This window comes from Phaseolus vulgaris, chromosome 2, assembly GCF_051622355.1.
Source record: "Phaseolus vulgaris cultivar YP4 chromosome 2, ASM5162235v1, whole genome shotgun sequence".
NCBI lineage: Eukaryota > Viridiplantae > Streptophyta > Magnoliopsida > Fabales > Fabaceae > Phaseolus > Phaseolus vulgaris.
The window spans coordinates 29,398,690-29,542,868 of NC_143499.1; the positions used below are offsets into that span (position 1 = coordinate 29,398,690).

The following is a 144,179-nucleotide window of genomic DNA, read 5'->3' on the forward strand; positions in this document are numbered from 1 at the left end:
TTGATTAGTTTACTTAAACTACATAAACCCATCCTGGTTTTTCTTGCTGAACCCATGATGTCATACAGTAATGCTTTCGACGTCCTTTACAAATCTGTTAATATGCATTTGGTGGCTACGTCTCTTATTGTTAATAAAGTTGTTAAGATTTGGTGTTTGTCGGTTCCTAATCTTGTCCAAAATTTCTTGGTTAATGATCAATTTATCTCTGTAACTTGTCTTCTGCATGATAAAAGTTTTGGCTTTGCAGGTGTTTATGGTGCTAACACATACTTGACTAGACGATTTTTGTGGAGGGATCTTAGTTTCTTCACAGGGCCTTGGTATATTCTGGGAGATTTTAATGTTGTGCTCTCGGCGGATGACTGTAAAGGGGGGTGGCTCCTAATCAGGTTTCTTGTAATGAATTCCTTGACTGGATTAATACTAATGATCTTTCTTGTATGTCTTTTACTGGATCTTGTTATACTTGGTGTAATGGAAGGAGAGGGTTGTATAGAATACATAGAAGACTGGATAGGGCTTTATGTAATGGAGTGTGTCTAGATGAATGGGATTCTTGTACTTATCAGGTTCTTGCTAAAAATTGTTCTGATCATTCCCCTATTCTTGCTAGTCTTGCTAGTAATTCTTTGCGAAAGGTTAACAATTTTCGTTTCTTTTCTATGTGGGTTCAGGACACTTTGTGTCTAAAGCTTATTCACGATTCTTGGGCTAATAAGGTTGTTGCTTGTCCTATGTTTATCTTGCAACATAAGTTAAAAAGGTTTAAACTTAAGCTCTGAGACTGAAATAAAAATTCTTTTGGTAATGTTCACAATGCAGTTCTTCTTAAGCAGGGTATCCTCCTTGGTATTCAAAAGAGCTTAAAGATTGCTAGTTTGTCTGATAGTGATGGACTTCTCTATCAAGAAAAGATTGCTAAGGAGGAACTTGATCATGCTCTTCACTGTCAATATTTGTTTTGGAAAAAAAAGACTAAGATGTTATGGTTCAAGGATGGAGATCGAAATACTGCTTTTTTCCATGCTATGGTCAGAAGGAGAAATAATTCTAGTGGGATTCATCGCCTACGGATTGATAATGAGGTTACGGAGGATCCTAAACTCATTGAGGATCATATTTTGGACTTTTATAAAAATCTTTATGCTGAGTCTATTTCTAATGTTCTGGATACTGGTAATATGGAAGATTTTATTGATACTTATATTCTTACGATGGTTTCCTCTTAGGAGAATATGATGTTGATTAAATGTCCTGATTTTTCTGAAATAAAAAATGTTGTTTTTAATCTTAATGGTAATAGTGCTCCTGGTCCTGATGGTTTTGGTGGTGTTTTCTATCATTCTTGCTGGGAAATTATTGGGACAGATGTTTGCAATGCTGTTCAACAGTTTTTTAAACAAAACTGAGTTCTCCCTGGAATGAACAGTAATGTGGTATCTCTTATTCCTAAGGTTCAGGGTGCTGATTCCATTAAAGATTACAGGCTAATTGTTGTTACTAATTTCAAATTTAAGATTATTTCCTAGATACTGGCGGATAGGCTTGCACTTGTGGCTGCTAGAATCATTTCTCCTAATCAATATGGGTTTGTGTAGGGTAGACAGATTCAGGATTGCATTGGTATTGCTTCTGAAGCTATTAACATGCTTTCTAAAAAGGTTAGAGGAGGTAATGTGGCTTACAAAGTTGATATTCATAAAGCTTTTGACACTCTGAGTTGGAAGTTCTTATTATTAGTTTTAAAACGCTTTGGTTTTCACCCCTCGTTTGTCGGTTGAATTAGTACAATTCTCCGTTCAGCTATGCTTTCTATCAGAATAAGTGGTAGTTTGGTGGGTTTTTTTCCCTGCAGTCGAGGTGTAAGACAAGGTGATCCATTGTCTCCTTTACTTTTCTGTCTTGCAGAGGAAGTTCTTAGTAGAGGTATCTCTAAGCTTGTGAATGATAACCAAAACCTGATAAGAAATTAAATTGGATTCCCCGGCAACGGCGCCAAATTTGATAGTGTCGTTTTGCTGTCAAATTAATATGATTCTAGCGTAGACTTGTCTAACACTAGAGAGATGATAGTATAATTGTGGACAAATGTCCCCAAGTCGTCTCCCAACGAATCCAATAGTAAAATCAGTTGATCAAGGTTTAAAATCTATCTGCAAGCAATAAAAGTTAGCAATAACAATAAAGATAAAAAAGGGATTGAGATAGTTGTGCAGAAAATATAAAAGAGATTAAAATAGCAAATAAAAAGCGGTTGATCCCAAGTTCTTCCACCATTGAATTCTTCACAGGTTCTCTAAAGAATAATCTTTTCTCAATCCTCCAACAGAGCTAAACCAGATTGAACATGCGCCGATTTGATTCAACTGAAACTCACCAGTAAAGCATGTGTCTACTGGTTTAATCCATACCCACTTTGTTCCATGCGTATACACCATGGGAATGCTTACCTCCTCTCCCTTGAATCATGCGCCCAAGAAATTAATTAGAACAATGTGAACTAACTAAGAAACCGAAGTTTAAGATAAGGAAGACTCTCAATCATGCGTTCAAGTACAACCTCTCACAAAAACTAGTTTTCCAGGAGATTAGACAATAAAAACAACTGCTATAGAGAATTAAAAATAGAAACTTTTATTGAACGAAACCTCAGAGCTCAATGGGAAATTACAGAGGAATCAACCAAAAAGGTTTAGTCTTCCATGCAGAGGCAAAACAAAAGAATTACAAAGAAGAAAATAAACTAAGAAAACCCTATGAAGCTCCCCATTTTCTCCTTGATGCTTGTGTCCTTTTATAGACTTTTCAGCTCCAAGGATCTTAGGAAAATATTGTAGTTTATATTTTGTTAACCGTTTCCAAGTTTCCATCTTTCCAGAATTCTTGTATTTTGCAGAAGATTTGCTACCAATTCTGTTTCTGAGATATTGTAGATTTTATTTTCTCTTTCTTCTCCTCAAAATTTGTTTCTTGTTTTGATTCAATAAGCAACTTGGACTTTTGCATATTTGGCCCATTCACAAAGGTAGATGCTTCAGATAATTTACCCTAAAAACACAAAATTACCAAAGATAAATAGTTAAGGCCCAAATAAACCCAATTATATGAATATTAATTAAAACAATGGATTTATTTATTATTATAGTCCAATAATCTATGATTAAGGTTATTGTGTGTGAATAAATATATGCTCATCAAGGGGGGATATTAAGTCTCTTAGAAATTTGAGTACTTTTCTTAAAACATATGGTGATTTTTCTGGTCAATATATTAATAACTCTAAAAGTAGTTTCTTCACCATGGATAATTCTCCAAGATTTGTCACCAAAATTCAAAATATTCTTTCTTGTAGTCATGGTTGTTTTCCTTTCAATTATTTAGGAGTGCCTATCTTTGTTGGTGCTCCAAAGTGTCGATTTCTTCAACCTTTGGCTGATAAAGTTAAATTGAAGCTAGCATCTTGGAAAGGTAAATCTCTTAGCATGATGGGTCGAATTCAGCTGGTCAATACAGTGATTACTGGATTTCTAACTTATAGTTTTAATATGTATAAATGGCTTGTTTCACTTATTAAGCAAGTTGAGCAGTGGTGTCGAAATTTTATTTGGACTGGTGATATTCTGAAAAAAGGTATTGCTATCGTTAATTGGGCGAAAATTTGTTCACCTCTTGAAGATGGAGGCTTGAATATTATTAATCTTCATCATGAAAATAATGCATATCTTCTTAAGCTTGCTTGGAACTTTGCTTATAGCAACAGACATTGGTCTTTACTCTTGAAAGCCAGGGTTCTTAAATCAAAATACGAGTTTAGAACGGTTTATAGATCTTCCTCTCTCTGGATTGGAATTAAGCAATTTTATTCTACCATACTTGACTATACTTCTTGGACTGTTGATACAAGTTCTTTTATTAATTTCTGGAATGATAAATGGTGTTCTACTACTTCTTTAGCAAATATTGCAGGGTTATCTGATAGTGTTAGCATTCCAGATACAGTCTCTCAATTTTGGACAGGTTATGATTGGAATATTCCCTTATCTTTACAGCAGATGCCTCATTTTTTTAATCATATCATGGTTAGAGAAGAACATGATATTCCTAATTGGATTCTAGATGAGTCTGGTCGTTTCACTCTTAAATTGGTTAGGACTTTTTTCTTGGAACTAGGAGTTCCATGTGGTTGGGGTAAATTCATTTGGTTTTCATCTATTTCGCCTTCCAAAACTCTAGTACTCTGGAAAAAATTTCATGGACAACTTCCTACAGATCAACATATTCGGTATAAGGGTTGACATATATGTTTTATGTGTACGTTTTGTGAAAAGCATGAGGAATCTATTCAACATCTATTTTTTGAATGTTCTAACGCATTGCATATTTGGAGTTGGGTTCGACAAATTTTTCTTACTTCTCATTTCTCTAATAAGGATGATCTTCTTTCTTTTATTAAGAGTGATGGTAGTCCTTTGGTTAAATTGATTAAGCTTGTTGTGATAACCTTTTTTATATGGATAATATGGCGTATGAGGAATTATGTTAGATTTCACGATAAGATTGAGGTTTCTAAGGCTATTTCGGTAATTAAAGATTTAACTTGTCTAGTGGGAAATTCGTCTAAAGCTTCAATGAAGAATGATATGTTGGATTTCAACATGATTAAGTTTTTTGGTATTAAGACTCATAGTGGTAAAGTTCTTTGTCATTTTCCTGTTAGATGGGAATTTCCTTCACCAGGCTGGGTTAAAATTAATACTGATGGGCTGCTAGGGGGTATCCTGGTCTTGCTACTTGTGGAGGTATTTTTCGTGGGAGTATGGGAGAATTTATTGGTGCTTTTTCAGCGTTTCTTGAAGTTCAAAATGCTTTGGTTGCTGAGTTTTATGGAGTTATACATGATAAGGAGGAAGCTCAAAAAATGGGACTTACTAATGTCTAGTTTGAATGTGATTATGTCTTGGTTTGTGTTGCGTTTACTGCTAGGACTAATGTTCCATGGATGTTTCGTAATTGATGAAATACTTGTCTTAATTTTTGTGGAACAATTAGGTTTAGGGTTACTCATATTTTTCGTGTGAAATGAATGCGTGTGCTGATAAGTTGGCTAATTTATTATTTATTTATAGAGAATCATTTCATTGGTATAATAGACTTCCATCTAGTATGTTCTTAGAATTCTTTATGAATATGTATAGTCTACCTATGTATCGTTTTTGTTAACATATGAGTTTTGGTCTAGTCTCCCCATATTTTTGTATTTTCTTTCTTTTTTCTTTTTTTTAATAATATTTTTTTTCTTGTGATGACAGATGATTGTTGTTACTTGAGGTGTCAGTCTAAGTGAGATTTCAAACTGCATAGTAATGACTAACATGAAACTTTTTATAAAAACAAATAAAATCTAATTATTATATTGATATGTTATATGATAATATTTGAATGAATTATTATAAGTGATTAACGTATTGATCCTTTTTACATGTATTATGATTTTTTTTTATTAAATTATTCTTATTTTTTTAGTTGTATTGTTCATTGCGATGATGATGGTAATAAATAACTTTATTTTATAAATATTTATATTTATATATCATAAATATATACTAAGAATATTTTAAGAAACTCTGAATTTTCTATATAACTTAATAGTTAGTTATATTCTTATACGTTTAAGACTTCAACTTTTACGACTTCAACTGTAACAAAATAATTAAAGGTGGTTTTTAAAAGTTTAAAAATTTAATTTTTTATTAAAGTTATAAACTTTAAAAAATTTTATGTATTAGAAATATTTTAAAAAGTTATAAACTTTCTGTAGAAAGTATATTGTAATAGTTAATTATATTTTTAGACGGTTACAACTTCATCTGAAACAAAATAATTAAAGGTGGTTTTTAAAAGTCACATTCGCTTAAATTTTTTTTTTAAAGTTATGTTTTTAAAACACAGTTTTAATATTATTTTAAATGAAAAGAGACTTATATTTTATAGTATAATTTTAAAAATATATTTTAAAGTACGATTTATTTATAAATCCATTTTTTCAATTATTTTAAAAAATTATAAATATTTTTTTTCATCTTGCATTTTCTGATTAACAACTTAGTGCATGTGAGTCATTCGCCTGATTCTTGCCTCTTTATTTTAACCTGAATTATAATGACTTGAAATTTCATAATTATTAATTGAAATATGAATCACCTCTTTTATCAGCATAGTTGTCCAACATGTGAAAAACCAAAATTAACCTCAATACTACGAATCACCACGTTTTCGGGCTGCCATCTATATTACTTATCCGATATTTGTTGTTAAAAAAACACTTTTTGATACCATTTTTTTTTTAACTTTTTGTGTTAAAATTATTCGTGAGTTTTTTATACTAATAAATGTTTATGAATATACATGAATTTTTTTAATTTAAATTATTTAAAATATAAATTCAAATAAAAATTAATCTTAAAAATATAATTTAAATAATAAAATATTAGTATAAATAATTTTATTTAAAAAATAAAATTTAAATAAGTTGATATAGTATGATTTTTTAAAAAGCAACATCTTTATAAATTAATTTAATTTAGTTAGTTTAAATAAAAAGTAATCTCTACAATTAAATTTTAAATATTCTTTTATTAATGTTTATCTATATCTATATATAATGAAATTCTCCTTCTCTAAATTTTTTTCCTATTTTATCTTTACTTAATATTTTATTTTATTAATTTATTTTGGTTATTTGAATATTTTATAATTTTAGAAGTTAATAAAACAGTTTTTTAATTTTAAAATTTTATTTTATTTGTTATCATCTAACGAGAGTGAAGAGATAGATTAGGTTTTCTGTTTTAAAGATCTTTAGATTTTTTCTCTATTAAATAGTTGTTAGATGTGGACCGCTTTAGCAGGAGAGTGGAGATATGAGTAGTTACTTTTCGGTTTTAAACTCGATTTTCTTCTCTATTAAATGAAACATTAAAGATATTTGTTGTGTCCATTTGAGAAGAATGAGTCAAATAAAACTTTGAATTGAAATGTGGGTTGATGGACATTACTTTAACTCCCTCCCGCCAAAAAATATATCGTATTGTTACCCTTACTCTTTTGTTTGAATTTTAAAAGAATTATTTTTGTTATTTTCTAATTACTCTCCACTATTGTAGCAATTTTAAAATTGATTTATAACTCACTACCTTACTTTCCACTTTCTCTCTTTCTTTTTCACGTACATACTCCACACATCACAACAATCGGCAATTCTCTTTTTTGTGCATTTCAATTTGTGAAACACTAATTTTCTTTTGAAATTGTGATTAAAACATGTGACTAGAGAGATAAGAAGTACTCAACAAGAGGAGGCAGATGGTACATGATGAAAGTCCTCATAAGACGTTTTTTTGGTAACAATTTTATGGATTTAAATAAAATCATAGCATTAACTAAACTATATTCTCATTTCCTCATATTTCTGTCATCACCATTTCTGTATCTGTGTTCTTCCTCTATATTTTCATTTTTAGGTTTTGATTTTCAAATTCATCTTAACTTTTCATAAATTTATGACTTTAGAGACCACCTTCAAAATATGTATGGTCACTAGAGAGCATTATGTAGAGAAGGTATGTCATTATGTTCTTAACTCTATTTTTTACCTCCTATACTGATATTTTGTTTGTTCTTTATTTGTTAGTTAATGGTATAGAGTTAATATTCATAGCAAAATAGAGGAATAAGAGAAGGAAAAACTTCAAAACAAACCATTTGAATGGGTCTCTATACGGTCCAAGATGGAGAAAAGAGAAGCAGATTTTATTGCACTTTTGTATATAATATTTTTATGATTAAAGTTGATCGAACAATTGAGGATAATTTTTTGGTTTGATGTGTTGCAATGATTGTCATATATTATTGGTTGTGCATAGACCTAATGAAAAATATTGGTTTAATTCCTATAATTGATAAAATATTAAAAAATACTCATATTCTATTTAATTATTTTTTCGATTAAGTTTATAGTTTTAAATAAATTTTAACTATTATAAAATAAAATATATATATATATATATATATATTTACCCACAGTAAATTCAATATATAATAAATATGTTTTGATAAAATTTATGTGTTTTTTTATTAAAATAAACTATAAATTTACTAATAATATAAATACATAAAATAATAATATCGTTTATTTAATTTTAATATTAAACATAATAAAAAATAAAAAATTTCTTCCGTGTTAATAATATTTATCACTTGATTTAAAAATAAATATTTAAATAAAACCATCAACGAGTATCGGATACATATTAATTGTATAATGATATACGTAATCATCGTCTTAACAAGTGGATAACTAAAATTAAAGATACTCATTTAATATTATTATTTTAACTTTTTGGCATCCCTAACTAAGAAACAAATCTGAAAGAAGAAAATATCCAGTTTAAAATGCATCTCAAATGTTAATTCTATAAAAAGCTCGATTTAGTTTAAATAAATGACTTTTTTCTAGCATTACTGAAATATAAATCATAGTACTGCTTGAAAACGTGTAATAAAGTGAATTAAACAGTAATGTAAGTTCTAAAAAGAGTAAATTAGAAGAGGCATAGGAAGAAGGTTCGAAACCTCAAATCGCAGATTTCATCTCCTGCTTCATCTTCATCTCTTACTCTCATCACATCACTCTAATCTAACCGCACCATTCTTCAAACTCATACTTTCATAGATCAAAATCAAAGGTAACAAAACTTCGCAGCAGGGTTGAATCACTGATGACGACGGGGAAGCAACAATCCTGGTTCTTCTCTCTGCGAGGCTCGCTCCTCTTCCTCGCAATCCTCACCCTTCTCTCCTTCACCTACCTCTCTCTCAGATACTCCACACCGCCACCCCAGGTACCCCTTTCTCCTTTTTCTCCCACCCCATCTTCCAATTTCTCATTTTTCAACGCTTTCTCCGTTACCCTTTTGCTCTAGGTTTCCAAGCTCTCCCTCACGAAGCTCGGCGACGTGCCGGAAACCGGGAGAGAAGAGGAGCAAGGAGGAGGAGAAGGAGAAGAAGAGTATTCGGACACGTACCACTCTCCGCGGGTGTTCAAGTTGAACTACGAGGAGATGGAGAAGAAGTTCAAGGTGTACATATACCCTGATGGGGATCCCAACACGTTCTACCAGACGCCGAGGAAGCTCACCGGGAAGTACTCCAGTGAGGGCTATTTCTTCCAGAACATCAGAGAGAGTCGCTTCCGCACCGAAAACCCCGATCAGGCGCACCTCTTCTTCATCCCCATCTCATGTCACAAGATGCGTGGCAAGGTATTTTCTTTCTCTTTCTGCATTTGCTCTTGTTGAGATCTGGGGAGAATGGGTGGAGAATGTTAGATGCTTCCATGCATTGCTGATGAGTAGTAACTGTGGATTGATAGTTGAAGGGGAAATTGTTGGAGATCTTGTATTGGTTAATAATATGGCCAACATGGTGAATAAAAGTGGGGGCAATTCTTATTTCATGAGCTAGCTAGCTCTTGGGGTTAAGTCCAAACTCAAAATTCAAAGATGGTATCGAACGTATCTTATAGTTGTTTGTTAGGCCAATTGTTATTAAAGTCTATTTAATGGTTGATGTTGGACCTCTCTCAAGTCACTTGTTTTCGACAATATCTAGTCATTGGTGTGAGGAGATGTGATAAAGATCCCCCATTGTAGGTTCAAACTCAAAATTATAAGAAAAATTAAGAATGCAAAGGAAAGATTGACAAAATTATAAAAATATCTCATATTGGATGTTAAGTGACTGCTTCTAGGGGGAATGTGGTCTTATGTTTGTGTGGTATGCAGGGTACGTCTTATGAGAACATGACGATCATAGTACAAAATTATGTGGAGAGCTTGATATCCAAATATCCTTATTGGAACAGAACCTTGGGTGCTGATCACTTCTTTGTCACTTGTCATGATGTTGGTGTAAGGGCAACAGAAGGTCTTGAGTTTCTCGTGAAAAATTCCATTCGAGCAGTATGCTCCCCCAGCTATGATGTTGGATTTATTCCGCACAAAGATGTTGCTCTCCCTCAAGTGCTACAGCCTTTTGCTCTTCCTGCTGGGGGGAATGATGTAGAAAACAGGTGAAGTTTTTTAAGTCATGTGTTGCTTCAATTTAGTTCCATTGCGTGCCTGAATTTGGAAGATTAGGTTTTGGGGATTCGATTTTCAGTTTGAATGACTTGTCGTCCTGCTTTTGAAGTGTTTGTTAATCTTTTATGGTCAGACTGATGGAAGTTAGTTGATATTTCTCAGAATGTTCAAAGACCCTTAATCAGACACTGGCTCATGACCCTGAAGTCTTAAATTATATGCTGCAATTGCTCTTTAGTTTCTGGTATCCTGGGTTAATCTATGCCGTGGATCTTAAAAACCTTCCATGGAGTACACACTGCTTGGAAAGAGCTTAAGACAAGAAAAATGCCAGTGACTTTTGTGACTCATAACCTCCATGTTGCAACGAAATGTTTTTATGAGTTTCAATATTTTTTATCCCGTACAAGAGCCCGATTTTTATTTGTTTCATGTAAAATAGTATGAAAAATTAATATAGAATCTATATTTCCAGCCACAGAATTAGTAAGTAAGGATACTGAACTAATTTATTTCATAAGCTTAATTAATATGGCTGGTGTATTCATACATAGTTTTTTTCTGTAGGGTCAATAGACAATGGTTCTACATGCATATCTATAGATTCTGAAAATTTATCGAAATCTGTGCTTTGCAGGACTACACTTGGATTTTGGGCTGGTCATCGTAACTCTAAAATTAGGGTTATTCTTGCACGTGTGTGGGAAAATGACACAGAACTTGATATTTCAAATAACAGAATTAGTAGGGCTACTGGGCATCTAGTGTATCAGAAGAGATTTTATAGGAGTAAGTTTTGTATATGTCCTGGTGGATCCCAGGTCAATAGTGCTCGAATAGCAGATTCTATCCATTATGGGTGCATCCCTGGTAAGATAATCCTTTCTAATGATTTTTACCCTTTTGATTTTATAGTTGTGTATTCAGCTTCTTAAAACTGCATACCTGAAAGACTGACGGTACAAGTGTATAATTACCAAATACTTATTGTCTAGTGGTTTTCGTCACTTTTCATGGATGGTGTGACTGTGGTTGCATATTTCTTGTGTCTATTCTGAAACATTTGCAAATCATATCCTTGTCTAGACTGATTAGTCAACCTTTGGTTGCTTCTATCACTCCTAAGATTGCATATTGAAACTTTATTATCGAATGATACTTGAGTGTCTTAATTGTGGTGGTTTGATAATCAATTAATTAGCCGTCTTTAACTATACACAAAAATAGTTCAATTTGGAAAGGCATATTTGATAATTGGAATGAACAATAACTGAACCCTTTTATTGTTGGACTGTTGGAGGGAGTGGAGGTTGTAATACAACCATTGAATTGTAGAATACAAGAGGTAGTGAAGTTTGTCTTGTGGAATTGGTGCCCAGGGATTTTAGGATATGCTCCCTTGCTCCACCCCTCTAATATTCTTATTAAGGTCAAATTCAGTAGAAGGCGTGTGTCGGTTACACATACACTTCACTTTAGCTTGTTAAAAAGAACTAAATAAAAATATTGTGAATGACATTTGAACCATAATTTGGTTTTGAATAAATTTATGTTCTGTTTGATATTCTTGCATTTGGGACAGAATTATTTAGGCTACCTTGTACCTGACCTATAGCTGCTTATGTTGTTTTGCAGTGATATTGTCAAATTACTATGACCTTCCTTTTAATGATATTATTGACTGGAATAAATTTTCTGTTGTACTCAAAGAGAAAGATGTATATCAGCTTAAACAAATCCTCAAAAGCATATCAGATGCGGAGTTTGTTGCACTTCATTATAATTTGGTAAAGGTATAAATCCTCTCATTACTTTATATGAAATCTGTATATTGGTGAAAGATTTTAGGTTTCTGCCCTTTTGTGTTCCACGTGAACTTTTGCTTATAGTTCAGAAAAATCTTTGTTTGGTTGGTAGAAATTTTCATTGTCAATTGAATTATTATTTTTCATATGTTGGAGCTCACATAAAGTTGCTTCATGCTCTATCAGGTTCAGAAACATTTCCAATGGAATTCACCCCCAATCAGATTTGATGCTTTCCATATGGTTATGTATGACCTCTGGTTACGCCATCACACGATCAAATACTGATATTTAGACTCACTCTAAAACACTCTTGTTTTGTATACAACTTAAATTTTAGCAACCGAGAGAGCACTGTAAATAGGCAATTACAGTTTTGTATACAGCAGCTGGCTTTTTCTATATTCTTGCACCCACAACATTTCAGTTAATTTGTTATTTGTTTGCGGTAAGGCTTTGTTGGGTTGAAGCTAATACATATCCAAGCTATAAAGGCTGGTGCAATTGTTCAAGTTGTTCAAAATCCTAGCTAGAACATGGGTCGGTTTGGCTTTCAATTGTAACACCTGACTGGCTCCTGGTATTTAACTGAGCCAGACATGATCTATGATTTCATAATTTGGCATGATATTACCCTGGAATAAAGGCCATCATGTATTAGTAGTAGTCATGCACTGTCATTTGGGTCATCTAACTACAGATTCATTACTATCTAAGGAGAATTTGTTAGCATCGCAGTGATTTAGAGTTTTTTGGTGAACAAAATAAGAGTACGTTTCTTGAACCGATGCTCTTTTGATTTGTTTTTTTTTTAAATAAAGGAAATATTAATTAATTATTCAAGAGTCTTAATTAATATAAGATATCAAAAAAGAATTAAGGACTCAGAAAGATAATGAAAAAGCTTAAATTCTAGTGAGATACATATTCTTGATGAAATAGTACTGTAATTTTCTTACACTTGATATCTTATAAAAAGTGAAGTCTCTAAAAGTAAGACAAATATCGTTATATTGAATGACAATCATTATCCACTCATAGATTAAAAGCAATAACCCTAACCCACCCTAGGTCACTGCCCTAGTTTGTATCATTGCATCTAAGAACGTTGCGGATACAAACTTGTCTCTTTTTAAGAGGCCAAAAGAAGTTCTATTGTTCAAGTAAACATATATACATGATCTAGATGACATCAAGTATTTTTCTTCTACAAGAGAGGTGAATCAAGTCATAATCGAATTGTATCGTTTAAGATACTACGTTGTTAAATAAAAAGAGTTACATCTTAATTATCAATTAAGTTTTTGGGCCTGTTGGCAAGTGTTAAAACTACAATTGGTAATCAAGGTTATGAGTTTGATTTCTAGAGAGAAATTGTTGTGAATTGTACTATTATCTTGTGGCATAGGTCACATGAGCCAATTCACAATTAAAAAATTCAATTCTTAATGAGACAATAACTGAGAGAAAGATTGTTGCAGGTACATTAATTGTCCTGTAACATAGATCAGATAGACTAAGTTACAATCAAATCATGATGCTTGAAGTGCTATACTCTTTAGTAGAAAGTGTTGTGACTATCAATTATAACTTTTTGACTTAATAATAAATGCTCCATCCAACAATATATAATAAAAATATTTACGAGAGACCTAATAAGAATATCACCAAAGACCTGAAAGCATCATATCCTTAGAAGAGTTCATATAGATTTTGTAGTGAAGTAAAAGTTGCTAATAGATTTACTTGTTAAATTAATCATGCAAAACAAAAATAAATACTCAAATTTGCTGGTCAATATTTCAACAGTTGAACCCAATCACAGAGCCTGTCTTGATATCAACCTATAGTCATGATGTTTTGATTTATTATCAATATGGATTCAGTACATTCTGGATATAATGATTAATTTTCCTCGCCAATGGTATCATCTTAACGACAAGGAACTGCTAATTAGTGACAGAATCTCAAACTTTTATAACTCGTGGTTCTATTGCATGCTGTTAATGACAAATATCAGGTAATCTACAGATCATTCACTGATTTACTGTTTGTTACCTGAGTACCAAAAACATGACATGTCTGGAAGTGTCTTGTAAACAAATACAGGTAACAGCCTAGAAAGTAACAATTTACATATAGGCATAGAATAATGATATTACTAAGAAAACAAATAAAAGGAATGAAAAACAGATATTGATCATAAGGATCCCATTTATTTTCTTGAAAACAGATGAAGGAACAGAACAAGAGCAAAATTAAGTTATATACCACATTTGAGCCTTTATCTAACATGTATTATTGAATTAGAAATATTAAACCCAGATCTTCCTTGATCTAAAATTTTGATATTTACATCTTCATGGAGGTGTGGAAGTATTGAGCACAGATCTGTGCGAATAATTAGTGTTAAAATTTATTATGAGAAAATGGGCCAGATGAATAATCACTCATGGTTATACCTTCACATGTGAGGTATGACCGGTTAAGAAAATTATTATATAGAGAAGCTAGGGAAAGGATATAACAAATGCGTTTCACCAGTAATCTTTACAGGAACATAAACCTCCTTTAAAATGATGGAATCTCTTTGCATCTCTAGCAATAATATATCTCCCAGTAAGTAAAGAAACAAATTTTATCCAACTGTGGCAATCACCACAAACTCTAAGATTCTTAAAAATCCTGATAGTAGTGCTCCTACCAATAGTCTTCCATAAAGCAAAAGCTATTGCCAGTTTTTCACTATGATAATATAAAGAACTCATTTTCTTCTCTTCATCCAAATCCTGCAACACAAATCTGGTATCAGGATTATAACCCAGAGTTTTAACCTTCTCCATTAATCCATGCAACATTTCAAAAATCTCATGAGCTCTTGGGTGAGACAAATCTCCAGCCATAAAAGTATGCACCTCTCTATCAACATCAACCCAACTCATTGCAGGACTTTTCTTCAATTTTAGATCTCTTATTGTGCTTTTCATCTCAATCACCTGGTTCCATTTCCCAGCAGAAGCATAAAGATTTGTCAAAAGGATATGTGTTCCTCCATCCTCAGGAGCAAGTTCATGGATTTTTCTCATAACTTTCTCTGCCATTTCTACCTCTCCATGAATCTTACATGTGTTCAGCAGTGTCCTCCATAGTACCACGTCTGGATTTCTCACTTCCTCTATCAACAATGCAGCCTCCTCAAGTCTCCTTGATCGCCCTAGCAAATCAATCATACAAGTAAAATGGTCTCTTGTCAATTCAATTTTGTGATTATTCCTAATGGAGGCAAATACTTGGCATCCTTCTTCAACTAAACCTGCATTGTTGCATGCCAAGAGAATACTGATTAATGTCACACCATTTGGCACAAATTCCAATTTTTTCATTCTTTCAAACAGCTCAAGTGCCTCATGCCCGAAACCATTTTGAGCATAAGCATAGATCATTGAATTGATGGCAACTACATCTAACTCAGTTAAAACATCAAAAACATACCTTGCGTTCTCTATATTTCCACATTTTCCATATAAATTAATCAGCGCTGCACCAGTATACTTATTTCCATCTAATCCTAGTTTCATGATTATGGCATGGATCTGTTCCCCTACTTCAAGCATTGCAAGGCTTGAACATGCTTGAAGAATACTCGACAATGTAAAAGGATTTGGACTTATCAAACAACGAATCATTTCCCTGAATATTGACACAGCAGTCTCCTCTCTCCCATTTTGCACAAGACCCACTACAAAAGATGTCCAGGTCACCTGATTTGCATTATCAAGCAGATTAAACACCTTTATAGAATCCTCAACCATGTTGCACCTTGAATACATGGTAAGGAGAGAAGTCTGTGAAGCAACAACAGATTCCAGGCCTGACTTAATTACAAGACCATGGATCAACTGACCATTAACTAAATCCCCTAGATTACCACAACTTATCAGGATGCAAGCAAGAGTATACTCGTTAGGCTTAACACCTCTTTTGACCATGTCCTCATAAACCTCCAAAGCTTCCCCATCAAGACCATGTTGAGCATAACCCACAATCAATGCAGTGAACAAGACAACATCTTTCTCTAAAACACGGTGAAAAACCAAATGGGAATCCCTCATTTTATCAAACTTAGCATACATATCAACAAGGGCACTAGCAACAAACCCATCCAGAACCTCCAAACCCAAAACCACAGCCAACCCATGAGCCCTCTGACCATGGCGTAGGAGACCCAACTGTGAAAAAGCCTTAGAGATGGCAGAGAAGGTGTAGGCATCGGGTAAAACACCCTCCACAAGCATGTTGCCATAGAACTCAACGGCTTCTTTGCTCTTCCCATGACTGATATGAGAAGAGATCATCGAATTCCAAGTAACTATGTGTCTGTTGGGCAATTCATCGAACAACTTGCGTGCCTCAGCGAGGCAGCCGCATTTGATGTAGCCATCAATGAGCTTGTGGCCCAAAAACGAGTACGAGAAACCGGATTTGATGACGTTGTTGTGAACTGCTCTAAGGGCACTTAACGATTTTGTGTGAGCGCATTGGGCAATCAGAGAAGAATATAAATTCATATTTTCATGCTGAACATTTTTTATTATGTTCTTCAATGTATTATTTAAAAATGAAATGAAGAAAAGAGAAACTAGTTAGATTCAGGTTTACCGTTCACAACACTATCTTCGACACTTTTCAGTGTAATCAAACTAGAACAATCCCTTTATTTTTTAAGAGTTGGTTTAACATTATTTTGTGGAAAATAAAAAATATTTTTAATAAAGTGTTTATACAATTTTCTATTTTATTTCTACATTATAATAAATATACATAAATAAATGAATTAAAAATTAAATACAAAATATACATGACAAAAGAGTAATGTTCTTTTAAACTTTGAAAATGACAATCAACTAAAAAAAAATCTTAAAAAATATGATCTTACTTCTATATCTTTAAAACACAAAATGCATTTAATTCTTTTCTCATTTAATAAGCAAGAAGATCAGTAAAAAAACATAGGATTAGTAAACATGGATTACATAACTATGCAAGAAGGTTCAATATTTTATTTGTGACTTGTGTATTTTAATATTAACTATTCGTAATAAAATCGAACTCTTAATAGTATATTTAATGGAAGTTTTTTGTTATTATAAGAAACAAAAATATTTAATTCTAATTACTAGATTAAAATTAATGATTCAAATTAATATTTAATTAGAAATCAAATGTTATCTTTAATTAGGAAAGAAAAACCTCATGGGCTCTATAACTAAAGCATGATTAAATATATCAATTTTAAAATAATAGTTAGATTAAAGGCGTAACTAAATCTATTAATTTGAATATAATAGTTAAGATTAAAACTTCAGCCCATATATGTTAACATAAGATTTTCATGTAAGAGGATTGAAACTAGCTTCATATCTAACCCTCAAGCATGTTAGCACTTTGACTTAGTAAAAACGGAATAGTTTATTTGTAAAAAAAATAATCAAAGGTTCACTCAGAAAAGAGCTTGAAATACAGATTATTTACACTATCAAACATTTCCAGAACACACTTTAGACGCACATTAGTTTCTTTATCAATCATTGTAAATGATATAATCTCAACATGTTGATACAATAATGATGAAATTGCGTAAAGCAACCCCATAAACATCAAAAGAATTGGTAAACCAAAATTTTGCATAAAATTGAAGAACAAATGACACTAATGTGTAACTGTAAAAAAACTAAATTATCCTTTTTAACCAGCTCCACTGTATTAATTTAACTGGTTCTTACTGTTTCTTTAAAACATCCTAGTCAGACCAGTTTCATTCCATTGTCAAAACTGTCTTGCAAACGTGACCACCATTATACAATAGGAATTATAATGGATAATCATTGAATACTACCTTCTACTTTATGTTTTTTTTTTCAGAATATGTTAACCAATTCATTTTGTAAAACAAAAATAAATGTCATCCTTTTCATCTATTTTTTTCTTTTTTCTTCAAACTCCATGGGTCATATAAGAATTTATAAAATAAGTAGAGAGGAAAAGGGATGAGGATGAATAGAATATAAATGGGGCCTTGGAGAAATTTTTTACTGTGATGAAGCTTGAATTAAAAGTGAGAGTGAGTGCGAAAGTGAGAAAAATCTGTGTTATAGTCAATAAATAGGAGGTGAGCATGATCTTTAAGGAAAACAGTGAATCCATATTAACAAGGTGAAGAAGGTTGTTGTCTGTCGTATGACATGTCTATCTATGTACACCATTCATGGCACCAACTGATGATGAAATGCTGGTTTTGGTCAGCTTACTTGTGCCGTTTGAATAAAGGCTTGAAGCAAGCTCTGAGCTGCAAAGGTTTGATCAGGTGTTCCAGATATCACAACTTTCCCTCCACTTGTACCACCGGATGGATCAAAAACCGTTACAGTTGCACCTGAAATCTGCTTCCAGAACTAAACACATCAATGCCAACATCATTGTAAAACCATTTCAGCAATCTTGAAACTCGGAACCTTGTAATAACAGACAACACTAATATTGTTTTTTAAGCACTACAATACAACAGGTCAAACAAACATGTCAATTAATAAACATATGAGATTTCAAAGTTAAACTTTGATAATGGCCAGTAAATGGAGTGAAAGTTACTTAGCCAGATATTATGGATAAAAAGTATTGTATTTTTCCAAGGAAAATTATTGATCAGAAGACATCTTTAATCAAATTATTCAAAAATCACATTATTTAATAAGAAAACGTGACAATTCAACCACAATTCACCTCAAATTATAATCTTTATTAAGGAAATAATTAAGCACCTGTCTGATTCGATCCAAATTGCCACCGTCTTCACCATAAACAGAACCAAAGACATGTTCAGAAACTACTATCTCCACAGTAGTATTTGTCACCGTAGCAAACATGTTTCCTCTGCCAAAGGATTTTATCAAGCACAGAATGTGAGAAAGATTACATGCCGAAAAATATTTTAATAAATTTAAATATTTTGGAAACATAGAGTAGTTAGTATATTATATGGCATTGGGTTCAAAGTCAAATAATTATGAGTAAAGGATTTTACGTTAAATTATTCTTTTCCATTCCTTTTATTTACATTATTCAATTTAATCTATCTATATAGAATATTTAATTTCATCATCAACTTTCCTAAAATACTCAATTTTATCTTTTTCCCCGACACTGAAAGAGTTTGGAATCAGGTGTAAGAACAACCTTAAACACTTTACAAATATTTAAAATATTAAATTCAACACTTTCAAAATAATGGATCAAAATGAACAATAATAATAATAATAATAAACCAAATGAGTTATATTTATGTAATATTTAAATAAATGTTTTTATTTATCTTAGAGTTGTTTTAGAAAAATTAAAACAATAAAAAGAAAATAACTTTTTTTTAATTATTAACCTAGTTTTAATCAGTTTTGGATTGATTTATGTGATTCTTACTAGTTTTGGATCGATGGATGGAGTGATGGCAATTGTGACCGCCACCCAACGAACGGTGAACTTTTTAAAATTCCATCATGCCCTTGTCTTCTTTATTTTGAAAAAATGGAATAGGGTGTGGAAGAAACTTGGTTTTCCTTTTTGGTGGTGGTTTGAGCCACAAAGGAAGTGGTTTTAGTGTGGTGGTGGACGGGTCATTTGCACTGTAAGGTCCTTCGGTTGACATTGTTGTGAGGTAAGAAGATATTTAAGCTATTTTTTCGCATTTTGTTTGAGCTGGGATGGTCACGGATATTGATATCCAGAAGCCTGATTTTAATCTTACGGATGTAAGCGTCCGGAAGCCACTATTAAATGCGTAATAGAAAAATGCATTAGGGATATGGTTATCCAAAAGTGGATTTTGTATTCCAGATGTACATATCCAGAATTGGCTTTTGAATTCTGGAGATATATATCTGGAATAGTTAAGTATGTTCCGGATTTGAGCATTCAGAAGTATATTTTTTTGACTTATGGATTTCTAAATCCAGAAACTAAGTGTTTTTTTCAATTTCATTAAGGCCAGAAACTAAGTGTTTTTTTTAATTTCATTAAGGGTATTTTGTTATTTTCGCAAAACATGATTGGGTGTAAGTTCAAATGTGTTGTGTGGGAGAATCAGCCTGGAATGATTCTTGGTCCGATGGGTTGAATTGATTGGTCCAATCCAATTTAAAACATAGTGATTGAAATTGAAAAAGAATAACGGAAACAAACTTAAATATAGGAATTTTCTTATACAAGAAAATATTAAGTAGGTAAGAAAAATCAAATTTACCTAGATAGTAAAAATAATAAATTGGTTAAATAAAAATATAACAAACAAGACGTTAAACTCTTTTGATCCTTTTTTATTTATATTATTACTATTATTATTCAAATTAATCTCTCAACTTTAAAAAATGTTCGATGTTGTCCTTTCATCTGAATTGACCTTAACATGTAAATGAAGTCAAATACAAGGACAATATGAATTTTTTTAATTAGAGAAGCAAATTGAACACTTTAAAAATAGAAAGATCAAATTAAATAACGTAAACAAAAAGAGGGGCATAAAAGAAATTTAACCCAAAGTATATTAATCAGTTTTTATATGATAACATAACCTATTTAAATATTAGTTTATTCAATGAAAATTGAAAAAGAAAATCATTAATTGTACGACCCCCTTACTCTACTTGTATGTGTACTATTGATATGCCTATCTATCTGCTTCATCTCTATGCCCAGTCACACATAAAATTAATCTCCAAAACACTACTATGATACTATCACTGTCACAAATAACACAAGCTCTCTAAAGAAAATTTATTGGGCAAGAAACATACTTCTACTATGTATCAAATGCCTCCAACTTTTAGACAAGAAGAAGAAAAAGGTGAAGAATGACACCAAATATACTTGGGCAGTATACTAACCTTCCATGTTCCAAATTCTCACTTAAATCTGTATGCAACTCTCCATTTTGTGGCCTTGTTTTTGCATGCAACCCTGCATTCTGCAAATATTGAAACTCTTAATCAACCTCATTTATGAGTTTGGAAGAATTAAAAGCTATAATTAACAGAAATTGGAAACCGATGAAACACAAATGAGGTGAAGAATACCCGTCCCTGAAACCTCCCAGAAGGATAAGCAGATTTTCCCCGGGCAAAAGGTTTACCCTTTACAGGATCCTTGTTCACTTTCCAATTGGATTTCGGTCTTGCTTCAGCAACCACTTCACTGGCCGAAAGATTATCCCTGATTCTACAAGTGGTTTTGTACAAGGCATTTTGTACACATCTGTACTCTCCAGTGATCTGCATGAAATCTCTAAGTATAAAAAACTTGACTAGGAGTAACAAAAGACTGTTGAAGCCATAACAAGAAACACAGTCTATTCTGAGTGCTCAAACGCCTCAACCCAGTGCAACAAGATAAGATATTTGTTATCAGTTAAGTCCCAAGTCCCAACCTATGTTGGTACACAAAAAGCATCAAACTATACCTATCACTAAGCATATAGAACAAGGATTGGAAAGATATTGCTAATTAACTATAAACACAAGACAATGATACAAAGGAATGCGCTTTTTGTTGAAAGTAATAGATATTTTCCACATATTTTTACTGAAATGCATTTACATAAGTGGATCACAGCTTCTAGCCAAGTATGCTTTTGTTAACTGTCTTCTATATTGGAGAATTTTAAATTGAAATTTTTGCATCAGACAAAAGTTTTTACTTTTAAATGAAAGGACATCAGCGTATGGAAACAAAATCAGGATCTAAAAATTATCAGAAGCTAATGGCATCAGGTAAATAAATTTAAACCCTTAAGGGATCCTTTAAGAAAAGTCAATGTGAAAACTGTATAAAATTAACAGCTGTACCTGTACCACCACATCATCATCTGAAGCACCAATAGGAACTGGCTCTCCATGCAAAATTTGTAAATCAGCACCAGTTACTTCTCTCAATTCTGAAATCACCTGACCTTCATTGCCGCTCAAGCAGTTTACTGTGCTTGCTGCAACTAGCAGCCTTGCAGTTACAGGTGATTCCATACTAGATACTGAGAGAAAACCCTTTCCAATGTGATCTTCAATAATTCTAGCAAAGACAAGAATAACAGCTTCTTGTGCACGAGAATTACAAGATTCAAGGTTCTGGATGAACAAAAGCCAGTGCTAAATCAATACAAATTATGAAAATCCAAAAATGTGTTTTCAAACATAGATATGCACATGAAAGAGGGCACACAAAACTGAAAATATATATATACATACTATATATTATAAACATGAATCAGTAGTGGCATGGTGCAACATTCTCATGTGACTGACCTCTACAGCAGAAATGGTGACAATGCGCTCGGCAGACTCGCTTAAAGGAGCTGTAAAGATAATAGAAGCACCTGTTTTGCTTTCCAGAGCTCTGACTATAGCCCCCCTTTTGCCAATCACGCTCCCAGCTACATTATTAGAGCAAAGGAGTCTGAACACAACTTCGTGCTCTGCTCCTTTTGAGTCACTGCCAGAGGTTTCATTAGAGTTTGTGGTCCGTTCGTATACAGATAAACCTTCCATGGAGGTTAACAATGAATTAAGGTGAGGAAAAAGTTCAGCATTGGGATCAGAGGACGATCTATCAGAAGAGATAACAGTGGGTGTACTAGAAGAAACAGAAACTTTGGATAATGGGGGACAATCTTGAAGACAGTGAGATACAGCAATCAGAGCTTTCTTTACAGCCAAAAGGCCACCAGTTATCTGTGAATCAAACAGGTTCCCAGATAAAGAAAAATAATTCCAAATAGTCATTTCTCAACGAGAAGTCTACTGTCTTATTTCCGAAGTTCATTAAAAGAAATCCCAAACAACTAGGATCTACTATTGGCATGTTTATATTTGTGCCAGATGATGAAATACAAGCTAATCTAATTTTAAATAGAAGTTCATATTTGATTCCACATTCAAAAATCGATTGTAGATCCAATATTACTTCTAAATAGAAACAATTCTAATTAGCTTTTAACAAAAATCAATTCTCACTTATTTTAAAAATAAAAACATCTCTTTCACATAAATCCTATCACCTTAAAAGTAATTTTAACCACCAAAATCAGTTTAGCAAAGACACAAAACATCTCTTGGTTGACAATTTCCTGACCCAATTAAAATACAGACAAATGTTGAGCACTGGATAAGGAAAAAAACAAAAGTAGAAAGTTTTATTGAAAAATAAAAGAAGTATACTAATTATATCAGGAATATAAACATGTAGTAATTGAAAGCATTCAACATCATGTAGGACCTAAGTCATATGCAGAAATTACGGGCATACCGCATTCGTCTATACAGCAAAACACGTGTTCTCTCACGGTACAGATGAAATCCAGGTGCTTAACAAAGAAGGTTGCCCACGTTAAAGGGAAATTGAATCACAATTTACTCAATTAGGAAAATAAATTCAGTGTTGAAATTTGGCAGAGAAGCAGCGTCACAGATCAGATTCAATAAACTCTATTTTGCAGAAAGCGCGTCACTTCCCCATGATCTCAAACAGAGAACTCAATCCACTCACACACACACATTGTAACATGTTTTTCTTTCGAAAATAACAATAACGAAGGCGTTGACCATAAAAAAACACAAATTGTAACGAGAAAAAAACTTACTTGAACTAACTCCTCGTCTTTGGCGGCGCAATGCGGAGGAGGGCAAATCCTAATTTTGGCACCACTACTGTTTCTAATGGCGGTGATGCTCTTCCCTCCTTTGCCAACAACAGCACCAATCTGCGAAGTGTGTGCAAGCAACTTGGAAAAGACCTCGCCGTTAACAGCTCTGTTAGAATTAACACCTTTTTCGGACTCCAGCTCCCAAACCCTCTCGAAAACCCTAACGACGGCCTCCTGTGCGTTGGAAACGTCGACCTCGCCGTCGCCGAGCTGGAGGCCCTTGCGGGGCGAGAGGGAGCCGATGACGAGGATGACGCGGTCCTCGGCGCTGGCGAGGGAGTCCTCGCAGTGAATTTTGCAGCCGGTCTCGCGGCGGAGCTGGGAGACGATAGAGCCGGAGCTCCCGATGAGGCCGCCCACGATGGAGGCGTGGCACACGAGGCGGAACGCGATCTGCCCAGGGAGCACCTTGAAGACGGGACGCTTGGATCGGTGGGGGTTGGCGACGGCCGTGCGCTTAGACGACGGCGTGGTTTGGTGGTGGTGGCGGTGATCGGCGTCGGAAGTGGTAGGGTCTTGCATTGCGTGGCGTAGTGGTTCCAACGTGGGACCCTTTTCCATGAGTTGGCAGGTGGGAGCAGAGTGAGTCACTTGGATGGGAAGGAAGGAACAAGAAGAGTGTGGTGGTACAAGGTTTGGCTTAAGTTAAGGATTTTTGTTGCTGTCTTTTTGCCACTGATTTTATGCAATGGAAGCAACGCGGAAGAAGTTGAAAGATCATGGACCTCTTTTGACTATTTTTTTTTATCTCGTCTTTGTTTTATGTTAATGCCGTAAATAGTGTCTGCGTGACCGTTGAAGTCGCAATGCAATAAACCCAAGGAAAGTGCTTCCATTTACTGATTCGAATCTGAATCTTAATCTTGAGGAATCTGCACTTCGATACGTTGTTTCCTTTAGTCTGGGTTTCGTCCAATGCAAATAGGTATTTTCGTCATTTAGACACTAAAATAAGTGACACCATGGAAAAGGATAATCATTTTTGAACAAGTAAATTATGAAATGAGAAGAATGCAAAATGAAAAAAAAATATTAATATTAAACATGTTGGGAATGAATATTGGTAATTGATCCTGTGAATACATTTAATGACGCACATTCCAAAGTTTTGAAACTGTATCTTTTTTTAAAGATTTTGAAGTTTAACCTAGAAAGTTGAAGATAGTATTTTCAAGATATCTTATTAATTATTCATTATCTCTGTGAGGAAGTCTTCCTCCCTACTTCTATATAAAGGGAATGTGTGAGGAAGAGATGTTAAATAAAGAAAAAACATAAAGATAATAATTCACCTAGTGTGAGATTTGAAATTCTAATGAGAGGTTAGAGAAAGATTGTATTCATTCCTCTTGGATGAGAGTGTGTTTTTATTTATCAATTTGAGAAGATTTTCTCTCAATTTTTTCCCAAACACATGGATGATGTGAATTGAGAAAACAGATAAGAAAAAACATAAATATTGGTGGGATGTTCAAAAATATTTATTTACTAGAATTATTCCTTCTATTGTTTAAGATAATTGCAATTTAAGTTTTTTCATTCATATGAAACATAATAATAAATATTTTCTTTATTGAAATAGTGTAATTTTATCTATGAATATATATATATATTTATTCTATATATATATTTTTTATTTATTGTATGAATATATATTTTTTATTTATTATAAATTTTGAGACAACTAAAATAATATTCTTGAAAATTGAGAATACAATAATTATTAAAATTACAGCAATTTTGAGATAAGTGGAGTTTTGATAAAAATAAAATAAAATTGACATATCGTTTGTATATTTAATATATGTGCAAACGAATCGATTTTTCTATTAAAAAAATTACCGAGTTTAATGGTTGAAAGTCGAATAGTAATCTACCTGTTTAACTCAATAAAAATTTAGAATAATTAAATGAAAAGTGAGTGAAAAATAGTATGTAAGTCAAGCTTTTGGACCTCTATAATGGTACATTAAATAACATCTCAAGACAATTATCCTATATACTTCACCAACATGTAACTAAAAGTAAGGGATACTTAACATATGTTACAAATACTTAACACTCAAAATTCAACAACTTTTCTTTTGAAAGCATTACAAGATATAAAAAAAAAACAAAGGTTTATCTATAACATACAATGTGACAGTTCTATTTAGCGAACTTTTTCTGAGAACAAGGTTTAGATTTATGAAATTTTACGTTGGAGTATATTTTCTTTTCAAAAAAATTTTTTCCCCGAAAAATAGATAAAAATATATTTCCAGCCATATGAATTAAAACATTTTTATTACCAAACATTAATTTCATAAACAAATTTTCTATAAACATTTTTTAAACTCTGTAAATGAGTTGAATTTGAAATTTATTGTAAAAAATTATAAATTATTTTTGAGAGAATGTCAAAGAGGACCAGGGCATCAAAATTATGGTATTTGGGTATCTGCTTTCACATTTAACACTGATAAGCATCTAATAATTTCTCCTGCAATATATAATTTACTATTAAAAATGATAAAAATATTCTTTCTAAATGACGAGAATAATCTTACAAGGTGTAAATAAAAATTATTTATAGATTTGGAATTTTTTGTTATGAATGTATTTTTTATTTTTGAATTTGAAGTACTACTCGATTTTCAATCCAGAATAAGGATAATTTTATAAATTTGAAAAAACTGATAGGATGTAGGTTAAAATTGATATGGTGTAAGAAGAAATTTCCTAAGCATCTGCATGTTCAGCACACTTGGTGGAGGATGAACCACGATACCAAAACCTTCATGGCCCAAATTACTCGGGCCGGCCCAATTTTTAAACCCACAGCGTTCATTCGTTCTTCTTCTTCTTCAACGTTTTCTCTCCCTGCATCAGCCACCATAGCCACCACACGCCGTGGCTGCTGTATGGTTTTTAAATGAGAAAATCCCAAACCCTGTTCCTTCTTCTGCACCATCACAATCGCAAATTCATCTCTTCCAGTGCTCTCCCCCCTCATCAAACTTCTCTCCCCTCTCAAATCTTCCTCATTCTATCTCGCCCCCAATGGCGAAAAGACCCTTCCCTTGACGCCCTAATCCCTGCCCTAACCCCTTCCCTTCTATCCTCTCTCTTCAATCTCAACCCGGACCCTCTCACCGCCCTAAATTTCTTCCGATGGATCCGCCGCAAACACTCCTTTGTCCACACGCTCCGCACCTACGAGTCCCTCCTCCTTATCCTCGTTCGACACGGGACCCTTCGTGCCGCCGAGAATGTTCGCAACTCAATGATCAAGTGCTGCGCCTCCCCACTTGACGCCAGGTTTGTGCTCAATCTCCTTCGCCGAATGAACACCGTCCCCGAGGATCACCAACTCTCGTTTAAGCTCTCTCTCACTTCCTATAATAGACTCCTCATGTGCTTGTCTCGTTTTTCAATGATCGATGAAATGATAAGTTTGTATAAGGAGATGTTGGATGATAATGGTGATGGTACTGGTAATGGAAATGGTGATGTTTTCCCTAACTTGATCACGTTGAATACCATGTTGAATTCTTATTGCAAACTGGGGAGCATGTCTGTGGCAAGACTGTTTTTTACTAGGTTGTTAAGATGTGGGTTTTGTCCGGATTCGTTTACGTATGCTTCCTTTATATTGGGTTATTGTAGAAACAAAGCTGTAGATAGAGCTTATTGTGTGTTTCGGGCCATGCCGCAGGGGAGGAATGCAGTTCCATATACTAATCTTATACATGGGCTTTGTGAAGCTGGGCGGCTTGATGATGCTCTGAACTTGTGCTCGCAGATGAGGGAGGATGGTTGTTTTCCCACGGTTCGGACTTATACTGTTCTCATCGGTGCGTTGTGTGAGTCGGGGAAGGAGGTGGAGGCTTTGAGTCTTTTTGGGGAGATGGTGGAAAGAGGTTGTGAGCCTAATGTTTATACTTACACAGTTTTGATTGATTGCTTTTGCAAGCAGAGTAGGATGGAGAAGGCGGTGGAGATGTTGAACAAAATGATGGAGAAAGGCATGGCTCCTAGTATTGTCCCATACAATGCCTTGATTGGTGGTTATTGTAAACAGGGGATGATGGAGGATGCTATGGGGGTTTTGGGTCTGATGGAGTCGAAGAAAGTTTGTCCAAATGTAAGGACGTATAATGAGTTGATTTGTGGCTTTTGTGAGGGTAAAAGTATGGATAGGGCAATGGCTCTACTTAATAAAATGGTTGAGAATAAATTGTCACCAAATGTTATTACATATAACACATTAATCCATGGGCTGTGTAAAACAGGCGTTGTAGATAGTGCATCTCGCTTGTTTCATTTGATGATTAAAGATGGCTTCAGTCCGGATGAGCGGACTTTTAGCGCTTTCATAGGCTGCTTCTGTAGAATGGGAAGGGTTGGAGAAGCTCATCAGATATTGGAGTCCCTCAAGGAAAAAAATGTCAAAGCAAATGGACATGTATATACAGCTTTGCTCGAGGGATACTGCAAAAGTGGGAAAATTGAAGATGCCCTATTATTGTTCAAAAGGATGCTTGCAGAGGAATGTTTGCCTAACTCAGTCACGCTCAATGTATTGATAGATGGCTTACGCAAAGAGGGTAAAATGCAAGATGCAATGTTGTTGGTGGAAGACATGGGAAAGTTTGGTGTGAAACCCACTCTTCATACTTATACCATTCTTGTGGAGGAAGTATTGAAGGAGTTTGACTTTGACCGAGCTAATGAAATTCTCAACCAAATCTTTTCTTCTGGATATCAGCCCAATGTGGTCACATATACAGCATTTATCAAGGCATGTTGTAGCCAAGGAAGATTAGAGGAGGCTGAAGAGATGGTAGTCAAGATTAAAAATGAAGGCATATTGCTTGACTCCTTTATCTATAATTTATTAATTAATGCATATGGATGTATGGGACTACTTGATAGCGCATTTGGTGTTCTCAAACGCATGTTTGATACTTGCTTAGAGCCTTCTTATCAAACATACTCCATTCTAATGAAGCATCTAATGATTGAAAAACATAAGGAAGGCGGCAGACATGTGGGGCTTGATTTAAGTAATGTATCTGTTAACAATGCAGACATATGGAATAACATTGATTTTGAAATCACTACAATGCTCTTTGAGAAAATGGCAGCATGTGGCTGTGTGCCCAATCTTAACACTTACAGCAGGCTTATTAAAGGATGTTGCAAAGTAGGACGTTTGGACATAGCCTTCAGTTTGTATCATCATATGAGGGGAAGTGGAATCTCTCCTTCTGAAAGTATTCATAATTCTCTTCTTAGCAGTTGTTGCAAGTTGGGAATGTTTGTGGAAGCAGTGACACTATTAGATTCTATGATGGAATGTGGTCATTTAGCACATCTGGAATCATATAAACTTCTTATTTGTGGGCTGTTTGAACAAATGGACAAAGAGAAGGCTGAAGCAGTTTTTCATGGTTTACTACGTTGTGGGTATAATTATGATGAAGTGGCTTGGAAAATTCTAATTGATGGCTTAGCTAGGAGTGGATATGTTGATCAATGCACAGAATTGCTGAGCCTTATGAAGAAGAATGGCTGCCGCTTACATTCTGAGACATGCTCCATGTTAATGCAGGAACTGCATAGAGTTGAAGAAAATGATTGTTAATTTGCCCTGGAATGGAACTTTTGCATTTGTTTATTCATATCACCTAATGCCTCTGATATTGATACATAATTTAGTTTAACACCAAGACATTTTGGTACATTCTTTTTGTGTTGATAAACTATTCATGCGAGTGGATCTTTGCTTGTCTGCTCTGGTGCTGCAAGTGGATAAACTATTGGATGTTGGTAACCGGCTTATCCATGTGAGTTATGTTTCACTCGTTACTTTTCAAATAGAGATGTAGCCAAGTTATTCACTTATTGATGTGAGCTATGCTGTATGTTGCAGTCCTTTGGGACATACCTGACAAAGATGAGACCAGTCTACCCCATAAGCAACAGCACCTGTACCCTTTTCTAAAAGGTACTGATTGTTGCCCCTTCTATTTCTTCACAAGTTTTCTACTGTACTTCCTGAAACTTTAATTTCAGGCTCAAGATCCAGTAAAAAAATCCGTTGGTAATAATAGATGTGGAAATGTAATCAGGAAAATTTAATTTATTCCTACGAATTAGGCTGATACGTTTCTTAGAATTAGGTAGACTTGATTTTATTTTTTATTTTTTTAATTTTTATTCCCTTTTTTCTCAATTAGGTGAGATGAAGATGTTTGTAAGTAAGTACCATATGTAATCTCTCTAACACAAGTCAGAAATACAATTCAGATTTATTCCTTTCCTATCAAGTCTTTCTTTGTGCATGATATTGGAGGGTACCATCTTCTCTGACCTGTTGCATCGCCACTTAACTGTTGAGCTCCCTGCTCATGCCATTGTCATCTCTTGTATGCAGCTGTTTAGTTTTGTTAATTGATGGATATTTGCTACTGTTTGGCTCTCGCTGTTTTGTTTTAACCTTGTTTGGTCTTTGGATCTCTCGCAAAATTCCACTTGTTTGGCTACTACTCAGTTTCTGTTTGATATTACTACTTTTGGCTCCTTTATTGTACCCCATTTTTACTGGCTTCATTGCAGCATGGTGTCCCTTTTCACTGTCTTTATTGCAGCATGGTGTCTCTTTTCACTGTCTTTATTGCAGCGTTTATCACCTTCATAGGCTGTCTTCATTATAGGCAGTTAGCAGCAGTCTTCAGTGCTGTTTCACCTCTGATCAAAAGAAAACATTGCGAGAAGATTCAGGAAATTTTTTTCCAGTGAGAGCTTAATCTATAACCAAGGGACTTTTTTTTCAAAATATAATCTTGCTTGCAAGCTGTGAGAATGATGGATATCTATTCATTAGTTTGAGGGGAAGTGTTGAAGTGTAACTAGGAAAATTTAATTCATTCATATAATTGGACCGATTTCGTTGGATTTATATAACTTTCATTGTCTTCTATACTTTATTAGGTGATATGAAGAAAGGGTCATATGTAATCTCTTTGACCACAAGTCAAAAATACAATGAAGATTTATTCCTTTTTTACAAGTATTTTTTCAACAAATCCATTTCAAAAGTAAATAGTTGCTGTATTATTGGGAGTTTAGCACCCTTCATTTGTTTGCTGGAGTAATCACTTAATGCCTTTTGAATTAATGCAAGGTAGAGTCATTGTCATAACTGTTCTAACAAGCCTGTGTAATTTTTGCGCAACTTTGTCTACGTGATTGAGGAGTTTACATAAAAGTTTGCGAGGGCTGTAAAAAAGAAATTTGTATATAGAAATTCCCCAAGATTCTATTATTATTGTCCTAGAATAATTACCAATTTGCAAGTAGGAGAGAATTTAGCATGTGAATTTATATTCTCTATAGTTCTTCCTCTGTGTTTTACATTGTTGCAATCTATTTGCATAGTGTATTCTTTCATTCACTAGTAATTTCCGAATTGCAACGGAGCCCCTAATGATATTTTTGACAATATATTTAAAATTTATTTCAGTACATTGGCTATCATTTGTTACACATCAGCATTACGATATTATATTCTGTTTTATGGAACATTGTCATTTTGAATGATGAAAGGCTTTCCTCCTATGGAGAATGTAGGAAAATAGGACCATTTGAGAGGGAAAAAATAGTCTTAGGCTGTGTATCTTGAATTCACGATATTGTGATGTGAGGATAAATACTGAGAGAGCTAGGTTCTCTTCTGGTACAAGTTGTATACTTTCATGACATCAAATGTAGTATTTAGGGTTTAGGGTTCGTCTATTCTTGGAGTCTTAGGTTCTTTTTGTACTTTAGAAAAACCATTATAAATTAGTTTTTTTTTAAGTTGTGGAGGTAACTTGATGAATTGAACATTTGTTTTATGTGTAGGATGATGTAGGGTTTTACTTTATGTGTAAGAGATTTTGACTCTTTTAAAGTGAAAGAAGTAAATTTTGGATGATAAATATGTATAATAAATTATGAAGTCATTAAATATCAATTGTTATTTGTTAATAAATGGAAATAACTATATTGTACATTTCTCGATTAAAATTTAATGTACTATAGTGTTCTAGTATATGAGGAAAGTGTTTATACTACAATTTCTGTTTATAAATTTCAATTAATATGATGTTCTACAATTTAATGGATAATTCGTCAACAAAGCAAAACTTGAATTACAAACTGTTCCGTTCCATTTTATCTTAAAATCAATAATGTAATTAGCCGGAACATTGAACTACTTAAAAGAATAAATTAATGGCTCATATATTATCATAGACATTGACTTCTCACTGTATGAACATTTTAATGTAAGATTTATAATTATGGTTAATTTAGATGCATATTTTACAATTGCTATCATATATCTAATTTGAACTTATTTTTATTGAACATGATCTGTTCCTATTTAAAAAACTTGTACATATTTTGATTATGCATATCCTTTATTTTTGTATTGTTCTTATATTTCTTATATTTGGTTCAATTTAAAAATTTATACAATTATGCTCTCTAAATGTTATTTTTTTTAAATGTTTAACAAATTACCATTATTAATAAAAAAACTGTATTTTTCTCATTTATAAAGTTAGGTACATTTTTATTGCCTTAATATATATGACTAGGTTCTTTTAGCATGATAACATAATTTTGATCATTAGACTAAAATAGGGCAATTAGACTCTCTAATCAATTGAGAATATATATATTTTTAAATTTTATTATTATTTGAATTTTTTTTTTAATTTTGGTAGTTGTCGATCTTGCTCATATACTCCTACAGATACCCATATTTATTTAGATAGGCCTTAACATATTGGTTTTCTATCGATATCCATAGTTATTTAGATAGGCCTTAACATATTGGTTTTCTATCGAGAAGATTTGGCTTCCGTCCTTGATCAATTCTATAAATTCCACACTAATAACACCATTATAAGATGTGTACCATCTACAATAACTTTGTGCACGAAAATCTCGATGAGACAGATAAAATAGTCACATATGATTTGATTGGTCAATGGTTAGATTTATTCTCATATCGACGAAATTATAGGTTTATGATATATGCCTTCATGGCATTTTGAACAATACATAACACCAATACATTTATTGTCATGCATAAGGGGAGAGGCATAAATCCTTATTGAATTGTCCATGCTCACCACAAACTCATTGTTGAACCACCTCGGTATTTCACTTTTCGGGATAACATATTGCATGTTTTCTTTGCACCTCGTCTCGTAAGACTACAAAGTTAAGCGTTAGTATCTTTTTTTCGACAAAAAAAAAAGATTCGAAAAAAAAGATTAAAAGAAGGGAAGAGGAAGGAAGGAATCCACACCTAAATTTTTTGAATCATTTACAAAAAAATAAAGCTACTACAGTGTTCCCTCTCAACTAATTTTGGGTAGTTGTAAATCATTAACTCTACTAGATCTTCATCTTTGTAATATGAAAGTGGGAGCTTGAAAAATTCTGAGGAGAAGTTGGTTTGCAAAGGGAGAATAGAGAAGTGTGTGAGTTTCTTGCAATGTTGTAAGTTTAAATGATAAAGTTTGAAAATTATGGAGGTTGGGAAGTGTAGTAAAATTGTTTCCTTTCAAATTTAGCCTTTCAAGGCACCTTAAATTTCTAATGACATCAGGGAATCAAACTACGTTACAGAGGTTTAGATCAATTTCACACAAACAAGGGAAAGTAGGAATGGAAGGCAACAACAAATCTGAAGGGTGCAACAACATTTTTTTTCTTATGAAAGAGGATGTTGACTGGGAAAGAATATGAGCTTCTGCTAAACAAAGCTTCTTCAAATACTTTGTGTTCCTTCGTTCATCTAATAACTCATTATTATACAATTTTGAACAGCTAGAGATTCAGATATTTAAGAGAATTCAGGCCCAATACGGTATTGGGTAAACTTACTAGGTTTTTGCAGTTTCTCAAATTCAAAATAGCAAGCTTTCTCAAAAGATCAATTGATGGATTTATTTTTTTTAGCTTTATCCTTCAAGATCTATCTTTTCAAGATTTAGGTCCTCTCTAACATCCAACATCTCAACTAAATCTTCAGAGTAAGAGAGATTCAAAAGCCTCAAATTGTGCAATTCCTACAGTGATTAGCAAATAAAAGACAAAGTTAGTAATGAAATTTGGATATTTTATAATTATTTAAAAAAAAGGAGATTAAACTATTTGTCATTTATTTGGTTTATTTTTAAAAAAATAAAAAATTAATAGACACTACCTTTGTGCCTTTCCATAGTTGTTTAATACTGCTTCATACAAGGCGTAACTCGACTAGTTTTTCTGGCTGAAAACTTTGAGACAAACATTTAAAAGGATAGTTTCTCTAATTAAGATATGCTAATTAATTCAAAAGATGATTGAGACTTCCTGAAAAGTTCACACCCTCAAGTTTAAGCAAGTTAAGATGTCTAATTTTCGATAGACCATCTGCCCTCTCAGTTCCCGAAAACAAATCACATCCAATATATATGACTTCAAGATTTTCATATGCCTACAACATTATGGAGAAAGAATAACATTGCTATACTTTTCGAGGGTTTTCATATCATAGAAAAAAAGACAATGTAAGATTTCTACTCAATCAATTATTTTTACCTCATTGTCTAACATAGCTTTCTCGAAATCTTTGCAATCCCACAACCTACTCCACTTTAGAGGCTCCTTGGGTGATTTTTCTTTAACAATACTCTGTCCCAAATCCACCAACAACCTGTGCATATAAATATTCTCACTTATACATGTTATTAGAGATTTCTCCATCAAAGTTGGTATGCCATTTTTGTAATCAAATCCACGGAAGCTTAGAAATAGCTTCGCTTCATCCTTTGAATAACCCATAATCTTATTATCACTGAGGAAACATGCAATATCAAGAAATATTTCTTTTTTTTCTTCTTCCAACTGATCAAAACTTATACTTAAAACATCCATACTATTTCTATCTTTAATATACCTTAGCCTACCCAATGCACTTCTCCATTGTGAGACATTTCGACCAAACAAAGATGACTCAATTACTTCAATTGTCAAGGGATGGCCTTCAACATGAAAAAGTACCTCACTTCCTAACTTTTCATAATCATCCAATATATAATTAAGGAAAATGTTTTTTCAACACTCAAAGTCCCTTGCGCCAGATTACATTGGTTGACATGGGAACTTTGAATACGTGGCAATGACAATATTATAAAATGAGAAAGGCAAAGTTTGTGATTACGTTGCCGTGGCAATTAGGTAAAATGAGAAAGGCCCAGGGTAAATTAAAAAATTGCAGAACCGCCATTTGAATACAACATTCGTGGAAGAGAGGAGCAGCGGGAAAGAGTGTTTGGAGCGAGCGAACATTGTAGCGACCATTGCGAAGGGTTTCAGTGGCGTAGTGCGAAGGATGACGACGACGTAGTGCGAAGGGAGACAACGACGTAATGCGAAGTTGCAGTGTTTTAGGGTTTAGGTTGCGGTGGTGTGCGAGAGGTTGCGGCCAGAGTGCGAGGAAGAACTAGAAGGTAAGTGTGTTTATTTTCGGTTTTGTGGCATTTTAGGATTGTTTGTGGTGGTGTCTTGTATGGTATAATGTTTATTTAGGATTTTTGTACGTGAGTTTTTATGTTTGGTGTGTTGTTCTCTTATTTGATGATTGATATTATTGTTGGACTGAAACTTGATGATTGTATATTTGTTTCCACTTGAAAGTTTGTATTATTGTGAAATAGTATTAAACTTTTGTCATGAGGGATTCATGTTGTGGTTTTTAGGTTTAGAAGTTTGAATTGATTTGGATTTCATTGATTAGTGTTTTGTGGTCTGGCTTTTTGGGATTGTTTTTGAACTCTTTGTGTCTTGTGAGTTACTGGTGATACAATTTAATGTGAATGTTAATGTACTGAATTAGTGACAATGACATGCGCAATTGGTGACCCATTGGTTTTTATTTGGTGACCTATGAAGCACTTTTTGCACTGTGATGTTGTGTTAGAAGTGAATGTTTGCATGTCTTTTATTGCTTTTGTGAGGCTTCAAAAGGGAGTCCAGTGAGGTAATTGAATATATTGAATAATTCATTATTTTAAAGGTACATTGAAATGTGATATGTGTACCTAAGTGGTTACCCTTTGATTTTTATGTGGTTTAGGGTATGAAGAACTTTATGCCATGTGATGTTGTCTTTGAAATAAGTGTTTGCATGTCCTTTTTGGGTGATGTGAGTGCTGAAAAGAGAGTCCAGTGAGCTCATTTTAGGTTAGAGAAATCATAATTGTAAGGGTAGCTTCAAATGGGGTGTGTGAATGCAAGTGGTGACCCATTTGTTTTTATTTTGTGACCTGTGAAGCACTTTTTTGCACTGTGATGTTGTGTTACAAGTCAATGTTTGCATGCCTTTTTTTGCTTTTGTGAGGCTTCAAAAGGGAGTCCAGTGAGGTAATTGAATATGTTGAATAATTCATTATTTTAAAGGTACCTTGAAATGTGATATGTGTACCTAAGTGGTTTGGGATGCCCCTTCGGGTGATCTTCTATGATGTGAGTACGCTCAGTATGCAATCTAGATGACTGATGAATCTTAGTTCGGGTTGTAGTCGTCCTCTCCTGATTTTGCGTGCGCTCGCTTCTTTAAGGAGACGACTGCCTTCGTTGTCTACACCCAGTTTCGTGCGTAGGATAAGCTAGTTGTTGTCTCATGTATTCACATCTCCTCTTCGTTCTTCTAGCAGGTGGTTGCCTCCTCCTTTCTCTTTTGACGCATTTCTTCCCTCTCTTTCTGTAAATCTTGAAACATAGCAATCTGATCTTCGAGAATTTAGTTGTTTGCCATTTGTCTTATCGAAACCATCGTTGCCTACTGTGATTCTATCTCGGCCCCATGGTGGGCGCCAATTGTACTTGTATAGATAAAGTAAGTCTAGATAGTACTTGAGATTGACTATAGTTATTGTTGTAGATGTCGATAGCTCGTTCATGCTCTCTTGTGTTCCTGTAGTTCAGTGCTTTACTCCTTTAGACTTGAACACTTTTTCTCCTTAGTTCCCCAATGCTCGGTTGAGAGTAAACATGCAGAAGGTTCTCCGACGATAAGTAAATACTTTGTATTGAGAATGTATATTGTAAAACTGATAAAAACGTACCTTACTCCATTTTAGAAGGCTTATTTATAACATTTAGTAATTGACCATATGATTGATGGGTTGTATCTGGCATATATCTGCACTAAATAAGTGTAAGCTGATTTATAGGGAGGTATGTTTGGAGCATATTTTCAATAAATCAGTGTTAGCTGATTTCTCGGGGTGTCATTCAGATTTAATGGAATGTGGCTATGATTTATAAGATATTTCTTTATTTGTTATTTATCGCAACGGTGCTTTTAATGTGGTTGATCACCTGATCGATCGGTTACCGAAATCAAATAACGTGACTCATTCGACCTGACCGCTACATTAATATTAATAATATTTTTTGTTATTATAAATATATTTATATCGTTATAATAAATTATATTATAAAATTAAAATCCATAATATATAATATAGAAATTTATAATTATATAAAATAGATAATTGATTATGTATTTTAATTTTATAATATATTTAGCTTTTTTATTTTTTGATATGACATCACGCTGTCATGTGCATATTATTTTGGAGGTAAAACGGAAGATGTGTGGCTTTCAGCTGACTTTTCTCTGCATGTATATGAAGAGAATATTTGAATCCCTCATCGCCTTTAAACCTGAAGAGAGTTATATGTTCACAACCACCACACCAACACCAACATAACTCTCTTCTTTCCTATCATAATAACAACAAGAAGAAAGGTAGTAAAAAAGTTTTATCTTAAACTTATCCTTACTTTTCACTTTTCAGATTCTTTTTCTCTCCTTCAAATTCCGGGCAGAGAATTTATATCCCTCTCTGGGGTTTTATCAGGAACCCCCTCCAAACGGATCCTGTCTTTTATTTAACTCTTTTGCCACCACTCATCCAACGCCACCCCAACCTTTTTTGTTCAATAACTTTGATTTTGGAGACTATTTACATCTCAATAAAGTGACTGAGAAAACAAAATTTATAATTCAGTGTCAAAATTGATATTACTTGTACGCGTTATATCCACGCGGCAATTATTAGAAAGGGTAAGTTGAGAAGCTTCGAGGAAAAACTACTCACATTATCTCTATTTATAGAGTGTTTTCCACTTTCATATTCTGATACGAAAAAGTTTTAACAACTTTTGTTTTCTCTAATGGCTTCTGACGCCTCTTCTTCGTCTCTTGCAACTCACATCTACGACGTCTTTGTCAGCTTCCGCGGTGAGGACACGCGCAACAACTTCACTGGTTTTCTCTTTCAGGCTCTCCGTACAAAAGCCATCCATGTCTTCAAAGAAGATGAAGATCTCAAAAAAGGTGAATCCATCGCACTCGAGCTGCTGCAAGCCATTCAAGCTTCTCGACTTTTCATTGTTGTCTTCTCACAGAACTATGCTTCCTCCACCTGGTGCTTGCGTGAACTGGCGGAGATATGTAACTGCGTTGAAAGACGTGTTATTATACCTATCTTTTATGATGTTGATCCTTCGGTGGTGCGCAAGCAGAGTGGATCTTATGAGAAAGCATTTGCAAAACACGAAAAGAGATTTGGAAAAGATGAAGTGAAGATGGAGGAGGTTCAGGGATGGAGACAAGCTCTCACACAAGTGGCCAATATCGCTGGTTGGGATATCCGAAATAAGTGAGTTATCCTATCAATACCTTTCGAGCCTCCATTTACCCTCTCCTCCTAAATCACAACCACTATTTTCATGTAGAACACATGAATCAAGTTTCTCATTGTGATAAAAGAACTTTTACTATACCCCCAATAAGACTATCTAAAGTATTTTTTCCTACACTCTTATCAACAATAACAAAAGATGGAAGATACTTGTCATTGACCTCTAGTTCTTTCCCAACTTCTTCATAACTTCAAGAGCATTTGAAAACTTATAAGGGGCTTCTAATTTGAACCTCTTTCTCCATATCAATATATTTTTTTTCCAATTTTGTAAACCTTCTTTCCAGGTTACCAAATTTTGCTTCAACACTCTCTAATTGGAATACCAAGACATTCATTTCAATTAGAAGATTGTGTTTTTCACTTTTTAGTAAATTACAAAATTCTTTCAAGCTACTTGATTTTACCCTTAAACTCTCAAACTTAATTTTTTCATCACAAAGAGACTTCTCCAGAAAGCTACTCTTTAAATTATGTTTGAACATTCGATTCTTCGCAATCTCCACATTTGCGAGAACTTGTCCATTTTTGTCCTTCAAGTGCAAATTCCGATCTTTCATGAAAATCGAATAACTTTTCTCCAAATAATTGTCCCATACTAAGAATATTACTCTTTAAGTCAGGTACATAATAAACGTCCTCCATTGTTCCTTCTTTTCCGTCCTTTTGAGAAAAACATATTTTTCCCCGATCTTTGATTGAAACTTTTGTTGAATCTTCAAAAGACACATGTCCATCTTCTATCTCTTGGATATTAAGAAATAGGTGTTTGTGACCACACATATGATTACTAGCACCAGTGTTTAGATAGCATACCATGTCACTGTCCAAAATGATGCCTTCATTGACCATTATGAGAATTGTCATAATTGACTATCTTTGTTAGTCGAGGAGGAACATATTATTGGTTATACTGGTCATATGCTCTAATACTATTTTTGTGAAAAGAGAATATAACTTTTATTTCAACTACTAGAAAATCATTAATTAGAAACCAATTTTAGAGACTAAAACTAATTAGTTGTTATATTGACTAATTAGATACTATTTTAGAGACTAAAAAAACTATTGGTTTCTAAATTAGTTTATATCATTGATAAATAGTTTCACTGCTACTTTTCAAATGATAATACAACCTCTCTAAATAGTCTCAGAATAGACTTCTCAAATTCTACATTCTCTCTCATAAAAGCTATTTTATAAATTATATTCAAAACTAGAATTAAAATTAATAATTATTAACTATTCAAATTTCAAAATGAAATTAATGATGATGCTAAGAGTTTAGACATTCATCACATTGAATTTATTTAGTCCTTTCTAAACTACAATTCACATATGTTAGGAATTTTGGAAACAGTAGAAAACACATGCAAATTGAATCCAAATGTATACTTGTTTAATCAAAATAATATTTTCAAGTTAAAATTTTTACGTTTTTATTTTTTCCTGTAAATGTGTATACTCCTCTTTTTTTATTTTTTTTCCTGAAATTTTGACTTAATTTCCTTTAAATTTTCAGGTTACAATGTGGACAGATTGAAGAAATTGTTCAAACGATAATAAATATTTTATCCAAAATGCCAAGACTTCTGCAAGATGAACTGGTTGGGACAGAGTCTAGGGTTGAAGAATTAACAAATCTTTCAAGTTTAGGGTCAGATAATGATGTTCGAGTTGTTGAAATTAGTGGGGTAGGTGACATAGGAAAAACAACTCTTGCTGGAATTTTATATGAAAGAATCAATCATAAATATAATTTTCCTTATTTTATTAATGATGTAAACAAAATTTATAGAGATTCTAAATCATTAGGTGTACTAAATGAGCTAATTTCCAAGTCTTCAAATGAGAAAAATTTTAAAATTTGTAATGCTATATTTGGTGACATATTTGGTTGGGGAGAATCACAATAAGAAAATCATTAATTAAAAATTAATTTTTAGGTGAAAGGATAGATAGATATACATATATGCGCAGGTGAAGGGAGCATGATCATCATAATTTTTAGGGATGAACATATACATTGAAGACACTTGGAGTGGATGATGTTTATCAAGTCCAACCGCTGAGTTGAGAAAATATTACACAGTTGATTTGAATACGTTTTTTGTTTTTTATTTTGTACAAGGATTTGATACCATTTATTTTATTCAATATTGTTGATAAAACAAATTATTGGATGATTATGAAAAGTTAGAACATGAGGTATTTTACCTATTGAACGCCATCCCTTAACAATTAAGTTATTGATTCTTTTTGTTTGGTGCAAATCTCTCTATATATATATAATAGTATAAAATTTAAAGGTTTGATTGGAACTTGTATTTGGTCCTAATGGTATATGTTGCAGCATTGTGTGTTGAATCAAAATCTATATTTCGAGGGTTTATATATATCTAGCAAATTCTTCAGTGGCAACTGCAATGGTCCATCTTGCTCCAGCAGTCACATTTGACTTTGAAATGGAAATGTGTTAGTTTTTTCCTTTCTTTGACTTCGAAATTAACATGAAACTAGAATGGAGAAAGTGAATATTTGAAGCTGGAGATCTATAGGGAAGATATTAGAAACAGTTATGTGTGAGTGGAGCAGTGTCCATAGCTTTGTTGAAGGGTCCAAAGCTTCTAAATGCTGCTGTGTGCTTGGTCCATCTGGCTCCTTTTGATGGTACTTTTTAAATATAAGAGTTGAAGTTCATGTATTTGATAATATTATAATGCATTTTTCTATCGATAAGAATAAATTAATATGAACGAGTGTTACAAATTTAAAACATAATAATAAACCTCTCACTATCATACTCAACAAATTCTCAATCAACAAAATCAATATTTTTGTAAACAGCAAAGTATGAAACTAACTCTACTACAAGAAATTTTAGTATTACCTACAACACAAATTCGTATGTAAGAAGTAAAATCCGTATGTAAAATTTGATTACATCGATTGAAAAAAATCCTTATGTAATTGCCTGTTAGATTTATATGAAAATTTTTGTATGTAAATTTTTTTTAGTATTAAAAACTTTTTTTCCATGCCTGAACATATTTGTTTATATTTATTTATGTCTATTTCTTTTTTTATATTATATCACATTATCCTTAATTACTTAAATACTATATAAAAGTAAAATAAAATTCACTTTTTCTTTTATGAGAATTAAGAAACAATGAAGTAAAAACGGTAAAGTTACGGGTCTTAATAATTTTAAATATATTTTTATAAAAACTATAAATTTAACATTATTAACTAAATAAAATATTTTTAATACGTTTAAATTAGTTAAATGACTCTTAAATATTTATATAAGGAAGTAAAATATATTTCTTTTAAAATCATAAATTTAACGTTATTAACTAAATAAAATATTTTTAATACTGCTTAAAATTAGTTAAATAACTCTTAAATATTTATATAACGAAGTACAATATGGCACTGCAATAAATTATTGAATAAATAGACCTTAAACAGAAGTAGAGTACAAATTGAACTAATGAACACAAGTAGAGTACAAATTGAAGAACCTTTGTTCAAGATCTGTTAACACAAAATGTTTGGGGACTTGATGTCCCTATGAATTATCCTCCTCTTGCAGTCTTTGTGTAAGTAGTGAAGACCATGTGCTGTCCCAAGAGCTATCTTATCTAAAGGAGGCAAGTTCTCATCTACATGGAAAATCCACACTAATTATCCATAAATAATGCTTACAGTTTTATCCATAAATAAATAAGATCAGAATATAAATTCTTACAGCTAAGTGTTTGACTTCCAAAGATCTTGTATCCATCAACCAACTAGAAAAAAGAAGTTCCCATCCATACATCTTCAAAGTGCGAATATAAGTCAAAAGTTCTCTTGTCTTACGAATCCTATAAGAAAATCATAAATTTTAGTATTGCAAATGTGCACGAATTCATATTCATCGTTTCAGTAAAATGAGAAGGGAAGTGACCAAATGAATTAATGAAAATATGAAAGTCAAAGTATGACTTATCTTTGCAAACTTTCTACCAAATTAATCAATTTATTTATGGTTACCTTTCATCTTTCTCCTTCATCATCATCTGCTCAGTAGCACTTGCAATCAATTGCGTTATCCATTTATTCACTGAAGATTAAAATTGAGTAATAAAACAAACATTAATTTTTTAAATTGATTAATGAACTTCAACCATTAGAGACAATATACGTAGCACAACCAATTTCTTCACCTTAAGACTTGTTTCGTATAAAAGAAACAGTTTATTCAAAATAAAAACAATATTTTTATACCTTAAAACTGGATATGCCCTAAGATACATGTTAAATCAAAACAGATAGCAGACAAACATCCCTGAAAGTACAACTTAAATCAAATGTTATTGATACAGTATAAAATAAAAACTTCTCTCTAATTTCAGTTATTGATAACATTTAAGAAAAAAATCTTGTTTGAATTTAAGAAACAAATTTATTTATAGATACAAACTTCTATGCAAATCCATTCCAACTGATATTCGCCATGATGAACTCAAGCAGGTGAAAAAGGATTAAACATGGGTTGTAATATAACAAGTGCGGCTTATTGTCACACACAAAATTCTAAGTGATATTTCTATCTGGTATCAATAAAATAGTTATTGCTAATCCAGATACAAATGCAAATTTGACTTGAGTATACAAAAGAAACAGAGCCACTCCAATTTGTAGAGGCAGGCTAAAAAACAAAACTTAATGCTTAAGATCTATACAAATTACATCATTAAATATTAACAGCAACGACTTCATATCAAATGTAAGTTACAGAAGATGTTTTCGGGTTAGCATAAACTCTATCAAATATATCTTATGTAAAACCCAATATTATCCCATACAGCTAAATCTCAGCAGGTTCAGTGAAACACTAAAGTAGCTTATACACATATCAGTTTAAGGAAAGAAAATACGAACCAAGTAAGTGCATAGGAGGTAAGATCATTGGAATTTGAAAACGAACTTTTCTTCAATCTGCAGAGGGGAAAATTCCATAAAAATCTCAACGCAAAAACTAGGTCTCACAAAAATATCAAACAAATTAAAAATGCCAATAAACCAGACAGAACCCTAATAACCTAAATCACAATGCAACCCTAATTCCACACCACCGGGACCACCGTCGACCTGCAACCTGTTAACATGTTCAGTTTTTTATGTTTTTTTCTATTCTGTTTTAGTTACTGTAACTGTTTCTTAGTTATAGTTTTTATTCTAGGCTCTTCTTATTGTAACCAAGCGGCAGCCCATTCCCTTTTGGCACTGCTTTAAGTAATATATATATATATATATATATATATATATATATCCTTGTACCCTCCTTTTAATAATAAGAAACATTTTTCTTTGCTTCTTCACTTGCTGTGCGATACATCGGTACAATAGGGTTTTCATAATCTCTCTTTTTCTTGCTTACCTTTCACCACGATCACTGTTGTTCATCATCTTTCTTTAGGAAGCCTTACTATGCCTTGATCTCATTCTAATATGGTATTAGAGCTCTTCAATTGAAGAGCTTTGTTGCGTTCTATGATATTTGTTCTTTTCTTCTACAGTTTCTTCTTGTTCATCTTTTTCATTCTTCTTGTTCTTCTTTTCAGTTATGGGAGAGGAACGATCCGACCAGACCTACCTCTCTCTACATCCAAACAAAAACCCAGCGATTTCCTTGGTATCGCCAATCCTAAATTCTACCAACTATCACTCTTGGAGTCGATCGATGATGACAACACCGAGCGCGAAAAACAAAATCGATTTTATCCTTGGGACGCATCCATGCCCTGCTGCAAATCACCCAAACTGGTCGGCATGGAAACGTTGTAACAACATGGTTGTTTCTTGGTTAGTACATTTTGTCTCGGTCCCTATTAGGCAAAACATTATTTGGATGGACTTAGCCATAGATATCTGGAACGATTTAAAAACTAGGTATTCACAAGGGGATCTTTTTAGAATTTCTGATTTACAAATGGATGTTGCCACCCTGTGTCAAGGGGATCAATGTTGCCACCCTGTGTTAAGGGGATCAATCTGTAACTGAGTATTTTACCAAGCTTAGAGTTATCTGGGATGAAATCGAGAATTTTAGGCCTAATCCTGTTTGCACTTGCAAGATAACTTGTTCTTGTTCTGTTATGACTATTATCAATCAAAGAAAACTTGAAGATAGGGTTATGCAATTTTTACAAGGGCTAAATGATCAATATCATAATATAAAGTCTCATGTTCTTCTTTGGAACCCATACCGCCTATCACCAAAATTTTCTCTCTTGTGGTGCAACAAGAACGCCAATTGATCAATAATTCGTTGATCGCCAATGTCAATAGTGTTAGTTCTAATCGTAATTCTAGCATCACTTCTGTTACTTGTAATTTCTGCGGTAAAGTGGGGCACACCGAGAATGTTTGTTATAAGAAGAATGGTTTTCCCAACAAAGAAAAAAGGACTTATAAAAGCAACAATAATAGAAAGATTTGTACTCATTGTAGAATGAGTGGTTATACGATTGAAAATTGTTACAAAAAGCATGGTTATCCCCCTGGATACAAATCTTTTAATGGTAAACCCACTCAAGTCCATAGTATTGTTGCTACTAACACTGTTTTTTTTCTTCTGAGAAATGCCAACAAGAACAGGATAATGGGAACGTTCAACTCACCCCAGTGCAGTATCAGATTCTTGTTGATCTCTTCAAACAGAGTCAAAACAATGTTGAAACTAGTAATGTGGGTCAAGCACAGGTGAACCAAATAGAATCTTTCTCGGCTGATTATAGTCACAAGGTGGTTGACCCGTCTTCAACTAGTAAACTTCTTTCTTGTAATAATTTACAATACCTAAAAAGTTGTTGGATCTTAGACTCAGGAGCCACTGATCACATTTGCATCTCCCTTGCTAATTTTGTCTCTTATAAATGCATTAAACCTGTTTTGATCAATCTACCCAATGGTAACAAAGTGTTTGCAAATTACTCTGGAACTGTTGTTTTGAACTGCAAACTTCACCTCAGTAATGTCCTATATGTTCCTCAATTTTCCTTCAATCTTATTTCTGTTTCAAAAATTTCTTCTAATCTCAATTGTAGATTAATTTTTTCCTCCAATGAATGTGTTATATAGGACATTGTAACCAGCGAGAGGATTGGTATAGCTAATGTCATCGCTGGATTATATGTTTTTGACTCTGCTACTTTCTATGATACTGCTGCCAAAACTATTGTCTCTTCCATCAGCTGTCCTGATAAAAACTTTAATCTTTGGCATTATAGAATGGGGCATTTTTCTGATGAAAGATTAGGTGTTTTGAGTTCTCAATACCCTTATGTTTCATTTCATAAAACTGTTGTATGTGATACTTGCCACCGTGCAAAACAAAAGAAACTTCCTTTTGCTTTAAGTGATACTCGGGCTACTCAAAATTTTGAATTGTTACATATGGACATTTGGGGTCCCTGCTCTATTTCCTCTATGCATGGCATTATAGAATGGGGCATTTTTCTGATGAAAGATTAGGTGTTTTGAGTTCTCAATACCCTTATGTTTCATTTCATAAAACTGTTGTATGTGATACTTGCCACCGTGCAAAACAAAAGAAACTTCCTTTTGCTTTAAGTGATACTCGGGCTACTCAAAATTTTGAATTGTTACATATGGACATTTGGGGTCCCTGCTCTATTTCCTCTATGCATGGTCATAAATACTTTTTAACCGTTGTAGATGATTTTTCTCGCTTTACATGGATTATCCCCATGAATAATAAATCTGAAACCAGAACTCATATTGTCAAATTTATTGCTTATGCTGAAAATCAATTTCAAAACAATATCAAAATAATAAGAACCGATAATGATGTTGAATTTGTCATGAAAAACTATTTCTCTTCAAAAGGCATTATGCATCACACTACTTGTGTTGAAACCCTAGAGCAAAATGGTATAGCTGAAAGAAAACATCAACACATTCTTAATGTGACTCGTGCTTTACTCTTTCAAGCAAACTTACCACCTTTGTTTTGGAATTTTGCTATCCTTCATGTCGTGTTTTTGATAAATTGTACTCCTACTCCTCTTTTAAATAATAAAACACCTTATGAAAAACTACATACAAAATTGTGTGATATCTTTGTCTTACGTGTCTTTGGCTGTTTGTGCTACTCTAGCACTATAATTGCTAACCGAAAAAAATTTGATGATCGCTCTATTGCTGGCATTTTTTTAGGTTTTCAACCTAACATTAAAGGTTTCCTTTTTCTAAATTTGAAATCTCTAGACATGTAGTATTTCATGAAAATATCTTTCCCTACAAAATAAATGATGTTCATAATGGTCCAAACATTTTATCTCTCCCTATTCCTTCTAACTATGACAATGTAAATGATCTTACTATTGAAAATTATACTGTTGGAACTGTAAACATTGATACTGTTGATGAGAACCATGTGGCTGACCATACCAACAACAAAATTGATATTGCTGATGAGAACCATGGCACTGACCATACCACCAATGAAATCACCGCTGGTGTATCTGAAGAGCATCTCACTGAGAACATTGATGATATTAAAGAAATAACGGCCACACCACCTAGAAGATCTATGCGACAAAGAAAAATTCCAGCTTATCTGGAAGACTTTCACACAGCTTCTGTAGCAACAAAAAACGTAAGTACAAAATATCCCATCTCTAAGTTCATTTCTTATCAATCTCTATCTCCAAAGTTTAAATTTTTTGTTCTTTCTATTTCATCTAACATGGAGCCAAAAACCTATGAGGAAGCCTCTAAACACTTATGTTGGAAGCATGTTATGCAAGAAGAACTGAATGCCTTAGAGGAAAACCATACTTGGACCATCGCCTCTCTTCCCCCTGGAAAGAAGGCCATTGGATGTCGATGGATATACAAAATCAAACAACATTCTGATGGCACTATCGAAAGATACAAAGCCCGCTTGGTTGCAAAAGGCTACACCCAACTTGAAGGATTGGATTTCTTAAACACTTTTGCTCCAGTTGTAAAGCTAACCACTCTTCGGCTATTGCTTGCACTAGCTGCTGCCCACCAATGGAATCTCAAACAGCTTGATGTCAATAATGCATTCTTGCATGGAGACCTTGATGAAGATGTATACATGAAACCTCCACCGGGAATTTCCTTGCCCACCACAACTAGTGTATGCAAACTGAACCGATCTCTATATGGCCTCAAGCAAGCAGGGAGACAATGGTACGCTAAACTGTCCACCTTTTTAATCTCACAAAATTATGTCATCTCTTATGCCGATCATTCACTTTTCCTAAAACACAATGGCACTAACACTACTGCTCTTCTTGTGTATGTGGATGACATCGTACTTACTGGCAATGATGCTGAGGAAATCTGTCACATTACCAAACTACTGGATGAACACTTTCGAATAAAGAATCTTGGGGACCTACAATACTTTTTAGGACTTGAAGTGGCCCGCAACAGTACAGGGATCCACCTAAGCCAAAGAAAATACACATTGGATCTCTTGCATGAAACCGGAATGCTTGACTGCGCACCTATGCCCACTCCCATGATTCATACCTCTCGGCTATCCATGAATGAAGGCACACCACTATCTGAAACGGAGTCCTCTGCCTACCGGCGACTCATTGGTTGTCTTCTATACCTCACCAACACCAGACCGAACATCACCTTCAACGTTAATAATCTAAGTCAATTCATTACTGCACCTACAAAGGCTCACCAATAAGCAGCTTTTCGAATTCTGAGATACCTCAAATCTGCTCCTGGATCTAGTATTTTCTTCTACACCTCTAATACTGTCCAATTAAAGTCCTTTAGTGACTCTGACTGGGCAACCTGTCCCACCACAAGAAAATCCATAACTGGATTCTCGGTTTATCTGGGCAATTCACTTATTTCTTGGAAATCTAAGAAACAACAAACCATCTCTCGGAGTTCATCAGAAGCTGAATATAGAGCTCTTGCTACCACCACCAGTGAGATACAATGGCTAACATATCTCCTTCAGGACCTTCATGTCTCTTACGTCAAGCCTGCTACTCTATATTGTGACAACCGTTCAGCAATACAAATTGCATCTAATCTTGTTTTCCATGAGCGAACCAATCACATAGAAATTGACTGCCATATTGTTCGCGAAAAAGTCATTGCTGGTCTCCTCAAACTGCTACCCATATCATCCACCATGAAAGTAGCAGACATCTTCACCAAGCCCTTACCTCCAACCACATTCAAGTTCATTCATTCCAAGCTGAGAATGAAAAATATATACTTCCAGCTTGAGGGGGGCTGCTAACATGTTCTGTTTTCTATTCTGTTTTAGTTACTGTAACTGTTTCTTAGTTATAGTTTTTATTCTAGGCTCTTCTTACTATAACCAAGCGGCAGCCCATTCCCTTTTGACACCGCTTTAAGTAATATATATATCCTTGTACCCTCCTTTTAATAAATGAGAAATAAGAAACATTTTTCTTTGCTTCTTCACTTGCTGTGCGATACATCGCTGCAATAGGGTTTTCATAATCCCTCTTTTTCTTGTTGTACCTTTCACCACGATCAATGTTCATCATCTTTCTTCAGGAAGCATTACTATGCCTTGATCTCATTCTAATACAACCCATGATCACTGCACGAATGCACGAACCGCAACCTGCGACCACCGCACGAACCGCAACTGCCGCACAAACCACAACCTACAACCATCACGGAGACTCACGAACCACAATCCACGACCACCGCACGAACACACAACCGCAACCGACAACCACTGTGCGACCTACTCCGCTCGATCGCCACCACCACCGCTCGTCGCGGGTGCCAGGGTGTTTCACGGTGCTGTGAAATGTGCTTGTCGCTCTTGCGCCGACTAGAGGAAACCTAGGTTTGAACTTCATTTTCTTCTTTCTATGACGACACGACAATGGAGAGCGTATAAGAAAATAATGATATTGGAGAGGCGGATGAAAAATAGGTTCTGGAATTGGGGAATAGATTTTCGAAGGACTTTATATACGGATTAATCCGTATGTAACCATATTTGGTTTACATATGGAAAAATCCGTATGTAATGCTTATTCACATACAAAAATTAAATCCATATGTAACACTTATTTTACATACGGATTCAAATCCGTATGTAGTAATCTGTATGTAAATCAACAATTTATACAAACTAAACATCAATTAACTAACCTCATACAAACCAAAGGATCAAGACACAAATCAGAATAAGAGAAAAAAGATAAAGATGTCTTGTCTTAACTATGACCCACGACCTAACCTTTAACTGAGCAAGACCAATTTCTGAAACATCAACCACGCCACCTTTGAATATACTTTGTTCCTATGCTTCCGAATTTCACTTACTATAGCAATCCAAAGTCCTTCTCAAACATCATTAACCGATTTAGCAGCTCTACCCAACTTAAATTGTAAGAAATGATAACATGAGTCATTGTGATCCACAAACACCACTCCTAGCCAAGCATAACACTGACTCCAGACGAGACAAGCTATTTACATTCAAAAAACAAATGACGACTCGTCTCCTCTCCTCTTCCATCCCACACAAACTACACAACATATTTTTGATCACAACCCCACACATTTCCAAATTGACCCTAGTAGTAGCTATCTTATTTGACAACACCCACCAAACAGTGACTTGAACAGGGGGTAGAACTTTGCACCTCCACAACCTGTCGTACAAATAGTTATTTTCCCCCTCTAAATCAATGTAAAATATAAAATTTTACATGATCTTACACCTTTATATTTTGAATCAATGTCTGTAAAGTTGAGAAAAGTTGAGTGGTATATTGTAATTTTTTTCATAAAATATAACTTTGTATGGTCTCATCTTTAGGTTCCTGCCTCTGCACGCCATCCTGATCCCTTGTCTTTTTCAGCTTGGATGTGTTTCGTGGCAACATTGCAATCAACATTATTGACACTATTCATGGAACTAGATCCACATGCATGGAAGATTAATTTATCTACTTCAAATTGGTTGTTCTTTATATGCAGAAAGTGTGTTGATGATTAATTTTACATTAGAAAGAAAAGTTATAGAATTAAATGCATATCAATGATCGACTAATTAAGTATTAAAATTTCATATTGCAAATGACATAATTAATGTATGCTGGGAGTTATGGGATTTGCAGTATTATTCTTTATCCAAGCATGGTTCATCTTACTCAAAGGTCCTCACTTCTGTGTAATGTTCAATCCTCTTTTGATGGGGATTGTGACAATATTGACTCCTTTATTACTGCATGAGGAAGTATACTTTAGAAGGTAATGTTGAATGACCAACACATAATTAATTAACTTGTTCCCAAAAAGTTATGGTCCATTTATTGTGAAAAAAAATGTTTTTTTTTGTTACATAAGTTTTTGATAATTACAAATTTGTTTGATATATGCAGGTGACTTCTTGTACAACGAGCAGAATCATGCAATAATGTGATCAGTTAGGGATATCACAAGTAGTTGTCAATGATATTTGACACTTTGACTACACAATAAACAACAATTTTATTAACTTACATCTACAAGTACATTTATAGATAAATAAAAATTAATAATTAGAATTATTTTCTTACCGAAGGTTCTGCAGTAGGTTTCAGAAGGTGTCTAGACCAAGCTACAAATGTTTAAAAGGTTCGTGTCACATTAATTACCTCAGCCGTCGACATAGGAATTGCAACATCACTAATGCGATCTTTCTCGACCATGAACTTGACCATATAAGGGGGGAGGAGCCACATTATGTAACATAGTGACTTGTTCAAAGACATTTCATAAGGCCATCAATCGATAAATAGAATTGTCATCCACATATGATTCGCATTGACTTATGGAGCCAATGTCATCCCCTCATGGATTATCAGTGGCACAACTTCTTTTTGTGCTAACTCTATTTGTGGGAGGCACAAAGGTCTTTTGCACAAGAGTTATGTTATGAAACACATAAGGTCTCTAGGTGTTCCTTAAACTTTTTCCTCACCTTTTGACTAACCTCCTCTGTTACCCCCCTTGCGTGCTCTAATGCATCAATTGCAAAATAGCTTCTTTGCTAGATGCCTTAAAGGAGTACTTATGTAAAGATGTTCGAAAGAACTGTGGGATGTCTACCCTTGATCCTGCAACATGCACACAACCAAGGTGCTCAATCTAGGAAGTAAGTTATAAATAACTGGTAAATTGATCATTTAAACCAAACTAAAAAATTGTGATTTCTACTCAAATTATCAAATGAATTCATTCTATTTGTAGTTAAACTAAATTTTTAGAAATTGATCATCTAAAAGTCATTGTCTTTTTATTTTTTTTATCAACCGTCCATTCAAAAATCGTCTTTGTTTAATTTATTTCACCATTTTTAGCAATAGTTCGAATTAAAACCGTTGTATAAAATTTGGTTTATTCACCACTCTGCCACCACATCTTTCTTACGACAAATAGCCAAAAATCCGTCGTTATTAATATTCGTCGTTTGCTAATTTTGCACTAGTGTATGAGAAAACTAGTATAAAAATCACAACATAAATCTTCTTTCCTATATCTTTTTTCATTTCATATTATCTTATTACACTAACTAAAAGAATGAGAGTTTTATGAACCAAGTGATGACGAGTCATTCTTGTGCAATGTTATATGTCCTCTGTACCCGAGTAATTGAAAATGTAAGATTTTGTCTCTCATGACATAATGATAATACCTCACATACCTTCCTCTTTGTACAACGATTTCTTCAACATGTTGATTAATCTAGGAAGTGAGGAAGAGCATACATGGAAAGTCTCCACTCCTAGCCTGGTGACAGTATGATGATCTTAAAGAGTATTTCTAGTTGGTTTTATTTAGAATCTTATTATTGAAATGCACTTTGATGGAATTAGAGACCTTATTAAATAGTGAAGTTAGTAACTCCCTTGCATGTTGTACCATAGGACATTAACTTTATGGATCAAAATCTCAAATGCATTTGTAAGACACGAAAGAAGAAAACAAAAATATAACGAATATTAAGTACCTGAGCTTGATGGTTGTTGATCTTGCTCATATACCTACCAATACCCATATTTCTTCACATACACCTTAACATATTGGTGTTCTCCCTTCTCGAATTTGCCCATGTCCATCATCAGTTTTGTAAATTCCACACTAATAACACCGTTATAAGGTGTGTACCAACTGCAATCATAATGTCGTTCACCAAACTCTTGATGAGACAAATAAAATAGCCACATATGTTCTGAATGATCAATGACTAGATCGCTTCTCAAATCGACTAGAGGAATTCTAACACTATGATCTATGGATCTATAACCAGTCATGTCCCTTTCAATGTCCATGTGAAATATTGCACAACACATTACACCAATCCAATTATCGTCATGCATAACAGAAGAGGTATCAATCCTTATTGAATTGTCCATGCTCACAAATTGATTGTTGAACCACCTAGGCATTTCACTTCCTAAGGTAACACATGCAATATTTGGATGTAATTTGAGACTACACGTGTTTCTTGAGCACCTCGCCTCATAAGATTACACAGTTATGCGTTAGTAGTTATTTTCTGAAGAAATAAAAGAAAGGAAGACGAAGGAAGGAGGATGCACACCTAAAAAAAATGTATCATCCACGAAAAGATCATGATACTACAGTGTTCCCTCTCAACTAATTTGTGGTAGTTGTAAAGGATTAGTCCTACCAGATCTTCATGGGTCAAATATGGTAGTGGAAGCTAGCAAGTTTCTAAGGGAAAGTTTGTTTGCGAAAGGAGAACAAGAAAGCGTTTGAATCGCTTGCAATGTTGTAAGTTTAAATGATACAGTCTGAAAAGGTTATTGAGGTTGGGAAGTGTGGTAAAATTGTTTCCCTCCAAATTTAGGTGTTCTAGGCAACTTAACTTTCCAATGGCATCAGGGATTCGAACTAAGTTACAAAAGCTTAGATCGAGTTCACGCAAACAAGTGAGAGAAGAAGGGAAAGTAGGAGAGGATAACAACAAATAGCTGACTGAGTCTCTTTGTGCTCTGGAATACAACATTTTTTTTTATAAAAGAGGATGTTGATTGGGAAAGAATAGGAGCTTCAACTAAACAAAGTTTTGAACATCCAAAGACATCCAGATAATCAAGATAATTCAAGCCCAATATGGTATTGGGTAAGCTTACTAGGTTTTTGCAATTTCTCAAATTCAAAACATCAAGCTTTTTCAAAAGACCAATCAATGGATTGATTTTTGGGAGCTTTATACATCCTTTAAGTTCTATCTTTTCAAGATTTAGGACCTCTCTAACATCTGACATCTCAACTAAATCTTTGGAGTAAGAGAGATCCAAAAGCTTCAAATTATACAATGGTTACAGTGATTAACAAATAAAAGACAAAATTAATAATGAATTTTGGGCTTTCTTTATTTAGTTAAATAAAAAAAGAGACTAAAAGACAGTGTTTGTCATTTAATTGGTTTATTTTAAAAAAATAGAAAATTAATATACATTACCTTTGTGTCTTCCCATAGTCGTTTAATACTGCTCCCAACAAGGTATAACTGAACTAGTTTTTCTGGCTGAAAACTTTGAGACAAACATTTAAAAGGATATTCTCTCCAATTAAGATATGCTAGTTCATTCGAAAGATGATTAAGATTGCCTGAAAATTCCACATCTTCAACTTAAGGTGTCTAATTTTCGATAGACTGTCTGCCCTCACTATCCCCACAAGCAAATCACATTCAATATATATGACTTCAAGATTTTCAGATGCCTACAACATTATGGAGAAAGAATAACATTGTTATACTTTTCAAAGGGTTTTCATATTCTAGAAAAAATGACAATATAAGATTTATACTCAAATTTTTACCTCATTGTCTAACATAACTTTCTCGAAATCTTTGCAATCCCACGACCTACTCCACTTTAGAGGCTCTTTAGGTGATTTTTCTCTAATAATACTTTGTCCTAAACCTATCAACAACCTGTGTATATAAATATCCACATGTTCACATGTTATGAGAGATTTCTCAATCAGAGATGGTATGCCATTTTCATAATCAAATCCATGGATGCTTAAAATTTCATTATAATATAAGTGATTATGAAGGAAACATGCAATATCAAGAAATATTTTTTTTTCTTCTTCTTCCAACTGATCAAAACTTATATGTAAAACATTCATAACATTTCTATCTTTATTATATCTTAGCCTACCCAATGCACTTCTCCATTATGAGACATTTCGACCAAACAAAGATGATCCAATTACTTCAATTTCCAAGGGATGACCTTGAACATGTGAAAGTACCTCATGTGCCAACTCTTCATAATTGTCCAATATATAATTAACTTAGAAAGCATTTCTACAAAACAAGTGTACAACGATTTCCCAACTCAACAACTGAACTTGATACACATCATCCACTCCATGTGTCTTTAATATATGTTCATCCCTTGAAATTATGATGATTATGCTACCTTCACCTACACATCTACGTATATCTGAGTTTCCCTGTGAACAGCTTAAGTTGTTCACCTTGATCAACATTGTCAAGAATTATAAGTGTTCTTGCATTGTGCAGCTCAGTCCACACCAAATATGTTCCATCACTAGCATTACAAATTTCAAGATTTTGCTCGATAAATAGCTGCTGGAATTGGGAAATTAGTTGCTTTTGTTAAAACTTAAGCTATAATGTTAAAATGTTAAAATGCGTCTGGGTAAATATAAAACAGGGTAATGATAGGCATCGCAGATAAGTTCATAAACAGACTCTAGGTTTTCATCCTCCTTATTATGTAATTGTGTGTGGCTCCTTATTATGTGGTTGTGTGTGACTGGGGACTCTGTCATTAGGGAAACTATTGCCTAAAAAACACTCGAACAACCACAACACATCTATCCACCAAAATGTTCAGAGTACCACAATTTGTCACCACTTATCTCTTCCTCGCATATTTCTATTTTTGTGAATGTTTATGAACAAAGTAATACTGTAGTCTTAGAGCAATCCCCTTGGGAACATAGGCATTGACTTCTCACTGTATAAACATTTTAATGTAAGTTTTATAATTATGATTAATTTATATTCATATTTTACAATTGCTATCATATATCTAATTTGAACTTATTTTTATTGAACATGATCTGTTTCCTATTTAAAAGACTTGTACTTCTTATTTTGATTATGCATATCGTTCTTGAATTTCTTTTATGTGGTGCAATTTAAAAATTTATACAATTATGCCCTCTAATAATATTATTGTTTTTAAATGTTAAACAAATTACCATTATTAACTGAGTTTAAAAAACTGTATTTTTCTAATTTATAAAGAGGTACATTTTTATTGGCTTAATATATATGACTAGGTTCTTTTAGCTTGATAAGATAATTTGATCATTAGACTAAAATAGGACAATTAGATTCTCTAACCAATTGAGAATATATTTTTTAAAATTTTATTATTATTTGATTTTTTTTTTTTAATTTTAATTGATTTTAGTAGTATAGTAGATAACCAAATGGGAAAAAAATATTTGAGAACAGACGTCATTTTGCCTGTTTTAAGTTGCTTGCTTGATATCTGTGTTGTTTATTATAATTCTGCATCTAATTGTTCAATGCGGCGTCGCATTTTATTATACAAATAACATTTTGCATATGCAGAATAAATAATCAAACTGCAACTGGTTCAAGGAACACAGATCCATGAGCATCGTATTATTATTTAACCATCTTTTTCGAGAAATATTTTTCCCTCCATGAAACGCAGAAAAAATTTGCTTGAAATTTATGTCGCGATCAAATAAATAATCACAAACATTAAAGCAGAGGTATAGAAAACATCCCTAGCAAAAATCAGCACACTCGAGAGCAACAGTTTGGTAATATATATTTGATCCATGGTGATAGATAGCACTGCTGGGATAAACTAAGTGAGAATAGGACTATACAAAGTAAACCAAAGAAAAAGTTGTATTACAATGAAGGCAGTACCAAATTCATAGGATCTCCAGGGATGCACACACCCGTTGACTGAAAGGCTATTTACCATTGGGAGAAGTGAGTCTATTTTCGTCTACATCATGCTTCGATGTAGAATCCCCACCCATCAATTCCGAGAAGCCCTCCACCTTCACAGGAGGGGCTCTAACCATGCTAATGTTCCTATATACACAAACAATGAAGTCTTAGTAAAGATAGATATAACATAAAAGCCACCCTAACAGCAGCATTCATTTATTTTAAATAACTTACGGCGACTGCATTGAAGGAATCTGCAAGGAACTCATCTGTCTAAACTGAGTGCCAGATTGAGGATGGAAATTTGACATTGCAGCAATCTGCTGCTGCTGCGACTGTTGCTGCCTAAACTGCATTTGGGGATGTCTAGAAGTGAAGACATTACCATCAATTGGTAAATCTTGGTTTTCAATCTTGACTTGAACCAGCGGTCTTTCCTTATCCATATCCATAGCAGGGCGAGTAGCTGCAGCACGCCTTCTCATTCTCTCAATTTGCTGTTGCTGATGAAAAGCCATATTTTGGGAATGAATCATCTGCTGCATCTGTGGATGCATTTGCCTCTGCATTTGAACCTGCACATTAACAATGCATTGGGTAATACTGCATTACATGAATCATTAATCAATCTAGCAGATAACATATTGAAAAATTCTGAATGAGGAACAAAATCAATTAGGCAAATAGGATGCAAACCAGTCACAAGTTCATATAAATGACACAGGCAAAAAAAAAAATCAATCAGCACAAATTCTCTTCCTTCACATTATACCATAATTGAGGAAGGGCAGGGCAAATACATTTTTCTAACATGTTCCAAATCTCAAAAGTACTAAATGTCAAATCATCATCATCTCCATCTGCTCAGGAAGAAAAAAGTAATAACAATGTAAACAAAACAAGAGAATATGAACAAAATACATTAAATATAGCACCCAGTACTATAAATTGGATATGAGCAAAATATGCAGCAGCCACAGATTTAAATTAGCATGTGAACTGCAACCTTGTAATGTTCATATTCAAATAGCATTCAAAGTGAAGAAAAATAATTTTTGACGAATGATATAAATAATGGTCACTGGCGAAAGCAAAATAAAATCACAGTTCAGCATGATGCATGGTGTAATTCTGTTTTGAGGAAGCACCAAATACATCTACAAAAGTGCAGGGTTCTCTAAGATCCAAAGTAAGGAAATTCGCTCTACGTCTCACTGCAAGTCCCCCTGATCATGTACATGCATCATACAAGTGGCTTACAGCATTAAATAATGGACAAAGAAGTATATGTAAATACTTGTTGAGGTAGCCGAAGGGAACTCTGCTGTTGTTGCTGCAGCTGGGGCTGCATTCCATGAACTTGTTGCTGACTGTGTTGTACATTATTCTTGGAGCCATCTTTAACCACATCCACTAATGGTGCAAAATTACTGTGAGCAAGAGCAGAAGATGTTAAAATGCGTCCAGGTAAATAAAAATCAGGGTATGATAGGCATTGCAAATAAGTCTATAAACAGACTCTAGGTCTTCATTCTCCTTATTATGTGGTTGTGTATGGCTGGGGACTCAGCCATCAGGTAAACTATTGCCTAAAAAACCCTCAAACAACCACAATGCATCTATCCACCAAAATGTTCACAGTGCCACAACCACTTATCTCTTCCTCTCCCTCGCAGATTTCTATTTTTGTGAATGTTTATGAACAAAGTAATACTATAGTCTTAGAGCAATCCCCTTGGGAACATATCAATGCAGAGTAAGATTAACACATTTATTCATGCAGCAAATATTCAGTAGTAAAACTAAACACAGGAAAAGTGTCTAAAACTCACCTAAAACCCACTGTTTTAAGCAACATCTTCAGAAGCTCAATGAGCGAGCACTGTTTCTTATAACTATCAGCAAGCACTTTCAAATTCGTTCCTATTTTACAAATCCGTTCGCTCAGTATTTCAGAGAAGTCCTCGACCGAACCTTCCATGGCACCTTCAAACCCCACACCCAACAAGATCCGCGCCACCGCCTTCTGAGACAATTTTGCTGCCTGCTGGGGGCCAACAACCTTCCCACTTCCCTCAGCTACAAATTTTCCACGGCTCACGCCTCCTCCATGCTCCACACTACCAGGCTCAGGCCTAATCCCGAGCCTCTCCATCATAACGGAACTTCTAGTCGCTGCAATAGGAGGCAAAGTATCAAGAACACTAAACACCTTCCCCTTCTGGTTACCACTATTTCCCACTCTATCACTCAACGGAAGCGCGCTATCAGGCACGCAGTTCAACGCGAACGCAATCTCGGGAAAAACAACGGAATCACCATCATCAACAACAGCTAAACCACCACCGTTCGGCTGCAGCGCGTGATCCGCAACCGAATTCACATCCTCCTTAAACGCCAGGCGCCGTTTCTTATGATTAGTAACGTACGTAAGATACGAAGCCATCTCCGCCGGCGAACGCGATTCGCCGGAAACTAAATTCTTACTAGCCTTGTACTTATCAATCACCTGACTGTACCACGTTTCCGGCAATTCAGATTCAATGTACCTGGATCCGGAAGCGGAGGCCGTTTTATTAGATTGATTCTGCGTGAAATTGAAGAAATGTGAATATGGAGAAGGAATTAAAAGAGAAGGGCGCGAAAGAGAAGAGATAGGGTTTTACGTACCTTGGAGTCGTGCGAGGGAGTGCCAAGGGTGAAGTAGATGTCGTCGGCGTGCAATTGGAGGTAGGTAGGGTTGAGGCGTTGGAGAGAGGAGTTAGGGTTCGGGGAGAGAGAAGCGGTGGCTTTGTCGAAGAGAAGCGCGCGGACCCTGAGTTGGAGAGGGGCGTGAGAGGAGGAGGTGATGAAGGAGTCCCAGGCGGAAGGGGAAGTGAGGAAGGGTGCGAAGCCGGCGTAGGTGGAGTCGCCGAGCCAGGTTCGCCACACACCGCAAATGTCGAGCTTCCGTGCCAGTTCGTAACCGCGGCCGTCCTCCCCCAGCAGAGCCATTGGCGGTGCCACCGCTCAACTCAGTTTGGAACACCTTCGTTTTGGTCAAACAAACGCTTTTCTCTTCTGGACTCACTCTCCTCTTCCTCACACTGGACTGGCCCGTTTCACTTTGTGAAGGAAAAGATAACATAAATTATCATTGTTATTTTATGCATTTATTTCATCTCCTAAACAGTTCCTTTAGAAATTATTATTATTATTATTTATTAACAATGTGATATTATTTAGTTAGGAGATTTTCCTCTTTAACAACTGCTTTCAATTTTTTTTCTACTTTATCTTATATCAATTTTTTATTTTATTTCATTATCATTATCATAAACATTATCTCTGTGATTTTCTATTTTTTCTAAAATATTTGTTAGGGAGGGAGGGATTAGAATTGAAAGATATATGGAATTTTGAATATTTCAATCATTTTCTATTTCTTAAAATATTTACTAAATAACTAATTATTCTTATAATTAATTAAAAATTATTATTTTTTAAATAATTTACTGTTTTCCTTTCTTAAAAATAGTTATTAAATTTAAATTTTAAATGAGAAGTAGTTTCTCAAACGTAAAACAAGAGACTCTATTAAATATAAAATAGTTGATTAGACTAAAAACATTCTCACTTATAGCACTATTTATACTTTTATTTCTCTATCTAGTACTTTTTTTTTCATATTTAACATTCTTTTGTTTTTATTTTCTTATCTAACACTATTTCAAAAGTAAATAAATAAATAAAATTAAAAAATGATAATTTTAATTTTGAATGCATTAAAAAAATAAATATTTTTAATGTTTAAAATAGTTAGAAATATAATTAATGAATAAAAAAATAAGTTTTTACAAAAATAAAAATAAAAATGTTTAGTTTAATTTTTTTAAGAATGAAGAAAATCAAAAATTAAACTCTACAACAACATAAAAGTTGAATCTATAAACAAAAGTTAGTATTTATTTTTATCATTATTGATGATATAATCATGTTAATTTCAAGTAAAAAATACATGACATAATTATAAAAAAAACAAAGTCAAATAATATTAATTAGTAGTGGACACAAATAATATTGAAGTGTTTACCCTAAATGCAAAATTTTAAAAAAAAACTAATGCAAATGGTACACTTAATGTTTAAAAAATGAGAAGAAAAAAAATGCAAAAATAAATAATATAGAAAATAAAAACAGCAACAATAAAAATAAAAACAAAAAACAGAAATAAATAAAGAATGACAAAAAATAATAATAACTAAAAACATAAAAAATATAAAATAAAGACAAAATAAGATAAAGATAAAAGATATAAAAAAAATTAAAAACAAATCAAAACAAGATAAAAATAAGAGATATAAGACGATAATAAATAAGTATATGTTGAACATAAAAAGGAAAATAAATGAAAATAAATGAGAGTCATTTAATATTTTGCTCAATGATACATTAAATAGTTTGTGCGAAATGAAACATAATTAATTGACGAGGGGTGGACGATTCAGTAATGTTGGGACACATTCATTTTTGTGTGTATTGATGTTTGACAATATGAATATTTTTTGTTTGACAATAATCAGAATAATAATTATATGTATAATAATAATAATAACAAAACAATAAAATTTATAATTAAACTTGTGTGGTGTAGTGGGGATAATGTTAAAATATGATTTTTGAATTCATAGTCTTATTCTAGTATTTTCTTTTGTCTAGCCACTACTTAATTGATATAAATTTTTTTTATGCACTTCCAAGCATGAGTTTAATGTTCGTTTAGCATACTTTAAACTTTCAGATCATTTTTTGTGAGTGATGGAATAGGGTTTGCTAGAACAATGCTAGTAGTGTCTTTTTTTTTTTACCAATACTAATTTATGATAGTTAGTCAACATTATTGGTAATGAGATGTACTTAAACTATTTTTTAATTTTTGTGATCACAAAGAAGATACGAAGTGATATTTTAGTACACTTATTAATAAAAATAACATATGTAATTAATATTATAGTCTTGCAAGTTGAAATATTAATATATTGTTAAAATGAGGTCTAAAGGAGTTTTATTTGTCTTGAAAGATGTGAAGGTAAATTTTGAAAGAGGAATATAAATAGAGATGATTTAGCGGTTTAATCGGCAGAGAGAGATAAGAGTATGGCAGAAGAAGAAGAAGAAGCAGGTGTAAACCACGTGGTCCTCTTACCGGGACCATTGCAAGGCAACGTAAACTCCATGATGAAGCTGGCGCAGCTTCTAGCTCTGCATCACTTCCACGTCACCTTCCTCACCACCGATTTCATCCACCGCCGCCTCCACCGTTTCGCCGACATCCAGGCTCTTTCACAAACCTACCCGAACCTCGAACTCAAGACTATCTCCGATGGCCTCCCCGATGATCATCCTCGTTCCGATAACGCATTAGCTGACCTCTATTCTTTCTTGAACTCGCACGCAAAACCTCTCATCAGAGACATTCTTGTCTCCCAAACTGCTGCAAAGCCCAAGGTCACGTGCCTCATTGGTGATGGATTCCTTGGAGGCCTCACCGCTGACGTGGCGGATGAGGTTGGGATACCGCTCATTCATTTTCGCGCCATCAGCGCTTCATGCTTCTGGGCTTTGTTCTGTGCTCCAAATCTCTTTGAATCCAATCAACTTCCGATCAGAGGTATAAAACTATAAATTATAATATAGATAAATAGATAGATAGATATAGTAGTACTTGTTTGTGAAAGTGATCAAACCTAAAAATAGTATGTGAGCTTAGATTAAATTAGACCTATTGAGTAGAAGTTGTGTGTTTGTTATCAATTATCATGCTTGATACGATGATAACTGAATTGAAACTTATTGAAGGAGAGGAAGACATGGATCGCGTGATAACCACTCTCCCGGGCATGGAAAACATTCTCCGATGTCGAGATCTCCCGAGTTTCTACCGAGGAACAGAATCCAACCTAGTAGAGCCATTAAAATCCACAGTCTTTGACTGCCATCAAACGCTTCGAGCCCGAGGAGTGATACTGAACACTTTCGAGGATCTAGATGGTCCTCTATTGTCCCAGATGCGTCTCAAGTTTCCTCGAGTCTTCGCCGTTGGTCCTCTCCATGCGCACTTGAACTCCGAAAGAGTATTCGATGCCAAACCGACGCCGTCCATGAGTTCTTTCTGGGAAGTGGATAGAAGTTGCTTGACTTGGCTTGACTCTCAGCCGTTGAAATCGGTGTTATATGTCAGCTTCGGTAGCATCACTACCATCACAAGGGAGAGGCTCATGGAGTTTTGGTACGGATTGGTGAACAGCAAGAAGAGGTTCCTGTGGGTGATTCGGCCTGATATGGTGGCGGGAGAAGACAATAATGACCGGGTACCGGCTGAGCTGGAGGAAGGGACTAAAGAGAGGGGGTTCATAGTAGGGTGGGCACCACAAGAGGAGGTGCTGGAACACAAGGCCATTGGTGGGTTCTTGACACACAGTGGGTGGAACTCAACCTTGGAGAGTGTGGTGGCTGGTGTGCCCATGATTTGCTGGCCATACTTTGCAGATCAGCAGATTAACAGCAGGTTTGTGAGTGAGGTTTGGAAAGTAGGGTTGGACATGAAAGATGTGTGTGATAGAGATGTTGTGGAGAAGATGGTAAATGATCTCATGGTTCATAGGAGGGAGGAGTTTCTCAATTCAGCTAAAGCAATGGCTAAGTTGGCTCACAAGAGTGTGAGTCCAGGTGGTTCCTCTTACTCCAGTCTCCTGGATTTGATTCAGTACATTAAATCAACCAGCAGGGAAAATAATTAACACTGCCACAATTCATCAAGTTTTCTTCTTGAAAACAAAATCCAAATTGGGATCCTTTAGAATCAATTCCGTTTACCATTTTCCACCAACTAAATTCAGTTTTTATTTTGGGGGTTGTGTCACATTTTGATTTGGTTGGTTCTTTATTTCATTTTGCGTGTATAACTCTTTCTGATGCTTTGGATATCAACTTTGCAGAAACGGTGCATCTTAATGGCAGTATATTGAAAAGGAAATTTATCTTTTGACATCACTGTTCATTAAATATATTCATTTAACAATTTTTTTAATAAAATATTATATAATAATAGAATATTAATATATACAGTTGTAGAGTGAATATAGAAAATTAACAATAATGTAAAAGTATCATGGTTTTTACTGTTGTGTTGTAAATCTATCACAAGCTAATAATAATAATAAATATGAAATGTTAAAGACTTTATCATTACTATATTAATAGACATTATTAAATGATTGTCTTTTTAAAGAATTTGTTATAATATATTTTTCCTTTTCATAGTGACAGCGACGTCCTGTATGGATACCTCATGCAGAAGACAGAAGGGTGAGAGAAAGAAAAAGTGTCAAATTTTCTGTAATATTTTATGAAAAATTATAGTTTTATATTCTTAGAATTGTATACAATATTCTTGTGATAAATTTATATATATATATATATATATAAATATATATATATATATGATAAATTTATGATAAGAAAAAATATTAAAATAATAATATTAAGAATTGGGGTGTGATTGTATAAAAAATTAAATTATAAATATATTATGATATTTCCGTGTAGCTTGAGCGTGTTTCACAAATTTTGATGTGGTCATCCGATCACTGACCCTAAAATGTCGGTGTGTTTTTCATATAAAAAATGTACATAAGTTTACTCGATGGATCTAACTCCCATAATATATTGTATTTAAATTAATAAATAAATAATTTTAAATAATTTTTTTTTGAATAAATTTACCTTTTAATTTATTAAATTAATTTTTTATTTATTTAAATGTATTAAGTAAATGATTTTACATTATTATCATTACAATATATGTGTAATATAAGTAAAAAAAATAGTAATAGTCTGATTTTTAATAAAATTTGAATTTTAATCATATTATTAAATATTTCATTAAATAAATATATATTTTTAAAATAATATATTTAGACAGATGATTAATGTTTTAATTTAAACACTATCTCAGAGGTTTCTCAGGTGGAGGTGATATTACAAGAAAAAATAGTTTTAACGAGGATTTATTTTTACATTATCTAGGGTTAAAACCTCCATTAAGTCATTTATCCAGGGTTGTAGTTTCCCCCGCTAAACCATCTCTGGGGAATGTGTTCCACAGGGTATTTTTAAACCTTAGGAAAAGCCTTTCAAAATACCATGGGTTTCAAAACCTCCGTAAAATACCATGGGTTTCAAAACCTCCGTAAAATACCATGGGTTTGAAAACTTCCGTAAAATACCATGGGTTTTAAAACCTCCGTAAAATACCATAGGTTTCAAAACTCCGTAAAATACCATAGGTTTCAAAACGTGCATAAAATGTTTTAGAACCTCCTTAAAAAATACCATAGGTTTCAAAATTATGAAATTTGTTTTTTTTATTCATTTACCTGGACAAAGAATCTTTAACAATTTAAACTAGCTTTACTGAAAAAAAAAAAGAAAAAAAAAAGAGGTTACACATATAGTGGGACTACCCAAGTTAGCTAGCTGGCTCAGCACAATAGATTTTAGCCTTTTATGCACATCCAAAGTAAATAAATCTCAACTTTGTATCAATTTAATGACTTATAACCATGACATATCATGTAATAACCAACACATCTGATAGTACCTATGGAAAATGTGGTCATAAATCTATAACCATTTGAAATTGATGAAATTTCTTGACCGGTTAGGATTTGGACTCAAACTTAATCAAAATCAAAGTGCACGGCATGAAGAATCTTAACCATATAGAACTCATCCAACTTCGTCTTAATCTCTTCTGAAGAATCAACATCTAAAACCATTTTTAATTCCTTACTAGTTGATTGGACTTCAATAATAAAACAAGTCATGTCATGATTTGTTTGTTTAAGAGATGTCAATTTATGAGCAGAGTCATAAAGTCGTTGAATATTATTTACAAAATACTCTTAGCCTTCTTCTGAAACGAGTGACACAAGCTCTAAGAGTGCCTAATATATTGTGTTCCACATAATGGCACAACAAGGCACAAAGCTAAGAATCAATCTTTTTCCATCGTTCAACTCTTTCTAATGGTATTTTACTACCATCTTACAAGTGCTCAAGAAAACCATGACCAAGAAACCACAATTCAATTGATGGAGACCGAGGCAAATCACTTTTTACTTTAAATAAAGTAATTGTAGGTGACAAAGAAAATGAGTAGACAAATCGAAATGCCATTACAGATCAAAAACAAATAGCACATGTGTAAAAAATGCTATTTCAAGATGTTCAAATGGAGGCTTGAACAACAATCAATTAGTTTCAAAAGTAGTTTTTCATCACACCACACAAACATTAATTAGTTTTTATCCATTCTTAATCATTTTCATACACTACTCAAAAGAAAGATCCAACAACCTTGTCAAAACTAGCCAACACAAAAACAAGGAAAACACCTAAACATAACACTACCAAGCTTTCAAATCCAACAAAAAAAAAACTAAAAAAAACTATAAATCAACATCAAACACATCAACGGATCAAGACACCAATTAAAAAAAAACAAGTTAAAGCAAAATAAGAAGTAATCCAGCAAAATTTTCATTTTTTCCACAAAATTTAAACTCATTAATACCAGTTTAAACTCATTAATGAACAAGATAAAACCAATATATGACTGCAGGATCGGTTTTGATCACGTTCTAATCCCACATGAATTCTTTATTTGTTGAATGAGTGTGTTTGGTACATTATTATTATGGTTTTGGTTTTGCCTTCCTAATTTTTTGGCACACTTCCTTGATCAGACACCTACAATATAAACATATATCACAATTAGAAATGTAAATCTGAAAAATAAAACAAGTTATTTAAATTTTTTAAACATTACCGATGAACGATTGAACATAGTCAACTCAGGAGGCAATTGACCTTGATAACTTTGAAAGAAAAAATTCATCATTATCTCAAATCTTTTTTCATGTTCTTCATATCTTTTTTCACGTTCTTCATATCTTTTATTTTGTTCATCCAATTGTGACTTTAATGCAATAACCTATATTAAAAAACAATTTATCATGAAAAAGAGTGAGAAAACCATACACATTAAAAAATTGCTACATAAGAAAATGCATGTTAAAAAACCTGATTCTCCAATTCTCTATAAGTAGTTGAAGATATCCCAGTGCGAGAATTTCTAGTATATCCAAACACATGAGAAGGGCAAGGTCCCAATCCCATCCCTCGAACACGACCACAATGTTCTTCACTTCCAAAGGCATGAGCTAGTGAATCATCAATTGATATATCATGTGAGAGGGAAGATGTATTTGACTCATATGCTTGAATCTTTTCCTACAAATAGTGAAAAAAAGTTATAAATGAAGCTCACATCCAATTTGGTTGAGTTTTCATCTTTACAAAAATGATACTTACCCCAATCTCTCTTGCCCCATCATTCACAAATTCTCTGTTAGAATGTTTATGTGTTGCTAGCCATACTTCTCCCCTACTAACTTTGCGACCAAGCTCTTTCTCCTATAAAATGTAATAAAAGTATATGAATCATGATATATGATATAATAAAAATTATAGGAGAATCAAGTTACCATCTCATCTTTCTTCCGTGCAATGCTCTTGGATCCACCAGTATGAGGAACTGTTTGCTTTTTTCTATTATCCTTGTTCTTTTTGGCAATTTCCTAAGCATACATGTAGTAAAATAACTAAATATAAATAAATCAAAACTTTAAAGAATAAAGTAGTTTTTATTACCTTTGTCCTTGAATTTAAACTGTAGTCAACAAAAGAAGCCCAATGGTCTTTATTCATTACTTCTGGACACATTGCAATAATTTCATCTCTATTGTGTGTTCCATCATTTCTTTGTTGCCATAGTTGTTGCCTATACTCAGTCCACTTTGTGTTAAGTGATTTGAAGATATATCTTACATTAGCATCAGATTCAACTTCAAACTTAGCCTTCAAAATTATTACACAAGTAAATTTAAGATAATTTCAATATAATATCAATTAAAACACCGAAAAATCCAAAAATAATTACTTGAATGGTTTTCTTAAGTATATCTTCTTTGTAATCTTTGAGAATCTTCCTCCAACTTTGATAGCTAATAGGAAATGCATTAATATTTCTTGCAACATGACCTAAAAACCTATTCAACAATGCTCCACTGTCATCAACTGGTTGGTTCTCGTTATTCCAGTTAACAAGAATCCTCTCACCAACAGATAAAAACCAGACATCATTTGCTGTTAATTGTTTCCTAACCTTTTTGCCTTCATTATCTGTCAAAATTATTGTTAGTTTAAGAGGACGAACATAAAAAACAAATACAATGTGAGTTTGCAATGTATTGATTCAAGCTTACCAATGACATCAACAAGCCATGATCTTTTACGTAATACATGCTTTGATTGTTCAGTTTGCATCTCAATACCCACATTTTCTTCCCTTTCTTCATCAGATTGTAACCTTGGTGTAGGTTCAAATGTAGATTCATGGACAGATTCATTTGTATTATCAAATTGAAATTCAGGTGCAGAATTGTTCTTAGTAGTAGAAATCAACCTATGAGGTGCATGTGGGGGAGGAGTCTTCTTCTTATTATTCTCTATAGGATGAGAATTCACATGAGGTGCTACATAATAATTAAATGAATACATGTGAAAAATAATATATTTTTAAAGAGAATTCCAAATTAAAATATAAGTACAAACATCTCACTAAATGGAAGTTGTGTATGAACTTACTTGAGTTATTAAGGGCTGCAAGTTGGTCAAAAGTGTTATTGAGAGTATCATGTTCTGTTGCTCTAGTCTTCTTGATGGACATTTTCTTCATCTTCAGGTATTCTTGAAATAATAACATTAATACAAGTCAAAATAGAAATTCAATAAATCATAATATAATGCATGTATAAACAATAATGTATAAGTATAAGGATGATAATTTAAACAAAAATAATATACAAGTGTTCCATGGAGGTGGAGGGTGCACTGTTTCTCAGCGCAAGAAGTATGTACGATCAGTAATGTCAATAGAGGCGCAAGTGGCAGACGATGTCCTCAACGTCGACCTTACTTTCATGAAGGCCGACCTTCGAGATGTCGTCCCCCATGACAATGACCATGTAATGATTTCTGTAGTAACTGCAAGGAGGAAGGTGCACCGAGTGCTAGTGGACCAAGGCAGCTCAATGGATGTGATGTTTTGGTCCACCTTTAAAAAGCTTTGAATAGGCTGAGGGTGGTAGGATCAACACGCCACATGAAGATGAATTTGCCGAACTTGAGTGGGAAGGTGATAACTATCAAGTCGGACCAGCAAGAGGCTAAGAGGTGTTATGAAAATAGCCTCAAGACCAAGAGGGGGGTCTTCATGGTTACAGAGTGCCCACCCAGCAGAGATGAGGACGCTCGTACGGAGATCTCCTATGCAGAGAGCGCCCAGGAGAGGTGACCCGAGCCAGTAAGGGATATCGTGGAGAGGCAGATTGGGGGCAAAACGTTTAAGCTTGGTAAATCACTGGACCAAGCGGAGCAAGACCAAGTTGTTGGGGTGATAGCACGACATCTGGACGCTTTCGCATGGTCCATCTCGGACATGCCAGGCATAGACCCAGATTTCCTGTGTCACCGCCTCACCATGGACCCTAAGGTCAGGCCGATCCGCCAAGGAAGTTTAATGAAGAGAGGCGGTAGGTCATAAAGGAAGAAACGAGGAAGTTGTTGAGCACCGGCCACATAAGGGAAATCCAATACCCTGAGTGGTTGGCCAACGTGGTCTTGGTGAAGAATGCCAACGGGAAATGGAGAATGTGCGTGGACTTCACCAACTTCAACAAGCCATGCTCGAAGGACTCGTACCCCTTGCCAAGCATCGACGCCTTGGTGGACAGTGCCTCGGGTTGCAGGATGCTCAGTTTCTTAGACGCTTTCTCTGGGTACAACCAGATTAAGATGCACCCTAGAGACGAGTGCAAGACAACATCCATGACTGAGATGTCTTGTTATTGTTACACGGTGATGCCCATTGGGCTGAAGAATGCAAGCGCCACCTACCAGAGGCGGATGGATAGGGTCCTTACACCCATGTTAGGTCGAAATGTGCATGCCTACGTGGACGATATGGTGGTGACCTCGCAAGAGAGGGATCAACACGTGGCTGATCTGGAAGAGCTATTTGCCACGATAGCAAAATACAGGCTGAAGCTGAACCCCGAGAAGTGCGTGTTTGGGGTGGAGGCAGGTAAATTCTTGAGTTTCCTACTCACCGAGCGTGGGATAGAGGCAAATCCCAAGAAATGCGCTACAATCCTTGCAATGAGAAGCCCAATCTCAGTGAAGGAGGTGCTGCAGTTAACGGGGCGGATGACCGTTATGTCCAGATTTGTATCAACTGGAGGAGACAAGGGCCACCCCTACTTCCAGTGTCTGAGGAGGAATAGCCGGTTCGTCTGGACCAGAGAGTGCGATGAGGCATTTCTCAAGTTGAAGGAGTATTTCGCTAGCCCCCGGTGTTGTGTAAGCCACAGTTGGGCACATCGCTCCATTTGTACTTCGCTGTGACGGAGCGGGCGATCAGTTCGATCCTCGTACAAGAGCAGGATCAGGTGCAGAAACCAATATACTTTGTGAGCAAAGTATTGCAAGGACCGGAGGTAAGATACCAAGCCCGGGAGAAGGCAACCCTGACCGTGGTGTTCTCGGCTAGGAGGTTTCGTCATTATTTTTAGAGTTTCACGGTGGTGGTAATGACGGACTTGCCCATACGCAAGGTGCTGTTGAAGCCAAATGTGGCAGGAAGGATGGTGCGATGGGCAGTAGAACTTTCGAAGTTCGATGTTGAGTATGAGCCTTGAGGCCCCATCAAAGACCAAGTATATGCGGACTTTGTGGTAGAGCTCTCCTCGGTAGATGCACAATAAGAGGAGGAGGCCAGCTGCAGATGAGTGCTCTCCGTGGATGGGTCCTCCAACCAGCAAGGCAGTGGAGCTGGCATGATCTTGGAAGGACCAAACGGGTTTTTGATTGAGCAGGCCCTGAGGTTCGCTTTCAAGGCCAACAATAATCAGGCAGAGTATGAAGCCCTCATCGTCGGCATGCTTTTGGCTAAGGAGATGGGAGCGCGGAGCTTGTTGGTGAAGAGCGATTCCCTTTTGCTCATGGGTCAGGTGATTGGGGAATATTAAGCCAAAGGTCCACAGATGGTTGTGTACTTTGTGTACGTCCAAATTTTGAAAGGATTGTTCGTGGTGTTTGAGCTGGTGCACGTCCCAAGAGAGCAGAATGCCCGAGCTGACTTGCTAGTCAAGCTCGCCAGTTCGGGCAAGGGGGGCAGGCAGAGGACAGTCATACAGGAAACCCTCAAGGCCCCATGAACCTTTGTTGTTGATAATATGGTGGGCATTCATCAGGTCAACAAGGTGCCGCTAGAAGAGCTAAGGTCGATTTACAACTTGTGGTCATTTCACACGTGGGGAATCAATATTCTAGGGCCCTTTCCTTTGGCGATAAGGCAGATGAAGTACCTTGTAGTGGCCATAGAGTACTTCACGAAGTGGATAGAGGCTGAGCCAGTAGCATAAATCACAGCTCACAAGATCCAACACTTCGTGTGGAAGAATATAGTGTGTCGTTTTGGCGTGCTGAGGCGTCTAGTTTCCAACAATGACACACAGTTTGCGAGCCAACAACTGGGCAAGCTATGCACAGAGGTTGGAATAAACAAATGTTTGCGTCAGTTGAGCACCCCCAGAAAAATGGGCAGGTTGAGTTTGCCAATAGAGTCCTACTCAGAGGTCAAAAGAGAAGACTCGAGAAGGCTAAAGGAACCTAGGCAAAAGAGGTTCCTAGAATAGTGTGGGCTTACCACACCACACCTTAGTCCACCACCAGAGAGACACCCTTCAGCTTAGTGTATGGGCCAGACGCAATGATTCTGGTAGAGATTCAGGAGAGTTCGCCACGATTTCAGAGTTTCGTGGCTGAGGAGTCCAACGAAGAGAGAAAGGTGAACCTAGATCTACTGGATGAGGTCAGGAAGAAGGTGAGAATCAAAGCTGAAGTGTTAAAGAGAAGGGTGGAGTACAAACACAGCTCGAAGCTATGGTCCCACCGGTTCCAAGTCGCCGACCTGGTGATGTGGAAGGCTCACCCATATCAGCTAGATAACAAGTTGTCCCTCAAGTGGACTGTCCCTTTCAGGGTGACGGAGGTCCTTGGAAACGGGGCGTACAAACTTGAGACGTTAGAGGGAGGCGCAATTCCTCGTACCTGGAATGCGGTCAATTTCAAGTTTTATTTTAGTTGAACTCTAGCATTGTACACAGATTCAAGGGAACACTCTTTTTCCCTTTTTAAGGATTTTTTTAACGAGATCACCCAATAAAATTTCGATTAGAGTATATATTCTCGAGTTTTTTGTGCAAGTGCAGTGATGAACCTGTCGTTTTGGTGCTAGATACCTCGAGAGGGAGTGGCAGTGGCAGCTTCCACTTAGGACGCCTTCCCCTCGAGTGTGAACGCCAAGTTCAAACAGCAAGGTTCAACCAGTTAAGTCCTCTATTGCCTTTGAGCAAAAACGAGACCAGTTACACACCTTGAGGTTAGAAGCCTTGAGAGGGAGTGGCAGCTTTCGCATAGGGTGCCTCCTCTCAAGTGGGAACGGCAAGGCTCGACAAAAAGGTTTCTTAGTTAAAATCCTCTATTACCTTTGGACAAAGACAAAGCCAGTTAAGGGTTCACGTGTGCCTCACCGTCATCTCAAGTTACCAAGAAGTGAAGGCAAGATGAGCAGAAGGATGAGAAAACGTGCTACCTAAAGTTCAAAGTTTTAAAGTTTGTCAAGGACATCGTATGTTAAAGATATTAGCTTTGAAGTGCCGCTAGCAAGTTGGCGGTTAAAGACATGATTATTGGCAAGCAAAGACAACAAAATAAGTAAAGAAAGGTGCAAGTTATATTAATTACAAGATTACAGAAGGGCATTGATTCAAAGTTAAAACATAACAAGCTCCTAGTGAGGGCGCCTAGGCACAATCTGCCCATCCACGACGTGGTTAGACGTCGCAAAGGGGGAGGTGTCCATCTCAGGATGCTTGCAAGCAACGTGAGCAAGAGCGTCCTCGAACCCCGCTGCGTAGGCGTCAACAACATCATCGATGAGCTCCGCCTTGGCCCTCTCAAAGGCTTCAGCTTGTGTGGTGAGCTCAACCTCCACTTTGCCTAGCTGCACCTCCCGATCAGTGGCTCACTCTTCGAGTTTAGCCATCCTAGCTTTATTGGCCATAGCTTCGGCCTCGAGTTCCGTCACCTGGGTGCGCAGTGGCACAACCTTAGCCAGCAGGGTAATGTACTCTTGACCCTTATAGAAGAGTTTTTTGTTGGTTTCCAGCTCAGCCTGGCGAAGGGCGCTTACTTCCTATTGAGGCGCGGTCTCGCGGTTGGAGAAGACTCGGGCCTGTTGGGCCAGTTGCTCCTTTGCCAGGGCCAGTTCTTCCTTCGCCTTCGCCTCAACCAAGGCTAGTTGTTCCTTTACCCTTGACTCCGCCTCGTGGGAAAGGGCATCAGATTGAGCAAAGAACTTACTGAGGCTAAGAGCCAGGCTATCCCGCACAACAGTTTCACTCAATCCTTCCATGGCTCCTTTCTGGAAGCCCTTGAGGATTTGTTGAAGGACCAGGTGGAGCTTAGAAGCAGGAGCAGGTTCAGGGAGGCTCTCATCGCCACCCTCGAGCGCAAAGAAGCCTTGGTGGGATGAGGCGCTTAGTGGATGATCCCTGAACAAGGCAGGGCGCCTAGCGAAGGAAGAATGGGAAGTGACCGCTACCGCCGCCCAGCGTCTTTTGAAGACGGGGCCCTCCATGGTGTTTTCGTCATCGTGAGATATGATCTCCACCACCCCCTTGCCTTTCTCAAGGGTGCCTGGAGTAGGAGAAGCCTTGACGGTGGCCAGAGGGACTGCGGCAATGGGGACTGAGGGAACGGGAGAAGGAGCGGCTTGGATGGTGTTTGGAGCGGAAGGAGCTGAGGCACCCGACCAGTGGCCACCTCTTGACGAAGAGCCAATACCTCAGCCAGCCTTGCCCGTTTGTCTTCGTTCAGCACCATGCCTACATCAGAACAAGAAGAGATGATAACTTAGCAAAATGAGGTTGAGTCAGAAATCAACACATGAATAAGTATGAGGTAACAAATAAAAGCAAAGTAGAGTAAAGATAAGGGGAAGGTTAGAAACAAGTTTCTATACCAATGTAGCCAGTGAGTCTAGTTGGACTGTACTCATTCTTGATGAACTCGACGGTGTTGAAGACCGCCCTAAGGCTAGCCAACACTTGGCACACCTCGCGATCAGCAGAGGATAGCTCATCAAGAGTCTTGGCTTTCTTGAGGGTCAACTTCCCCACCCAATACAAGGGGAACCCGTTCAGTAGGGTGCAGTCGCGTTCAGAGCAGCACACCCTAAAGAACTTCCCCTTGAAGCCCTTGTATGATTGTTGAAACAGGGTGAGGATGACTCTTCCTGTCACCACGCTGAAGCTCACACATAGGTTCTTCCCAGGGTTCTTGGCTTCGAAGAAGTGAAGGAAGACGTCTACGGAGGGTGGATAGCCGAAGTGGTTGCAGAGGATGGAGAAGGCCCTCAAAAAGGCCCAACTGTTGGGGTGCAGCTGGGCGGGAGCAACGTTCACCTCCGTTAGTAGCTCGCTCTCGAAGTTGCTAAAGGGGAGACGTTGCCTTATACGTTTAAAGGCAGTTTGGTAGAAGAAGAAGAAGAAGGATTCTCCTTCGTTGGCGTGATCGTCTACACACACGGGTTCGCCCTCTGCACATGGACAAACCGAGACGTACGCATCGCTCTCTCTCCTAAAGGCCCTACCCTTAAACTCAGGCTCACACTGTCTAGATGTGCCCTCCAATCCGCGATGTAGGTGAGGGTGGAGGTTTCGGCAAGAAACTCAACGGATGCCCAAGGGTACATGTCTTTGTAGTTGGCGTTGGGTGGAGGGTTGAAAGTGGTTTTCGTTCGAGCCATGTCGAAGGAAGCTGGGAAAAAGCAAGGAAAAGAAGAAAACAAAGGTTCAGAAGAGAGGCTATGGCATAACTTAAAGAGAAACCTAGAAACCCTATGATCGCAGAAAAACCCAGAAAACAAAGGAACGAAGAACAAATGCAGAGGAAAACCTAAAATGCGGAAGTTTAAACAGACCCAGGCAGTTATCAATGCGCGAAATCAGATCCATACCTTTGATTGATGAAGAGTGAAAGTTTTGATTTTTCGCGATGAGGAAGCGAGAGCGTTTGAAGAAGAAGATGAAGAGTGTGAGTGAAGTTTTTGAAAGTGATGAAACAATGTTGGAAGTGCGTGTTTTTGAACGTTTAACGTAAACCTAAAAGCGCAAGCGATGTTAAGTCCCAGCCATTCGATCAAGACACGTGTGCGCAGACTAAGACAGGTACAAGAAAGCGTCACTTCGATGCACTGTACATGTCCTGTCACATGAAGCCACGTAGGTCGTCAGGGCGAGGACTTAGTCTCCTCGCTGAACAAGATAATAGCTCGAGACTGGGGGCTTGTGTACTGACCAATCCTCGGACTTCGGTGGTGACTACAGTTATGGTGGGCCACATAGGTTTGGTCCCACCAGAAGCATGGGCCAGTGACTCGTGAGGCACGAGAGTCAAGATTGCTGAGGAGTGGTCAGCAACGGGACTGAAGGGCGAGGAGTTCTCGAACCTCGGTGACTCGAGCAGTAAAGATGGGACGTGGAAGGTGGTTGCCAAGCCACGCTCTATTTTTCAATGAGGGAGAAAGCTAGATCACGAGGGCTCCGTGCATGTGGTGTGGAGGATGCGTTTGGACGTAACATAAGTAAAAGAGCCCCTGGAAAAGAGACGACTCGTGAGGGTCACGTTCCAGGGGTGATCCGCGTGCATGGCACGTGGATCAGCTAGAGCACTCCCAGGGCAGATGGTCCCAAAGATTGGGTGCATGAGTTGGCACCCAAGTGGACATCCCGTCAGAGGTTGCATTCCGATAAGGGAGTCTTACGCGCTAGATAGCCCTAAGAGCGGGTGATAGTGACGCTAAGGCACACTTACAGTAAACCTAATTACAGTTAGCAAGAATGGGGGAAACCCTATAGTATATAAAGGGTAACAACAAACATAACAAGGTACGCAATTCTAACGCGAAGTAACATACAGAGAGAATACACACACAGACCTCTCAAAGTTAAGAGCTTTTTGATGTTTCGTAGCCCTATCTTTGACTTGAGCGTCAGAGTGCAAACGACCACGATGGCGCCTTTTGTCTTTGTGTTTTCAGGTGTTCAATCGAAGGATAAACATGTGGGAAAGCAGGGGTTCTTGGACGCGAGATTGTCGTAGACGCACGAAGACGTTTTGGGTCAGCTGGCGGGAACATATTTATAATTGTATTAACTATAAACGCTACTTCACGAACATAATTTCAATTTTTTAGAAACAACAAAAATATTTTTAATTTTAACAATATTTAAAAAGTACTAAATATTTTACATTTATTACACAACCTATTTTTAATCCAACTTAATTTTAGGTAACTTTGTTTTTGTGAAAACAAAATTTAGTTTTAATTTTTTTAATATTATTTATCTATAAAATACAAATTTTCGCAATATTCTTATTCTTATTCACTTCATGTAATTTTAAACAAATTTTAAATTATTATTATGTACATATTTTTAAATTTAAAAAATATTAATTATTTAAAAAATCAGCTGGACTTGTCAACAAAATTAACAACTTTAATGGAGATAAAATATACTGAAGTTGTCAATCCAATGTCCAATTTTATTTAATCTGAAGTTCTCAAAAACAAAAGTGCACGAATGAATGAATTTAATTGATGTTGCCTACAACTTTGACTAAGAAATCCCATTCCTAAATTCAGGTTTTGTTTTGGGGTTCTGTCACATTTTGATTTGATTGGTTCTTTATTTCGTTTTGCGTGTATGACTCTTTGTTATGCTTAGGATATCACCTTTGCACAGACGGGCTTATGTTGTTTTTTTTCTATTTATGTTAATAGCAATATATTAAAAGAGTAATGATACATTGACAATGCATATTTTTTATACAATCACATTACAACTTTCAATATTATTATTTTAATATTTTTTATATCATTTAATTTCAAACTTATATTTTATTATATATATTTATTTTTAAACTTATCACAAGAATTGTATACAATTCCATAGTTGTAAAAGTATCATTTTCCATATTAAAAACTCCTTTTAAAACAACAGTAATAACCCTCCTAATTAATATAATAATAATATAATAAATATAAAAAGGAAAAGATTTTATTATTAATATATTAAGAAATATTATTAAATGGTGATTGTATTTTAAAAGAATTTTTTAAAATATATTTCCCTTTTCACATGTCATATGACAGTTACGTCCTGCATAGATACCTCATAGATACCTCGTGCAAAACACATAATGGTGAGAGAAACAAAAGGAAAAAAAAGTCCTTGTTTAACTTAAAAAATATAACATACCTTGACAAACCACTTTAATAATATAATAATATATATTAAAATTTTAAATTAAAAATAACAAATATTATTAAAATATTATTATTTAGATGTCATGTGTATGTTTTTTATTTGATGGGTGACACCCTATTAACTAATATTAGGCACTTATATATATAATATTGTTAACTTATATATGACCTTCATTTTTTTTTATATGTGAATAATAATAATACATTCTTTCTTCTTCATAATAACTTCTAATATGGTATCAGAGCTATTTTTCTCTCATAGCATCTTTTCCTGCTTATTCTTCTTCTTCTCCTTCTTCCTCTTCCTCTTCCTCTGATTTTTCTCAACCCAATTTTCCAATGGTTGCACCACCTTTACATCATTTTTTAACCCCAATCACACTCAAGCTAACAGATGATTTTTTTATTTATTTGGAAACAACAAATATTTGCCACTCTTTGCGGGCTCGACCTTATGCACCTCTTGGACGGTAACAGTGTGTCGTCGCAGTTTCTCCAAACTGCAAATCGAGAACCCACCACCAACCCTGCATATCTACACCATCATAAACAAGACAAATTATTAGTAGCATGGTTGTTTGCATCAATGTCATCCTCCATCTTGACCAAAATGGTAGGTCTTGAATCCTCTTATGCCATTTGAAATCGGTTATCCACGTACTATGCATCCCACACCTAGGCAACTATAAAAAAACTTCGTCTTCTCCTTCGCACACCAAAGAATGAAAGATCCGTGCCAACTATGTTCTTGACATCAAGAAGACAGTTCATTCAGTATCTGCCATAGGTGCTTCCATTTCCACTACTGAACACATAAATGCGATCTTGGATGGTCTATCGGAAGAATACGATGGTTTCATCATCACTATTCTCTCACGTTCTGATCCATATACTACTGACGAGCTTGAGTCTCTAATCCTTGCTCAAGAAGAAAGGTTTGAAAAACATAAAGTGTTGCAAAGTTCCATTATTCAAGCAAATCATGTTACTACATTGTGGTTCTCCACTCGTCCAAACAAGAAATCCAATTTTCACAGCAAAGGGTATTGTGGTGGTCACACGCAGACTCGTCCTCCCCATCCGAGCAGTTCAACTTCGTTTTTTGGATCAAGAACCACAACACGTCCTTCTTTCCGCCCAACAAGACTTGGTTCCTCACATCTCTTCCCTACGGATCCAAAGTTGTAGGTTACAAATGGATTTTCAAAAACAATACAATGTTGATGGCTCTTTTCAAAGGCACAAAGAACGTCTTGTCGCAAAAGGCTTCAGTCAAACTGCAAGTTGTGACTACAACAAAACCTATAGTTTTGTTATCAAGCCATCAACCATTCGAGATTCGAGTTGTTCCCTCGCATGTTGTTTGTGTTGCATGACCAATACATCAAATTGAGGTTAACAATGCATTTATGAACGGTGAGCTTCAAGAAGATGTTTATATGAAACATCTTCTAGGATTCGAGTCTTCATCTCCCCACCTTGTTGCAAACTTCAGAAAGTCAGCTATGACTTGAAGCAAGCACCGCGATCGTGGTTTGAAAAGCTACGTTACACTTTAGAATTTTTTGGTTTCCACTATACTAAGAGTGATAATTCCTTATTTGTTAAGTTTCACAAATCTTATACTATTTTCATTTTAATCTATGTAGATGACATCGTAATTACAGGGTCTTCTGCTTCCCACATTCAAGCTCAGATACAAAAACTGGGCTCATATCTACATATTATTACTCATTCATCTCTATAAGTAGGTAAATTTTACATTATTCACAAATTTTACTCACAAATCTATATCAGTAAGTAAATTCAATATTATTATTAATATAAATATTTTTATTAGTATTATTAATAATATTAACAATATTAATAGTATTGAAAATATAATAATATTAAGAAAATAAATTATCTTAGTAGTTTTAATAATAAAAATAATATTAATCATCATAATTATATGCCTAATATTAATAATATTATTATAATATGAATAATTATAAATAATAATTATAATTAATATTCATAAATAATAATAATAATAATAATAATAAATGATGTACTGGTACGACCGGATGACTTGTCAAGTTGGCCAGCACTCAGCCCATGCTGCCACACGAACAATAAAGGGGCGACCGCTCCACACATGTGGCCGACCGGTCCATATCGCTCAAGTCGAAGGTTGACCAGATTAGCAAGGCTAATCCACGGTTAAGGGTGGCTTAACACAATCCTAAACGCAAACCAACTCCCTTAACCTGACCCAACATCAAAGGCCCATTAAGGTAATATAAATAGCACGCATTTCAAGGAGAAAGGTACGTCATTATCTACAGTACTCTGACAACCGAGTGCCGGTATCCCACTGACTTGAGCGTTGGAGTGCCTTCTGCAGGTACCCTCCCGCCTGAGGAGTTGGACGACCAGGAAGGCGAACGCATCGAGGAGCATCAAGAGTGTGAAACCGATCTGACACATCAGGAGCAATCGTTCTCTAGGTCCCCAACTCGTCCGAGAACAAATGATAATTATAAATAATAATTGTAAATAAAATAATAATGAAAAAACTAAATAATATGCAAAATTAGTTCCGGATTTACCTGAAGTTGATAAGTATTACCTATGATCTCAAGTTGGTTGGTATTACCTACAAATTCAAATTGATGGGTAATACCTACACCCTCAAGTTGGAGTTATTATCTACGGACTAGAATAAATAAATATTACCTATGAATTAAAATTGATGGATATTATCTATGAATTAGAGTTGATAAATATGCATATTATTACATGATAAAATTAATAATAATAATAATAATATTAATGATAATAATAATATTAATAGTATTAATAATATTAATAATGTTTATGGTATTGATAATATTAATAATATGAATGATATTAACAATACTTATATTACTAATAATATTAATAATATTAATCATAATAATAATAAAAAAAAAAATTTGTGTGATGTAATGGGAATGGATGTTAAAATATGATTTTTTTAGTTTATAATTTTATTCTAGTATTTTCTTTTGCCTAGCCACTACTTAATTGTTATTTTTTTTATACCATTCCTAGCATGAGTTTAATGTTCGTTTAGCAGACTTTAAACTTTCAGATCATTTTTGTGAGTGATGGAAAAGGGTTTGCTAGACCAATGCTAGTAGTGTCTTTTTTTTTTACCAATACTAATTTATGATAGTTAATAAACATTATTGGTAATGAGATGTACTTAAACTATTTTTTAATTTTTGTGATCACAAAGAAGATACGAAGTAATATTTTAGTACACTTATTAATAAAAAGAACATATGTAATTAATATTCTATTATTGCAAGTTGAAATATCAATATATTGTCAAAATGAGGTGTAAAGGAGTTTTATTTGTCTTGAAAGATGTGAAGGTATATTTTGAAAGAGGAATATAAATAGAGATTGAATCGTCCGAGAGAGATAATAGTATGGCAGAAGAATAGAAGAAGAGGAAACAGGTGTAAACCATGTGCTCCTCTTACCGGGACCAATGCTAGGTTTTATCTCCTTCCTTTCTTCAAAACTTCATCCTTCTTATTTCAATGATTTTATCTTAGGATTATTTTTTTTAACTTGATATCTCTTTTAAGGATACAAATTAATAAATTATCTTTGAAACGTTAATCATAAAATTTAGAATTCTCACATTGAACTTTACCATCATATCCTTATTTATAAATAACTTCTTATATCTTATTTTATCAGTATTACTTAATTTAAAAATAAAGACGATTAAAAATGTAATAAAATTATTTTTTATCAGCAAAGAAATTATATTTCTGTAGTAAACTATTTAAGGCATTATAATCTATTTATACTCTAAATATATTGAGTAAACATAAAATTTATAATTATTATTCGTTGTTATACTATAATTATTAGTATTTTTGTTATGATTATTCTTATTATTATTATTTTTAATATTGTTATCTTTTATCATTAAAATTAATAATAATAATAAAATCTGTTCATTACTATGCCACATGAATAGTTCATGATTAACATAACCTAACATAAAAAAATATGAATTTACATACAAAGAAATTCGAAGAAAATTATTTTTGTAGTGTTGGAAGTAATCAAACTCTAAATATAATGACTAAACATAAAATTTATAATTATTATTCTTTGTTGTTATACTATAATTATTATTGTTTCTAGTCCCATGACTTATGAAGTCGCATTGCATTGTTAAGCAATAATAAAGAAGGTAATTTATACCAATAATAAATTATTTTAGACTACTAACATCTAAAAAAAAAATTACTGAAACGTGATCTATGTCAAAAGATTGAAAAAGTCTTTTAAAAAATTGTAGACTATTGTTTTTAAATATCTACTTATCAAATTAACATTTTTCATACCAAAAAAGTGTAGAAATTCATGGGTTAGATTAGAGCATACTTTAATAATAATTTGAGAAAAGTCACGTTCCATCAAATTTAATTCTATTCGAAGTTGTGAGGTGCATGCTGCGTCAAACTTCATACACTACGAGCTTTATCCCCTGTTTAGCAGTTTCTAGTGGTTTGCTACGATACGATAATTTTTTTTCAATGAAAATTTGATTTAAAATTTTAGAATTACTTGTTTTTCAAGATTAAAAACGTAAAAAGGTAATTTATAAGATTTTCTAATTTTGTATTAACAAATTTATAAAAAATAATGTCATAGAAACAATTAAATACTAAAATTTTTCCTGACAGTTTAAATTAAATAAAATTTCATTTAAAGAATTTAATTAAAATTTTCGCAAAAAGCTAAATTTGAAATTTAAAGTAAAGAAAAAATATAAAAAAGATGAATAGTGTATTAAAGAGTATTGAATGAAAGTCAACTCTAATCAAAAGTCGTTTCCATGATCTGCATTACAAACATTATATTAGTGTGTCTATTTTATTATCTCGTTAAAATATATATTAAGTTTTTATATATAAATATATTTTTTATCATTATTTTCTCTCGTGACACTATTTTTTATTGAAGGTTCATTAATCATTATTTCTAAATCAAAACTTAATAAATATATTCAGGAGTTATAACTTACATTGTTAGGTTTTATCATCCTCCTTCTTTATTTCAATGATTTTATCTTAGGATTATTTTTTTAAACTTAATAACTCTTTTAAGGATACAAATTATAAAATTATCTTTGAGAATAATTTGGACAATTCTCACATTGATATTGAATAATTGAACTTTACCATCATATCCTTATTTATAAATAACTTCTTATATATTTTATTTATCAACAATAAAAAAAAAAATAAAATGAGACATTTTAAGAGTGTTTCAATCTTTATACAGACACTGCACGACTGTCTCAACCCTTATTCACAAAATGGCCAAAGTCAACCTGTTGAGCACCTGACCATCATACATTATTCAGGCACTTGACCATGATACATTATTCAGGCTCTACAGACCTCCAAACCAAACCTCTAAAGAAAGAAATGATTGACCACACCAAAAGAAAACCCCTACTATCCTATCTGAGTTCATACAATTTGTCTTTAGTCTAAACAATACACACACAAAAAAAACTCTACACAACCAAAAGACTACAAACACAGATACATATCAAAATACAAATACAAATCAAAATCTCTCACTCACAGCCAAACCCATAAAACCATGCCAAAAAAACCCACTCTCTTCAAAACCTGCAGGACTTTACCTGCTTGCTGACTTGCCTGGTTGCCTTAAAACCTATTCAAAACCCACCACAATGCCTGGTTGCCTTAAAACCTGTTCAAAACCCACCACAAGAGATAAAAAAAATATCAAAACTTACCTTCAACACACCAGAATCTAACTCACAACCTTCAACCAATAACAAATCCAACTTCTTATATCTTATTTCATCATTAATTGAGTTTAAAAATCAAGACAAGCAAATAAATTATATTTTTTAGTAAAGTATTTAAGGTATTATAATCTATTTATACTATATTTACATAAAGCAAGTCCATCAGCCCAGTCTTATTTGTTCTGCTTAACTAACAAATCCAACGAATGAAAGATAAGTTAGGAATGACTATCTCGTCGACCTATTTTTTTAATTCAAAAATAAAATAAAAATAATTTAAAAGATTATATTTTTCTCTTCCATGATTTGAATGATGCAAATATAAAATAATATCATAACTTAAAATGGTTAACATTTATAAATGAAGTAACTTTCAAACAAAGTAATTTAACATATAAATGTAATAATTATTTTAATTTATTGAATTAGAAACATTAATTAAAAAAACAAGACTTAATTTGCTAGACAAATTAAAATTTTATACCCACCTAAACTTTAATCCCCCTAAACAAATAATATATGGATTGAGCAGTTTTATTATACTAATAAATTAAGTGAGGAAATGGTAAATGTTAGAAGACTTGAGAAGGAGTTGGACTGAATATACATAGGTAATATGAAGCTTTATGTCAATGTTTTGAGATATAGAAGAGTTGGTTATGAAGTAGGTGATCAGGGGAAGAAGACAAAATAGTCACGTACCTACGAAGAACACAAGGGAGGAGGTTTGGAAGGAAAAGTTATGAAAGGAGGAATGAAAGTTAAGTATGAACAAGCAGTCCTATGCTGATGCAGTGAGAAGATCTCCACAAGTGAAATAGAAAGGAACGGTTTTTGAGACCAAGTCGCAAGTTCTACCTAGGATTGTTAGTAGTGTGGTTGGCAAAATGGTGCCAGATCTTGACTTCAATCAGCTCCAAGAGAAATTCTTCAAAGGGGGGATGAGTATGGTTAGAGTGAGGTATATGGGGGATAACCTAGTATTATTAACACCAAGAGAAGGTGAATGTATGGACGAGATGTTAGTCATAAATTAGTGTGAGTTAGATGCTACGATGCCCTTTTTTCTATGGAATAAGGATTGTCTTGCAAATGTGGTTGGAGAAGTGGCTACTTTGGTGTCCATTGATGAAGTTACAGTATTATGGGATAATCTTGAAGACGCTAGAAAACAAGTAAGGCTTCGAAAGTCATGTAGCGCATCTTTGTCCAAGAATATGAGGATTAACGCAAAAGTATATAGTGTACATATAGTAGAGGAAATCAGTAGTCAAGGTGGAGATTTATGTAAGTGTAAGTGTATTCGATATGCCTCTTCAGATAGTGTGTCTTCAAGGGATTTTGTAGTCGAAGAAACCATCTTCTTGGGGAAGAAGAGCGATGAAGGGGAAGGTAACGGAGGAGAAGGGTCGTGGCAGGAGATCACATGCAAGAGGGACGATCAAGATTTCTCTACGAAAGAGACAAAAAGGGGTTTCGTTGAGGAATGTTTTTCAAGTAGTGGGAAGGGAGTGCAGAAGAAAGGTAACTCTTCATTCACAAAAGAGGTTAGGCGTGTGTAGGTGGGTTCAAATGGAGAGGAAACTTTATCTGTGCATGAGAAGGTCAACCGTGCATGTCAGACTATTCAATTTGCTCTTTTTAACCTTATGGAGTTCATTAAGGTTACTCATAACTTAAGTAGGCCCAACTCGGGTGTGGCCCATTTATAGTGTAGTGAAGTCCAACACGCTGAGGGCGACACATGAAGTGTGTTGGGAGGCCCAGAATCATAGATTGCGGGGGGCAACGATGATGTTGGGCGTGGTAAGGAGGGTCGTAACAGTAGTGAGGAAGAGAAATGGGCAGTAAGGGAAGCGAGACTTAGGCCAAGGGAGACAGAGGCACGGTGGCCAGCGTTATCTTCCACCGGTGCTGGCGTGGTTGAGGTAGAACCCCTAGCTTCAAGTGAGGGTTCGCAAACAAGTGTCATTAATCGGACCTGCAAAGAAGATGTGTGCGGCAACGGCAGGGCGAGTGCAGGTTTGTCATGGGGCACAAGTAGAGCGATACTCAGATGTGTAGGTTACGAGATATGTGGGAGAAGGGGGAAACCAGTGTAAGACCGTTGTGGAGATCTAAAGGGGGAGCATGATCCCTTCACTACGGAAATAGTTCTTCTTTCAAGTTAAGTATTAACTCAAATGATGCTTCAGAAGGTGATATTATTTTGTGCAATAGTAGATTATGGAAGGATGGTAGTTCATATGAACCATCTAACATATGAGAGGTGGATAAATAATTAGGGATGTCATGTTGCATGAACGAGGATGAGATAATCGAGGAATTAAGAAGGATGGAAGATAGAGATGAGGAGATTAGGAAGAAGCTAGAGGAGGGCAACCAACACGAGTCTTTATGATTATTGTCAATCTTAGTATAAGAGGGTTGAGGGGGAGGACAAAAGCTAATTATATTAGGCAAATTATTGCCAAGGAGGGTGCAAATTTATTGTGCCTTCAAGAGGTTAAAGCATATGCTCTATCAGATTCGAGATGCTTTTCTTCGTGGGGAGATACTAAGGTTGGATGGATTCATAATGAAGGCGAAAGTGGTGCGGGGAGTACATTAATCATGTGGCTTAAAGATGCATTTTGCTATGAGAGGCATATGGTGGGAAAGGGTTACATAACAATCTTTGGCAACATATCACATCTAAATGTCAATGCGATGTGATCAATATTTATGCTTCGTGCAACTTGAATGAAAAGGAGGCTTTGTGGGCGGAATTGTCGACTATCAGGAGTGACATCAAAACCTGACCTGGTGTTTTTATGGAGACTTTAATGTTGTCGGAAATGAAAGTGAAAGGAAAGGGTCTAGTGTAAGGGGTAACCAAAAAAACGAAATCGGGGGTTTTAACTGTTTTATTGAGAGAAACTATATGGTGGAAATACCAGTTGTAGGCAAGAGATACACCTGGTTCAATGCTAATGGTTCAGCGAAGAGCATACTAGATAGGGTGATTTTTTCGAAGGAGTAGATCCAAAAGTGGCCCGAATGTAAGTAGTATGTCCAACCGAGAGTGGTGTCGGATCATAGTGCCATAGTGGTGAAGTCTCTGGTCAGAGATTAAGGCCTAAAACCATTCAAATCCATTGATGCTTGGTTGTTGGAGCCTGGGTTCAAAGAGATGGTGGGGGTAAATGGAGGTCATATTGTGTTCAAGGAAATAGTATAACCAGGTTCAAAGATAAGCTGAAATTTCTGAAGGCGGACCTAAAGGTACAAAATCGAGATGTGTTTGGATGTATGGATACAAATAAGAAGAGGATTGCGAAGGAAATCGATAATCATGATGATATCAGCTCTATCAGTGAAGATGTTAAGTTGAGAAGAATGGAACTTATAAGCCAGTTGAGGTTACTTGATAATAAGATGGAATCCCTTTGTAGACAAAAAGCGAGAGCAAAGTGGCTCAAGTTTGGCGACACAAATTCAAGGTATTATCACTTAGTGCTTAGGTGGAGACGTCTTAGAAATGAAGTGAAAGGATTGAAGGCAAACAATTTATGATGTGAGGAACCAGAAGTAATCCACAGAGAAGCCAAAAAGATGTTTGAAGATAGATTTCTGGCGACACATGATTATGGGGTTAGACTCAGAGGTGTGGAGTTTAAAATTTGTCTTTGGAGATTAGTGCAAGTTTGATTGTTGACTTCACATAGGAGGAAATAAAGGAAGCAGTTTGGCAATGTGAAGGCTCAAAAAGCCCCAGACCGAACGGGTTCAACTTTAACTTTATTAGTGATAATTGGGCTGCTCTTAAATATGATATTGTGGAAGTTGTGCACTCGTTTCAGGAATCGTGATGCACCCCGAATGGTTGCAATGCTTCATTTATAGCCTTAGTACCTAAAGTGAAAAATCCCATTTTTTTAGACCAGTACAAACCTATTTCCCTTGTGGGAGCTATCTATTAAATTATAACTAAGGTGTTGTCGTGCCGGATCAAGGAGGTACTACCGTTGGTGATTGATGTTAGTCAGTCCGTGTTTTTGAAGTGTAGAGGCATGTTAGATAGTGTCCTTGTGGCCAATGAGGTAGTTGAGGAGTTAAGAAGAAGTGAGAGGAGAGGCTTGTGCTTAAAGGTGGACTATGAAAAGGCATACGACTCACTCAGGTGGAATTTTCTTCTTTATATGTTACAAAGGCTAGACTTCCATAGTAAATAGATAAACTGGGTCAAATGGTGTCTTGAGTCTGCATCAGTGTCTTGAGGCTACGAAGGAATTTAGACCAACAAGAGGTTTGAGGCTGGGAGACCCTTTAGCCTCGTTTTTTTTTATTGTTGTAGAAAGTTTAGCTGGGCTAGTAAGACAAGCTCTCAAAGCAGATCTCATTAAAGGTGTGAGGGTGGGGAGAAATGAGGTTGAAGTTTGTGCGCTATAGTTTGCTGACGAAACCTTGTTCATGTGTGAGGATTTTTATAACAATATTTTTTCTATAAAAGCAATTCTAAGAGGCTATGAGATTACTTCTGGGTAAAAAATCAACTTTCACAAATCCAAGCTGGTTGGCATAAATGTTGAAACGAGCTCTCTAGTTTTCTATGCAAGTTCTTTAAATTGTACTCTTATGAGGGTACCATTTAAATACTTGGGAGTAGTTGTTGGAGGTAATCCAAGAAAGACATCATTATGAGAGCCTGTCCTGAATAAGTTAAGTGATAGGCTGAGTGCTTGGAAAGAGAGATTCTTGCCGCTGGCGGGAATGATATGCTTAGTAAAATCGGTTTTAACGGCTTTACCCCTTTTTTACTTATCCTTATTTAAAGCTCTGACTTTGGTGTATAAGAGAATAATTAGTATCCAAAGAAGCTTTTTGTGGGTGTGGGAAAGAGAGAAGAGATTGGTCACTTGGTTGTTGGGAGAAAGTTTGCAAATCGATGGAGGAAGGGAGATTGAGGATCAAAGATATCAAAATATTCACTAGTGCTCTTCTGGCTAAGTGGAAATGACGGTTAATGAGTAATGAATAAGGGAAGTGGAAAGACATCTTAGTGTCAAAATATAGTACGAAAACAGATCGAAGACTGTTTCAGGAAAAACTTCAATCTTGGTGGTGGAGAGACTTGGCCAAGATATGAAGCGAGGATGTAGAAGAAGGGTGGTTCCAATCAGCTATGCAATGGAAAGTTGGTTCTGGTGATTAGGTCAGATTTTGGGAGGATGCCTGGTTTGGGAGTAATAAGCTAAACAATCTTTTCCCTAGGTTGTTTTCTCTGTATCTGGACCAGGGGAGGACAGTGGGAGAGGTTGGAGTATGGGAAAGGTCGGTATGGAGGTTGCGGCTAAGATGGAGAAGGAAGAGGTTTGTGTGGGAATCCATACTAGAGGAAGAATTGTATAGGTTTATCTCTACGGGTACTATTAAGAGGGAGAAAAAGGAGCCTATGAATGCCTAGGCAACTATGACACTGGGAATGTTAATGGTATTTTTAATCAGCTATGGAAAGTTAAAGCTTTTCCCAATGTTTTAACCACTGCTTGGAGGATTCTTTTGGATAAAATGCCAACACGTAGCAGCCTTAGTACGAGAGGAGTGTTAGTGAGGTCTGCTGGTTGTGAGATGTGTAGGGCTATAGAGGAGACAACTCAACACCTGTTCTTAGATTGTATTATTGCACAACGGATTTGGTCTCTTTGCTATAGATGGATAGGTACCCTGGGCGTTCAACATAAGGATTTGAAGGTTCATTTTGAGAGCTTTCATCTGGTTCATTTGAATTCCAAGAAAAACCTGGCGAGGAAGGGTATATGGGTGACAATAGTAAGGGGTATCTGGGATTAGAGGAACATGGTCAATTTTAAGCAAGGTGTATTTGATGCGAAAGAAGTTTTCCAGATGGCTAAACTTAGATCGTGGCTATGGTTGAAACACAGGTGTCAATGCCTTTAATTTTTCATTTTCGGATTGACACTTGAATCCTGTTCTATGCATCAAAAGCTGCAGGTAATTGGGAAAGGTAGGATCTTTGTGAGAATGATTTTTCAACTTGGTTAAGCAGGGCGCATGTTCCTCTGAAGGGTGTGCCATGATGTTGTTACTTTGGTTTTATATGCGTTATGCTAAATGCCTTTAGGTGCTGCTTGTTGGTGATACAGATTAAGATCCTATGGTTGCGCCCATTTGAACCCAATGAACTAGAAGGGAGCCAATGTGCTAGGGACGTTACAGTTATCTTGGTGCAGTATTCTTGATCTATCGGATGCTGCATATTTGCTTTGGTTAAGGATATGTAAATCTTAGTTTTTTGGATCATGAGTTGGGAACGTGCAGGGACTTGGCTGGATTAATCACTCTGAAGTTGTATCCACACCTCCTACTCTATTGGGGAGCCATTGGAAGGGGAACAACTATGTACCTTTGTCAGTGTTTTGAATGGTCATATTTGTGGGGCTGATATAAAGTGCATGGAGAGATGTAGCACTTTGCGGTAATGGTTACGGCTAGTTTTGTTTAGACTAAGAGTTGGAAAAGATGAAGGATTTTGTTTAAGGGTTGAGACACTCCTAAAGTGTCCCGTTTTAATTCAATTAATTTTTAGCTGATAAAAAAAAAGAGAGAAAACATAAATTCAAATTTAAAAAAAGATATTTTTATATGATTTTTCTTAGTCTCTTAAGAATAAAAATAACATGATTTGGAGATAATTTTTATAACTTCATCTTGTGTTAAGGTAACTTTCAAGTTAACTCTCCTACACTTCTATTAATAAGATATTCATATTTTGACAACTTTCTAAAGAAAACCACTTGTTAACTATTTTTATTAGTATAATAATAAAAAAAAGAATTCAATTTAAAATATGTATTTATATTTAATATTATTAATATTATACTAATAATAAGAGTTGTGAATTGTTTTTTCAAATTTGAAAGAATTGTGAAAACATAATTACTCTATACAAATAATTTGTTGAAAGAATATATTTGATGAAAGATGATATTTTGACCTCCATGTAGAAAAAAGGTCACTTGCAAGTTGCAACCATACAAAATTTTTTTAAGTAAAAATTAATTTTAATAATTAATTAATATATTAAATAAATTAAATATTATTTTAAAAACTAAATAATTATTAATATCTAAAATAATTTATATTATTAATAAATTATTTCTAAATTAATTTCTAAATTGATATGTAAAATATAAAGTTAACAACTTTATATTCCACATATTCCACATAAAGGATAAAAATACACCAAGGAGAAAAAACAAACCTTCCATGCTAAAGAACAAATTTAAAATAAAAGAGAAAAGAAGTCAAACTGGAATAAAAAAATTAGAAAGATTTTCAAAAGATTCGAACAACGTGTAATAAGGAAAAGTTTTCTTTACACCACAAATAGCAGTTAACACCTCTTTATAATAATATAATAATATTTAATAATTAAAAAAAATAAAAAAAATTAAATTATTAATTTATTAATATATAAGGTGTAGATAATAATATATTAACAAATTTTTTATACCATCATATTATAATTTTCAATATTATAATTTTAATATTTATATATATTATTTAATTAAAAAATTATCTTTTATTATATATATTTATTTAAAAATAGCTGTATATAAAAATAGATGTATATAAACTATCATTTTCATATTTGTTTTCATGTTTATAGTATTAATATATCATTCCTCGTGTAGTAAACATAAGATAAAAATATTATTACAATCGCATATCACGTGTATCACGTCGGGTTCTCAGTGAATACGAACTCTTTTATTGGTTAACTTAACGCATCTCCAGAATATCAAACACAACACTAACTAAGAGACGAAGCGAAGTTGAAGAACAGAAAATCAATGGCAGAGGCGCACGTGCTGATCTTCCCTCTTCCAATGCCCGCGCATGTTGTGTCCATGCTGAAGCTCGCCGAGCTTCTGGTCCTTGAGAATCTGCACGTCACCTTCCTCACCACCGACACCATCCACGGTCGCCTCACTCGTTTCGGTGACATCCAAGTTCTCTCAAAATCTTACCCTAAGCTCCATTTCAAGACCATTTCCGATTGTTACGACGAGGGTGACCACCCTGGATTCGGAGACCGTCTCTGGGACCTTATTTCTTCCACAACTCTCCACGCTAAGCCCTTCTTGAGAGATATTCTGCTCTCCCACACTCCTCAATTTCCCAAAATTAGTTGCGTTATTCAGGATGGTATCTTCGGGGGTCTTTCCGTTGGCGTCGCTTCTGAGTTCAACGTATCCATACCAATCATTCATTTCCGAACCGCTAGTGCTTGTTGCTTCTGGGCTTATATGTCTGCTACAAACCTCCTCCAGTGCCAAGAACTTCCCATTAGAGGTATATATGTACAGACTTCAAATTCATTCATCTCTCTCACCCTATCTAGCTGTAGTAGTATCTTACTCATACCTTCTTTAAATATGCTCATTCCATTTACTATATATTCCGATTTCTTATGACAACTTCGTTATTAACCGATATGGTAGACTAAATTTGTATAGATTCAGGAGAATTGGTGTTGTGGTTAACATTATGATGTGAGTGGTTGTAGGAGATGAGGACATGGATCGGATCATAAAAAACATGCCAGGCATGGAAAACTTGCTTCGCTGCCGAGATCTTCCAAGTTTCTTTCGATCAGACAAAAAGGGGAACTCCACTTTTGAGTTCTATGCTGACCGAAGCCGACAATCTCTTGCAGCAGACGCGTTTATCCTCAACTCATTTGAGGATCTAGAAGGCCCTGTCCTCTCCCAAATGCGTCATCATTTTCCCAAAGTTTACACCGTTGGCCCTCTCCACCACCATTTGAACACGAGAAAAGCAGAATCCAACAAAGGAGAAGACATTCCCAAGTTTAAGAACGCTGTTTTTCAAGTGGACAGGAGCTGCATGACGTGGCTTGACGCACAACCTGAAGGGTCGGTGATGTATGTGAGCTTCGGAAGTAGCACTATCGTGAAAAGGGAAGATTTAATGGAGATTTGGCACGGTTTGGTGAACAGCAAGAAGAGGTTTCTGTGGGTGATGCGCCCTGACATTGTTGCAGGAAAACAGGATGATGACCGGATACCGGCTGAGGTGGAGGAAGGGACTAAAGAGAGGGTTCATTGTAGAGTGGGCCCCGCAAGAGGAGGTGCTGGAACACAAGGCCATTGGTGGGTTCTTGACACACAGTGGGTGGAACTCAACCTTGGAGAGTGTGGTGGCTGGTGTGCCCATGATTTGCTGGCCATACTTTGCAGATCAGCAGATTAACAGCAGGTTTGTGAGTGAGGTTTGGAAAGTAGGGTTGGACATGAAAGATGTGTGTGATAGAGATGTTGTGGAGAAGATGGTAAATGATCTCATGGTTCATAGGAGGGAGGAGTTTCTCAATTCAGCTAAAGCAATGGCTAAGTTGGCTCACAAGAGTGTGAGTCCAGGTGGTTCCTCTTACTCCAGTCTCCTGGATTTGATTCAGTACATTAAATCAACCAGCAGGGAAAATAATTAACAATGCCACAATTCATCAAGTTTTCTTCTTGCAAGCATGGCTCACATCCAAATCCTAAATAATGTTTTTTTACTATTTATTTTGTTGTACGTTGTTATGCTCTGAACTAAGTTGTTACTGCATTAAGGTTTTACTACAGATGCATTAGAAATGGAGTAAGGTTCGGTATTGGTAAAAAAGAGAAGACAGAATGGTATGAGAAATAAAATTTTCTTGGGTTTGTGTTTGGATTAGAGAGTGGATGTATGAGGATTTGAAGGAGTGGATGTTTGAAAATGTGAAAAGAAAGTGCGAAGAAAGTGAAGTTGTTTGGACTCGGATATGTTAGAGATGATGTATGAGTAAAATTTGTAAGAGTTTGTGAGTGATAAGGTGATTGTGAACAAGTTTTATTTTTTTTTAAATTGTTAAATTTTATTTTACAAATTTATACTTGTCTATTAAAATTTTTTAATAACGAAATGAGTTATTTTTTTTTAAAAATAAACAACTTTCACATATTTTGTATATTTAAAAATTAAAATTAAAAATTAAATATATATTAAATATAAATAGATATAATTTAAAAATTATAATTAGAAAACAAATGTATTCAACAAATTAAATAAAAATAAAACTTCAAATAATTTATTAAAATATTAAACATGCATTATAAAATCAAATCTTATATAAATAAAAGATAATATTTGTTATTATTAAAAACCCTACAGTAATGAAAAATAAAAAAATACTAAAAAAAATATAACTTAATTAACAATAGAAAATAATTTCATAAAAACTATTATCAAATAAATTACAAACTCATAAACATAATAATTATAAAAAAATATATTAATATAAATGCAACAACAAATTAAATAAAAAAAAACTTCAAATAATTTCTTAAAATATTAAATATATACTATAAAATTAAAAAATAAATCACATTATATAAATAAAAAAAAATACTGTTTTTTAATATTAAAAACCCTTGCAGATGAATGAGGATAAATTCGAAAATAGCACATATTGATGTGATTTTCCTCTACATCTCTTCATTTTGAGGGAAAAGGATATTTATGTTCACATGTATATCCTCTCCTCCTCTTCCCTGCAAAATCCTGAATTCAAACCATTGATATCCTCTCACTTCTTTCCTTGTGAACAGTACATCCATGGAAGCAAACAGAGCTTAAATGTTATCCTAAGTTGATACGAATTCCAAATATTTCATTTCAAATGTAGTTTAGCTTACCTATACATATATTAAGGGGATTTCCTATTATAACTACCTTGTATACAATTTTTTTCTAATTCTACCATTATTTAATATATCTCATTTTATTAGTACAATGAAATATTTTGTCATTTCATATGAATTACTTAAATATTTTTTTAAAATTTTTTAAAATTAATATTAATGTACTGTTTTTATACGCAAACTGAATCCCTACCTTTAATTTCTTGTTTGAAGGTAACAACAGAAAAAAAAAAAACATAACTATAACACGTTTCCACCACATTTCACATCAAATATTAGAGAATCTCTGAAGAATCCAATTATTCCTCTTACTCCAGTTTCCAGGATTTTATTCACTACATTAAATCAACCAACACCGAAAATAATTAACACTGCCACAATTCATAAAGTTTCCTTCTTGAAAACAAAATCCAATTTGAGATCCTTTGGAAGCAATGAGTAGCGGTTTGTCAGCAATGTGGCCTCTGATGGTGGTATTAGATTCAACTTCCGTATACCATTCTCCAACTAAATTCAGCTTTTGTTTTGGGGTCCTGTTACAATTTGATTTGGTTGGTTCTTTATTTCATTTTGCGTTTATAACTCTTTGTTATTACCTTTGCAGAGACGGGGTTTATGTTGTTGTTTTTTATGTTAATGGCAACATATTGAAAACTCCTTTTAAAACAACACTGATTGACAACCCTCATTATTAATATATATATTAATAATATAATAAATATAAAAAGGTAAAGATTTTATTATTAATATATTAATAAAGATTATTAAATGGTGATTGTATTTTAAAAGAATTTTTTAAAATATATTTTCCTTTTCACATGCCATATGACAGATACGTCTGCATAGATACCTCGTGCAAAACAAAAAAAATGTTGGGAGAAAAAAAAAGGAAAAAATCTTGTTAACACTTAAAAAATAACATACATTAACAAACCACTTTAATAATATAATAATATATATTAAAATTTTAAATTAAAAAATAACATAAATATTATTAAAGTATTATTATTTAGGATGTTATGTGTATGTTTTTTATTTGATGGATTTCATTGTATCATCACTTATTAGGTAATATTAGAGACTTATATATAGATGCACTATAATTACCTAGTTACCTATATATGCACTATTAACTTAATATATGAACTTCATATTTTTGTATGTGTGAATAATAATAATATATTTTTTTTTAGAGTAACTTCGTATTAAAGTTATTTTTCTCTCATATTCTTTTCCTTCTTCTTCTTCCTTTTTCTCTGATTTTTCTCAACCCAACTTCTCAATGCCTACACCACTTTTGCATAATTTGTTAACGCCAATCTCACTCAAGCTAATCGATGAGAATTTTTTATTTATTTGGAAACAACAGATATTTGTCACTCTTCATGGGCTCGACCTCATGCACCTATTGGACGGTAAGAGTGTGCCGTCACAATTTCCCCAAACTAAATCAAGAACCTACCACCAACCCTGCATATCTACACTATCATAAACAAGACCAATTATTAGTAGAATGGTTGCTTGCATGTCATCCTCCATTTTGACCAAAATGGTAAGTCTTGAATCCTTTGTTTCTATTTGGAATCGGTTATCCACGTACTATGAATCCCACACCAGGGCAACAATAAAAAAGCTTCGTCTTCTCCTTCGCACACCAAAGAATGAAATATTCGTTGCCAACTATGTTCTTGACCTTAAGAAGACTGTTGATTCACTATCTGCCATAGGTGCTTCCATTTCCACTGCTCAACACATAGATGCAATCTTGGACGGTTTATCGGAAGAATACGATGGTTTCATCACCGTCATTCTCTCACGTTTTGATCCATATACTACTGACGAGCTTTAGTCTTTACTCCTTACTCAAGAAGAAAGGTTTGAAAAACATAAAGTGTTGCAAAGCTCCATTATTCAAGCAAATCATGTTACTACATTGTGGTTCTCCACTCGTCCAAACAAGAAACCCAATTTTCACAGCAAAGGGTACCGCGATGGTCACACACAAACTTGTTCTCCCCATCCAAGCACTGCAACTTCGTTTTCTAGATTAAGAACCACAACACGTCCTTCTTTCTGCTCAATAAGACTTGGTTCCTCATATCTCTTCCCTGAGGATCAAAAGTTGTCGGTTGAAAATGGATTTTCGAAAACAAAAACAATGTTGATGGCTCTTTTCAAAGGCACAAGACACGTCTTGTCGCAAAAGGCTTCAATCAAGCTGCAGGTTGCGACTACAACGAAACCTTCAGTTCTGTCATTAAGCCATCAACCATTCGAGTTGTTCTCTCGCATGTTGTTTATGCTGCATGACCAATACATCAAATTGATGTTAACAATGCATTTCTGAACGGTGAGCTTCAAGAAGATGTATATATGCAGCATCCTCTAGGATTCGAGTCTTCATCTCCCCACCTTGTTTGCAAACTTCAGAAAGCCATATGTGGCTTGAAGCAAGCACCACGATCGTGGTTTGAAAAGCTAGGTTCCACTTTAGAACTTTTTGGTTTCCACTATACTAAGAGCGATAATTCACTATTTGTTAAGTTTCACAATTCTTATACTATTTTCATTTTAATCTATGTAGATGACATAGTAATTACAAGATCTTCTGCTTCCCACATTCAAGCTTTGATACAAAAATTGGGCTTATTTTTTGCTCTAAAAGACTTGGGACATCTTCATTACTTTCTTGGCATTGAAGTCCAACACCTCAAAGATGGAAATATTCTTCTATCTCAAACAAAATACATCAATGATCTTCTCCGGCGCACTCACATGAATGAAGTTAACCATGTTCTCATTCCCCTACAATATGCCCTTCGTCTACCAAAAAATGCTTCCCCTGAAGTTCAAGACTCCACCTTATATCGCTCTATAGTCAGTGCTCTACAATACACTCTCATTACACGTCTGATAAGTGCCAATTTGTAATTTTTATGATTGAGAAAATTGAACACTTTGGAACTTAATTGTTGCTTTATGTTAGAAAATTACCCTAATATGAGAATTATTGAATCCGATTATATATTTTGAACCAAGAAACAAATGAAGAAATTTAATCTCAATTTTTGTGTAAATTGTAGATGAATACAAAGCATTGAAAGAAAGAAAGCAAAAACTTAATTGCATCATAATTCTGTTCATAAAGCTGGATGATTTGTTAGATATATGAGGAATCAGTATTTGAGAAATTATCATATGAATTTCATCTGTGAGGAATCAAGGTGAATGAATTTAAATTAAGCATCAAGAATAAGTAGTTTTGAGTATTATGTATTATATTATTCCAAAATACAGATGATTGAAATAGACTTAATTCAATCTCAAATATCTTTCTCTATATTTGATAAGTTAGTTTTGTTTTTGGTTGAATCAAACCCTAAATCTCTGAGTTACTTGTGAAATCTTTAATTTGGTTATGAACATGTTCTCAAAATTATTTTCTATACTTAATGAGTTTTATAACAAAATATCTTAATTAGAATTGTTCTGATGTGATTCCAATAGCCTCATAGAGAAAGGTTCTTGACCTTCTTAGGAATCACCTTGAGTTGGACATTATAGAGGCACTTTTCTTAGAGTTGGATCATTGTTCTAAGACAAGAACTCACCAAAAACTAGTACCAAATCCCAAACTCATTTGGATGTTCCAATTATAGTCAAATTGAATCGATTAAAGTGGAAGAAAATGCAATTGCACCGAACATATTACTTAAGGAATGAATTGAACCGAACAAATGAGCTAGAAAAACAAAGGAACAAGATGAATGGACAGAATTATAAAACTTCCGAACCAAAAAACTCATAAAAACAGCAAGAACACCAAACCAAAACTCAAGAACACAAGCTAACAAAAATAATTGAAAGAGGAGAAAGGAAGGAGAGAAGAATTGCTCATGAAGATGGAAGGATGATGGATGATCTCGCCACTAGAAGTGTGGAATGCTCCTAGATGAGAGTGCTGCCGCCACTTGAGGACTCCATGGATCCATCAAGATAAGACTAGAGAAGAAGGCTCAAAAGCTCTCCAATGATCACTCAAAATTTGAGTAGAGTTTTCTTAGATTAATTCCAATCTGAATTTTACAAAGAGAGCACCTCTATTTATAGCCTAAGGTGCTGAAAATGCAAGCTAAAACAATTCAAATTTCCCTCCTAAAGCTAGCTAAAACCGGCGCCTATTTCAAGCCATGAGGAAGGTGTGACTCCTTCCTTCACTTTGGCACCTCCTATTCTACTTCTACACCTATCTACTAACACCCCCCCCCCCCCTAAAGCTCCTAACTAAAGCCTAAAAGATGCTATAGCAATAGAGGTTTCTAAAGTTTCCCTCTAAGCACCTTCAACTAAAGAAATTACAAAAAGAGAAAATAAATGTCCTCTAGCTCCTAAAGCTTTAAACATGCTTCTTGTAAGCCTTTGAGGTGGACTTTGACCTCCATGGGCGTCTTCTATTTGTGCCTCCACCTCCTCTTGATCTTGTTGATTGGCCTCTATGTTCTCTTGATCTTGATCTCCATCATGTTCCCTGTGGGTTCGACATTTGTACTTTAAAGAGTACTATATTACAGTTGATTCGGTACACTTGTCGAGAAAAATCAACAAGTTTTTGGCATCGTTGCCGAGGAACAATTTCTTTTAAGAATTTCTGAAGTATAAATTTTTGAGTATTGTGAATATTTTGTTTTCTTTGTGAATAGACACTTGTTTATATCTTATTCTTTTATCTTGTGCTAATCCTTGCTTGAGTTGTCTTAGATACATGCTATTAAGAGGACATGTTCCTAAAGATCAATTGAGTTTGATCCATAAATTGAGAAGACAGCTAGAAGAAATCAGAGCAAGAAGAGAGAAGAAAAGAAGAAGCAAGGACAAGCAAAAGGAGAATCTTCCAACAGTCTCAACTCACACAATCAAACAGAGTTACAAATGGCTGATAATAGACAAAATCCACCTAGAAGGACATTTGGAGACTATGCTATGCAACAAGGAACAAGGCATTTCTCTAGCATAGCCATACCTCCTGCCACCAAATAATTAGAAATGAAGCCAGCTTTTCTTAGCTTAATCAGCACTCATCACGTCACTGGAATGGATCACGAAGAACCTTATACTCATCTATCCACATTCTATGAGTTGGTAGGGACCATGGGCTTCGAGGAAAATGATATTGTATCTGTTTATTTGCGTCTATTTCCTTTCTCACTTGCAGGAAAAGCAAAGAATGGTTAACGTCGCATCCAAACCAGAGTCTAAGTAGTTGGAATGATGCAAAAGAGAAATTCCTACATAGATTCTTCCCATTCTCTCGATATATCAAGGCTAAGTATGATATCTCCACATTCAAGCAAGGGCCAGATGAACCTTTTTGTGAAGCTTGGGAACGTTTTAAAGTGATGTTAAGAAGGTGTCCTAATCATGGCTTTGAGGATATTGCTCAGTTGAACATATTCCACAATGGTTTGAGGCCTGATACTAAAATGATCTTGGATGCTGCAACCGGAGGTACAATGATGACTGTTGATGCAGAACAAGCTACAAGAATCATTGATGCCTTAGCCTCAACAGATTACCAAGCTCAACACGATAGATATACAATGCAAAAGAAAGGGGTGCTGGATCTTAGTACTTCAGATGCAATTTTAGCTCAAAATAAGATTTTGACTCAGCAAATTGAGGCATTAACCAAGAAAATGTCAAAACTGCCTCAACAATTACATGCAGTAAATTCTCCTTCAATTCAAAATCAAGCTTTGAAGTGTGATTTTTGTGAGGGAGATCATCTTAATGGCCAATGCTCTTACCTAAATCCATCAAAGGAAGAAGTTCAGTATATGAATAATTAAGGAAGGCAAGGTGGCTTCGCATCTAATTATCCAAATAACATGGCTCAAGGATGGAGGAACAATCCAAATCAAGGATTTGGGTGGAAGCAAGAGGCTGGATCATCTAACAGACAAGTTCCTTATCAGAAGCAACCACATTATCCTTCTATTCATGAGAGAACATCCAAATTGGAGGATACTTTTGAGAAGTTCATGCAAGCCTCTCCATCCAATCAGAAAAATACTGAAGCATCAATAAGAAATTCAGAGACACAGGTGAGGCAGTTGGCTAAACAGTTAACTGATAATCAAGAAAGTCAATTTTCAGTGAATACACAAACGAATCCCAAGGAGCATTGCAAGTCTTTCACTACCACAAGTGGGAAAGTTATAGGAAAAGGAATTTGAGATAATTTAGTTGTTGAGGAGGAGATTTTTAAAGAGAGAGAGAATGAAAAAGAACATATTGAGTGTGAGGGAGGAAAAGGAAGGAATAAGGAAGATATTGGAGAGAAAAATGAAAAACAAGAGATGAGTGTTCCTATAAAAGATGTACCTTATCCACATGCTCCTTCAAAGAAAGACTATTTGCAAGATTTATGGATATTCTCAAAAGACTGCAAATTAACATTCCTTTTACTGAAGCTTTAGAGAAGATGCCTACATATGTTAAATTCACGAAGGAATTATTGACAAAGAAAAGAAAATTCAATGACTAGGAGATAGTTGAATTGGAAGCTGGATGCAGTGTTATAATTCAAAAATCATTACCACAGAAATTTAGAGATCCTGGGAGTTTCACTTTGCCAGTTACCATTGAAAATCTCACTGTTGGAAAGACATTATTGGATCTTGGAGCTAGTATTAATTTGATGCCTTTATCAATGCTGAAGAAAATTGGAGATGTAGAAGTGAGACCGACAAGAATGACTTTGCAGTTGGCTGATAGATTAATCAAATATCCACATGGAATAGTTGAAGATTTGTTGGTAAAGGTGGATAAATTTCTCTTCCTAGTAGATTTTTTTTGTTATGGATATAGAAGAAGATGTTGAAGTACCTTTGATATTGGGAAGACCATTTATAAAAACTGCCAAATTTATAATTGATGTAGGCAAAGGAAAATTAAAGGTTTGTGTTCAAGATGAAGAAGTAAGCTTTAATGTTTTTGAAATAATGAAGTATTCAAATGATCAAAAAGAGTGTTTCAGAGTGAATGTGATTGATGATATTTGTTTTGAAACTCAGAAAAAATGTTTAACAGTTGAACCTTTAATGAAAGTTATCATGGTTAGTATTGAAGACATAGATGAAGGGGAAAGAAAAGAAATACAGGACTGTGTTGAAGAGTTAGATAAGGCTAAAGAGATTCTTTATGATGCTAGTCAAAAGCAAGATCTAATCAAAGAAGAAATTTCTCAACCTCAGAAGATAGAATTGAAACAACTACCAGCTTATTTGAAATATGTTTTTTTGGCAGAAAATGGGGAGAAACCAGTCATTATCAGCAACTCTCTAATAGCAGAAGAAGAAGAGGAAGTAGTGAAAATGTTAAAGTCAAATAAAGGAGCAATAGGATGGACTCTATCAGATTTGAAATGCATAAGTCTTTCTTATTGTATGCACAAAATTCCCATGGAACAAGACTTCAAATCTGTAGCTCAGCCTCAAAGACGCTTAAATCCTACTATGAAGGAAATGGTAAAGAAAAAAGTTCAGAAGCTGTTAGAAGCAGGGATGATTTATCCTATATCAGATAGTTCCTAGGTCAGTCCTGTGCAAGTAGTTCCAAAGAAAGGTGGCATGACAGTAATTCATAATGAAAAAAATGAGTTAATTCCAACAAGAACAATCACCGGTTGGAGGATGTGTATTGATTATAGAAAACTCAATCAAGCCACAAGAAAACATCATTTTCTTACCCTTCATGGATCAAATGCTGGAGAGATTGGCAGGCAAAGCTTATTACTGCTTTCTGGATGGTTATTCAGGTTATAATCAGATTGTTGTAAATCCAGAAGATCAAGAGAAGACTACTTTCACTTGTCCTTTTGGTATTTTTGCATATAGAAAGATGCCATTTGGACTGTGTAATGCTCCTAACAACTTTTCAAAGATGCATGTTTGCTATTTTTGCACATCTGTTAGAAAAGGGCATTGAAGTTTTTATGGATGATTTTTCTGTTTATGGATCTACTTTTAGTTCTTGTTTGGAGAATTTAGATACCGTACTAAAACGGTGTGTGGAGACCAATCTTGTCCTCAATTGGGAAAAATGTCACTTTATGGTGAGAGAAGGTATAGTTTTAGGACACAAAATCTCTAGCAAAGGGATTGAGGTAGATAGAGCCAAAGTTAAAGTTATTGAAAAACTACCTCCACTTGTCAACATCAAAGGAATCAGAAGCTTTCTGGGTCATGTTGGTTTTTACAGGAGATTCATCAAGGATTTTTCAAAGATTGCAAAACCTCTTTGTAATTTACTGAATAAGGATACTCCATTTAATTTTGTTCAAAATTGCTTAATTGCTTTTAAGAATTTAAATGAAAAACTCATTTCTGTACTCATAATCACTGCACCTAATTGGCTTTATCATTTTGAACTGATGTGTGATGCTAGTGATTATGCAGTAGGAGCAGTATTGGGGCAAAGAAAAGAGAAATTTTTTCATGTGATACACTATGCAAATAAAGTCTTAAATGATGCTCAAAGTAATTATACAACTACTGAAAAATAATTGTTTGCTATAGTGTATGCACTTGAAAAATTTAGATCTTACCTTATTGGTTCTAAAGTGATTGTTTTTACTGACCAAGCTGCAATTTGGTACTTGTTGACAAAATCAGATTCCAAGCCAAGACTAATAAGATGGATTCTTCTGCTGTAGGAATTTGATTTAGAAATAAAGGATAAAAAGGGAAGTGAAAACAATGTGGCAGATCACTTATCAAGACTTGCAAATGAGGAAGTAATTGCACTTGAATCAGAAGTGATAGATGAGTTTCCTGATGAAAAGCTCCTTGCAATTCAAGAAAGGCCATGGTTTGCAGATTTGAAAAATTTTAAAGCTGCAAGAGTAGTTCCTGAAGATCTTGGATGGCATCAAAAGAAAAAGTTCTTCAGAGATGCTAATCACAATGTATGGGATGATCCTTATCTTTTCAAAATTGGTGCAGATAACTTGATAAGGCGATGTGTTACAAGAAATGAAGCTAAAAATATTCTATGGCATTGTCACAATTCACCATATGGAGGTCATTTCAATGGTCAAAGGACAACAACTAAAGTGTTACAATCTAGATTTTATTGGCCAAATCTATTCAAAGATGCACATGAACATGTTCAGAAGTGTGATAGTTGTCAAAGAAATAGATCTATTACAAGAAGGCATGAAATGCCGTTGCAGAACATTCAAGAGACTGAAGTATTTGATTGCTGGGAATTGATTTTATAGGACCATTGCCATCATCATTCTCAAATGAATATATCTTACTGGCAATTGAGTATGTCTCTAGATGGGTGGAAGCAGCTGCAACTCAGAAAGATAATGCCAAAACTGTAATCAAATTTCTCAAGAGAAATATTTTCACCAGGTTCGGTACTCCTAGAGTTTTGATAAGTGATGGAGGTTCTCATTTTTGTAATGCTCAACTTCAAAAGGTTTTAGAACACTATGGAGTTAGACATGAAGTAGCAATTGTTAGAAAGTATGACTTTAAACTACAGGGGGTGAATGGTTTAAAGAGGGTTTTCACATACTTTTAAGTCTAGAATGAAATTACTTCGAGAAAACTTGATTAAGAATTTAGTTTGCCAAAAACACAAAGCAATTTAGCACAACACCAGAAAAACAATCGGTTGTTTCGCAGAAACAATCGGTTGTTTCGCAGAAACAATCGGTTGTTTATACCAGTTCACAAATATAAATTGAAATTAAAGAGTTCAAGGGATAAAGAAATTGCACACACAGGTTTATACTGGTTCACTCTTAACCAAGAGCTACATCCAGTCTTTCCAGAAACCACTGGGGAATCCACTAAGCAATCAAGCCTAGATTACTTACAACACCACCAAAGAAGTGACCTTGATCCCCTCAAGACACACTTCCTTTGGCTCAGCGCAAACACCACTAAGAATGTTGATCTTGACAACCTCAAGAACACACAACACTTCTCAGGTTTACACACAGAGTTTCTTCAAAGTACAAAAGGATTACACTTGTTACATAAAGATCTGAAATTAATACAAGATGAAAATCCTATTCCACACTCTCTTGATCCAAGCAATCTCAAAGCAATCTTCAACTTCTTCAAAAGCAAAATCAGTGAAAAACTCAAATTTGTTTTTCTTTGATTAAATCTTAGTTCTTGTTTGTTACATAAACATAACACACTATTTATTGCTTTCAAAGACTGGTCAAAGCATTTAAAACTGGAGCGTAATCAGTTATAAAATCATTTAAAGCTCAGTCAAAGCACAAAACAGTTTTCTGTTATGGTCCCAAAAAAAAAATCGGTTGAATGCTCGAATCAATCGGTTGTTTTGGTTTGACAGCAAGTCAACCATCAAAAACAGTTTTCAACCTTTCTAAAAACACCTAAGTATAAAACAATCGGTTGTTTCGACAAAACAACAGGTTGTTTTTCACTTAGTTTGAAAAACACTTTCAATTAAAAGGTTTAAGAATGCTTAAGCTTTGGATTCAATCAAGAGTGAATTTACACAGAAAATCTACCCTATATCCTATTCTAAAACACCTCTGCAACAACAAGCATAACAAGCCTTCCATCAAACTTCAAAGGGTTTGGATTCTTCAAAGCTTAAACACACTTGATTCAACAATCTCCCCCTATTTGATGAAGACAAATCCCTGGTTGCTTGTGTTGGATTTGATTGAATCTAAAGTAGTTCCTGCAAAAACAACATATATACAATCTAATGCTTCCTACAACAGCAGGTTAGATTTTCACATGTTGAAAACAATATTCCATACAAACAATCGATTGTTTCTATCAGCAGAAGCAGAAACAGTTATGATATCAGGGATTTCAGCAGTTTTTAATCAATTTCAGAGAAGGATACACAAGAACCAATCAATTCTCCCCCTATTTGTCTTCATAAATAGACTCTAACAGGTATTAAAACAAATTTAGGAAAGATTTTGAAGGTCAAGGATACCTAACTCATTTCGCAAAAAGAAGAACCTCTCTTTTGGTAATGGTTTTGTGAAGATATCAGCTAGCTGCAGTTTTGTCTCAATAAACTTCACTTCACAGTCCCCATTGCTCACATGATCCCTGATGAAATGATGGCGTATCTCAATATGGTTAGTTCTTGAGTGTTGGATCTAATTTTTGGTAAGATTGATAGCACTTGTATTGTCACACATCAAAGGGACCTTGCTGATTTGCAATCCAAAGTCTGCAAGTTGTTGTTTGAGCCATAGGATTTGTGCACAACAGCTTCCAGCAGCTATGTACTCAGCCTCAGCAGTAGAGAGAGCCACACATGCTTGCTTCTTGCTATGCCATGAGATGAGGCTTGAACCAAGAAGGTGGCAAGTGCCACTTGTGCTTTTCCTATCTAGCTTGCATCCTGCAAAATCAGAATCTAAATAGCCAATTAAATGAATGGGAGAGTGAGAAGGATACCATAACCCAACAGTTGATGTTCCTTTGAGATATTTCAGAATTCTCTTTGCAGCTTTGAAGTGTGACTCCTTCAGATTTGCTTGATATCTTGCACAAAGACATACCACAAACATAATGTCCGGTCTACTTGCTTTTAGATAGAGTAAAACGCCAATCAAACCTCTGTATTTAGTTTAATCTACCCCTTTTTAGCAGCATCTGCATCCATGTAGCAGCTTGATGGCATAGGTGTGCTTGCTTCCTTGCAACTCTCCATTTCAAATTTCTTGAGAATCTCTTTACAATACTTTGATTGGCATAGAAAGATTCCATCCTTTGTTTGCTTAACCTTCAATCCAAGAAAGAAAGACAATTCTCCCATCATAGACATTTCAAACTCACCTTTCATAGCAGCCACAAATTCTTCACACAAACTATCTTGTGTAGCACCAAAGATGATGTCATCAACATAGATTTGCACAAGGATAATTTCAGAATTTGACTTTTTGATGAAGAGAGTTTTGTCAATCATTCCCCTTTCATAGCCATGAGATAGCAAGAAGTTGCTAAGCCTTTCATACCACTTCCTTGGAGCTTGCTTCAGCCCATACAAAGCCTTTTTCAGCTTGAAGACATGATTGGGATATTGATGATCTTCAAAGCCCGGTGGTTGATCCACATACACTTCCTCATTGATGTAGCCATTTAAAAAGGCACTCTTGACATCCATTTAAAAGAGTTTAAAACCACTCATACATGCAAAAGCCAACAACAACCTCACAGCTTCCAATCTTGCAACAGGAGCAAAGGTTTCACCATAATCAATTCTCTCCTCTTGATTGTAGCCTTTGGCAACTAGCCTTGCTTTGTTCCTTGTGATCACACCATCCCCATCCAGTTTGTTTCTAAACACCCACTTCGAACCAATGATGTTCATCTCAGCTGTTTTAGGGACAAGAAACCATACCTCATTCTTTGCAAACTGATTCAACTTTTCATGCATAGCTTCAACCCATTTTTCATCCTTGAGAGCTTCATCAATTGACTTTGGTTCAATTTGAGAGACAAAAGTAGTGTGCCTGCAGAAGTTTGAGATGGAGCTATGTGTTGAGACACCTTCCTTTATCTGCCCAATGATGTTCTCCACTGACAGATCTCTAGGAATCCTCCATTCTTTGGGCAACTCACTCTGCTGCAGAATTTCAATCGGTTGTTTTGAGGAATCAACCGGTTGTTTTTCTGCACAGATGTCCAGCTTCTCCAAACTGATGTTCTGCTCATCCTCTTCAACACTGTTCTTCGAGATTTGAATGCTTTTGTGATCCAGCTCATCAAAGACAACATGAACAGACTCTTCTATAGTTATTAGCCTCTTGTTGTAGATTATGTATGCATGATTAGTTAGAGAATAGCCTATGAAGATACCATGATCAGCTTTTTCATCAAACTTCCCTAGGTTTTTCTTTCGATTGTTGAGAACAAAACAACTGCAACCAAAAACTCTAAGGTGATTGATGTTTGGCTTCCTTCCATTGAAGAGTTCATAAGGAGTCTTCTTCAAAATTGGCCTAATTAGCACTCTATTCACCACATAGCAAGAGGTGCTAACTGCATCAGCCCAAAAATACTTAAGAAGAGAAGATTCAATTAGCATTGTTCTAGCTAGTTCTTCATGGGACATGTTCTTCCTTTCCACCACACCATTCTGTTGTGGAGTTCTTGGAGCTGAAAAATTATGCAGAATTTCCATCTTTTCATACAACTTGCTGAACTTTTCATTTTAGAATTCACCTCCATGATCTCTTCTTATTGAGCCTATGTTGCTGTTCTTTGTATTTTGCAATCTTCTACCAAGCTTCTTGAATGCAGAGAAGGCATCACTTTTTGATTCCAAGAAGAGAGTCCAAGTGAACCTAGAAAAAGCATCCACAATAACAAGAGCATAGTAGTTTCCACCAAGGCTCATGGTTCTTGAAGGTCCAAAAAGATCCATGTGAAGTAGCTCAAGAGGTTTTAAAGAAGAAACAACATTTTTTATTTTAAAAGATTTTTTCACTTATTTCCCCTTTTGGCAAGCTTCACAAATATGGTCCTTCTCAAACTTGAGCTTTGGCAGCCCAATTACAAGATCTTTAGAAATCAACTTGTTCAAGTGATTCATGTGAATGTGAGCAATTCTTCTATGCCAAAGCCAAGACTCCTCATGCTTGGATAGAAGATAACCAATTGAACAAGGTGAAGAGATATCTAGAAGATAAACATTGTTGATTCTCTTACCAATCAACATTACCTCTGTTGTGTTGGGAAGACAAATTTCACAGGAGTTTGTTTTGAAGATAACCTGATATCCTTTGTCACACAATTGACTAATGCTCAGCAGATTGTGCTTTAATCCTTCTACATAGAGAACATCATGAATGACCAAGATATCTTTGTCTCTTATGGATCCTCTCCCAAGAATCCTCCCCTTGTTATTGTTCCCATAGGTAACGTGCCCTTCTTGCTTAAAGGAGATGTTTAGAAACTTTGATTTGTCCCCAGTCATGTGCTTGGAGCACCCACTGTCCAGGTACCATTGTTGCATACTCTCCTCCAAGGTTTCCTACAAAGAAGATTTTCAAGTACAAAGATTTGGTCCCCTTATGAATGTGGGTCCATTTGGTTTAAATTTATCATTTGAATCTTTACTACACTTGGGAATCCACTTCATAAAGCCCCTAGGAACAACATATTTTCTGATTTTACAGAATCTGACAGAATGGCCTCTTTTCATGCAGTAGAAGCATGTAACAACCGGTTGTTTCAACAGATCAATCGGTTGTTTTTCTGGCAGTTTCGAAAATGACTTTGAAAATCTATCTTGCTTGTTCTGTGGGTTAAAACCCAATCCAGCTTTTCCAAAAACACAATTTTGAGATGCCAAGACATTCTCAAAGTTGGATTGACCTTTAGAAAGCTTATCCACAGTTTTAACAAGATAATGAACTTTCTTTTCAAGATTTTCGCAATTTTCACAAATAAGACTATCACACTTGCAAGAGTAGCTTTGAGTGTGTCCCACATCTCTTTAGCAGATTTGCATTTTGATATCCTGAAAAACTCATTAGTATCTAGTGCAGAAGCTATTATGTTTTGAGCAGTACAATCAAGCTTGGCCATCTTACATTCTTCATTGGTCCATTGGGACCAAGGTTTTGCAATAAAAGATCCATTCTTTTTAAGCTTTGGAATGAAAGGTCCATTTTCGATTGAATCCCAAATTCCTTGATCAATGGATTGAACAAAGATTTTCATTCTAGCCTCCCAATACTTATAATTCAAACCACATAATAAAGGTGGTTTGTAGATTGAGGCACCTTCCTCAAAAGATAGTTTTCCAGCCATAGAAAAATATTTTTCGGATCAAACTTGATTATCTTTCAAGTACAAAGCTCTTGATGCCAATTGTTAGAAAGTATGGCTTTAAACTAGGGGGGGATGGTTTAAAGAGGATTTTCACATACTTTTAAGTCTAGAATGAAATTACTTCGTGAAAACTTGATTAAGAATTCAGTTTGCCAAAAACACAAAGCAATTTAGCACAACACCAAAAAAACAATCGGTTGTTTATACCAGTTCACAAATATAAACTGAAATTAAAGAGTTCAAGGGATAGAGAAATTACACACACAGGTTTATACTGGTTCACTCTTAACCAAGAGCTACATCCAGTCTTCCCAGAAACCACTGGGGAATCCGCTAAGCAATCAACCCTAGATTACTTACACCACCACTAAAGAAGTGACCTTGATCCCCTCAAGACACACACTTCCTTTGGCTCAGCAAAAACACCACTAAGAATGCTGATCTTGACAACCTCAAGAACATACAACACTTCTCAGCTTTACACACAGAGTTTCTTCAAAGTACAAAAGGATTACACTTGTTACAGAAAGATCTGAAATCAGTACACGATGAAAATCCTATTCCACACTCTCTTGATCCAAGCAATCTTCAACTTCTTCAAAAGCAAAATCAGTGAAAAAATCAAATTTGTTTTTCTTTGATTAAATCTTAGTTCTTGTTTGTTACATATACATAACAAACTATTTATTGCTTTCAAAGACTGGTCAAAGCATTTAAAATTGGAGCGTAATCAGTTATAAAATCATTTAATGCTCAGTCAAAGCACAAAACAGTTTTCTGTTATGGTCCCAAAAAAAAAATCGGTTGAATGCCGAATCAATCGGTTGTTTTGGTTTGACAGCAAGTCAACCATCAAAAATAGTTTTCAACCTTTCTAAAAACACCTAAGTATAAAACAGTCGGTTGTTTCAACAAATCAACAGGTTGTTTTTCACTTAGTTTGAAAAAAACTTTCAATTAAAAGGTTTAAGAATGCTTAAGCTTTGGATTCAATCAAAAGTGGATTTACACAAAAAATCTACCCTAAATCCTATTTTAAAATACCTCTGCAACAGCAAGCACAACCAACCTTTCATCAAACTTCAAAGGGTTTGGATTCTTCTAAGCTTGAACACACTTGATTCAATAGCAATAACCTACCATCCTCAAACTAATGGTCAGGCAGAGGTTTCTAACAGGGAAATTATGAAGATTTTGGAAAAAATAGTATCTTCTTCCAGAAAGGATTGGTCTAACAAGCTTGATAAAGCTCTCTGGGCTTATAGAACAACATTTAAGACATTTACATATTTGTCTCCATTCCAATTGATATATGGTAAAGCATGTCATCTTCCGGTGGAATTGGAACACAATACTGGGCAATCAAGTTTTTAAACTTTGATCCTAAAGTTGTTGGAGAGAAGAGAAAAGTGCAACTTCATGAACTTGAAGAAATGAGATTCAATGCTTACCAAACTTCAAAACTTTATAAAGATCGGGTCAAATTTTGAAAAGAACTTTTGAACCAGGTCAATTGGTGTTGTTATTCAATTCCAGGTTGAGGCTTTTCCCTGGAAAACTCAAATCAAAATGGTCAGGACCATTCCAAGTCAAACAAGTAAAACCATATGGAGCAGTGGAATTGGAAGATCCTGTCTCAAAAAGAAGTTGGGTGGTCAATGGACAAAGATTGAAGCATTATTTTGGTGGTGAAGTTGAAAGGCACACCACTATGATCCTAAGTAAATCAGACGTCAAGCTATATGACGTTAAACGAGCGTTTGCTGGGAGACAACCTAGTGTTTTGTTTTGAAATGTGTCTTTAATTTTTGTTTTGATTTAGTAGTATGTTTTAATATTTGATGTCTTTAAAACCAGTTTGATATGTGAAATGGTCATGTAGGTTTGAAATGTTAGGTGAAATGAATGGATGGAAGAAAGTTTAAAAATGTTTGAAACTTTTGGTAAAGACAAAATGAAAATTTTCAAGAAAATTTCATTGTAGGGTAATTTTAGCTTAAACTAGAACCTTTAGCCTAAGCTAGATATGTAGAAAAATAAAGAAATTTTGTTCTGCAACTTTAGCTTGAGCTAAAATGAGCTAGCTTGAGCTAGAAAACTCTGTTGCTCTTTGCCAAACTTTAGCTTGAGCTAAAATGAGCTAACTTGAGCTAGAAAACTCTGTTGCTCTCTGCCAAACTTTAACTTGAGCTAAAATGAGCTAGCTTGAGCTAGAAAACTCTGTTGCTCTTGGCCAAACTTTAGCCTGAGCTAAAATGGGCTAGCCTGGGCTAAACAAATTTGTTGTTCTCTGCCAAACTTTAGCTTAAGCTAAAATGAGCTAGCTTGAGCTAGAAAATTTGTTGCTCTCTGTCAAACTTTAGCCTGAGCTAAAAAAGATCTAGCCTAAGCTAGTGGGATTTTTTCTAAAAAAAATGCAGAATTTTAAAATCACATTTTTAAAACTCTGCACCCTAACTCATTTTCAATCAATCATTCTCTGTTTTAAAAAAATTCCATCCGAAATCTTTCATCTACATAGCCATTCTCAAACATTTCATCTACATTACCATTACCAAGGTAAGTAATTATTCATCTCCATAGCCATTCTCATTGTCATTCCCATTCAACCATGTTCATTCAAGCGTGTTTCCATTTCCATTTTATAGTTTCGTTCTTAAATTGAAAGATTCAATCTTTTTGAAATTTCAATGTCTTGATGTTGAATAGGATTGTTGAATAGGATATTCAAAGTTAAGTACTATTTCCACGGATTAAATACCAAACCAAAAAGTACTCATTCAATGTCATTTTATACATTGCATATCAAGTGTTTGTTAAAATGCTAATCAAATAAAACACTTTGATTTTGAGAAATGTTTATTCTTATATGTGCATAAAAATGGGTCGTACCAAATCTACAACGGGTATTAATCCAACACAGTTTAACAAAGGAAAAAGAGCTAGAGTTGAGTCACCCAACCCATCAAGAAATATTGAGCCAACCAAAGACAATAAGCAAAGATATGAAGAGCTGAAAACTTGGACTTTTATTTCAGAAAGGAAAATAATACTTTTTCCTGGAGAATTTGATTCCTTTTTTAACGGGCTACTGCAAAGAAATTGGACAAAATTGGCAGATCCTTATCCCAAGTATGATCCAAATATAGTTCTTGAATTTTATACAAATGCTTAGGTTGAAGATCCGAATGATTTGAAGGCCAAAGTCAAGGGTATATGGATTTACTATGACAGAAATGCAATCAACCAATTTTTATGAAATCCATTACCAGATAATGTGGAATGTACTTATCAAACAATCAAAAATTCAAGAGATGAATGGTTCAACGAGAGAGATATTGTAGAAAAATTATGCATTCCAAACAAATCATTTCAGACAGGATCCATTGGGCACTCATTAAGGATAAAAAAAATATATGAAGACTCTAGCTCAGGTTTGGATGAATTTTCTGCTGGCTAACATTATACATTTAGGACATGTCTCTAAGAGACAACTATAAGGTTGATGTAGCTCAAATCATATATGATCATATCTATAAAACTACAAGGCTGGAAATAAATAAAAATAATGAAAAAGCCAAAGGTTCCTTAGGGTTTCCAACACTCATTACAACTCTATGTGCAAGTCAAGGGGTGACAGTGAATCCAACTATAAAAATCAGACCTGCCATTGACAAAAAATTCATTGATCAAAATTGTATCAATCTTGAAGAAGTTCATCAACAACCACATCCTCCACATTCAACTCATGTTGAAGATCAACCTTCTACGGTTCCTTCAGAACAACATTCTGCAACTCCAATCACAATGGAGCATATCATGGAATATAACAGAGCCTCAACAGAGCACATCCAACTGCAGAATGCCTCCAACCATAAAGGCATTTTGTACATTCAACAAGGCCTTTACCATGGTTCATCTCAAGGTCAAAATAATCCATGGATGACACCTGCTGAATTTAATAATTATTTATCTTGGCCTGGGACAGGCACAATTTTTTAGGGGAAGTAGGAGCGTCTGAAGTTGGGATTAGAGTTGGAGATGAATCTAAAATGAGAGTTGGAGAGGAAGATGTTACTGGTTTCTATGCAAAGGATGCACAAGAAATGGGAGTTGGACCATTTGGAGCAACAACAGATGAAGATCCAAACCAAGTTCAAAATGATGATGTTGGCACAGAGCGGAACAAAATCACAAGAGGAGATTGATACTTCTGATGCACAATGAACAGAAAATTGGTTTTATCTTTTTTGTTTAACTTTAATTTCAATATTAATTTAGTTTAAGTAGTTTAGTTTAGTAAGTTGACTTTAGCAGTTTAGTTTAATATTTCTTACTTTAGCTTTTGTTGATGGCAAGCTTAAGTTAGTATAGTGGCTGATGTTTGCATATTTTGTGAAATCTTGTATATAGATAGATGATAGTATAATTTTTTTGGAAAAAGAAATCAAACCATAATTAGAACAATCAAATGGATTGATCAGAGACTTAATTTGAAAAAGAATTTGTGGCTGGAATCATAAGTCAAATTGAGAAAGGATAGTAATGTGTAAAAGTTGGAACAAGGTAAACAATTGAAAGCAATGACTAGAACAAATGAGGAATTGATATTAGCCAACCAAGTGAAAGTGTGAAACCTTTAAACAGTTTGAGAGACTTTCACTTGTGAAGAGTTAATTGAGGTTGCCTAATTTTCTAGTCAATTTGCATCACAAAATCAAATATGGAGATGATTGAGGCATGTTTAATAGAGCTGGATGTGAGAAAACCCAGGGCCAAACCGCTAACCTTTGCAATATATAATAAATGTCTAGAAAAATAACCTTTTTTGAACTGAAATTTGTTTTATTGCACCCTAACTTCTGATATACATTTATTGTCCTACCCTGTGGTATGTTAATAAAAAGAGAGCATAGGTGCAATTCAAATTTTTATAATTAGAAGAATTGGGTTTGGTGGGGCTGTTGGGATCTTGAGAATGAAAAAAAGAACAAAAATAAAAAAAAGGGATTACAAAATAATCCACATTCTCATTCTCTTTTCTAAAAAAAAAGAGAAGAAAAAGAAAAGAAAAGGGGATTACAAAAATAAAAAGGGAAGTAATGTGGATGAATCTTATGGAAGGGATAATGAATAACACAATTAGAAATTGAATTGCAAATATGTTAATCTTTTGTTAAGTGTGCATTTTGTTATCCAGGAAAAACCAAATTTTCTTTGTAACTCAACCTCATTACAACCTGAAAAAGACCTCAAGATCTATGTTTGTGAAAGTATTTGTAATCAACTGGAAATGAAAGGCAACCTTAAATTAGCTTGGAAATCAGTAAAAAGAGAGGGAAAACACTCACCAATGAGGAATGAAGAGAGAAATTCCTTAGTTTGATTCTTAGTGAAGAGTAACAATTGTTTACCTTGGAAATTGAATACATTCTTATCTTGTCTTGGTTAGAATTGATAGGAAACACCATAATTTTTTGTTGAATTATCCTATGCTCTTTTCATGAAGTTGTTATGATATTGAACTATAGATTTGATTTCTAAGGATTTTGGGGAGGAATGAACTCTTATTTTTTGGGATTCAATTACTTTGCTTGAGGACAAGCAAGATTCTAGGTTGGGGGAAAATTGATAAGTGCCAATGTGTAGTTTTTATGATTGATAAAATTGAACACTTTGGAACTTAATTGTTGCTTTATGTTAGAAAATTACCCTAATATGAGAATTATTGAATTCGATTATATATTTTGAACCAAGAAACAAATTAAGAAATTTAATCTCATTTTTTGTGTAAATTGTAGATGAATATGAAGCATTGAAAGAAAGAAAGCAAAAACTTAATTGGATCACTAGAAGATTTATCTCAAGTTAGAAGATTTAGCTCAAGCTAGAAGATTTAGCTCAAGCTAGAGGATTTAGCTCAAGCTAAAACTATTCAGATTTGATTAAAGGTGCAGTACTAATCTAGCTCAGGCTAGAATTGCTAGCTCAAGCTAAAAATGCACTGAAAGATCTAGCTTAAGCTAAATTGGCTCGCTTGAGCTAAAGTTCAATATATAAATTTTGGAACAAAGTAAAAATAGAGGCGGTGAAACAAGAAGTGATTTTTAGAGAGAAGCTAGTGAGAGAAAGAGACGAAAACCTCTATTCTTAGGAGAAGAACTTGCTAAGATCAACCCTTCTTATACAATCCAGATCAAGAATGAAGATTGGAGGAGCTGTCATGAGTGGCTAAGTGCTTTCTAACTTGGGATTGAATGTAATCTACTTTGATCAAATGTATTCTTGGTAGTGTGTATATATATATATATATATACACACACACACACACACACACACATATATATATAATATTTTCTTTTCTAATTGTTCTTGGTGTTTTCGTTTCATGCTTATTGCTTGATTCTATCTGATAAATGCAGTCTTGATTTTGATCCTTAAATTTAACTGGAAAGTACCTTTAAGGATCTGAAATAGATGAAAATACTTGATAACTTGTAATGCTAGGAATAGATTTCGAGTTTTTAATTGCATCATAATTCTGTTCATAAAGTTGGATGATTTGTTTGATATCTGAGGAATCATTATTTGAGAAATTATCTTATGAATTTCATCTGTGAGGAATCAAGGTGAATGACTTTAAATTAAGCATAAAGAATAAGTAGTTTTGAGTATTATGTATTGTATTATTCCAAAATACAAATGATTGAAATAGACTTAATTCAATCCCAAGTATATTTCTCTATATTTGATAAGTTATTTTTGTTTTTGGTTGAATCAAACCCTATATCTCTGAGTTACTAGTGAAATCTTTAATTTGGTTATGAACATGTTCTCAAAATTATTTTCTATACTTAATGAGTTTTATAACAGAACATCTTAATTAGAATTGTTCCATGTGGTTTTGACATTCGTACTTTAAAGAGTACTATATTACAGTTGATTCGGTACACTTGTCGAAAAAAATCAACACCGAACTCTCCTATGTTGTCAACAAAGCTTGTCAATTCATGCAAAACCCACAGGAACATCACTGAAAAGTAGTTAAACATATCTTAAGATACCTTGCTGGAACCACAACACATGGTTTGCTCATCAAACGTAGCCTCTCCATGGATATCCTTTCTTTCAGCGATGCATAATGGGGTTGTGACATTGACGATCGAAAATCCACCACCGATTATTGTGTTTACCTTGGAACAAACATAATAGCTTGGTCTTCACATAAACAAAAGATAGTTTCGAGAAGTAGTACCGGAGCATAGTTGTTGTTCTAACTGAGGTTATTTGGCTTCATCAATCTCTTCTTCATGAACTACACATTTCTACTAGTCAATCACATCTCTTTACTGATAACCTGTGAAATGTTTTACTCAGTGCAAATCCAGTCATGCATTCTCGTACAAAACACTTTGAATTAGATCTCCACTTTATTAGGGATTACGTTCAAAAACAACTCGTTAAGTTAATTCATCTTCCCACTAAATTTCAAGTAGTCGATGTTTTCACAAAACTAGTGTCTAGTCTTTCTTTCACTAGTTTTCGTCGTAAACTTATGGTTACTTATAAATCATAACTTTAAGGAGATATTAGATAGATACATTTTTTTTTATCAATAATGAATAAATAAAATTAGAAAAGGGATAGGGTATCACAATCCTTATAAAAACCACGAGACTAAACCCTCTTATGGCTAAAACCCAAACCACTCTTACTAAGGCTTTAAACCTGAGTTGGTGCAAAGGGAGAGCAACCAAAAAAAACATCATAATTACAAAAAGACCTACATCCAACCTATATTGAAAAGGCCTAAAGATTGGCCAAAACATGTGCCTAAAAACTGCTATAGGCAGCATCTGGAGAAAGCGTGAGCAGCACAAGAAAACATAAGCCAGCTGTAGCAAATTCTGCAACATGGCTCCCCTTAACAGCACCAAAACAACACCTTAAAAGCGAAAACCAGCAAACTGCATCAAAGTTTCATCTGTTATCCGCAATACTGCACTAGTCCTTACTCTTGGTTTTCTACCAGCAAAACTTCACGTGAAGTTCCCCATAAGAATTTCCACTCTGTTTTGCATAAGGCACCATTCAGCAGCAACTATGAAGCCCCTTTATCTACTGAAACTTGTCGACAACCGCTTGAACCTTCAGGCCAGAAAAACTTTACAAAAAGCTACAAAAAGACCGCAAGTTCCAATTGCTTAAAAGCACAAACAGATTAAAATAACTGCGACAGGATAGAGCTTGCCCTTTTTCAAGAACCCGCTCAACAAAAGTGTCTTACTGATATAAAAGCATCTCTACCAGCCAAGATACAACTCTCCAGTTAAAAAAAAAACACATCAACTTGCCACGTAAAGACAAAAATCTTCATCTTCCATTCCCCTACAAAACAAAACCAGATTAAGCCTACTCAGCCCCCGCCAACCAGCTTCACAGCTAGACCTCTTCCAAACTTCCATGAAAGACTGGCTACACTCCCTCCCCTGAACACACTACCTCAACCCATCCAGAATCTACCCATCTTTTGCTGCAAACCAACACCAACCAGCAGACACCAAGAAACACTGATAGGTTACTCTATACATCAACACTTCCAAGACAGCAGTTTCACAGCCTTACAAGTTCCCATTACTAACCTTCACACATAGCTTTTGATGCTTAAATTAGGATTAAGATTCCAATAGATAAAGGAACGTAACCTATATTTCAACCATAACCAACAACTCAGTTGTGCCATTTGGAAGATTTCGGCCGCATCGAAAACTCCTTGGTTGAAGACGATTTTGAAGAAGATTAGGTAGTTACATGCACATGCACTATAATTACATAGTTACGTATACATGCACTATTGACCTATATATGGCCTTCCATCTCTTTGTATGCGTGAATAATAATAATACATTTTTTCTTCTCACAATAGTTCTAACATCACTAAAGAAAAAATATCAATTTGTAGAATTTTTATTTACTTAAAGGAGATGTATGGTATGTTCCGTGTAGCTTCCACGTGTTTCACAAATTTTGATGTGTTTTTCGATACTAAGGACGGCAAGAAATATGCATTTGCTAATTTGCTTGAAGGATGTGTAATAAGAACCCTACATTATTTTGTTATAGTTCCATGACTATGAAGCATCGCATTGCATTGTTAAGCAAACATAAAGAAGGTCGTTTTATACCAAAATGCAAACATAAATTCTGAATGTTTTTATTTAGATTACAAGTTTTAAACATTTTTAATTTGTGTATAATAGAAACGCAGAACAATTATATAACGTATGAAATTTAAATATAAATATAAACTCTAAAAAATAGTTCGATGTTCATTTTAGAATTACTTATTTTTCAAGATTTTAAAACGTAAAAATACATAATTTATAAGATTTTCTGATTTTGTTTTAACAAATTTAAAAAATATAATGTTATAGAAACAATTAAATACTAAAATTCGTCCTTACTGTTTTAAATTAAATAAAAGTTCATTTAAAGAATCTAATAAAAAAAATTCCAAAAAATAAATTTTGAAATTTAAAGTAAAGAAAAAATATAAAAAGATGAATAGTATATTAAAAATTAGACTATGAAAGTCAACTGTAATCAAAAGTCTTTTCCATGATCTGCATTACAAACATTATATTAGTGTGTCTATTATATTATCTAGTTAAAAAATTATATTAAGTTTTTATTTGTAAATATATTTTTTACCATTATTTTCTCTGGTGACACTATTTTTTATTGAAGGTTCATTAATCATTATTTCTAAATCAATATCTTCATTCAGGAGTTATTATAACCTCCATATTTTTAGGTTTTATCTCCTTCCTTTCTTCAAAACTTCATTCTTCTTTATTTCAATGATTTTATCTTAGGATTATTTTTTTAAACTCAATATCTCTTTTAAGGATACAAATTAATAAATTATCTTTGAAAAAATAATCATAGAATTTGGAATTCTCCCAGTATTGAATAATTGAACTTTACCATCATATCCTTATTTATAAATAACTTCTTATATCTTATTGCATCATTATTACTTGACTTTAAAAATAAAGACGATTAAAAATGTAAGAAAATTATTTTTTATCAGCAAAGAAGTTATATTTCTGTAGTAAAGCATTTAAGGCATTATAATCTATTTATACTATATTTACATCAAGAATGCCCTGCATATAGACGTTGCTCTCATACTATAGATACAATATAAGCCTTCAAAAAGATACATAAAAAGTCTACCTCTCTGTTGCTTTATCCCCTGCCTACGAAATATATACTAAATATTTGAACTGTCCATCTCATTAACATAATTGTTTTGTTCATTACTACCTGAATAGTTCATGATCAACATAACCTAACATAAAAAAAATTTGAATTTACATACAAAGAAATTCGAAGAAAATTATTTTTATTCCTTATTAATATTATTATGATTAATGTTATGGACAAGTAGTGTTGGGAGTAATCAAACTCTAAATATAATGAGTAAACATAAAATTTTATAATTATTATTCTTTGTTGTTATATTATAAAAATTATTATTTTTGTTATTATTATTATTATTATTATTTTTATCTTTTATTATTCAAACTAATAATAATATTATTATTATAATCATTATTTTTAATTATAATAGTAAAATTAATAATAATAATAATATCACTAATAATAATGATATTATTATGATTAATAATAATAATATTATATTTATTAATATTTTTATATTTCTTATGAAATAATACTAATATTATTATTATTATTTTTAATTATTATTAACAATATAAATAAAAATTTTAATAATAGTAAAAATATTAGTAAAAAAATAAAAAAATAATAATAGAAATATTATTAATAATAATATAATACTAATAATATTAATAATAATAATAATAATAATTATTATTATTATTATAATAAGAATATTATTATATTTAATAATAATGTTACTAATCTTAATATTATTAATATTATATATGGATACAGAATCATTAGATATAGATATTTGACTAAATTACCTATAGATACATCTTAAGTTAATACTTATAGATATAGATTTGTGGATAAATTATTCACGTATCTTTATCCGTAGATAATATATATTTTGTTATTAATATTATCTACAATGGGTAAGTCACTTAGGGATATGTATTTGTTTAGGGATATGTATTTGTAGATAAATTTATCTAAGAATCTATATATGTATAATAATAATAATATTATTAATATTGATAGTAGTATTAATAATAATACGAAAATTATTGTTAATATTATAATTATTAGTATTAATAATTTTTTAAAAAAAATTGTGGATAATAATTCATATGTATTATTAAATTTACCAATATAAAAATTTGTGAGTAATATATGTATATAATACAGACGAATAAAGGTTTTTAGATAATATTAGTATATAACGTTGAATTTACTTACAAATTTGTATTTGTGTATAATAATTTATCGGTAATTTTGACATCTTTTGTAGTGTTATTTCGTAGTTTGTTTAAATTTTTTTTTAATAATATGAATCATTAATTACGTGTAATAAATTGTTAATTTTTGACTTTTTATTTTACAAAATCATTATTTTTATAAGATATTTAAATTTTGGTTTAAAAAGTATAAAAAAAAAATTAACATTTTTTTTTCCAATTTCATATCTTTCGATAATTTTTATATGTAATACCAACAAATAAAGATTTATGGATAATATCCGTATATAATGCTGAATTTATCTATGAATATGTATCCGTATATAATAATCCGTCAGTAATTTTCACATTTTTTTTATTGTAACCCTTAATTATGTGTAGTAAATTATTAATTTTTAACTTTCTATTTTACTAAATCATTATTTTTATTATATATTTAATTTTTTGGATTAAAAATTACAAAAAAAAGACTTTATTATTTTTTTCCAGTTTTTTTAAAAGTTGATGTGGGTCACCACAATTATGCAAGATGTATCTTACTTATTACCCTACAAATTTTATGAGGACGAAGCTATTCTAACCCGTAAATCACCCTTATATAAATAGGTGTGAGAAGTTGAAATTCGGTCATTCAGTTGTGGAATGAAGGGCATTTACCTCCAACAAACTTTTCAATAATCATATAAAATAAAGTATATATAAAAATAAAAAATGTACAAGGATAGTAAAAATAGATCGTTTGGGCCTACCAATCAATCACTAATTGGCAATTGCTTCCTGCACCCAATCAATTTTGACTCGCATTCAACGAAAATTTTAAAACCCCATTTTGTCATTTTCACACATTTGTTTACAGATTTCAATATCCGAAAGTCATTTTTATACATTCTGGATTTTGAAATCCGGAAGGTCATCTTCATATTTCATTTAAGCTTCCGGATGGTCATATTCGGAAGTGAATAATGAGTTCTGGATTTTCATATCCAGAATGGTGTATTGTAAATGGTGCTAAGAATTGAGATTCGAAACTCATTTATGTTTGCTTACGGATCTTGACATCGGAAAGGTCATTTATGTTGTCCAAATAAGTTTCCGGATGGTGAAATCTGGAAGTGACATATTAGTTCCAGATTTGTATATCCAGAACTTTGTAATTTGACTTACGGATATGAATATCCAGAAGGTAAAAGTTTAAAATCATTAAGGATAAAATGGATGTTTCACGTGAGTGTGTTGGGTGCAGATTATAAGTGATATGGTGTAGGGAGAATCTGTAAGAAATTATGTAAATTAATTTCTATAAAGTGACTGACATGACTTAGAGTTTGGGCTTTTGGCCCAAATATGATTTAATAATAATAATAGAATAAAGACCCATCGGTTAATGTGAGAAATATATATATCTGATGATATACTTAATGAAAACCTACATCTGATGGAGATTGGGGACTAAAGGCTATAAGGTTCTGTCTCTGCAAATGATAGTTATCTCACTGTTAACCATCACGAAAGTGTGTGACAAGAACGGAATTGCAAGAGATAGATTGGGATAAAGGAGATAAAGTAACTGCTCAATTAGGATCACTCATGGATCAAGGTAAGTGCCTATTCCTTCTTGATTGTATGATTGTGTGAGAATCATGATATGATAAGATCTATATGTGAACACATTATTGTATGTGTTCAATTTACGTTTATTCATGTTTTGACTTACAGAATCAACCTCGCTAATTTGACAAGTTGAGTTGATATTTTAGTCCATCAACCCATTCTTGTTTATCATGTCTAACTATTCAACCCAACAAATGAAAGATGGGTGAAAAAGATTAACTTGTCGACGTATTTTTCTAATTAAAAAAAATAATATCTTTTTTATTTCATAATTTGAAAGATACAAATATAAAATAATATCATAATTTAAATCGTTAAAACTTATAAATGAAGTAAGTTTCAAATATTGTTTATATTGAAATAATTTAACATATAAATGTAATAATTATTTTAATTTATTGAATTAAAAAATTATTTAAAAAAAAACAAAAGACTTAAATTGCTAGACAAATTAATACTTTCAGCCATAACGATTAATCCACTTAGACAAACAATAGATTGAACAAAATGGATTGGATTGATTAGTTTTATTATCCTAGTAAATTAAGTGAGGAAACATACAATCAAATGGGTTTCAAGTGAATTGGAGTCTTGTGTTTCATAATACTATTGTAGGGAATTTGTATCACTTTATTGGTTCAGGTTTAAGTAAAAGGAAAAACTTAGTTTGGAACTCTGTGTGGACAACAATGATGTTAGAAATCTGGTCTCACAAAAATAGAGTTGTGTTTAAGAACGGTATTTGTGATGGAGAGAAAATCATGAGCGTAACACAACTGAAAGGGTGGGTATGAATTACTAATTTGAATTAAACAAAATTTAATTTTACTTATCCTTTGTAGTGCTTGAGTCCTTTCGCATGTTTACACATGTCTTGATTCTCATGGTTTCGTTGTCTACAAATAGGGCTTGTTATGATGCATGAAATTTGATTAAAGGTTTGTTGTCACCTTGGGTAGTTGAATGTAGTCTCTTAGTCATTTCTCTGTCAGGTTGACAACTTCATCTACTTTGGCACATTGAGGATCATGCTAGTTTTTTGGTCCTATACAATGCATAAAGGTGGAAGATTGTTTTGTTAGAAATTCTACAAGATAGAGATGTGTTCAAGTTATTGTTAGTTATTGATTTCACCTTGAGCTTTTGCACATATACTGTAATTTTCTGAATTGTAACATTTTTGTTCTTTTTGAAGTGCTTTTTGTACATAACCTTGTGTTTGGGTTGAGGTACCACATATACTCTTTTATTTATATATTTTTTTTGCTGATTAAAAAAATAAAATCAAAATTAAAAAATATTTTTATATGATTTTTCTTAGTCTCTTTAAAAATAAAAATAACATGCTTTGGACAGAATTTGTATGACTTAATTTTGTGCCCACGTGACTTTCAAGTTAGCTCTCCTACACTTGATTAATAAGATATTCATATTTGACAACTTTGTGGAGAAAACCACTTATTAACTATTTTTACAAATTAATAATAAAAAAAATTAATTTTTCAAATACGTATTAATATTTAATATTATATTAAAAACAAAAGTATGTGAAGTGATTTTTGTAAGGAATTGTAAAAATGTAACTACTCTATACAAATATTTAGTTTAAAGAAATTTCTTTAGCATGTATGAAAGACGATATTTTGACATCCATAAAAAAAACAAGGTTATCCCAACCAGAATACAAAAGAGTTACAATAACAAATCAAGAATGCAACTCAAAACAACCTAAACAATATCAGTGGCAACATCATAATATTACCTTCATAGTACCTTTCCTGGTAAATGTAAACCTAATTTAGAACCACCTACAACATACTAAACCTACTAGTGCACAAAACAGAATTGGCATGAACTAGGCCTATGTTGCATAAGAACTAGCAGAAGAAACATAGAGATGGCACGCACAAATAATCACTTAGTTGCATAACATTGTAGGATTAACTTCATAAACTGCATAAAGACAAACCCTGCACCTGCGATACCCTCTACTCCAACGCACCCTTTTCACAAGTCCAACAATAGGAACAGTAGGCTAGGAAACTATTATGCAGTATATTTATCTTTCAATATCAACTACATCATGCTACAACATGCTATAGTTTCCATAAGCACCCATAAATGACTCTTGTTGAAGATGGGAAGCTTTGATGTATCAAATACTCATGGAACCTGAAGTTGTGTTTTGTTTTAGGTTTGGGTTTAGTTATGGGGTTTAGAAGCTTTGTAAGATCAGTCTTGATTCTCACACAAAACTTATTTCAAATTTGTTTTAAAGAACTAAGTGTTTTTCCATGCAAAGGGAAAAACAACCGATTAAAGTTTCGAGACAATCATTTGTTTGTCACTTAGCTGGCAAAGGAGTTTTGAAACTTTTTTTTGAATCAGTTGTATAACTGTTGAAACCATCCAACCGGTTAAATCACAGTTTTAACTGATTAAATGTGAGTTTTCATAACAGTTTTTGAAAACCTGTTTAACTGTTTTAGTTGTTTAAATCTGCCTTAAACGGTAGTTTTTCAAAGGTTATAAATATAGCATTCTTTCAAATGTTTAGCGAGCGAATAAAAGAGAGAATTTTTACATTCTGATTTGAGATTAAAAAAGAAGAAGATTACCAACTGTTTGTGAAAGGTGTTTTTCCAAGTTTAGCAAGATTGCTTTTGGGCTTTGCATGGATTCAAGAACTGATCAATAGGGTTTCTGGTGTATTGTAATTGTTTTTACCCTTTCTTAGTTTCTTGTAATTGTTCAAATTACACTATGAAAATATGTTTGTAAAATCCTGTAAAGTCAGTGTGATTTTGGCTTGAGGTGTTTGCTATGTGCAAAGAGGGTGAGTAGGCTTTGTGGGATTCAAAGTCACCTCTTTGTGGTGTATGTTTGTAATCTGTGATTGGTTACATAGTGAAATACTCAGTGGTTTGACTGGGGACTGGATGTAGCTCAGGGATTGAGTGAATCAATATAAACCTTGTGTGTGAATCTCTCTTATCCATAACTGCTTGATATTTCTACTGTTGTTAAATCGTGTTTTTAATCGATTAAAATTCTGATATCAGTTTCTGTTTGACTATTTGATTGGCTTTCTGAAATTGGATTCAACACTGAGATAACCCTTTATGAATGTGCATCATGTAACAATAGAAACCAGAAAAAACACCAAAAACCAGCAAATGAAAATTCTTTCTTGCATAATCCAAAAGACCTACTAAATGCAGCAACCTTTCCTCTACATATTTGTTCATTTTCATTCACCACGACCTCCTTTCGATCTTGGTAGTTGTTCGTGCTCTACATAGTAGCATCCCAAGATTATACATTCATTGATTCATTAAAAGTGTTCAATCATTCACGGTAGCAAAATCTAAACCTTCATTCCCTTCTATATGTTTCCACACCTTAAACATTATTCTAAACAGCACATTGCCTATCCTATTCTCTAGAGGCAGTTCATTCCTTTTATTGTTTTATTTCCTCAAGTTTAGCAGCATTTTCCTTAATTCCTTTCACATCAGCTGCTCTATTAATAAACCTATAAGTAGTGTCCCGTATTTCTGTGCATTTGGAGTGAATTTCAATTCATTAATCTCCCACGCAGACATAAACCATCAATCCTTATACACTTCTAAAATTGTTAAAACTAAAACCTATGACAGAGGTTCTCAAAGCTTCTCCAAAACATTTCCAGAATTATGCAGCAAAGAAGCACATCCTCAGATTTTGCATGTCCTCACCTGATGTAACTGCCCCATGTATGTAGCCCTTTAAATGCAGATTTGTTCTTCAAGTACTCCCTAAGACAAAGCCTCTGCTTCATACAGAGCAAGCTACAACTTTGAGAATATGGCACAATCTGGTACATCTACCACCACTGAAACTTTAAGCAGAGGTCAAACAACACCACATAAGAGAAGTTTTCTTTTGTCAGATAATTTGCCGCTCCATCTATTCATACAAGTCTTGACTAAGAGGGCCCTTTATTTTTTTTTTAGTCAACAAAGAATAAAATAAATTAAAATGGGGACACTTCATGGGTGTCTCAACCCATATACAAATATCACCATTTAGCTAGCCTATACACATGTAACAAGATTGCTCAAACCAGATAACAGATGCAAGGTACAAGTCCCTATGAAACCACCTAACATTGCCTATGCTTCTTAAGGGACTGGACCATGACAATTATAACAGAGCAATAAATAAAAAAGGTTCACAATTTCTCATCCATACCTAAGCAACACTATATTTCAACCCCAAGCCATTGAATCATCTTTATACCTACTTAAAATCAACTATACAATCTTCCAAAACTGAATACTTTTAGGAACCAAATGTTTTGGTCATACAACTTCCACCAAGCCCATTTAAGCAACTAATTATATAGAAAAAAAACGCTGACACTAGTTGGTTCGATCATACAACTTCAATCAAGACCATTTCGTTTCCAGAGCCAACTATCACATGATAACTTTTGATCCATATCAGAACATCAATCTAACACGTATACAGAGAAAAATTTAGTGCCCTAAACTGCAGAGAAAGGTATCAGCTTCCAATAGCGCACCTCTGGAGTATACTTAGAAAACCAAATAGTAGCTGCCATTTTTAGCACCTAGCTTCAACTAGTAGAACCCCCAATGAACCAGGATCCCAAGCCATTTCAGCTGCAAAAAAATGCATTTTCCCCACAGAAACAATACTGCCACTTGGACTTGTCTTGATATTACCAACAAACTTCAAGAACATTGAAGAGGAAACAAGCATCTAGAACCTACAACAACCACCTGCTTGTTCGGAGAAAAAACCTTTAGAGCATAAAGACAAAGCAACAAGAACCACCCATTCCCACACTCCAAAGCAACAAGAACCACCCATCACAGAGAATAAAAAAACCAATTCCTTTATAGAACCGATTCAAAAACTCAGGCCCAAAAAACACCATGCATCATGATACAAAACAACACAATTACCTCTTATCCTTCAATTCCATGCTCGATAACGTTAGACCACCATCAACCAAAATAGGAGTATATATATATACATCTTTCGAACTACATAAGCGCAAAGATAGAACCACATAAATGCTATCACTTCAAATCTAAACAACAAGACAAACAGACCCAACTTGTTCCAAAACTTCATTAATCTTCATTTCCTTCCACCTTATAATGTAGTTGTACCTGTGAACAAGTTGTTGCAAAAAATTAAGACATATAAATATCTATTTTGACTCTTGGGGCATATGAAGGGCCTCTCTATCAAGGCAAAGAGAACCCCTTTACAACAGAGGGGTTTGCCTCTTCCAAATAGCTTTTAATTCAAGAGTCCGGGTTCAAATACCAATCCGAGAACGAGAAGGAGAAAGCATGCACCCTATGTTTCATCCATAACCACAATCGAAGTTGTGCTAAATGAAAGACTTCTTTTGCATCAGGTTTCCCTTGCTTTAAAAATGATAGATTTCCTTTCCTCCCAAATGCCTCTTACAACTACCACCCACACTCCCTTCCATACCATATTCTGCTTAGCACTTATATGAACCAAATGAAACTTTTCAAAGTGATTCTTTAACTCCTTATTTTGGATGAACAAAATTCATAACCATCTAAAACATAGAGACCAGACCCTCTGTGCAACACTGCATTCTAAGAACAAGTGTTGAGTTGACCTTCTGAAGCATGGTACATCTCATACAGTTGAACCGACTGCCATTCCTCTCCTGATCAGTCTGCTTCGAGTTGGCATTATATTCAAGATTACCCTCCAGGCAGTATCTAAATCATTGGAAAAAGCTTTAACTAGCCAAAATTGATTGAAAAAACCATGAGATTTCCTAGAGTCCTGGAATGTTAGACACTCATAAGCAGATTTAATCGAGAACTCCCTTGAGATGTCCCCTCCCCAAATTTGGTTCTCCTTGAGTTCCTTATTAATAGAACTTGTAGATATGATTCTAAGCATATTTTTTTCTTGCATAGTTTCCTATTCAAACCTGGCTCTCCTCCACCTTAAACGCCATTTCCACCCTGAGTCTTCCCATACACCTACCTCACCCACTACCATCCAAGGATAGAGAATACAACCTAGGAAACAAAGACATGACTTTATCTCTACCAAGCCATATGTCCTCCCAAAATCTAGCTCTATTCCTAGCCCCAATTTTCCATTGTAAAGCTTTTTGAAACCACCCTGCTTTTTCCCCCTCATTGCAAACTTTGGATAAATCTCGCCACCACCAAGACTGGAATCTCAGCTGGGTTTGCCTACGACCTGATTCCAACCCGTATTTCGAACTCACTAGCCGTCATTTCCACTTTGCCAGTAAAGCACTATTGAACCTTCTAATATCTTTAATTTTCATCCCACCTTCCTCCATAGGTTTGCAAACACTCTCCCAACTAACCCAAGATATGGCTCTTCTTTTTTCTCTGCCCCAGCCCAAAGGAAGCTCCTTTGAATACTAATAATCATGTTATAAACCACTGTCAGAACTTTAAAAAAGGATAAATAGAAGAGAGGGATGGTAGTAAGAACTAATTTGATTAAGCACATCCTCCATGCTAATGACAAGAATCTCCCTTTCCAGGCCCCCAACTTATCGCACAACTTATTAATAATTGGTTCTGAAAACTGCTTCTTTCTTGGATTTCCTCCTATTTCTACCCATAGATACTTGAAAGGTAACCTGATCAGATTACAGTTTAAAGATTTGGCATAGAGATCAAGGACGCTTTTCTCAACATTTATACCAGCCAACTTAGATTTATGGAAGTTAACTTTCAGCCCAGAAGCAATCTCATAACACCTAAAAAATGCTTTAATAGAAAAGGCGTTGCTATAAGAGTCTTCACACAAAAGAAACGTATCGTCAACAAATTGTAGCACACAAGCCTCCACCTCCTCCCTCCCTACCTTCACTCCTTTTAATAGATTCATCTTAAGCGTTTGTCTAACTAACCCTGCCAATCCTTCAGCTACAATGAGGAAAAGGAAGGGGGATAGTGGATCACCCTGCCTCAGACCTTTAGGTGGTTTGAATTATGACGTAGGACTTCCATTGACCAAAACAGACACCATTACAGGCTCAAAGCACCCTTTGACCCACATAATCCATCTATTATGAAAGCCAAGATTGTGTAACATATGATATAGAAACTCCTACCTTACATAGTCATATGCCTTTTCATAATCCACCTTCAGACATAAACCACTCCTCCTATACCCTCCTCAACTCCTATACAACCTCATTGGCCACAAGGACACTGTCCAACATTCCTCTACCTTTCAGGAAAGCTGGTTGACCATCATCAATAACCGTAGGAAGAACTCTCTTAATGCGACATGAAAGCACCTTAGTAACGATTTTATAGATCACTCCCACAAAAGAAATAGATCTGTAATGATCAAGCTTTGTGGGGTCTCTTACTTTAGGTACTAAGGTTATAAAAGACGCATTACACCCCTTCGAAAAGAACCCCATATTTTGAAAATGAAGGACGAAATCAACAATATCCTGCTTAAAAGTATACCAACTCTTTTTTATAAAAGTAAAGTTGAACTCATCCGGACCAGAGCTTTTTGAGCCTTCACACTGCCACGCCACTTCCTTTATTTCTTCCTTAGTGAAGTTCGAGATCATTGATAAGTGCCTAATTTCAGTAATATTTCATATTAAAATATAGGCACTTATGTGGTTTTATTGCTAATTTACATATAAAATAATCCCTAATTTATGAATTTATACCTTTTTACATTTTTTGTGATGTTTATTTGAATAAGAGCTTTTTATTTCCAAATTTGGTATTAATTGTAGGTTTTTAGGAAAGATTTGAGATTTGAATTAAAGAGGAATCATTTGAGCTAAAAAAGAGAAAGATGGAAGGTCCCAGAATGGAGAAAAGTGCCAAAAAAGCCAATTTTGAACAGAAGATTCTCGCTCAAGCGAGAATGCGTTAGACAGATTGGGCATTTTTTATGTTTTATTACTTAGCCCATTAGCGCGACACAGGAAGCGACTTAACCCTAGAAAATTAGGTTAAATAGGGGGCTAGACGCTTAAGCCTAGTGTGCCAAATTGAGAGGAAAACATCATTGAGTGAATTGTAACACAATTAGGACAATTGAAGGTGCTAGAACCTGAAAGAGAAAGTTTGCAAACAACTTGTAGAGGACGAGAAGAAACCTAAATTCAAACTTCAATGTCGAAGAAAAGAGGAAGTGAAGAACTTAAAAGTATTCAACCCCAATTTCTGAAAACCTAAATTCACATTCTAAAACACCAAAACTTAGAGATTATTTTGCTGGACCCCACAACCAAAATAAAATATTATTATTTATGCCAGGTTAACAGTTGTACCGTGGAGCAACCAAATATCAAGACTCAATCCAATTTGATTTGAGATACTGTAGAAGGAAAGAGCTGCTTTTTGTCAGCAATGTAGCCTCTGATCGTGGTATTAGATTCAACTTCCGTTTACCATTTTCCACCAACTAAATTCAGCTTTTATTTTGGGGACATTTATAACTCTCTCTGATGCTTTCTGATGCTTTGAATTATCACCTTTGGATGCTTTCAGCCGGCAGACAAAGTTGTCCCGAAACAGAAACAAGAATGTGCGTTTTGGAACAACCTTAATGATAAGAGATGTGTCAGTGACGGTGGTGTGAGATAACTACTTTCACGGTGCATGGGTAATCCCCACTCACAATTTTATTTCTTAACTGAACGCATCTCCACAATATCAAACACAACATTGACTAAGAGAGGAAGCGAAGTTGAAGAACAGAAAATCAATGGCAGAGGCGCACGTGCTGATCTTCCCTCTTCCATTGCCCGCGCATGTTGTGTCCATGCTGAAGCTCGCCGAGCTTCTGGTCCTTGAGAATCTACACGTCACCTTCCTCACCACCGACACCATCCACGGCCGCCTCACTCGTTTCGGTGACATCCAATTTCTCTCAAAATCTTACCCTAAGCTCCATTTCAAGACCATTTCCGATTGTTACGACGAGGGTGACCACCCTGGATTCGGAGACCGTCTCTGGGACCTTATTTCTTCCACAACTCTCCACGCTAAGCCCTTCTTGAGAGATATTCTGCTCTCCCACACTCCTCAAATTCCCAAACTTAGTTGCGTTATTCAGGATGGTATCTTCGGAAGCCTTTCCGCTGACGTCGCTTCTGAGTTCAACGTATCCATACCAATCATTCAATTCCGAACCGTTAGTGCTTGTTGCTTCTGGGCTTATATGTCTGCTACAAACCTCCTCCAGTGCCAAGAACTTCCCATTAGAGGTATATATGTACGGACTTCAAATACATTCATCTCTCTCACCCTATCTAGCTATAGTAGTATCTTACTCATACCTTCTTTAAATATGCGCATTCCATTTACTATATATTCCGATTTCTTATGACAACTTCGTTATTAATCGATATGGTAGACTAAATTTGTATAGATTCAGGAGCATTAGTGATGTGGTTAACAATATGATATGAGTGGTTGTGGTTGTAGGAGATGAGGACATGGATCGAATCATCAAAAACATCCCCGGCATGGAAAACATGCTTCGCTGCAGAGATCTTCCAAGTTTCTTTCGACCAGACAAAAAAGGGAACTCCACTTTTGAGTCCCATGTCGACCGGAGCCGACAATCGCTTGCAGCAGACGCGATTATCGTCAACTCATTTGAGGATCTAGAAGGCCCTGTCCTCTCCCAAATACGTCATCATTTTCCCAAAGTTTACACCGTTGGCCCTCTCCACTGCCATTTGAACACCAGAAAAGCAGAATCCAACGAAGGAGAAGACATTCCCAAGTTTAAGAACGCTATTTTTCAAGTGGACAGGACCTGCATGACGTGGCTCGACGCACAACCTGAAGGGTCGGTGATGTATGTGAGTTTCGGAAGTAGCACTATTGTGAAAAGGGAAGATTTAACGGAGATTTGGCATGGTTTGGTGAACAGCAAGAATAGGTTTCTGTGGGTGATGCGCCCTGACATTGTTGCAGGAAAACAGGATGATGACCGGATACCGGCTGAGGTGGAGGAAGGGACTAAAGAGAGGGGGTTCATAGTAGAGTGGGCCCCGCAAGAGGAGGTGCTGGAACACAAGGCCATTGGTGGGTTTTTGACACACAGTGGGTGGAACTCAACCTTGGAGAGTGTGGTGGCTGGTGTGCCCATGATTTGCTGGCCATACTTTGCAGATCAGCAGATTAACAGCAGGTTTGTGAGTGAGGTTTGGAAAGTAGGGTTGGACATGAAAGATGTGTGTGATAGAGATGTTGTGGAGAAGATGGTAAATGATCTCATGGTTCATAGGAGGGAGGAGTTTCTCAATTCAGCTAAAGCAATGGCTACGTTGGCTCATAAGAGTGTGAGTCCAGGTGGTTCCTCTTACTCCAGTTTCCAGGATTTTATTCACTACATTAAATCAACCAGCAGGGAAAATAATTAACACTGCCACAATTCATCAAGTTTCCTTCTAGCAAGCATGGCTCACATCCAATTTGAGATCCTAAATAATGTTTCTTTACTATTTAGTTTGTTGTACTTTGTTATGCTCTGAACTAAGTTGTTACTGCATTAAGGTTTTACTTCACATGCATTGGCAATGGAGTAAGGTTCTGTATTGGTAAAAAAGAAAAGACAGAATGGTATGAGAAATAAAATTTTCGTAAGTACTACAATAAATGTTATCCTAAGCTGATATACGAACTCCAAATTTTACAATTGTAGATGACCTTATGTTATAAGAGACTATTGTAACTAAATACGATTTTAAAATGTTTATTTCTAAGCTGATACCAACCAATATATCAATGTTGTTGTAATATGAGATTCTAGCGATGAAGCTCATTTCCAATCATGCAGAGTCTTTTGGCTTTGTATTAAATTCCCATATGTCCTTTTCTAGGTTATCGTCGTTGTTTTTGTTAGACTTAACAACTTATGCAAACATTTGTTCAATATTTTTCCTCCTTCAAACCTGAGTGAGTCTATTATGTTAAGATCGTGATTTTTGTCTCAAACTTTGAGAGTTCCCATTTCATTTTGCTTTCTCCTTGCGATACTTGGACATTTTAACATGTAATTTTTCATTTCCAATCCAAATATTGTCTAGCCTCCTCTCCAAATCCTCCGCATTTTTTAGTCGAGGAACCTCACGAAATCGAACCTCCTCTTCTATCTATTCAATCTCCTTGATATCAAGACATCTAACACATTTCCCCATCTACAAAACACTTTCCACATATCAACTACTCTATAAGCATCTAGAAAGTGTGAGAAGAAAAATATAGTTCCCTCATATGTGGCGTAGTAAGAAAAAGAAAAAGAAACTTGTATCATCTTATTTAATAAAAAAAACAACGAAAGCTAATTGGATGATTTTAGGATTCATCCATCATAATGAATATAAACAAAATCAAGAGAAAATTAGATGCAAGTCATCAAATATCAGTGTTCATATAACTTCATCTAACATGTGAGCTAAATGTTATTTGGGGTATTGTTTGATTTGAAATTGTTAATGAAATCTCAAAGCACAAGAATAAACATATTTTCAAAGGTGTAGTGATTGATCATTCGGAAATGTTCATATTGGCTCAATTAATGGTTTGATTTTGGGTAACTTCTAAATTTGTTTATGCTCGCTTTACTTATTCAGAGTGGTGCTTTGATCCTGTGGCCTGCATGTTTTCGATTAAGTGAGCTTCTACAAGGTTTCTTCCTTTAGCTGAGTTGATTGTTGATTTTAGTTTTGTAAGAATAAGGTTGTTCAGAAGGGGTTCGGTGGGTATTGTTTTGTGATGATCATGTATAAGGGTTGAGTCACCCATAAAGTGATTCATATTTATTCATTTTTTACTTGTTGATAAAAAAGTGAGAAATTTGGATACATGATCTTGATATGTAATGTTAAGCATTTAAATATTACATATAAAATATTTTAATGTTTATTCTATGTATTTAGGAAATATTTGTTTTTTTATTTTATTTTTTCAAGAGGATCTTGTTTTGAAGTATCAACATAAATATTTTTTGAAAAAACATGGTTACCTGCACACAAACAACTTCTGATGTGTCAAGACGTTTGTCGTCTACTCTGAAAAGATTTTCAGTCACATATAGTCCTTGCTTTTCTTTGTTTTAGGAAAAAGTTATTTGACCTAGGTTTAATAAGTGATATATCATGTTAGGATGTTTCTTAAAGAAAAAAAATGTGTGATCAACTATATATAAAGAGCATTTAAGTGTTTATTAAAGCTTAAAGATAGAAAAATTATAGCCGAAGAAAAATAACTTTTTTTAAACTCACAACATCTCGAATAACATTTAACAACTATTTTTTTTCAAGGGTGGAGGGTCCCAACTTCTCAAATAAGGTGGGTATTGTTAGAATATATGGCCTTAAACGAGAGGGGGGGTGAATTGTTTAAGAAGGATTTTTGAAAACTTTTAAGCTTAGAATGGAAATACTTCAGAAGAACCTTGATTGAGAATTCAGTTTTTCCAAAACAAACAGCAAAAAGCACAAAGCTGGAAAAACAATCGGTTGTTTTAACAAAACAATCGGTTGTTTATACCAGTTCCAAAATATCAAACGGAATAAAAGAGATAGGGATAGAGAAATTGTACACAGTTGTTTATACTGGTTCACTCCAATCCAGAGCTACATCCAGTCTTCTCAGAAACCCTGAGGATATCCACTAAGCAATCACCACTTGATCACTTACACCACAACCAAGAGAATGACCTTGAACACCTCAAGAAACACACTCTCCTTGGCCAACACTAAGATTGCTGATCTTGAACACCTCAAGAACACACAGCCAATCTCAGCAACACACACAAACGAATTGTTCAGCAGTTTACAAAGATTACACTTGTTACAGATGGAAATCTGAAATCAATACAAGTAAAATCCCTATTCAGCACCTTGATCAATCTCTCAACTCTTTAGCAATCTCAGAATACTTTGAAAAACTCTTCTTCTTAAAACTTTGTTTCAAGATTCTTAATATATCAAAACTGTTTTTCAGAATATATCTAAGAATATAGTTTGTTATCAAATCTTAACAAACTCTTAATTGCATTTAAAATAGATTGGTCAAAGCATTTAATGACTGGAGCGTATTCAGTTAAAGCATTTAAAGCTCAGTCAAAGAAAACAGTTTTTCTGTTATGGTTTTAAAACAAACAATCGATTGTTTCCTCGAATCAATCGGTTGTTTTGTTACTTAACAAAAACACCATTCAAAAAACAGTTTTCAAACTTTCTCAAAACACCTAAGTGTAAACAATCGGTTGTTTCGACAAAACAATCGGTTATTTCAACTTAGTTTGAAAATCATTTTGTTTTGTTAAAATTGAGATGCTAATTGCTTTGAGATTTAATCTAAGTGTTGATTACAACATTGAACTACCCCAGAACAAGACTAAAGCCAGCACAACAGCAACAAGCAAAGCATAGGCTTCATCATCCTTCAAAGGATTTGGATTCTTCAAAACATTGAACTCCACTTGGTTCAACAATCTCCCCCTATTTGATGAAGACAAATTCCTGGTGCTTGTGTTGTACTGATTAAATCTGAAGCAGTTCCTGCAGAGAAAGCATTCATACTATCCAAAGCTTCTTACAGCAGCAAGTTGGATTTCACTCATTAAGCATAATAAACAATCGGTTGTTTACACGAAACAATCGGTTGTTTCTATCAGCAGCAGCAGAAAGCAATTTTAAATTCAGAGATTTAAACATTTATGCATATAAGACATAGATATACAAGAACCAATAATTCTCCCCCTATTTGTCTTCACAAATAGACTTTAACATGTATTAAAAACAGATTTAAGAGAGATTATTAAGATCAAGAATACCTAACTCATTTCTCAAGAAGAAAAACCTCTCTTTTGGCAAAGGCTTTGTGAAGATGTCAGCTAGCTGCAGTTTGGTCTCCACAAACTTCACTTCACAGTTCCCATTTTGCACATGATCTCTGATGAAATGATGTCTTATTTCAATATGTTTGGTCCTTGAGTGCTGAATTTGATTTTTGGTAAGATTGATTGCACTTGTGTTATCACACATGAAGGGAACTTTGCTGATTTCTAAACCAAAATCTTCAAGTTGTTGCTTGAGCCATAGGATCTGTGCACAGCAGCTACCTACAGCTATATATTCTGCCTCAGCAGTAGAAAGAGCAACACATGCTTGCTTCTTGCTATGCCATGAGATTAGGCTTGAGCCAAGAAGGTGACAAGTGCCACTTGTGCTTTTTCTATCTAGCTTGCAACCTGCAAAATCAGAATCTGAATAGCCAATTAAATGTATTAGAGAGTGAGAAGGATACCATAGTCCTACCGAAGATGTTCCTTTGAGATATTTCAGAATCCTTTTTGCAGCTTTGAAGTGTTACTCCTTAGGATTTGCTTGATATCTTGCACATAGACACACCGCAAACATGATGTCTGGTCTACTTGTTGTGAGATAAAGCAATGATCCAATCAAACCTCTGTATTTTGTTTGATCTATACTCTTTCCAGCAGCATCTGCATCCATATAGCAGCTTGATGGCATTTGAGTGTTTGCCTCTTTGCAATTCTCCATGTCAAACTTTTTGAGAATTTCCTTGCAATACTTTGATTGGCTTAGGAAGATCCCATCCTTTGTTTGTTTAACCTCCAATCCAAGAAAGAAAGATAGTTCTCCCATCATAGACATTTCAAACTCACCTTTCATTGCAGCCACAAATTCTTCACACAATCTATCTTGTGTAGCACCAAAAATGATGTCATCAACATAGATTTGCACACGAATAATTTCTGCATTAGACTTCTTGATGAAGAGAGTCTTGTCTACCATTCCTCTTTCATAACCATGAGATAGCAGAAAGTTGCTAAGCCTCTCATACCACTACCTTGGAGCTTGTTTCAGACCATACAAAGCTTTCTTCAACTTGAAGACATGATTAGGAAACTTGTGATCTTCAAAACCCGGTGGTTGATCTACATAGACTTCCTCATTGATGTAGCCATTCAAGAAGGCGCTCTTTACATCCATTTGGAAGAGTTTGAAGCCACTCATACAAGCAAAAGCCAGCAGCAGCCTCACAACCTCCAATCTAGCCACAGGAGCAAAGGTTTCACCATAGTCTATGCCCTCTTCTTGATTGTAGCCTTTGGCAACTAGCCTTGCTTTGTTTCTAGTGATCAATTCATCCTCATCTAGCTTGTTCCTGAAAACCCATTTTGAACCAATAACATTCATTTCATTAGTTTTAAGGACAAGAAACCATACCTCATTTCTTTCAAATTGATTTAGCTCTTCATGCATAGCCTCAACCCATTTCTCATCCTTGAGAGCTTCTTCAATTGACTTTGGTTCAATTTGAGAAACAAAAGTTGTGTGCCTGCAGAAGTTTGAGATGGAGCTACGTGTGGAGACACCTTCCTTTATCTACCCTATGATGTTATCCACTGACAGATCTCTAGGAATCCTCCACTCTTTGGGCAGCTCACTCTGTTGCAGAATTTCAATCGGTTGTTTCTGCGAATCAACCGGTTGTTTTTCTGCACTGATATCTAGCTTCTCTAAACTGATGCTCTGTTCGTCTTCCTCAGCACTGATCTTTGGGTTCTCACTGATTCTGCGATCTACCTCATCAAAGACTACATGTACTGATTCTTCTACAATCATCAATCTTTTGTTGTAGACTCTATATGCATGGCTTGTGAGAGAATAACCAATGAAAATGCCAAGGTCAGCTTTTTCATCAAACTTTCCCAAGCTTTCCTTTCCATTGTTGAGAACAAAACAGCTACAACCAAAAACTTTGAGGTGACTGATGTTAGGCTTCCTTCCATTGAACAGCTCATATGGGGTTTTCTTCAAGATGGGCCTTATAAGCACCCTATTCATCACATAGCAAGAGGTGCTCACTGCATCTGCCCAAAAATACTTAGGAAGTGATGATTCACTAAGCATTGTCCTTGCAAGCTCTTCAAGAGATATGTTCTTCCTCTCTACAACTCCATTCTGCTGTGGTGTTCTTGGAGCAGAGAAATTGTGTAGGATTCCTAACTTCTCACAGAACTTTGCAAACTTCTCATTTTGGAATTCTCCTCCATGGTCACTTCTTATGGAGCCAATGTTGTTGTTCTTTGTGTTTTGAAGCCTTCTTGCTAGCTTTTTGAATGCAGCAAAGGCATCACTCTTTGATTCTAAGAACAAAGTCCAAGTGTACCTAGAGAAATCATCAACAATAACAAGAGCATAATAATTTTCACCAAGACTCATAGTTCTAGAGGGTCTAAAGAGATCCATGTGAAGGAGTTCAAGAGGTCTCAATGAAGAGACAAGATTTTTGGTTTTAAAAGAACTCTTCACTTGTTTCCCCTTTTGGCAAGCTTCACAAATGTGATCCCTCTCAAACTTGAGTTTTGGCAGCCCAATCACAAGATCTTTTGATATTAGCTTGTTCAAATGATTCATGTGAATATGAGCAATTCTTCTATGCCAAAGCCAATATTCATCTTGCTTGGATAGAAGACATCCAATTGAACATGGTGTAGAGATATCTAGAAGATACACATTATTAACTCTCTTACCTACCAACATTACCTCTTTGGAGTTGGGTAGACAGATTTCACATGTGTTTGTCTTGAACATTACTTGATATCCCTTGTCACATAGTTGGCTAATACTCAGAAGATTGTGCTTTAGGCCTTCAACAAAGAGCACATCATGAATCACCAAGATGCCTTCATCTCCTATGGATCCTCTTCCAAGTATTCTTCCTTTGTTGTTGTCTCCATAGGTGACATAACCCTCTTGCTTGAAGGATATTCTCAGGAACTTTGGTTTGTCCTCTGTCATATGCTTGGAGCATCCACTGTCCAAGTACCAAAGATGTTTTCTTTCCTCCAAGATGTCCTACAAAAACATTATCAAGTACATAGGTTTGGTCCCCTTATGAATGTGGGTCCATTTGGTTTATGCTCATCAATACAGGCTTTATTTTTCTTGGGAATCCACTTCATAAGCCCTTTAGGAACAGCATGTTTTCTGATTTTACAGAATCGCACATAATGACCTCGTTTCATGCAATAGAAGCATGTAACAATCAGTTGTTTCGATGGTCCAATCGATTGTTTTTCTGGCATTTTCGAAAATGATTTTGAAAATCTATCTTGCTTGTTTTGTGGATTAAAACCCAATCCAGATTTTCCAAAAACACAATTTTGAGATGCTAGCACACTCTCAAAGTTAGATTGGCCTTTAGAAAGCTTATCCACTGTTTTAACAAGATAGTGGACCTTCTTTTCAAGATTTTCGCAATTTTCACAAATTAGAGTATCAAACTTGCAAGAGGAGTTTTTGTAAATAATTTCCAGATTTTCAAAATCCATTTTTGAGTTTTCTAAATCCTCTTCCAGTGCCATTACTCTGTTTTCAAGCCAGCTATTCTTTTCTTTCAACCGATTGTTCAAGAGAGCCAATCGGTTGGCTTCTTCATGAGTTTCTTGAAAGGCTTGAAGCAATTGACCATAATTTTCAGAGTTTGAAGAGTTTGATGAACTTACACTACATGAGTCATCTTCCCTTCTGGCCATTAAGCAAAGATTGAGGCTTTTCTTGTTTTGCCTTTTCTTTCTTCTTGCTTGACTCTTTGTCATTGCTTCCTTTGGTTCATGAGCAGCTTTGAGTGTCTCCCACATTTCCTTAGCAGTTTTGCACTTTGATATTCTAAAAAATTCATTAGTTTCTAGTGCAGAAGCTATAATATTTTGGGCAGACTTATCAAGCTGAGCCATCTTACATTCATCATCTGTCCATTTGGACAAAGGTTTTGTAAAGAAAGCATTTTCCTTTTTGAACTTTGGAATGTAAGGACCATTCTCAATTGAGTCCCAAATTCTTTGATCAATAGATTCAATAAAGATTTTCATTCTTGCTTCCCAAAACTTGTAATTCAATCCACAGAATAAAGTTGGTTTGTAGATTGAAGCACCCTCCTCAAAAGATAGTTTTCCAGCCATAGAAAAAAGATTTTTGGATCAACTTGAATAACTTTCAAGAACCAAGCTCTTGATGCTAATTGTTAGAATATATGGCCTTAAACGAGAGGGGGGTGAATTGTTTAAGAAGGATTTTTGAAAACTTTTAAGCTTAGAATGGAAATACTTCAGAAGAACCTTGATTGAGAATTCAGTTTTTCCAAAACAAACAGCAAAAAGCACAAAGCTGGAAAAACAATCGGTTGTTTTAACGAAACAATCGGTTGTTTATACCAGTTCCAAAATATCAAACGGAATAAAAGAGATAGGGATAGAGAAATTGTACACAGTTGTTTATACTGGTTCACTCCAATCCAGAGCTACATCCAGTCTTCTCAGAAACCCTGAGGATATCCACTAAGCAATCACCACTTGATCACTTACACCACAACCAAGAGAATGACCTTGAACACCTCAAGAAACACACTCTCCTTGGCCAACACTAAGATTGCTGATCTTGAACACCTCAAGAACACACAGCCAATCTCAGCAACACACACAAACGAATTGTTCAGCAGTTTACAAAGATTACACTTGTTACAGATGGAAATCTGAAATCAATACAAGTAGAATCCCTATTCAGCACCTTGATCAATCTCTCAACTCTTTAGCAATCTCAGAATACTTTGAAAAACTCTTCTTCTTAAAACTTTGTTTCAAGATTCTTAATATATCAAAACTGTTTTTCAGAATATATCTAAGAATATAGTTTGTTATCAAATCTTAACAAACTCTTAATTGCATTTAAAATAGATTGGTCAAAGCATTTAATGACTGGAGCGTATTCAGTTAAAGCATTTAAAGCTCAGTCAAAGAAAACAGTTTTTCTGTTATGGTTTTAAAACAAACAATCGATTGTTTCCTCGAATCAATCGGTTGTTTTGTTACTTAACAAAAACACCATTCAAAAAACAGTTTTCAAACTTTCTCAAAACACCTAAGTGTAAACAATCGGTTGTTTCGACAAAACAATCGGTTGTTTCAACTTAGTTTGAAAATCATTTTGCTTTGTTAAAATTGAGATGCTAATTGCTTTGAGATTTAATCTAAGTGTTGATTACAACATTGAACTACCCCAGAACAAGACTAAAGCCAGCACAACAGCAACAAGCAAAGCATAGGCTTCATCATCCTTCAAAGGATTTGGATTCTTCAAAACATTGAACTCCACTTGGTTCAACAGGTATATGGTGCGGAGTGGAGTTTGTGCTGGGGTTACGAAATCATGGAGTCCTAGTTGATGGGCATAGCAAGGGAGATGCATGGAATTGTTAATGATATAACAAAAAGTGCAACTTGGAGCAGCTTTTGTTGCAGAGGTTTTTGAGTCTAATGCAGGGCATGTTATGCTGTTGGTTTTTGTGTTTTTTGGAATTTGAGGTTGGTGAATGACAGGATTAGACCAAGGCGAGGTGCAATTAGAGTGTGATATGCTGCTGGTCGTGGATATGGTGCACTTATTTGGTTATTGAATTGGAAAGTACTATCTTGTTTGTTGTAATGTTGCTCTTTTTAGTTATTATGGTCTGCATGTTTAGCAGGTTCACGGTGTTATGAATAGGTTAGGTGAACTCATGATGCATTTCTCATTCTCTTCCTGTTTAGAGCACCTATTCAATGTATACGGGTTGGTACACCCCTGAAGTGTCCCATTTTTATATTTATTCATTCTTTGCTTATAAAAAAAAACAACTAATTTTTTTCAATTTTATATAAAAAAATTCTATTTGAAGAAGAAAAGTTGGCAACGACAATATCTAGAAACAAATTCTTATTATTATTGACAATCATTTATAAACATTCAGTTTATAAGAAAGAATATTGATTGAGTTTATAGTTATCTATTATAGTTTTACGATATATGTGTAAAAGACAATTTTAATTTTGTCATCCACACCATCCTTAATATTTTGGTGATCTTGGTAAACTTTACTGTGAATGGATAAGTTGTAATATAGTGGATGCAAATAATTATATTTTATAGATTTCATACATTTTTTATTTTTTTTATCAATAAAGAATTAATTAATTAAAATAAGACATTTAAGGGGTGTCCCAATCCGTATATTTTATATGATAGTTACAAGATAGGGATGTGTTCAAGCTATTGTTAGTTGTTGATTTCACCTTGAGTTTTTGAATATATATTGTAATTTTCTTAATTGTAATTTTTTTTTTCTTTTTGAAGGGCTTTTTGTAAATAACCTTGTGTTCGGGTTGAGGTACCACAGATACTCTTTTATTTATATATTTTTTCGCTGGTTAAAAAAAATAAAATTAAAAGATATTTTATATGATTTTTTTCAGTCTCTTTAAGAATATAAATAACATGCTTTGGAAATAATTTTTATAGTTTGATCTTGTGCTCACGTGACTTTCAAGTTAACTCTCCTACACTTGATTAATAAGATATTCATATTTTGACAACTTTATGGAGAAAACCACTTATTAACTATTTTTACTAGTTAATAAAAAAAATCAATTTTTAAATACGCATTAATATTTAATATTATAATGAAAACAAGAGTATGTGTAGTGATTTTTTTAAGGAAATGTAAAAATGTAACTACTCTATACAAATATTTTGTTTAAAGAAATTTCTTTAGCATGTATGGAAGACGAAATTTTGACGTCCATAAAGAAAAAAATTAGAGTTATCCCAACCGGTATACAAAAGAGTTACAATAACAAATCAAGAATGCAACTAAAAACAACCCAAACAACATCAGGAGCAACATCATAATATTACCTTCCTAGCACCTATCCTGGTAAATATAACCATAATTCAGAACCACCTACAACATACTAAACCTACTACTACACAAAACAGAATTGGCATAAACTAGGCCTATGTTGCATAAGAACTAGCAGAAGAAGCTTAGAGATGCTCGCACAAATAATCACTTAGTTGCATAACATTGTAGGATTAACTTCATAAACTGCATAAAGCCAAACCTTGCACTTGCAACACCCTTTACTCCAAAACTACAACACCCTTTCTACAAGTCCAGTAACAGGAACAGTAGGCTGGGCAACTATTATGCAGTATATTTATCATTCAAGATTAACTACATCATGCTACTACATGTTATAGCTTCCATAAGCACCCATAAATGGCTCTATCATGGCTTGTGCTGCATAAAACATTGGTAAAAACACACTGGATAGGCATTGCAGTTGAAACTGAAATTGGATTTAACATTGAGATAACCCTTTATGAATGTGCATCATGTAAAAATAGAACCCAGAAAAAACACCAAAAACCAACAAATAAAAATTCTTTCCTGCATAATCCAGAAGACCTACTAAATGCAACAACCTTTCCTCTACATATTTGTTCATTTTCATTCACCACGACCCCCTTTTGATCTTGGTAGTTGTCTGTGATTTACATAGTAACATCCCAAGATTATACACTCATTGATTCATTAGGAGTGTTCACTCCTTTACAGTAGCAAAATTTGCACCTTCATTCCCTTTTATATGCTTCCACACCTTAGACATTATTCTTAATAGCACACTGTCCTATTATGCAGAGGCAGTTCAATCCTTCTACTCTCTTATTTCCTCAAGTTAAGCAGCATTTTTTTCCTTAATTCTCTTCACATCAGTTACTCTACTAACAAACCTATAAATAGTGTCCCTTATTTCTGTGCATTTGGAGTGAATTCCTATTCGTTAATCTCCCACGCAGACAGAAACCATCAATCCTTATACACTCCCAAAACTGTTAAAACTAAAACCTATGACAAAGTTTTCCAAAGCTTCTTAAAAACAGCTTCAGAATTATGCAACAAAGAAGCACATCCTCAAATTTTGCATGGTTCTCACCTAATGTAACTGCCCCATGTATGCAGCCCTTTAAATGCAAATTTTTTCTTAAGTACTCCCTAAGACAAAGCCTCTACTCCATACAGAGCAAGTGCTACAACTTTGAGAATATTGCACAATCTGGTACATCTACCACCACCGAGACTTTAAGCAAAGGTCAAACAACACCACATAAGAGAAGTTTTCTTTCATCAGATAATCTGTCGCTCCATCTATTCATACAAGTTTTTGTTGAATCAAGTGTGTTCATGCTTTGAAGAATCCAAACCCTTTGACTTTGATGGAAGGCTGGATGTGTTTGATGTTGCTGAAGTGTATTAGAATAGGATCTGGGGTAGATTATCTGTGTTAATCCACTCTTGATTGAATCCAAAGCTTAAGCATTCTCAAACCTTTTTAATTGAAAGTGTTTTTCAAACTAAGTGAAAAACAACCTGTTGTTTTGTCGAAACAACCGATTGTTTTATATTTAGGTGTTTTGAGAAAGGTTGAAAATTGTTTTTTAATGTTTGACTTGCTGTCAAACCAAAACAACTGATTGATTCGAGCATTCAACCGATTGTTTGTTTTGGGACCATAACAGAAAACTGTTTTGTTCTTTGACTGAGCTTTAAATGATTTTATAACTGAATACGCTCCAGATTTAAATGTTTTGACCAGTCTTTGA

The 144,179-nt window shown here is 34.6% G+C and overlaps 9 protein-coding genes and 5 pseudogenes across 15 annotated transcripts; 8 read left to right on the forward strand and 6 right to left on the reverse strand.

The window, feature by feature from the left end:
- The first annotated feature begins 8,505 nt into the window (after positions 1–8,505).
- Positions 8,506–12,613, forward strand: LOC137811298 (Exostosin family protein). 2 transcript variants are annotated; one of them, XM_068612988.1, is made up of 6 exons: positions 8,506–8,903; positions 8,985–9,323; positions 9,846–10,132; positions 10,780–11,012; positions 11,778–11,935; positions 12,134–12,613. In XM_068612988.1, exons 1-6 carry the CDS (start codon positions 8,781–8,783, stop codon positions 12,233–12,235), a joined length of 1,242 nt encoding a protein of 413 aa, XP_068469089.1. In that variant the 5' UTR covers positions 8,506–8,780; the 3' UTR covers positions 12,236–12,613. The 2 variants fall into 2 exon arrangements, with proteins under 2 accessions (XP_068469089.1, XP_090154651.1); XM_090298525.1 differs by lacking the exon at positions 9,846–10,132 and having other exon boundaries at positions 8,520–8,903.
- A 1,728-nt stretch (positions 12,614–14,341) lies between these two features.
- Positions 14,342–16,629, reverse strand: LOC137811299 (Tetratricopeptide repeat (TPR)-like superfamily protein). 2 transcript variants are annotated; one of them, XM_090298522.1, is made up of 2 exons: positions 15,440–16,619; positions 14,465–15,260 (listed from the first exon to the last, which is right to left on the reverse strand). In XM_090298522.1, the coding sequence occupies exons 1-2, from the start codon at positions 16,513–16,515 to the stop codon at positions 15,251–15,253; spliced, it is 1,086 nt and encodes a 361-aa protein (XP_090154648.1). In that variant the 5' UTR covers positions 16,516–16,619; the 3' UTR covers positions 14,465–15,250. The 2 variants fall into 2 exon arrangements, with proteins under 2 accessions (XP_068469090.1, XP_090154648.1); XM_068612989.2 differs by having other exon boundaries at positions 14,342–16,629.
- Positions 16,630–18,023: 1,394 nt separating this feature from the next.
- LOC137811300 (RNA-binding KH domain-containing protein) lies at positions 18,024–24,661 on the reverse strand. The gene is made up of 7 exons (XM_068612990.1): positions 23,625–24,661; positions 22,291–22,716; positions 21,838–22,113; positions 21,070–21,264; positions 20,881–20,960; positions 18,766–18,877; positions 18,024–18,387 (listed from the first exon to the last, which is right to left on the reverse strand). Exons 1-7 carry the CDS (start codon positions 24,246–24,248, stop codon positions 18,247–18,249), a joined length of 1,854 nt encoding a protein of 617 aa, XP_068469091.1. The 5' UTR covers positions 24,249–24,661; the 3' UTR covers positions 18,024–18,246.
- A 1,867-nt stretch (positions 24,662–26,528) lies between these two features.
- On the forward strand, positions 26,529–30,001 carry LOC137811301 (uncharacterized). 3 transcript variants are annotated; one of them, XM_090298523.1, is made up of 3 exons: positions 26,529–29,518; positions 29,605–29,679; positions 29,912–30,001. In XM_090298523.1, exon 1 carries the CDS (start codon positions 26,602–26,604, stop codon positions 29,314–29,316), a length of 2,715 nt encoding a protein of 904 aa, XP_090154649.1. In that variant the 5' UTR covers positions 26,529–26,601; the 3' UTR covers positions 29,317–29,518; positions 29,605–29,679; positions 29,912–30,001. The 3 variants fall into 3 exon arrangements, with proteins under 3 accessions (XP_090154649.1, XP_068469092.1, XP_090154650.1); XM_090298524.1 differs by having other exon boundaries at positions 26,849–26,987; positions 27,385–29,518; positions 29,605–30,001; XM_068612991.2 differs by having other exon boundaries at positions 29,605–30,001.
- Positions 30,002–33,374: 3,373 nt separating this feature from the next.
- LOC150029097 (disease resistance protein RUN1-like) lies at positions 33,375–55,387 on the reverse strand (annotated as a pseudogene).
- On the forward strand, positions 37,913–40,708 carry LOC137811303 (disease resistance protein Roq1). Its single transcript, XM_068612992.2, has 2 exons — positions 37,913–38,449; positions 40,014–40,708. The coding sequence occupies exons 1-2, from the start codon at positions 37,962–37,964 to the stop codon at positions 40,405–40,407; spliced, it is 882 nt and encodes a 293-aa protein (XP_068469093.1). The 5' UTR covers positions 37,913–37,961; the 3' UTR covers positions 40,408–40,708.
- On the forward strand, positions 40,826–50,950 carry LOC150029098 (WAT1-related protein At4g30420-like; annotated as a pseudogene).
- A 1,015-nt stretch (positions 55,388–56,402) lies between the features above and the next one.
- Positions 56,403–59,728, reverse strand: LOC137811306 (transcription initiation factor TFIID subunit). 2 transcript variants are annotated; one of them, XM_068612994.1, is made up of 5 exons: positions 59,229–59,728; positions 58,391–59,145; positions 57,856–57,988; positions 56,793–57,133; positions 56,403–56,702 (listed from the first exon to the last, which is right to left on the reverse strand). In XM_068612994.1, the coding sequence occupies exons 1-5, from the start codon at positions 59,550–59,552 to the stop codon at positions 56,579–56,581; spliced, it is 1,677 nt and encodes a 558-aa protein (XP_068469095.1). In that variant the 5' UTR covers positions 59,553–59,728; the 3' UTR covers positions 56,403–56,578. The 2 variants fall into 2 exon arrangements, with proteins under 2 accessions (XP_068469095.1, XP_090154652.1); XM_090298526.1 differs by having other exon boundaries at positions 58,391–59,107; positions 59,229–59,680.
- Positions 59,729–61,596: 1,868 nt separating this feature from the next.
- LOC137811307 (7-deoxyloganetic acid glucosyltransferase) lies at positions 61,597–63,585 on the forward strand. Its single transcript, XM_068612996.2, has 2 exons — positions 61,597–62,208; positions 62,397–63,585. The coding sequence occupies exons 1-2, from the start codon at positions 61,695–61,697 to the stop codon at positions 63,335–63,337; spliced, it is 1,455 nt and encodes a 484-aa protein (XP_068469097.1). The 5' UTR covers positions 61,597–61,694; the 3' UTR covers positions 63,338–63,585.
- A 2,702-nt stretch (positions 63,586–66,287) lies between these two features.
- Positions 66,288–68,400, reverse strand: LOC150029099 (uncharacterized). The gene is made up of 9 exons (XM_090297935.1): positions 68,310–68,400; positions 67,928–68,197; positions 67,603–67,844; positions 67,314–67,520; positions 67,148–67,240; positions 66,975–67,076; positions 66,684–66,893; positions 66,430–66,594; positions 66,288–66,350 (listed from the first exon to the last, which is right to left on the reverse strand). The coding sequence occupies exons 1-9, from the start codon at positions 68,398–68,400 to the stop codon at positions 66,318–66,320; spliced, it is 1,413 nt and encodes a 470-aa protein (XP_090154061.1). The 3' UTR covers positions 66,288–66,317.
- Positions 68,401–90,748: 22,348 nt separating this feature from the next.
- LOC137811308 (7-deoxyloganetic acid glucosyltransferase-like) lies at positions 90,749–92,842 on the forward strand (annotated as a pseudogene). Its single transcript, XR_016518606.1, has 2 exons — positions 90,749–91,315; positions 91,530–92,842. The product of XR_016518606.1 is annotated as a 7-deoxyloganetic acid glucosyltransferase-like (transcript).
- A 5,915-nt stretch (positions 92,843–98,757) lies between these two features.
- On the forward strand, positions 98,758–110,367 carry LOC150029100 (uncharacterized; annotated as a pseudogene).
- LOC137813181 (small nucleolar RNA R71) lies at positions 99,034–99,139 on the reverse strand (annotated as a pseudogene).
- Positions 110,368–130,350: 19,983 nt separating the features above from the next.
- LOC137811309 (7-deoxyloganetic acid glucosyltransferase) lies at positions 130,351–132,332 on the forward strand. The gene is made up of 2 exons (XM_068612997.2): positions 130,351–130,913; positions 131,134–132,332. Exons 1-2 carry the CDS (start codon positions 130,412–130,414, stop codon positions 132,078–132,080), a joined length of 1,449 nt encoding a protein of 482 aa, XP_068469098.1. The 5' UTR covers positions 130,351–130,411; the 3' UTR covers positions 132,081–132,332.
- The last annotated feature ends 11,847 nt before the right edge of the window (positions 132,333–144,179 follow it).

Excerpts from the sequence above, each read along its gene's own strand:
- LOC137811298 (XM_068612988.1), top strand. The coding sequence starts at position 8,781 with ATGACGACGGGGAAGCAACAATCCTGGTTCTTCTCTCTGCGAGGCTCG. Across the intron at positions 10,133-10,779 it reads GGGAATGATGTAGAAAACAG|GACTACACTTGGATTTTGGG; the intron begins GTGAAGTTTTTT and ends TGTGCTTTGCAG. Across the intron at positions 11,013-11,777 it reads CCATTATGGGTGCATCCCTG|TGATATTGTCAAATTACTAT; the intron begins GTAAGATAATCC and ends GTTGTTTTGCAG.
- LOC137811300 (XM_068612990.1), bottom strand. The coding sequence starts at position 24,248 with ATGGAAAAGGGTCCCACGTTGGAACCACTACGCCACGCAATGCAAGAC. Across the intron at positions 22,114-22,290 it reads TCACCATTTCTGCTGTAGAG|AACCTTGAATCTTGTAATTC; the intron begins GTCAGTCACATG and ends TTGTTCATCCAG. Across the intron at positions 18,878-20,880 it reads GAGAATTTGGAACATGGAAG|AGGAAACATGTTTGCTACGG; the intron begins GTTAGTATACTG and ends ATCCTTTGGCAG.
- LOC137811307 (XM_068612996.2), top strand. The coding sequence starts at position 61,695 with ATGGCAGAAGAAGAAGAAGAAGCAGGTGTAAACCACGTGGTCCTCTTA. Across the intron at positions 62,209-62,396 it reads CAATCAACTTCCGATCAGAG|GAGAGGAAGACATGGATCGC; the intron begins GTATAAAACTAT and ends AACTTATTGAAG.
- LOC150029099 (XM_090297935.1), bottom strand. The coding sequence starts at position 68,400 with ATGAAGAAAATGTCCATCAAGAAGACTAGAGCAACAGAACATGATACT. Across the intron at positions 68,198-68,309 it reads TGCAGCCCTTAATAACTCAA|CACCTCATGTGAATTCTCAT; the intron begins GTAAGTTCATAC and ends ATTATTATGTAG. Across the intron at positions 66,595-66,683 it reads ATAGAGAATTGGAGAATCAG|GTTATTGCATTAAAGTCACA; the intron begins GTTTTTTAACAT and ends TTTTTAATATAG.
- LOC137811306 (XM_068612994.1), bottom strand. The coding sequence starts at position 59,552 with ATGGCTCTGCTGGGGGAGGACGGCCGCGGTTACGAACTGGCACGGAAG. Across the intron at positions 59,146-59,228 it reads CTCCCTCGCACGACTCCAAG|AATCAATCTAATAAAACGGC; the intron begins GTACGTAAAACC and ends AATTTCACGCAG. Across the intron at positions 57,134-57,855 it reads CCCTTCGGCTACCTCAACAA|GTTCAAATGCAGAGGCAAAT; the intron begins GTATTTACATAT and ends GTTAATGTGCAG.
- LOC137811303 (XM_068612992.2), top strand. The coding sequence starts at position 37,962 with ATGGCTTCTGACGCCTCTTCTTCGTCTCTTGCAACTCACATCTACGAC. Across the intron at positions 38,450-40,013 it reads GGTTGGGATATCCGAAATAA|GTTACAATGTGGACAGATTG; the intron begins GTGAGTTATCCT and ends TTAAATTTTCAG.
- LOC137811309 (XM_068612997.2), top strand. The coding sequence starts at position 130,412 with ATGGCAGAGGCGCACGTGCTGATCTTCCCTCTTCCATTGCCCGCGCAT. Across the intron at positions 130,914-131,133 it reads CCAAGAACTTCCCATTAGAG|GAGATGAGGACATGGATCGA; the intron begins GTATATATGTAC and ends TTGTGGTTGTAG.
- LOC137811299 (XM_068612989.2), bottom strand. The coding sequence starts at position 16,515 with ATGAATTTATATTCTTCTCTGATTGCCCAATGCGCTCACACAAAATCG.
- LOC137811301 (XM_068612991.2), top strand. The coding sequence starts at position 26,602 with ATGAGAAAATCCCAAACCCTGTTCCTTCTTCTGCACCATCACAATCGC.